Raw genomic sequence first — 121,368 nt, 5'->3', positions numbered from 1 at the left:
AGTTACGTTACAACTGCGCAGTGTTTTGTATTGTTTTTTTTGTTGTTTTAATAAAATCGTTTTAATTGACGAATAAGGAAGGAGGGCTGTCTATCTCAGGGCTTGAAAACAGTCATGCAGGATGGTTTCAGCAGGTGGCCAGCCTGGCGCATGAAGGCCTCCTCCCACTTCGTGTCGATTTTGACTACGGTTTCCGCGGCGGCTGGAGGGGAAGCATCCTCCACGCTGCAAACTCGCATCAATGGGATTCCCCTCGTGGGAAATGCCCCCTCCTGGCGGACATGCTCCCGGAGGGCCGAGCGCGTCGCCGCGCCCTCCGCCTCCGGGACGGGCGGGCGGGCGGGCGGGCGCGCGCGCGCTCCGCAGGCTCTATCAAGATCCCGACTTGGCATCGCGCTCCCTCCGCGCCCCGGGCTAAGCCGGCACCACCCGCCGCCCGCCGCCAGCCGCCGCGGGGGGCGGGCGCGGCGCGAGGGGAGGGGAAGGGGTTCTCGCGCGATTGGGCGAGGTTTCCGGTGTTGTGACTGAAACCCGTCAATATGGCGGCGGTCGGCCGCGGCCGCTCGCTGAAGAACCTCCGAATACGAGGTAAGTCTGCTGCGGCCCTCACCTCTCGCCGCCGGGCAATCGCCACCCCTGGCACTTGCCTCCCCCTGGTCATGGGCGGGGGGAACGAGCCGGGGCGCTGGCCGGAGCCAGGGCTGCCTCCGCTGGCCTGGGAGCGAATCCTAACTGGGGCTATGTGTCTGTTTCGCGCAGGGCGGAATGACAGCGGCGAGGAGAACGTCCCGCTGGATCTGACCCGAGGTAACGCGGGGCGCCGCGGGCGCCGGCGAGGGCATCCTAGTGGGGAGGAGCCGGGGGCTCGGGGCCGTGAGCAGGGGCCGGCCCCGCACGGGACCCGCGGGGGTGCGGGAGGCAGAGCCCGAGCCCCGCCTGCCGGCCCGCGGGAGCCGAACCGGGGGCAGTCTCCCCGGACCCATCCCCCTTCCCGGTGCCCGCTTTCCTCGCTCCGAGCCCTTCTCCGGGCCTCTGGGTGCTGCGGGGAGCAGCGAGCGGGACTCGGCGGAGTCGCCGACCCTCTGGGTTCTCTAGACCCGCGGGGGAGCGTTGTCCTCCTGTCCCGGAGCTCGAGCAGCTGAATCCCAGGGGCGGCCGGAGGGAGGTAGAAGCTGTTACTTAGGTTGCCGGAGGACGTCTGAGGGAAGAGCGACCACATCCTGCCCTCCCCGTCCCCCAGCGCCGAAGCCGGACCTGCTCGGTCCTTGCTGACTGCGTGACTGTTTTTCTCTTTGCCCACTGCCCTGGGGGACCCGCAGCATTGATAACTCGGTAGTGAAACCTGGAGCCCGTGATTTCTGCGAAGTGTCTGGTTTACGCTGTATTTCCCTCTTGTTTCCCTTTCCCGGGCCTCTGAGACTGTAGTTGGCAAAAACCGGCCCCTCACCCTCGTTGCAGGTTCATTGTTTACCTTCTGCAGTGGCGATGGGTTTGTTTACACCTTCGGAACTGGGTAAACCCCTGTTATATTTTTAAGGACCCCAGCCGGCTACTGGCCAGTATATCTTCTATCAGTCACCCTACTGGAGTTTATTCGACAATATCTCGTTGAGGGTTTAGTAGTTATATACAAGGTTTCTCTTTTCTCTTCCACGGTAAACAAGATTTGGTCTATTGATTCCGAAGACGTGTTTCGCACGGGCTGTAACTTAGAGTGTAACTTGGTTCAGCTGTATAGAATCAGTTTCCTTTTTGAGATCTGAAAAGCACTTTAGGAAGTTTAAAAAAACGTCGTTTTAAACATTCTATATAAAATTAAAAAAAATTTTTTTTAACCTACGTTCTACTTGACATAATGACTATTATCTACAGTATTTGTTAGATGCGGGCTCATTGTTGAGGATCATCTCTGTATTTAAAGCATAGCGCATTCTCTAATTTGTTTTATTTTGTGTATCATAATGTAAGATCACTGTTTTGTAAACTAAAAGGCTAGTTTTTATTTAGCTACAGGAGTACATTTTTGTAACAATATTTTATTCTGAAAGTTCTAGGACTTTGTTTCGGATGAACTAGGTCCTTTTACAGGCAAAAGAGTTTCTAAAATAAAATAGGGCTTAAGTAATAGAAATGACAACTAATTAGATCACTAATGCACTAAATTAGAACATTTTTTCAGCAGATAGGGTTTGAATATTAACGTAGGGAGATGTAAAACTTGACTTTTGTGTAACTGTTTGGAAACTTCACTGTGTATAACACACATATGAAAAGTCTATATGAAATATATGTGGAAAAAGATTTTCTGGTAAATTTGCTAACAAAATAAGCAAAATTCCCACAGGGCTCAATTTAGCATTTGAGTTTTGTAACAGATGTAGTTTTAGTGATTTAATTTATACATGCGCATATATTTTAGATGGAGGTAAAAAGACCATTTATTAGATAGATCTTGGGTCTAATTTGTGTATTAAAGACCTGTTTGAATGTGGTGCTAGAAATAAGTTATAGTTGTGCTTTAAATTGACTTTGCTGAGCTCCTATATATAGTGGTTTCTCTGGTTGGTGTCAAAATTATGGGTAGTGAAAGAGCTTATGTACAAATTTGATACCTTTGGTTTACTCCAGTTTTACTCAAGTACACAGATAACTGTATATTTACTATTTAAAATGCTATATTTCCTGAGAATTTAGTAAACACTTAGGTGTTTCTAGGATGATACAGATAGTGCAGAAAATGCTATTTCTGCTTGCCCTGACAAGATGTATTTCAGGTTGGAATGAAATGTACACAGCCAATTGAATCTGATTGCAAAAGCAATATACAAGTAGGAGTGAGAGGGCATTTGAGAGCTGTGTTCCAGAGTCTTAAGGAAGTTTTGAAAAAGTAATCTGAGTTAGATTCATTGTATAGTGACTCTATTGTTTGAGAAATTGCTATTCTGACAAACATTCATTGTTAGAAGAAGGCTTGTGGATCTAACATGAAGAAAGTTCATGAGGAATTAAACTTTAGTAATCATTTGAGAACTGTGGGGCAGTCTGGGTTGCAGCTGAAGGGCAGCTGTTTCTGGATTGGATTACAGCATGTTTTAGATAAAGTTTGGGTAACCAAAAATTTTTTTTTAATGCTAAGGCAGTGTTTGCTCTCATTCTCATTATTTTTATGTAACTTTTGAGAAATTCACTGTGTAGCTGTATAACAAAGTTCATTAGAAAATTGAGGCCATGGTCATTGTAATTCCTGAAGGAGCCATCAATGTGTAGTATAAAGGCAAATAGTTCTGAGTTGTAATCTCAGCTGTGATACGTAATAGGTGATTTGGGGCAGGTTATTTGACCTTGATTAACTCTTGGTTTCTTCAGCTCAAAAAAAAAAAAAAAAGAGAGATTAATTTCAGGTTATTCTTGAAGGTTGTTAAGAATGTGATAAGTAAATGAGCTAGGCCATATAGTACTCAGCATGGGATCTAGTACTTTGTGAGTAATGTTAACTAAATGTTAGTTGCTTTCCTAAACTATGAAATCAGAATTATTATATCACATTTAAAATATTTCAGATGATTGTTTTGAATATTATAAACTTGTTAATAAGGAATTATGGTATTGAAGCTTTCTTTTTTTGAGACATACAGTTAATTGGGTATAGACTTTCTGAACTAGAGTTCTTTTTATTTTTTTTTTAATTTATTAAGAAAAGTTTCAAAATATATAAAGTATATGTGAATGTATGAATATAATAAATATAAGGAGCTCTTATATGTCCCCCATCATTTAGTTTCCTCGTGCCCCCACCCCAACTGTGATCATTTTTTTCTTCCAGTTTTACTGAGACGTAATTGACATACAGCCCTGTATAAGTTCTTGAATGTAACAACTGTAAAAAAAAAAAAAACAAAAAAACTGTAACATTACCAGAATTAGGCCTAAGCAAGGAACAATCTATTATATGTACTTAAGAAAAAATGTGATATTTTCTTTAATAGAACCTTAGAATTTTTCTCCCTGACTCCAGAAAATTTCTTAGTAATAAGACGTGGCCAGCCTTGCAAGCTTCTTGAAGCCCAGGAGAGGCTTAAGGTTCTTCGGTTTTCTTATTGATGTTAGTGCTATGGTTTATATGAAAGTGCTTTAATTAAAAATTGTTTTTGGATTAATTTTGATCTAGTTCAGGAACTTCATTGTAGGAGATCCTATAGTCGATATATTGGTGATTGTTGCTTTAAGTTTTGTTCAGACAACTACTGTACTTAATCATGAAAGTCCCTGATACTTGCTATTGGTATCATTAAATACTCTCTCTGTTTTGCATGCCAAAATTTATTTTGAAACCAAAATGCTTCCCTTAACCACTTCCACTGCAAGGATAGTCTGTTTTTTTGTCAGTCCACTAGTACATCTCTTCCTGGTACTGAATAACTTGAAGAGAGACAGAGTATTCTTCCTGTGTAAGCCCTTCCTAGTATAATTTAATTATTGTGTTCAAGGTGAATTCCCAGGACATGGAAACATGTATATTCAAATATAACTGTTAGAATATAATTTATTTTTAAGTATTGAGTTTTGTATTTTTTGACTATCCAACCCTTTTACTTTTCCATTAGTAGGAATAAAAAGATTGACTGTCTTAGCTGCTGTTTAATACTTAGGAAAGTAGGAAGGTTATCTGAATGATGCAGATTTGAACACTTAACTTTTTGTTTTGTGATTCTTTCTAGTTAGGAGATTACTCATGTTGTTTAATCCCTTACTTCAGTTAGACAAAACAAACATTGACTGCTTTTTATATAATAAATGCTGAATTAAGTGCTGGAGGAGTAAAGATGAGGAAGATGTTACTCCCTTTTTAGGAGTTTACTGGAACAGACATAAAGAAGTGATTGCGATATGGAACAGTAAACTGAGTTATCAAACTGTACAAGGAACAGAAGTAGCCTAGAGGAGAGAATGATTAACTCTGGTGGGTAGAGAATCAGGCAGCTTCACAGAGGGCTTGACGTCTCATAAGAATTGTGGACATAGTGGAAGGAAATGTGGGCTCTCAAGAGAATATACCACACCTTGGGAAAGGTAAAGTCCGTAGGAAGAGGAGCTGCTCTGGAGGCCCCTGATAGAATCTAAGAGATCGTGGGACACTAGACCAGGGTATTGGAGACAGAAATGAAGTTGAATATATATTGGAATGGAGGAACCAACTAATTTGTTTTCTCCACATTCTAAACTGACTTTGGAATCCTCGTACTCTGTGCAGAGAACTTTATTTCTTTATTAGGATGACAGAAGCTGTCTAATGTGAATCCCCTTGTCTTCTCCCCTTTATATTTCACCTATACTTACCTTCTGTTTTCCTGAGTCAGAGGATAAAGCATCTCTGTTCATTTCCAAGGCTAAACTGGAAAGGAATTTTATGCTCCTAATTCTGTTTCCCCTAAGATTCTTTGTAGAACTAAGATTTCTTGCTTCTTCATTTCTTCCTTCTTTTGGCTCAGTTTTCTCATATTCAGCATTTGTTGTTGTATTCATATGGAGCAGGTACTTTGCTAAGCATGGAATGATGGTGAGACACGTGGAATGATAAGGACAAAGATTTCAAAACAGTTATTTTTTCGTAGGCTCTACACACAGAGTAGTTTATCTTCACTCCACAGTTTTCTTCCTTAACTCCTTTAGTCTTGTAAACACAGCTCTCCCCCGTACTTAAAATAGTTTCTTAAGGGATGCTAGTAACCTCATGCAAAATTCATTGGCATTTTTAAGTTCCCTATTCTATTATTAGTACTACTACTGTATTAGTAGTTTTGTTCCAGGCACTAAAACATATTATTTTTCTTAATCTTTGACAACTCTTTGAGGTACTCTTATTGTCTGTATTTTACAGTTGAAGGTATAGGCTTTCAAATTCTAACAGACTGAAACTCAGAAAGGTAAGTTATTCAGCCAGGGTCACAGGGCTAGTGAGTGACTAACTGCAGATCATGCACTTGTAGCTACTACACTATTGCTATTCTTACAACTCCTTGTTCTTTTCCTACCTCTCCTTCTCTGTTTACTGGCTGGACTTCCAGCTCCTTAAGCAAGTGTGCCCTAAGGTTCTGTCCTTGATTTTCTTGTCTGCTCTCTTATTGATGCTAGCTCCCTGAGCACCCTTTTCACTCATGGATTCAAGAATCCATGAATTGAGATGGTTACAGTAATTACATTTTTATTCATACTTTCTCTTCTAAGCTTGCAAAACATATTAGCATGTATGTCTGGTAATCATCTCAGAGCTGTGGTTTATAAAATTTTGCACTCCAACGCATACCCACTTTTCACTTTCTAGGTACCACCACCGTCCTCTCTTATTCAAGCTAGAGACCTATTGCTCATCTTCTTGGTTCATTTGCCATGTTCCCCCAATTTGCCTCTGACATCTCTCTCTCCTTCTATTCTCATTGTCATTGGTCTAGTTCACATCCTCATTATCTCATTTGGATGACAGTAAAATATTTTTTTCTCTTTTTTTCACTCCCTCTGCTATATGATTGCCAGGATTATTTCCCTGAAATCTGGAACTGATCTCATTCCCTTACATAAAACAAAACAAAACCAACAACAACAAAAACAAACAAACAAAAAACTGTATACACACACTTCACACGTTTCATTTTTGCTCACAAAATAAAGTCCAAATTTCCTAGCTTGGCATTGAAGGGCTTTTATGATTTATTCTAGAATTATTTTCTTCTGTACTATCTTAACCACACTATTCTAAATCAGTCTGCCTCTCCACATAGTTCACTGTGTAACGCACTCCCTCCCTTCTTTTCACACAGTGATTTTCAAAGGGGGTTGGGGAGAATTTGCTAGCCTAAAGTATCTACCTCCCCATTCCTGTTCTTTCCCCTTGGAGATTGTGTTATGCCCGTGATTGAGAATCCCTGCTTTAGTCAAAGACGACTGTTTGTTCTTCCTTGCACATGGCATGCAGTGTCTATTTACTTTTCTTTGCATAGGTTGTTTTCTCTGCCAAGAATTCCATTTTCAGCACTCTTTAGAGAAATCCTAATTCTTTAAGGTCTAGGTCATATGCCACTTCTGGGAAAATCCTTCCTTATCATCCCAGTGGGAATTCATTGCTTCCTCCTCTACTTTTCCACATTTTTATTACTTTCTAAATGTCACTTACCATTGCCTATTTAAGTTCCTTGTTCACTACTTCTCTCACTAGAATTTAAGTTTCTTCCCCAGCATATATCATATAATAATAACTGAAACATTTATTGTAAGGAGGAATGGAGAGAGAGATGAGAAAAAGAGCACAGTATTAAGGAGAGTAGAAGTAAAAGGGTATTTTAAGTTTGCAAACTTGAGGGACAATGAAAGCAATGGTGCCAAGAAATGGAGAAATCATTTTGGAAGAGGTGATAATGAGTTCAGCTTTTCACTTTGAGTTTCAGATGATTGACTCTGTCAGAGATGTGTAAGAGGTAGCGAATGCTGAAGTGGATGTTTTTGTAGTTGTTCTTGTGATCTGATTGTTTTCTGCTTTAGGGCCTTGAGAGAGGGAAGAATGTAAATGGAGGAAGAGCTGAAGATCTGAATGTTAGAGGATAAGCCGATTAGAGTGTATGTCACAGCATAGGAATCAATAAGAAGAAAGGGGCAAAAAAAAAGAGAAGAAAGTTAAAAATTAGTAAGATTGTGATCTTTGAAGCCAAGTGGAGAATTTTGGGTTGAAGAGATTGAGAGACTGTAGCATTGAAGTTGGGTTCTGGAGAACTCAGTTCTTCTCTTCCTTTATCTGAGGATGATCTTGGCATGCTACTTTCTCTGGGCTTCAGTTTCCTGATCTCTGAAATGCGTACTACTTTCCATGCGTAGCACTTTCACCATCAGTCTTTGTGATTCTCAGATATCATGATGTTTCTGGGATATCGAAAGGTTAAAGAGAAAGCCTTGTTAAATCCCTTGTTAAATTACTGTGAGAAGGATTCCCATAAACAGCAATGAATACATGTAGCAGTATGGTGTTTCATAGCACTTTAAATGTAAATTATAGTCAACTCTGAATTTCCTTTTAAGTGATCGTCTGCAGTGACTTGCTGCCTTCTCCCCCTCTGAGGTCTCAGGCTACTGAAATAGGGCTGTGAAAAGCACAGTGGGGTGAGTGACTGGTTTGCGTGCCTGTGTATCTGTACTTCTATTACAGTTAAATACAGTCCACTCTCAGTTACCTACACTTAAGAAAAAGGTGAATAATGGTGGAAGATTGCTAAATATAATCTCAATAGCATTATTTTATATGGTTTGGGAAGATTTTATATTCTTTCCTCCCCTACAGTAGATTGATGTATCTTTCATTTGAATTATTAGCGTCAATTTTTATTTCCTAAGCAAATACTCTTAGAATAGTGGATGTAAACAGGCTAAAATATTTATTAGGTAATCCAAATATGAATAGTTGAGAGTTGACTGTTAATGCTTTTTGGATCATCCATTGTTTTGTATTATCTGTGCTTTTTTGTTAGTGTGGCCACGTTAAAGCTGAATAGCTACTTTAAAATTATATCACTATGATGAATGTACTTACAAGATTATATAGATGCCAAACTAAATTGAAAATAATTGTGAAAAACTAGCTAAATATAACATTCATGTGTTCAGAGTCATGGGGTTGAAAGAGAACCTAAACCTAAGTACCTTCTTAAAATTCCTGTTACAAAGTCCTCTAGCCAGACAGATTGCATAAACTGAGCAATGTGCCTAGTAATGATGAAATTTATGTATAATATAATAAAATTGAGGATGTGCCAGGGCTTCAAACATGCCTGTTCAAGGAGTCAGTTGAGTTTAGTAAGCAATATAGAAGAGCTTTTTAACCTTAATTACCTGGATTTTAAAGAATCTGGCCCCTTCAATTACTCTGCCATTTTTTTAATCCCAAAATGTTGAAGAATTTGTATTTTTAGTGGTTTGTTAATGTCAAGACAGCATATATTTAGTATATTATCAGGTTAGTAAGTGTTAATGTGAATCAGGAAGGCATAATTCTTGGCTTTAAGGAGTTTTATATTATATTTGGGATATACCTGTATCAGGGCATAGTTATTTGAAGCACCTGCCAATTATCTTTATAAAGGAATCAAAAGCCAGAGTAATTCAGAAAAAAATGGGAGATAGGTAAGGAATGACCTAGAGGAGAGTCCTCATAGAAGTGTTGACACCTGTACAACCTTTGCATAAAAGTGTAGTATTTGAATAGTTAGAGCCCTGGATCAGTGTTTTAAAAATCATGCTTAGTTTTGTGAACTAACATATTCCTGGCATATTATTCAGTATTTGAAGATAATGTTGAGAAAAAGTTGATGATGAGTTCTGTATATAAATCTCTTAACTATTGAAGGCTGATTGTATTTCGGACTAGGCTTTTCAAACCTTTGAAGGTAGTGCTGGACTGGACTGAGAGATTTTAGGCATATTGTGAAGTAATTGTGTGCTTCTGATTATGAGTATATAGATGCTTGGCTGCATTCCAAACCCAAGCGTAAATGATTTTTTTCTTCCATTGTTTTGTAGTATGTGTGTCTCCTCTCCCCTTCATTAATACTGCATGTTCAAAGGGCTCTATAAATTTGTATCAAATTTATTTCTAGATGTGTGCAATTTGGAAATAGAGACTATAAGTGGGATGAGTAGTGTTTTTGTTATTTTCCATGCTAAAATGACCGTGTTTTCTGATTTCAAAATTTAAACATGTGGCCTGACAGTTTATATTTGAGAGAGAATATTTGAAATTAAGCTTATCCTGAAAAACATGGACTGTTTCATTGCCGAATCCAGACACCCCTACCCTCTAGTTATTTGGGTAAAGGATAAACAGTGTTCGGGGAAATTAACACTCTATTAAAGGAGCAAAACAAGAGTTGAATTGCCACTTGCAGGGATTTTAGTAATCTTGTTCGGAACCCAGTGTAATTTCACATGTTTCTTATAATGAATAAATAGTGAAGAGACACAAGCTGTAAACAAAGAGGATTGCCAAGTAATTTACTTTTAGTTGCTAAGAAGAAACAACTTGCCAAATGAAAGTGTATTTTAACTGTTTTTAGATGTGTGTACAATAGTTTCATACTTTGAGAAATCACATCTTAAAATAGTATTGCTAGTTATTTCCATGCTTAATGTTCATCCCTGTAAAACTTTTAATTGCCCTGGTTTTTTTTCCACTCATAATTCTGTATAATACACTCCCTAACCTTCACCACACCACCATCACCACAACCCCTTCCCCCAAGAAAAAAGAGAAAAAGAAAAACTGACGGGAATAGAGTTGCAGAAAGAGTGAGAAGACTCCAGGTTGGAAGTAGGTGAGCTGTGAACTCGAACCTTTAGCTATACAGCAGTATCTGGGGTGGCAAATGGAATATTGTGGAATGTTTTATTTAACACATGTGTTGTAGGTAAGATTTTAATCATATCTGTCACATAACATTAGTATAAAGTCATGGTAATGGGATATTTGAATATAGATAGCTATTTCCTACCTTGTTTATTTAGAGTGACTTGTGGTTTTACTTTATAGGTTGTAATTTCTAATGGTATTTTCTAATGTCATAACTTGGTATAAAGCAGGTCGGATTAATTCTTATGTTGTATAAGATTTCGTATGTCATGTAAGAATAATTCTTAATGTAAGATTTTATAACTTTTTGATGAGTTAAATTTTAGATTAGCGTAGTCTTAAAAAAGTTTAAATCACTTTTTATTTTTAATAAACCTTAAAATAGCCCTTTTCTCCTTTGTCACGGGAGAATTCAGTGTTGTGTGTTCATGTTTCAACATTGTTTTGAATATATAAGTGTATACTGTTTTACCTAGCATAACGGAAGAAATTTTTCAAAATGCTGGTTAGTTTTCAGAAGGAAATAAAAAGATTAAGAGATTTGGATAAACTATGGCAGTTGCCTTTTGCTATGTTATTGTTTCTTGTAATAGTTATTTTGTTTTGTTAAGAAAGTTTAGATTTAATTTTTGAGTCCTAGGAAAGATTTTTTACTTACATCAGTAATTGTGTCTCTATTATAAAAGTACCACAGGAAAAAGTGTAACTATTTTTAAAGTAAGTAACTATATTACCACTAAATATTCACCGGGGGTACTTGAATATGAGTAGATTTGGGACAGGATGTGTGTGTATAAATATTATTTCTATTTTTAAGCATATATGGAAGCTACTTTAAAAATTATTTTTTACTTTTACTGTGCTGTAAAATACAAACTATATAACTGGACTTATTAACATTATATGGAAAATAGGGATAAATAGGTTGTGATTATGAGGAATTAAGGGGCTCTACTGTCAGTAACATATACTAACTGTAGTGAATAAACTTGGTGATGATACATACTTTGAATTTTTATTGGTATCTTTTGGAGTGCTTGCTTTTGCATCCTGGTTGTTTTCCAGATAGGTAATTGCTTCATAGCATAGTTCAAGGTAGGTGAGGTATGACTTGATAAAGTTGTTATATATGTCTACAATATGGATAGTAGGATTATATGTATAAAGATAGATAGTAGGGTACTAATATGGACAAAATAACATTTAATAACATGCTAACTGCATGATACACAGTCTAACACTGTAACTAAGGGCCTGAACTTTGGAACCAGATAGATCTGGATTTGAATCTTGACCTTGCCTCTTAGAATTTTTTGACTCTGGACAAGCTGCCTTTTCTAATTTATTTATTTATTTTATTTTTGGCTGTGTTGGGTCTTTGTTGCTGCACGTGGGCTTTCTTTAGTTGCGGTGAGTGGGGGCTACTCTTCGTTGCGGTGCGTGGGCTTCTTATTGCAGTGGCTTCTCTTGTTGTGGAGCACGGGCTCTAGGCACGCAGGCTTCAGTAGTTGTGGCACGCGGGCTCAGTAGCTGTGCCTCGCGGGCTCTAGAGCGCAGGCTCAGTAGTTGTGGCACACGGGCTTAGTTACTCCGTGGCATGTGGGGTCTTCCGGGACCAGGGCTCGAACCCGTGTCCCCTGCATTGGCAGGTGGGTTCTTAACCACTGCACCACCAGGGAAGCCCCAAGCTGCCTTTTCTGATCATGTTTTCTCATCTCTGTTGGAGACAGTTGTTTGAGGAGTGAAATGTTTGTAAAATATTTATTACAGTTTTGGCATGTTAGATATAAATAGATATTAGGTGTTCTTTATGTGGTCAATTAAAGCGAAGGAGATGAGAGGAGGGGGAGATTAAGTGTGAGCTGGGAAAAATTGTTTCAACGTTGAGTGAGTGAATGTGGTTAAAGCAAGAGGAATAGGGCATGAGTAAAGACATGAAATATTTTACTGAGAGCAGAATAAGAAAGATACAGAATTTTAGTATTCATATTGGACTTGTAGGATAAGGGTATTGTAGGATAGAGGGCCTCGTGGAGATGTTAGAACCTCCTTTTTTTGTTGTTAAAATATTTAATATAGTGAGAAAGCAGTAAATGTTATTTATATTTTTTAATTGAAAGAAAGCATAGATCCGAAAATTATCATAAATGTACAGTTCTATGAAACTTGACAAATTGAACACATGGATAATCACAACCCAGATCAAGAATCAGAATATTGCAGTACCCTAGAAGTTCCCATTCTGTCTCCATCCAGGCACTACTTCCGCCACCAAGGACACCACTATTCTGACTTCTAATACCATAGCTTAGTTTTGCCTGTTTTTGAACTTTATATAATCTTCTCCTACACTAAATATACCCTTTTGTATTTGACTTCAATGTCCAATATTATGTTGTATCACTGTGTTGTATGTAAAGTTAAAGTTATTTTAATCCAAGTCTGCTTATGTGTGTTAGGTATGTCATGATGTGTGTGGATTTTTTTCATTTGGATGGGCAGTGGATTTATATGAGTGGTTAGAGTTTGGAATAATTACACTAATTCCAACTTTAAAAAAACATTTAAAATCATTTTCTGAATATCTCTGTTTCTTCCTCTTTGGCCTGACCTTTTAATGTTTTAGCCATGAACACATCTAGATAGGTGAATTTTTTTTCTTTATTTTTTTTCATAATGACTGTTTAAAGAAAAATTATAGATAATCAAATTACCATAAAGAGTTCAAAGCTACCAGTTAGATAGTTGGAAAAACTAGAATTCCAATCCAATAAAAGTTTTGTGTTGACCTAATTAAATTGGTGGAATGGTTACGGAAATTGGCTTAGTATTTCTATGGAGAAAAAGGGAGGATGGTAAACAGTTCTTGGTCTTCACTGCAATAATCTCATGTGGAAGACATCATTAATAGTTTTAAAGTATCTTCGTGTGATTGTTTCTCCGTCTTTCCCTTGTTTTTTTCAATTTCTCTCATCGATTTGTATTTCTCTTATTCTATTTCTAGTCTTCTGGTGACTCCTCACATTTTTCTTTTCCTGTACTTGATAGTGTTTTATATTCCTTGATTTAAAATAAATTTTAATTGTTTTTTGTTTTTTGTTTTTTTTTTAATTAATTCTTCATGAATTTTAGGTTTTTGTCTCCGAGTTGGTGATACTTTGTTAGAAAAAGATTCCACTGCCCATCTCTTGGTATGCATATCCCCAAGAAATTAGAACTGAGTATTGCATAGGAAATTGATTAAATACTTGACAGCAACTGGGCAACATGTGCTTAGCATAGATGAGTAAAATAAAGAGCATTTTACATATTTCAATATGCAAAAGCAAGAGTAAATGTGAAAGTGAAACAAAAATATTCAACTATACTGAAGGTGAAGAAGTTTTGATGAAGTGCATTTTCTAAATGTTGGTAATTTTAAAGATATTAGCATTCACTCCATTTAAAATATTTTTATGCATCTGCTCTTTGGAATTATGGAAAACAATGACTGGAATTCCCTGAAGGTGGGAACATTTAATAACCTTGGAATATCTTTGCTGATTCTGAGTCTAGACTGTTCAGTTCACTGAACAGATTTAAACTGAGTGTGGATTATTAGCTCTCAAAAGAATACTTGTTTTGGGACTTCCCTGGTGGTGCAGTGCTGAAGAATCCGCCTGCCAATACAGGGGACACAGGTTCGAGCCCTGGTGCGGGAAGATCCCACATGCCGCGGAGCAACTAAGCCTGTGCACCACAACTACTGAGCCTGTGCTCTAGAGCCCGTGAGCCACAACTACTGAGCTCGTGTGCTGCAAATACTGAAGCCTGCGCGTCTGGAGCCCCTGCTCTGCAATAAGAGAAGCCACCGTAATGAGAAGCCCGCACACTGCAACGAAGAGTAACCCCCATTCTCCACAACTAGAGAAAGCCCGTGCGTAGCAGTGAAGACCCAACGCAGCCAAAAAAAAAAAAAAAAAGAAAGAATACTTGTTTTTAGTGGTGAATTTTGAGTGATTGCTTGTTTGATTCTATTAGGAGTGGTAAAATGCAGTAAATCTATATTTTTAACCATCTTTGTCAGGATTATATTAGTTATTGCTCTTGTACCTACTGGTACATGACTTATTTTCCAAATTATTTTAAATGATTTTTCCTAGCCTAGAGCTGAACTAGTGTGGTAAATTTTTTGCTGTCTGATATGATCAGAACTTGGTCTAAAATGATATTTTGATTATCAGAACATTTCAAATTGTGTGAAGGATTTATCAGATGTTGTATTGTTTTAGCAGGCAATCTAGAAATTATATACTTCGAAGTAGATGTTGTTTTCCTTCTAAGCAGTCCTCTTGGAAGGGCATGTACTTGTTCTAGTGGTGATGTCACTGTTCAAAACATTTTAAAAATTCTGCTTCCGAAGATTATTAAAGCTTAAAATGTTGACTTTTAAATTGGTATTTGGTTTGTCCTTTGGGATGAATTGGAGTTCAGGAAACGGTTAAATATAAATTGGACTCAAATGTAGTGGGAATTCATTAACTCAGTGATTTATTCACTCATTAATTTGAAAAGAATTCATCGAGCATCTGCTGTATTTTAGCACTGTACTGGAATATGTGTGAGAAGATAATTTTTCTAAAAAATATACAACCACTATATGTGATGACTGCCATTATAATCTAGTCCCTGGCTTCCTCACAACCGTTGTCATTTCCTAACTCTTTTCCTTTTGTTCACTATATTTGGCAAAACAGCCTCCTTTTTATTCATTCCTACTCTTATTTTCTTTTCAGGGCCTTCGTACTTCTGTTACATTCTGTCTAGATTATTCTTCCCCTAATCTTGGGAGGCTTGCTCCCTCACTTTATTTAACTCTGTTCAAATATCACTTTGTTAGTGAGACCTTCTCTGATCATCTTATCTAAAGTAGCCCTCATCTCCATCACTTTCTATTCTTTTATACTGTTTTCTTCTGTAGCCCTTGTCACTGCTGCCAATTACAGTATTATTTGTCTGTCTCCCTGGAATGTAAGTTTTGTGAGGACAAGCACTTTGTGTTGTTCACCATTGTATCCCCAGAGCCTAGAACAGCTCCAGCACATTATATGTGCTTGATAAGTCTTTATTGGCTGAATAAATGACCATCAAATTTGTGTTTAGCTTGAGGACTCCAGGCCCATTTTTTCATGGCTTACTCAGCATCTTAACAATGTAGTCATGTATATCAAGCTTTCTGTGTTTCATACTTAACTAATTATCTTACTATTCTAAAAATCTTTCTATATTTTCCATTTGGGTTTTAAGAGAATTACTTTAACGGGGCCATGTCACCCAGGAGGACACCCAGGAGACATTCTAGCCTCATTCTTTGTCCTTATTCTACACATCAAATCTGTGACCAGATAATAATGATTTTATCTCTGAAATACCGGTAAAATCTTTTTTCCATTTCTGTTGCCATGCCATTCTTGAGGCCTCATTTTCTTTCTTGGGTGATTGCATTGGCTTCATAACTACTATCCCTGTTCTAGTTCTATCCTTTCCCAATCTACTCTCTTCACTCTAGCTAGAAACACATTTTCTACAAAGTTAATCTTAATTTCCTCAGCTGGGTGGAATATCTTCCTTCTTTGGGCTTCTATAGTATATTGTATGTTACCTTTCTTGTAATATTGTTATAATTTGTTCACTCCTGCCTCCCTCAGTCGTAGTTGACAGATATTTATTTACCTTAACTGTGTGCTGGGTACTGTTCTTTTGCTGGTGATTCAGTGGTGAAAAACATTGAATCTTTCCCCTGAGGAGTTTATGTTCTAGTAAGGAGAACACAGATGGTAAACAGGTGAACACAGAATTTTAAGTATGAATAAATGCTCTGAATAATGTAAAATTGGAGTATGTGAAAGAGAGTTGATAGGTGGTTAGGGGGTTGGTCAGAGAAAACTTCTCTGAGGCAGTGATATTTAGTTGATCCAGGACTAATGGGGAGGCACCAAGTGAAGATGTAGGGGGAAAGTCTTCAACAAGTAGAAGGAACGTAAAATATTGATCCAAAGGCCCAGAGATAGGAAAGAACCAGAGAAAGAAAGTGCTTGAGGAGAGGAAGAGTGGAGGATGTGAGACTAGAAGAGGTAGGCAAGAAATAGTATAGTTGAAGTATAAGTATTACATGAGAAAATTTGTTCAAAGACCCCAGCATAGTGTCTGGCAAGTGCTAGGGTGAAAACCCAGAAGGCAAATGTTATTAAATAAATAATAGTGATTTATCCATTCTTTTAATCATGGACATTTGGTTGTTTGTAGTTTTTTGCTCTTATAAACAATGATTTTATATATGGTCTTGTACATGAATCCTGGTACTCATATGTAAGTTACTCTAGGTTATATAACTTGGTGTAGAATAACTGCTTATATGAAAAAATACATGTATATCATAGTAGCAGTATGTAAGAGTTGCTCTTGATCCATACTTTTGTCAACACTTGGGATTATCAGACTTTCATTAAAAATATTTTATTATGAAAAATTTCAAACATACACATACGCAGAGAAAAAAATATAAGGAACCCTCATGTATGCCTTATCCCACTTCAGCTATTGTAAACATATGGGACAGTCTTACTTCATGTGTATATCTTCCTCCTCCCTTTGTGGATAATTTTAAAGCAAATCCTAGGCAAGTATTATTTAATTTGTAAATACATCAGTGTGTATTTCTAAGGGATAAGGACTTTTAAATATATAACTGTAATACTATTAGCACAACTAAGTAAATTAACAATAATTTCTTTATATCATCTAGTATTTAGTGTTCAAATTTTCCTGATTGTCTTACAGATATCATTTTGAGTCAGGATTCATATACAAGGTTCACACACTTTTGATTTAATTTTTTTAATATGTCTATCACATTGCTTCTCTTTCTGCATAATCTGTCTTTTCAGTCTGTAGTATTTCTTTTGCTTTGGTCTGAAACATCTTGAATAAAATGTGTTTAGATGGTTATTTGTCCTACTTTGAAATTCATTGGGCATCCTGATTCTAAGTATTTTTCATGTTTTTGAACAATTTTGAAAAATTCTCAATCTGACTTTTTGAGTAGTGCATCTCCTGCATTTTTTCTTGTTTAGGAATTCTTATTAAATGCATGTTAGACTTTCTCATTATCTTTCTTGTTTTTTAAATTCTTTCATGTATTTTGTCTCCTTTTTTCTTGGGGATCATGTTATAATATCTTCAGATGTATCTTTCAGTTCATTAGTTCTCTCCACAGCTGTGTTTATTCTGTTTATCCCCCCATTGAGTTTTTAAAATTTCAATCATGCTATTTTTATTTCAAGAAGTTCTGCTTGGATGTTTGTAAATTTTGAATCATATTTTCAGTCCTTTCTTTCCTTTAAACCAGAAGCTTGCAAGTTATGGCCTGCAAATTTTGCAAGTAAGGCTTACAGATGCTGCATTTGTAAATAGTTTTATTGAGACATAGCCGTGCCCTTTTAAGTATTGCCTACAGCTGCTTTGGTGCTACGACTACTGAGTTTAGTTGCGAAAGAGACCTTATAGCTTTCAAAGCCTGAAATATTTAGTCTGACCCTTAATGGAACAAGTTTGCCAAACTCCCTGCTTTAGATATATAAAACATAATTATTTCATTGTTTGTATTATGTATATGGTAATTCTAATATTTATAGTCTTTTTAGATTTTTTTGTTTATTGTTTCTGTTGATAGTGGCTTGTTTTCACGTTTCCTTCTGTGTTTATGATTTTTGCTTGTGCACTTAAATTTTTTAGGTTACTCAGACTAAGGGTGGCTACCTAATTGGGTGGGTGGGTGGGTTGAGGTGGTGGTTGATGGTTGAATTTGCTTCTGCTAGCTGCCCAGGAATATGGTATACCAAGGGCTACTTTAAATTAAAATTCTCACTTTGAGATTTTTTTTTGGATCATGCAAAAGAATATATCTAGGTTCCAAAGACACCTGCGGTTGGCTTAGAATCTCAGGGAAGTCTCTTTTTATTTGTTTTGTTTTTGTTTTCAGCTTTACCCAGAGATACTTTTCTTTGTTCTCTGCCCCTTTTGCATGAGTGTTCTTTATGTTCTTTATGGCTGATGAATTCCTTGTCTTGCACTAGTGTGGGTAAGCCCACACTCCTCAAGTCATGCACTTAAGCTCTAGAGCAGTGTTTCTCAAGCTCTAGTCTTGTTTTGGAGGTCCCCACGACCTCAGTAATTTGCTAGGAACACTCATTATGGCAAAAGGATGCAAAGCAAAATTAGCAAAGAGGAAAGGTACATTGGGTGAAATCTGGGGGAATCCAGGCACAAGAGTCTAGTGTCTTCTCCCAGTGGGGTCACATAGGACATGCTTCATTCTCCCAGCAATGAATTGTGATAACACATGAAATATTGTCCACCAGGGAGGTTTGTTAGAGACTCAGCCCCCAGGGTTTTTATTGAGGACTTGAGAAGTAGGCAGCCTCTGCCTGGCAGGTAAGAAAATTCCAGACTCACAGAATGAAAGCAGATGTTTGGCATAAACCATATTGTTTGCATAAATGGTTTAAGCCCAGTGAGCCACTCTTACCAGTTAGGGTGGTAGGAACCCTCTGCAAGTATTTTTCCGGATGTAAGCCAGTGACTGACTTGGTAAGCAGACCTTTTTAAGGAAAAGCAGTTAGGCCTGTTAGGTTAACGTTTTCTGCGTAAATGTACAAATGAAGCACCTGGGGATGTTGATTTAATGAAGAGTCAGATTGGGTAGGTATGGGAGGGCCCAAGATTCTGCATTTCTAACATGCTGCCAGGTAGTACCCATGTCGGTAGTTCACAGATGTACTTTAGTAACCAGGTAGTTGCCCTGAAGGCCAGAAGTCCTTCTTTCCAATAGTATTTTTATCATAAACAATAAGTCTTTATTCTGAATTGGTAGAAAAGTTTTTTGTTGGGGGTTAAATTCTCTGTGCTGACGAACAAGTTTTTTTTCCTGGAGTGATGTGGTTTATTTCGTATTAAACTTTACCCAACTTGAATAAGGAGATCTAAATTTATACTTCAATATTGGCGTATTTTGTGTCATTGGGAGAATGGAAAAAGTGACAATTTCAATGACTTTGTTGTAGAAAAGAATGAAGGATCTGGACTGTTGGTAATATTAATTGTACAGACCCACAATCTCTTATCCACAATTTTGAAAAACCAAAAACTCTGAAAATGAAAGCTGTTTTTCGGAAATAATGTGACCTGACAAAACCTAACCTGACCTAAACTCATTTGGCAGCAAAACCTGACCAGAATTTATATTATCTAAGTGTGTCTCCTCACATGTTTCATCTAAAAAATATTACTGTATGTGAATATGTAATACTGCCCCTAACCTTGTTGGGATTGTTAAATCTGTGGTATATTACCTTTAAAATTAAAAAATTTTGAATTCCTAAACCTATCTAACCCCAGCATGTCCGATGAAGGATCATCTGAAGGTCGTATAGTAGAAGTATGGAAAGAATTATGTTTAAAAGCACTACCAGAATGCATAAATAAATATAAAAATATTAGCAGTTAGGGTGGATCATATTCAGACCTCCTGTTCATGCAAGATATAACCAAAGAAATGCATTATATTGTTATATTTATAATAGTTCAGAGCTTTTAAAGGTTAAAATTCAAACAGCATTTGTAAATTTACTTTTAGATTTTGATTATTGGTGTTAATGCAATTATTTATGCATGCCCAAGTGGAATGTACAGAAGAATAACAAGTAGTAAATTTGTAATTAGAGGACTTGTTTGCACTTGAATTACACAGATCAATTGTGTATTATGGCATTTTTGCACAATTAAGATCACCATTGCCCAAGGTTCATGAAAAAGCTTAATTTATCATGTGTTTCCCATATGCATGGGACTCCAGATTAGTCAGTATGTTTTTGTCTTGATAATTTTAGGTGAGGTGTGTCTTCTTTGATGTATATAACCATAAAAACATAAACAATGCTAAATATGGCAATATCAGCAAGGCACTGATTCAGAACTTAGTAGTATTATAAAAATAAGATACTATTGTGATTATAGAAGAGGTGCTGAAGATACATATGCTAAGATGTCTCAATGATATTTGTTGACTACCTGAATGTAATTTTCTAGTTCAGACAATATTACTATTGCCTAAAGAAGGAAGTTTTGGAAAGCTTTTTTTTTTTTTTTTTCCTTAAAGGATGAATTAATTTGATTACAGGACATACTGAATCGAAGTAGACAGACCACCAAACATAAAAACAGAGATTTGTTTCTTTAATTGAAGATAAAATGTAGAATTGAAATTTTGAGGCATTGTATTGAATTTGTTAGAGTTATGGAGACAGTGAAAAGAGAAACCTGAGGGCAAATGATACAACTTTAGGTAATATTAAAGAGTATAAAATAGGAGGAGGGAATGCAGACCTTTAAGAGAAGTACACAAGGAACAGTGAAAAATAGGTATGAAGAGGGCCAAGACAGTGTAATTATAGCAACCAAGGGAGAGAAGGTGGATTTGGTTAGCATTGGCCAGTAGTTCTATAATGGAAAAGTCAGGGAGTTTGAAAAGCTGAGAAAAAGCCTTTGTATTGGGCAAATAGTAAACTCGTAGAGAACAACTTTAGTGGAATGGTGGCCTAGATACCTGATGGGTAGAATTTAGAAGATGAGGTAAGAATTAATTAACTTGAGCCTCAGAGAGATTTGGTAGAAGAAAGGTATAATGTCACTTCAAAAAATGGGAAACAGTGGGCAGAAGCATTTTTTTTTTAAAGATGGGTAAAAGCTAGTGAGAGACTTAGGTCAATGAGAAATAGTGAATAATTAAATGTTGGAAGTACTGGAATTAGGCAGTAAGATGTAGAACCAAGAATACAAATGGAAAGGTTAGAAAATAACATTGTAATAGCATTTTTCAGATTTCTAACCCACACTCAAATTGTGTCTTGCAGCCCAAGTGTATTTGTACCCTTTGCTCCTTTATTAGTTTCTAAGAGGGAAGTCCTTAATTACATTCATAGAAGCCACCTGTCAGACAAGTGATCTGAACTATAGTCATGTTTCATAAAAAACATGAAAGTAGCTGTACAAGCAAAATGTACAACTAACTTTGTAAATAAATCTCATAGGCTGGGTGTATATAACAATTAATTGCCTCAGCTTTTAGGCACAGCTGTTCAGTTCTTTTACAGGGTTCATTTACATAGTGAATTGTTTCAGAGAGAAACAGAATTTTTCTCTTACAATAAAAGATTTCTAATTAGGGGACTGTGGAAACCTAATGATTTAATAGATTAAGACATAGAAGTTTTAGCAGAACATCCAGTGATTGTAATCTTTATATAGTAATTGCTTTTAGTTATTTTTACTAACATTAGAAAATGTTCTAATTGCAGACAGTACTTTTCAGACTGTTTTTCTGCAGAAAAATAGCATTAAAATAAATACCATGACAAAGATTCTTTGAATCTTTTCTGTAGCCTGGTGAATGGCCTTCGTGTATTCTTTGTATATACTTGTGTATACTTTGTACGTGTGTACAAAGTAAAAGTGCTTTGTGAATTTGGTTATGGTTCTGTACTACAGTTGTCTCATAACAAGTGTTACAAGCCCAAGCATTCTACTGATCTCTAATTTTATTGTGAAAAAGGGAAAGAGATGAACTCTAAGAAAGCACTTCATATTTTTTTTCGTAACAAGCAGCTCTTCATTTTCCACCACAAACATCTAAGCCATCTTTACTAGAAAAATCTTTAAAAATTCACAAATTACTTACCATGTAAAAATAGATAATGATGGAATGATTAGAAGATTATTAGGTAAATAGTTAGGCTTCAGTTCTTTATCTAACTAGTACAGCCTGGGGACATGATTTCTAGTGCTGGTATGAATGTAAATATCGATATAATGCTTGGAGGGAGGGGGTGTGTAGACAAGGATCAGGAAGGTGATTTTCTGAAGGTAGATGGCAGGCTCAAATTTCTACCTTTTCTAGACATTGTCATTTAAAATTTTTATATTTGACAAATTTGAATGGGTCTTGGTAGTTACATTGCTAATTATATTAAATAGGTATGTTCTTACCTTAGAAGGTGAGATTCGTATTCAAGGCAATAGAAAGACGTTACTTATGGTTAGGTTTTGGGGGAGTAAATTTGTTTTGGTCCTCAGAATTTGAAAAACAGATACATTAAAGCAGTGTGATCTTTCTTATTTGCTCCTCTTTCATATACATCTCTACTACAGTTATTATTGTAATCATAAGACAGTATTTCCATTGTAAATTCTTGTGTTTTAATATTCACAGTGTGACCTGGGGCATTCAATAAATATTTTTTGGGGTGGTTACTGTGTGTCAAACATCATTCTAGGTATTAGGATGACACCATAATGGTGAACCAAAGCTGACTTATGGGGAGATAAACGTCAACCAATCACACAAGTAAATGTATAATTGCAAACTGCTATGTACACTGAAGGTACATTCTCCTTTGAAAGGCAGAACAGTATAATGAGGTAGACTGTAGGGCGATTGCATTTTAGGGAGTGAGATAGACTCTAGAGTCAGATTGTTTAGGTTCAAATCTTATTACCATGTCTGGTATTTGTGTGACTTCAGGCAAGTGAATTAATGTCTCTGAGACTCATTTTGTAGCATGAGGATGATAATAATAGCACCTACCTTCTATGGTTCGTATGGAGATTAAAACAGATTTTTCATGTAAAAATATTAGCACAGTATATTGTAGCATATAATGTACTAATAGTTATTATTTTTGTGTCAGTGGATATTATTTCACATTGTAATATATTCTTATTTGAAAATGATACAGAAGCATATTTCATAGAGTAGATCTTATCTGTTCTTCAAAAGTTCAGATCAGATAAATCCAAAGGGATATCAGAATCTAGTTATATGACATTATGGTAGTCTTTATAGCATGTTTCAAATTTCAGTGTGCATAAGAATAACTGGGGTGCCTCCTACAAATGGTACAAATGTGGGTCACTTTCCAGGCATATTGATTCTGGAATCAGTATTTCTTATAATTCATGTATTTCTTAGAAACACAGGTTTGAAAACCACTGGTCTGTAAGTCTGTTTCCAGTGCAGGCCAAATAGTCAATTATTTTGTCTCGTCATTTTAAGGTATAACATATAAGGTGTTTTTTGTTATTTTTGGTGCATATGCTTACTACAAATGGTAAAAAAAATTCCCCTAAATCTATACTTGCTCTAGGATTACTTATTAGTAAATAGTGTCATACATCAGTGTATCCAATCTAGAAACCTGGATTCCTCCTTGATTCCTCCTTCTACCTTTCCTTCCAGCTCTAATCCATTATTGATGAAGTTTCTTACATGGAAGGTTTTTGTAACCTCTATTTAAACTTGCCTTTCTTCTCCCCTACAGTCTTTCTAAAACACAGAGCTGATCATGCCATCCACTTGCATAAATGTCTTCCTTAATAATTATCCATTGCCCAAAGATGTCTAAATTTCTTAGTATATCTTATAAGGCCATTGGAATGCAGCTCCACTTTCCTATATTTCCTATCATCTTGTTTTCTGGGAATATTGAATTTCTTGCCATTCCTTGAGAAAATACCATATTTTTTTCATGTTTACTTGTTGTGTACATTCTGCTTTTTCCTATCTTATATGCCTAGAAGACTTATTGCTTATGGTCAAGAATCAGTTCCCATGTCAATCCATCCCCAAATAACTGTCTCACTCTCCTGCTCAGTCTTTCTTTCACCCAGTGTTTATTGAGCACCCACCATGTGCCTGGCATTGTTTCCAGGCTAGGGATGCATGTGTGAACAAGACAGTTTTCCTGTCTTCACTTGTCATACAGTCTAAGTGAAGTCTCTAGCAAACACCCTCCTTTTATCTTATTCCCACAGTATTACTATGAAGTGTTATATGTACCTCTATTCCCATTTAATTTTGATCTCCAGGGCTGAGACCGTATCTTGTATTTATTAATATTCCTCACCTAAGCAGTTGGCACAGTATACGGCTTCTGGTGAGCCCTGAAATGTACAGTTGAATAAAACTTAGGAATCTAAATATAAAGCTACTCCCAGGATAGATCAAAACTATACTTTATAGGAGACATTTGTACTTTTAGTTATATAAGTAATAAAATGACTAAATACAATCTAGAGGGGAAACCTATGTTCCCACTATACTGTCCCCACTATATAATGTCATTGTTATTTTATTCTTTACAGAAAATATTTAAGGAAAATTGGGAGGAATATTCTGTCATTTGAAACTTAAAAGTATTTTAAGCCATTTATATCAATTTATTTTGTGATTTATTCAAAATAATGATTTGAAATAAAGATTATAGACAGTATTCTAATTATTGATATTATATATCCATACAACTTTTAATAGAAGTTCTGTTCAAGTGAATTATTTACTATTTCCAGCTGACTTTATTTTTAATGTTTTATGCCTAGGTCAGTCCTGGTCTGTATCTTACAGTTATGTAATGACATGCTTGTAATAAAGCACTTAAAGACATGGTTTTTGTTCATAGAATTTTTAAACTATCACATCAGTGAACTGGTAGATGTCACTTGTTTAATTTATCCAGTCAAAGGTACAAATGAGAAGCCTCAAGAAGGACATTTCTGCCACCCCCCATTAGTGTTTTTATCCTTTTCCCTTGAAATCATTCAAAATGAGCAATTCTTTGGGATTATAGAAAAAAAGACACATTTTTGTAAAAATAGAGGAATGTATAAAATGAGGTAATTTTAAATCCAAAATTGAAGTGGAGGAAAAGAGATCTGAACCCCTGGGTTACTGGGAAGACAATCTTAAAATGTTGCAGATCAACGGAAGCTGCCTTAATCTCTTCTTACAAAATTGTATTGATAAGAGTAGGACACTGGAACAGGAACCCAAACAAAACTATTCTCTTCCAGCCTCTGGGAAAAGGAGATAGAGAAAAGATCTAGTTGTAAGAAAATTTTACAAACAGTCGTTGAATTTTAACTGTCTACACTTATGGTGGTCATGTCATTTATAATACAACCTGGGATACTTTGGGAAGTGAAAGGAGGTGGTATTAATAATTACACTGGCACAATAGGTATAAGTTAGAACCTAGGCAGTTGAGATATGTGTTCTGTCATAACTGCTGCAATAGTGGTATGAAGAATGTATCATGAGAACATAAAGAAGGGAGCTTGTAGGTTAAGGAAAACCTTTACACATCTGAGTAAGACTCCTGAAGAATGAGGATTTCCTCCAAATTGGGTAGGGAAACAAAGGGCATGCCAGGCTGAAGAAACCGAGTGCCATCTTGCTGTCCGTATAGTCTTGCCTCTGTACGCATCATTCACTCTCAAGAGGTGCTTCATGTCCATCATTCATCTAAAGTAGCCCTACGAAAGTGTTCAGTTTTTAGTATAATAAGCCTAACATTTAAGGAAGTTATAACTAAACTGATTTACTTGCAGTAGTAATTGATAGGTTTTCCTTGCCTATCTCTACTACAGTATTTATATTTAAAATATACCAGTGATTAAAAAGGTTATCTGCTACAGTTGCTTGAGAGGAAAAATTATTATTTTCAGTATGTGAGGGTAGATAATACTTGTTCTGCATTCCAGATTGTTACACCAGAACAAATCGATGAAAATTACAAAGGGACAGAGTTTGGCATGAGTATAAGAGACAATATTCGACTACTCTATCAAAGATGGAATAGGCTCTCTTAGGAAGTTTTGAGTTCCTCTGCATTAGAGGTAAAACGAAGGCCCTTTTCCCAGGATGCTATCATTGGGATAGATCCTTTCCCTACTAAATTATGTAACTCTTTGATATTAATAATTGTTAGAATTTCAGGAAATGTTAGAGAGATAGTTTGAAGCGGTGCTTCCTCAACTTTTGGACCTGTGGGTAATGGTGAGAAGGTGTACTCCCAGTGTCCTTGCTGGTAGAGGAGACAGATTTGCTGCTGGCTTTTACAGAGGTAATACCAACTATAGTTATGCCATATACTTTTAATCCTTTGTGTCTGCTCACAGTAATCATAGATAATATTAAATATATAATTAAATACATATCCAATTTATGTAGTCGTGTTTAATTTTGTTAAATTCTTATGCACCCAGCTTTTCTAGCTTGTTGCTTATTAGCATTTGTTCATGTATATTCACAAATAAATCACAGAAAATATTGCTCAACTCTGCTCCCACTCCTGATTCCTCTGACATTTTCAAGAAGGCAAATAAGACAGTAAAAGTTTTACTTCAAAAATGAGCAAATCTTGGATCATAAAAGTAATGCACGGGACTTCCCTGGTGGTGCAGTGGTCAAGAATCCGCCTGCCAATGCAGGGGACACGGGTTCGAGCCCTGGTCTGGGAAGATCCCACATGCCACGGAGCAACTGGGCCCGTGAGCCACAATTACTGAGCCTGCGCGTCCGGAGCCTGTGCTCCGCAACAAGAGAGGCCGCGATAATGAGAGGCCCGCGCACCGCGATGAAGAGTGGCCCCCACTTGCCGCAACTAGAGAAAGCCCTCGCACAGATACGAAGACCCAACACAGCCATACATACATACATACATACATATATACATACAAAGTTTAAAAAAAAAAAAAAAAAAAAAAGCAATGCACGGGACTTCCCTGGTGGCGCAGTGGTTAAGAATCCGCCTGCCAATGCAGGGGACACGGGTTCCATCCCTGGTCTGGGAAGATACCACATGCCGCGGAGCACCTAAGCCCGTGCGCCACAACTACTGAGCCTGCGCTCTAGAGCCCACAAGCCACAACTACTGAAGCCTGCACGCCTAGAGCCCGTGCTCCGCAACGAGAGAAGCCACTGCAATGAGAAGCCTGTGCACCACAACGAAGAGTAGCCCCCGTGCGCTGCAACTAGAGAAAGCCCACGCACAGCAACAAAGACCCAACGCAACCAAAAATAAATAAATACAATAAATTTATAAAAAAAAATTAAATAAAAGTAATGCACTAAAACATGTAACCAAAATTCATTAATTTAGACACACTAATATGTGAATTAACCATTTGCCTGGGCTAGCCACATAACTTTCACATGATTGATCCATAAAAATTGTTTTTGCTAAGTAAATAATAACTAATTTTAATTATAGTTGCTACTATTTATTGAATATCTGTTCTGGGCTAGGCACTGTGCTAAGTAAGTTGCACCTCACACCTTGCAACAATGCCTTCAAGGTTAGGTAATTAGTATATTCACTATAGGTATGAGAAAATGGATGCCTGTCAGGTTTAGTGACTTAGTCTAAGGCTACATGGTTTGTAGGTGATTAAGCTAGATTTGAATCCAGTTCTTTTTTATTTCAGAGTTGTTCTTTCTATTATTCCCAAATAGATGTATGCCAGTAGTTTTTGGTCATTAATTTACTATGTGTACTTGAAACTAACTTTATTTAAAAATCAATTTTATGTTGTATATTTTTTGACAGGTAAAGCTATTAATATGATTTATTGCAGCATGTTACAAAGCAGTATATATTGAAAACATTTTAAAATGCATGTTTACTTACATATATATACATATATGTGTGTGCGTGTGCATATGTGCACATACATGGAGAATTAAGCTAAAGGGGGAAAGAATATATGTATGTGTGTATGTGTCTGTAGATGTATAGAGATATAAAAGGTTTCTTTACCGTAGTTTTCTCTTGGTGGTTTTCTGTATGTATATATGTATACATGTATATGCTTATATAATATTAAATTGCTGAATATTGACTATAGTTATTCCATTATCTGCAGAAAGAGTCATTGGGAACACTCACAGGACTTACAAGTTACACAATAAGAGGAAAAGAGCAACTGTAATTTTAGCAGTTCTTTTGTGTTTTGCTTCCTTGCATTTGAATGGTTGGCCATCATCGCCAGCTAGCCACGATTTTTTTTTTCTCTTTTTCCTAGCCACATTCCGCCCCCCCCCCGCCCCCCTCTTTTTCCCTTAATGCAGCTCTGGGCTAAACTACTGGGCTTCAGAGAAATACTAGTGGATTATCTCATTTGTTTTTTATATCAATACTTCTCACATAGCACAGTTTTGGAGAGGCTGAACTGGAAACATTAAGTGAGAATAGGAAGAAATAGAGGTAAACCTCTCCTTAAAGTCTCTCCCCCGTTGCCCCCCCCCCAACCCCCCCCCCCCCCCCCCCCCGCCGCCAATAAAAAGCACACTGATCTCAGCTTGCTCATATAGTTTAAGTTCTGACTGTCTAGCATAGGAGTTGGCAATCTACAGCTCATGAGGCCAGGTCTGTTTTACTGAAACATAGCCACATTCATTTGCTTATGTATTTTCTACTATTGCTTTCTTGGTTACAACAGAGTTGAGGTTACAACAGAAGAAGAGAGTTTATGGCCTAAAATACTTATTGTCTGGGCCTTTTTTAATTAAAAAGTTTGTATACTCCTAATCTAGCATGTAAAGAAGAAACCAGGGACTTCTTATTTCATTACCAGGGGAACTTTACCCTAATATTTCAAGTTAGAGTTCCTCATAGGAACATTGTAGCACATGAGCATTACATAGTATTTCATGTCTAAAATGGCCCTGAATACTATTTTTGAATTAGTCTGGGAAGTAACATAGTTTCTGGGAGGAAACATGTTCTGTCTTTCAGGAAATATATTATGAAGAAACTTTGAAATTCTTCCATATTATAATTCTAGTTGGGGGTTCCTGGTAATTATATAAAAGAGAAAGGGGTAAGGAGGGCAAAGAAGAAAGGCTGATTCATTTTGATTTGGATTGACAACAACACCTGCATTGTATGTTAGGTTCATTTTATGTCATTATTCATCAGGCAAACATTTGACCCAATATTGGCTTCTCACCACCTGTCAATTTTCATATTGTGTGCATAGGGGTTTTTGTTGTTGTTGTTTATCAGTTTTCTTCCATTTGTATGTAAGGTCCAGTAAGGAACGATCTGTCTTGCTCATTGATGTATTTTCCCAGTACCTAAAACAGTACCTGACCATATAGGCGTTCAATTAATGTTTCTTGAACGAATGAACTCAGACTCGAAATTTTATTTTTGTCACAAAATTGTGGCTTTTCAAAAATGTCTGCAATCAGTTTGTACTTAGAAAATAGGCAATAATTAGAAATATGCAAGCCCTTGTGACGAATATATCTTCAGACTAATCATCTTAACTATTAGTCCTATCACATTGCATAGTAGTAACTATGTCCTCACGTTAGCGAAACTGTTTGATGCCTGGCAATTATAAATTGATGTAAAATGGTTAGGTTATATATTTCCATTAGGTGGATTTCACACTGGCTTTAAAGATCCTTAACTCTGGTTTTGCAAACTACTGTAGGTTCTGAATTACTGTAAGGGTTGTTATAAAAATTGTATTAAGTTCTCAAGTATAGTTAAATCATTTAAAAATCATTGGCTTACTCATAATTTTTCTTCCTCAATGTCTCCAAACAGATACCATTTATAACAAAAAGATATTACTGAGTACTAGCAGTGATCTATTCATGGTCCCTTGCAGTTTTTTTAATGAGCTCTGATCCCACCCAATGGTGAGCTGTTTTCATTCCATATTTAAGACAACCTAAAAGAGTCACTAATTTTAAAGACATACCCTAAACCATTTAAAAGTAGATCGAATTTCATTGGAGTTTAAAAAAAAAAAAATCCAAAATTTGTAGGAAATGCTCTGAAATCAAATGAATGATCTGAGTATGTAGTAATTTCAAAGTGATTGGAAATAACTGGGTTATGTAATATGCTTAGTGGTTTGACACTAACCAATTTGTGGTTGTCATGGCTTACACTGAGTATAACAGAATGGGGGAAGGTAGGCAGATGCAAGCTAAATTTATAGAACAATGTGACCAGTTTCATTTGCTGAGGAAAAGACTGATTCAAAACAAATAGCCCCTTAGTTCTGTGTTAACATCTAAATATCTCAAAGGAAGGCATAATGGCTCTTAAACTAAAATATCAGTAATGTGATAGTTTTTTTTTCTTCTTTGGATTGTGCTTTTGTTTAAAGCAAATAGGATGCTGAATATATTAATAGAAAAATAGCTTGAGGAATATTGACACTGTATTCCAGGGGTTGGCAGACTACCAACCGCAGGGCAATTTCTGGCTTTGGCCTGTTTTTGTAAAACAAGTGAGCTAAGAATGGTTTTTACATTTTAAAAGCTTTTGTTTTTTCTTTCAGTATTTTTTTTTTTTGAAATAATCTCACACAAGGTCATTAATCACTGCATAGTGCCCTGTTATATAGTTGAACCTTTTTTAAAAAAATTTATTTATTTATACCTGCTGCATTGAGTCTTAGTTGCGGCACGTGGGATCTTCATCGCATGCAGGCTTCCCTGTAGTTGTGGCGTGCGGGCTCTAGAGTCCGTGGGCTCTCTAGTTGTGGTGTGCAGGCTCTTCATTGCGGCGCATGGTCTTCTATCTAGTTGCGGCACACAGGGCTCTCTAGCTGTGGTGCGTGGGCTCTAGAGCATGCAGGCTTAGTTGCCCTGCGGCATCTTAGTTCCCCGACCAGGGATCGAACCCATGTCCCCTGCATTGGAAGGCGGATTCTTAACCACTAGACCACCAGGGAAGTCCCTCTTTCAGTATTTTAAAGATGTTGCTTCACTGTCTTCTCATTTGCCTGTTTTCCACGAGAAATTTGTCATTCTTCTTATTCCTCTGTATGTAACTTGTCTTCTTTTACCTGGTCGCTTTTAAGACTTTTCTCTACCAGTGGTTTTGAGCAATTTGATTATGATGTGCCTTGGTCTAATTTTGGTCCTGTTTCTTGTGCTTGGGGTTGATTGAGCTTCTTGGATTTATTGGCTTATTTTGATCAAATTTGGGAAGTTTTCATCTATTATTTCTTCAGTTAATTCTTCTATCACCTAATTTTTTCCTCTGAGGACTCCAGTTACACTTATTGTAATTGTGTTAGGCTGCTTGAAGCTCCATAGTTCACTGATAGTCTTTTCATTTATTTTTTGTTCCCTTTGTGTTACATTTTGGATAGTTTTTATTGCTTTGTCTTCAAATTCACAATTCTTACTTTCTATAAAAGCCGTTATGCTTTTATTCCCATCCAGTATATTTACATCTGAAACATTGTAGTTTTCATCTCCAGAAATTCAATTTGAGTGCTTTTTACACTTTTCATGCCTCTCCCTAAGTTTTTGAGCATATAGACTACAGTTATAAAAACTGTTTTAATGTCCTTTTCTGCTGATTCTAACAGTTCAGCTTTGGGTCATTTTCAGTTGATTAATTTTTCTGCTTACTATGAGTCATAGTATGACTTTGCTTCTTTGTATGTCTGATGATATTTGGATGCTAATCATTGTAAATTTTGCTTCATTAGGTGTTCCCTATTTTTTCTGTTCTTATGATTCTTCTTGAGCTTTGGTCTGAGACACATTTTAGTCACTTGGAAACAGTGTAATTCTTTCAAGTCTTGCTTTGGAGATTTGTTAGGTGGGATCAAAGAAATGTTTAGGCTATATCTGATTGTTCCCCACCACTAAGCCAAGACTTTTCTGAATACTCTAACCAATGCCCCATGCACTGTTAAGGTTTTCAATATGGCCATTAGGAACAAGCACTGCTCCCTGTGCTGTGTGAACCCAAGGTACTCATCCCTTTAATTCTTTCGAGTGGTAATTTCCTCACAAACATGCACCAATCATTGGTATATTGACTACGTAAGGGATCCCTTTGCAGATATCCAGTGTTCTCTCTCTGTGCAGTGCTCTCTTCTCTAACACTTTTTGGTCTCCTTGGACTCTGAGCTCTGTCTCTTAAACTCAGACAGTTTGTCTGGGTTTCTCCTCTCAGCACCAAGGCCTGGAAACTCTCTAAAGACAGTAAGCTGGGGCAGTTGTAGAGCATGCTTGTTTATTTCTCATTTCTCAGGGATTATTTTTCTTTACTTCTTGATGTCCAGTGTCTTGAACTATCATTTTATATGTTTTGTTCCATTTTTTGGTTGATTCAAATAGGACAGTATTTTTGGTGCCTGTTACTATTGTGTCAGTACATTGTGGCCAGAAGTGAAAGTTGTGCTTGGGGTTGGGGTTGAAATTTAAGAATGAGTGGTTGAATAATTCCAGGTGATGATACACAAAGTTGCACCATAGGTATAAGTGGAGTAGAGATGTGAAGGTCATTCAGTGAGTCATCCACATGGACTTTGAAGTCTCCTAAGTAGATAGATTTGAGAGAGAGTGTAAGACTTTAAAGAAACCAAGAGCCGAAGTTGTGAAGTTTTAATACTACACGGTTTGTGTGTTTGGTTAAGAAAATACTCTTTTAAAATTATGTTAAATTTCTTTTGTCTGTTCTAGAACCGTCTGATAACTTAAGGGAGATTCTCCAAAATGTGGCCAAATTGCAAGGAGTATCAAATATGAGAAAGCTAGGCCATTTGAATAACTTTACTAAGGTAAGTAAGTTCATTCTTTATATTACCATCTTAAATTCTTTTTTCCTTATTGTACTTATTAGATGCTTCTTAACCAACATTAACAAGAAATTCTTGAGTATTCCTTCAGTATTAGTGCTTTCCTCTGCTGCTTCTCATGGATTTTTGTCATATGTTTTAAAATTTAAAAGTATATTTGAAAAATGGGAAGCATTATATGCTTGTAAAAAATTTGGTAGGTTCAGAAGCGAATAAAGAAAAAAAAACACTGAGAAGTCCGTAATTCGATCTCCACTATTATTCACACAATGATGTATTTCTTTTGCCTTTTTATATTCATTTTTATGTGATACTATAGGATAAATATGTTTGTACATAAGTACGTGTGTGTTGCTTTTCATAGGTGTAATCATTTCCAGAGAAGTATTACAACTTCCTCTCTTTCCCTAATACTCTTTTCCCATTATCTGGATCTCAGTTAGAGCTCAAGATAAATGTAGGGGCCCTTGTCCCAAATAAATATTGACTTGATCTCTGTTAGCAGCCAAGAATTCCCAAGTTTGATAGATGGATTGGTGTGCTTTTGAGCCTGGTAATGCTGGACAGCCAACTCTTGGAAACACTAAAATGCCTGTTATTTGAGGTGATGCCATAAATAGAGAGCAAAATGCCTTCTTTGGGAAATTTTTTTTCCCTTTTTAGTTTACTAAATATAAATTGTTATACATTTTATTTTATTTTTAAATTTTTGTTGAAGTAGAGTTGATTTATAATGTCATGTTAGTTTCAGGTGTGCAGCACAGTGGTTCAGATTACATATATATGCATACACATATATATGTATTCTTTTTCAGATTCTTTTCCCTTATAGGCTATTACAAAATACTGAGTATAGTTCCCTGTTATACATTTTAAATGTAGGAATAATTGTTTGTTCTAACCCCTTACTACTCAAAGTGTGATCCATAGACCAGCAGCATTGGTGTCACCTTGGAGCTTGTTTGATATGTACAGTTTTTGACCCCACCCCAGACCTACCGAACGAGAATCTGCATTTTAATGAATATCTCAGGTGAATTTGGGTGTACATTAAAGTTTGAGCGGCACTGTTTTAATCCTTCCAAAATGTTTAATTCTTTGCTACCTGGTCGTTAGACTGTGGCTTGGATTTAATTTTATTTCATAGAAATAGAAGGGGACGAGAATATAGTCACTATGTAACCAAGTTGTTTTTTTCAATATGGTGTTGTGTGATAAATATTTACAAAATAGATTAGTTTTTTTTCTTTTCATAGTTAGGGAAACATACATATGCATTTATTTTTTCTTAGTGAAACTTTGAAATATTCTGGCATTTTATTTTTATATAACAGATGAGAAAATTATTTTGTACGAGGGATGACAAAGTGATTTTTTTAAAAACAACTTTCAAAAACACTGAATGAGTGCTTGTGAAGGGGTTTTCAGAAATATCCCTGTGTATATTTTCATTTTTATCAATGTAATGAAAGTCTTCAAATACATTTCTTCAGTGTGCTAGTCAGATAATACCAAGTTTTTAAGACCTAGAGTTGTTCCACGGTTGCAGATGGCATCTCCTGGTTTCACTCCCTCTATTAAATTTCTCAGTTTTATGTCATCATTCTTCACCCAACCCTAATAATAATACGTCTTACCACTTGCCTAGATTTAACTGTTAAAAACAATTAGTAGAGGTTTTTGTCCTGTTTGAACTCATGGTTCCTGTCACAATCAGGTTGACATCTAGATATGTAGTTCCGCATCTCTTGACAACTGGGATTCTGAAAGTTGGGAATGAATGTAAGAATGGCAATGATTTCTGTTATTCCACTTTGGCACCAGAATGGGTACTAAAGCAATCTTAAAAATCTACAGCAGCACTATGCAGTAGAAATATATGTGAGCCACATGTGTAATTTTAAATTTCTAGTAGCCACACTAAAAAAAGTAAAAGGAAATGTGAAATTATTTTTAATATATATTTTCTTTAGTCCAGTATATCCACATTATTATCATTTTATGTAATTAGTATAAAATATTAATGAGATATATAATATTTTTTCATGCTAAATCTTTGAAATCAAGTGTGTATGTTATGCTTATAGCACATCTCAATTCAGGCTAGCCATATTTCCACGCTCACAGCCACCTGTGTGTGGCTAGTAACTACTAACCATAATGGACAGTGCACATACAGAACTTTTTGGAATAGGAGTGGTTTAAACATCTGTTTCTAGGAATCTGTTGGACACCTCTCTTTTTCCCTTGTCTATTCTCCATTTATTTCTGTCTAGATCCCAGTTTCTCTAGGGTTAAGGTCAGTTGCCCTCTCTCCCTTTTTCCCTCCTCCATTTCTTTGTTTTTTTGAATTTTTCCCATAGTATTTCACTAAGTTGTTCCCTCCACTTGGTCTCTCCTTGATTTGTGTTCTCCCAGTCTCTTCTCCCGTTTCTGCTTCCCTCTACTCTCCTCCTCCCCTTTTACCTCCTTCCCTGCTTCATCTCCTCCCTCTTCACCCTTCCCTATCCACTTCCCCCATTCCTCCTTCCTTCCCTGTTTCTTCTCTCCTTCCCTTCCGCCATCATACCACTGTAGAGTATAGAATGATGCATCTCTGTAATGAAGGCCCTAGGCTTTTGAGCTTTTCATATTCTTGTTTGTTTTTTGTTTTGCCATATCCTTTGTTTACAGTTTTCATATTTCTCTCTGAAAAGGGCTTGTAGCAGCCCTCTTATATGCTGTTTTAAATTATTTATGGATTTAAAAATCAGATAAACATACTTACTGGAATTTTTCTACAATATGAGGGACTAAACCTTGGGTCAGGGTGTGAGGGGCTGTTCAGTTAGTAAAATCTATGAACATGAGACTTGATAAAAACTCACTTGGCTGCCTGGTGATACAGTGAGGAAAGCATGAACTTCAGATCAAGTAAACGGGGTCTTACAGCCCAGCTCTGACCCTAACAAGGCAGTCTTGGGCAGATTTCTTTACTCAGAGATAATTTTGCTGCAGTTAGAAGCAAGGTGTCAGTACAGTGCCTGGTACATAATAAATACTCCATAACAGGTAATGCCTTACAACCTAGGGTTTGTTTTTTGTTTTCTTTTGCATTTTTTGCCACTTTTCAGGAATTTTTGTTGACTCTAAAAAGGTGAGTCTGCTTAATAGCTTGAGTTGCAGGTTGGTAAGCTGTTACTGTAACAGGGTTTTTCAGCATGAGCAACATTGACATATTGGGCCAGATAATTATTTGTTTTGGGAAGCTGTCTTGTTCATTGTAGTGTGTTTAGCTGCATCCCTGGCCTCTACCCACTGGATACCAGTAGCACACCTCCACCAGTTGTCATAAGCAAAAATGTCTCAAAGCATTGCCGAATGTTTCCTAGGGGACAGAGTCATCCCCTAGGTGATAAATAAAGGTCTGTAGGTTTTATTATAAAATTTCTCCAAATACCTAGCACAAAATAAATGCTTATTGAATTTAATCATAATATAATGTGTCTTTGAATTCCATTTTGTTAGCGAGCTACGTTAATATTTACAGAGCTGGTATTCTTTTAAAATCTGTAAGTTCATTAACTTACAGAGTAAAATTTATAAATTCTTAGAAATCTCTAAGAATAGCTCTATAGAATAAGAAAATAAGAAACAGGATTATGATTCCAGGAGACCAGTTAGACAGGAGTTAGTTGGTCACCCTTCACTGTGTTCCTATAATAGGTTATATATGTGTCTACTAAATTTTATCTGCTCTTTTGTTATCATTATTATTTATTGTGTGTGACTATCTTATTAAACTGAGTTTATTAAATATAAGAAATATGTAGTATTTATTTTTTTACTCTTACATCCCTCTCTTCCCCAAATCCTGGCACATATCAAGTGTTTAATTAAAGATATTGTATTACATTGGGATGATTTTGCAGTTTAAATAAGAGTTTTTGTTGTACTAGCATTTGTTTTGTTATTAAGTAACAAAACAAACTAGGATTAAGTTAATTTAGTAGATCAATGGGGCTAAAATGTTGTAGAGGGTGGCCTTTATCTACAGAATTAAACCTCCTTTTAAGGTATGAAGAGAGGGTGCTAGTGTTGTGATCCTAGAACCATGTGAATGTCACACACCCATGCTTGCCTTCTGACATCATTTCACTAGATAAAGTAATGTGTATAACAGGCTGCTGATGAATATAATCTTAGTATTCTATTTTTAAAACTGACAACATGCTCATAATCTAAAGACCTGTTTTTGAAGATGAAAATATTTTAGCTCTTTTACATTTTAAAGTTCTCTTTTCCTATATTTAATCTCATATACTAAAAGCTCCAGAGGAATCTTTATTTTGTTCTGTTTTTAAAAACTTCAAAATAATATAAGTTAAATATAAAAATTTAAATGGTACTAAACAATATATGGTAAAAAGTGAAATTCCTCTCTCACATCTCCTTCCCATCCACCTCCTTACCCTGACAAAAATACCGTTCCTCACAGGTAACCACTAGAAAGTATTTATTCTTCTCTGATATAATTATAAATATGTGTGTGTGTGTGTGTGTGTATTTCAGTGAGTTGTGAGAATTAAATAAGCTAAACAAAACGAAGTGTCTAATATAATGCTCAGTTTATTTACCATTTATTATATGTATACATAAAGGTTTTTTTCAATGAAATCTTGAGATTTATTGATTTGTAGTTTGTGTGTTTTACACTTTCTAATATATCATAGAGTCCTTTCCTTTTCTGTAAATGTAGATCTACTTTTTAGTAGCTGCATATGTGTGTTGATAGAGGTATGTGTGTGTGCATATCCATCCATATGTATGTATATGTATGTGCATCCAAGTATACATACATATGTGTAATACATATACCATAATTTATTTAATCATTCCATCATTAGAAAATAGACGTTTTTCCTCCTTTCTGCATTTTAAATTAATGCATTAGTAACACTCTTGTGTACTGTCTTGTGTAGAATAGAATTTTAAAACTGTAATTATTTAGCCAAGAGCATTTGTACTTTGTATTTTAAAACCTACTTATAAATTGCCTTCTGAAAAGACTATGCTGTGGAATTCTAATTTGTGATAAGATTTTTTGAAGTTTGGATTATTCTTTCTGTTGCTCATTGAGGAGAACTGTTTAGTTAACCTTCAGAGCCATATAAGTAAAATGGGAATAGCATTTAACTGCCCAGTTTTAACTGATCATTATATATTTTTTAAAGTTAATAATTTTAATAAGCAGCTCAGACATTTTTATTACCTAGAGACGGTTTAGACTTCTATTTTAACTTTGTCAGAATATAATATTGTTGATAGCCCCCTTTGATTATTTTAGTATTTGTAAGAAAGTTCTATGGATTAATGATAACAAATAGATTGATGTTGCACATGGATTTTAATAGGCAAAATATACCAGTGACATGTTATCAAAACCTTTTCCTCATTCATTCATTCATTCATATTATTTTTTGGCCATGCTATGCAGCATGCAGGATCTTAGTTCCCCAACCAGGTATCGAACCAGTGCCCCCTGCAGTGGAAGCGCAGAGTCTTAACCACTGGACTTCCAGGGAAGCCCCATACCCCATTTAAAGATAAGATATTATGTAACAGTATTTGTTTTGTTTATATTAAAAAAATTAAATTTAATAGTTATGCTCATAAAATAATTGCAGACTTCTGATGATATTGAATGCTTAAGTTGGTTTATAAGTAACAAATTTAACAAACTTAATTCAACTGAGCTGAAGTATCAATAAAAGGAAGTTATTTACTCTCCTGATGAGGAAGACCACATGTCAGGTCTTAATTTCAGGCAGAATGACCTAGGGGTTGAAAAAATGTTAATTGCATTCTGTCTCTCCATTTCTCAGCTCTTTTCTTTTAGGTTAGCTTCATTCTCAAACACTTTCCATATGACTAAGATACATCATCTTTATAGCTTTCAGTCATAAAAGGAGAGGGTAGCCCTCTCTTACAACTTCTGCATGAACTACGGTCCTATTTAGTGACATTAAGCTAGGTATTGTGACTGATAGTCATAAAAACACATGGGGTGGGGAGTGACTGAACTCCAGTGAAATATGTGATGTCTAATAATTTAGCATTTTAAGTGACTGTTAGGATGCTAATTCTTACATTTTGAAAGGTCTTTAATGATTTCTAAGCATCAACAGTAATTTATTCTTAATATTAACAAACCTATGTGGTAAGGCAGGCATTGTTATAAGATAGAATTGAAGAAATTGCTACCTAATGATTGAAGGTTAATTAGTAATTCAGTCAGTAGTTCAGGTAGGATGAGATTCCCATTGTTTAAATTTACCAATTCAGCGTTCTTCTTGCTATTTCTGCCTATCTCTTTCCCAGAGTTAAGAGTTAAAGGGTTTCAGCTCAATATCAAAAAAACAAACAACCCAATCCAAAAATGGGCAGAAGACCTAAATAGACATTTCTCCAAAGAAGATATACAGATTGCCAACAAACACATGAAAGGATGCTCAACATCATTAATCATTAGAGAAATGCAAATCAAAACTACAATGAGATATCATCTCACACCGGTCAGAATGGCCATCATCAAAAAATCTACAAACAATAAATGCTGGAGAGGGTGTGGAGAAAAGGGAATCTTCTTGCACTGTTGGTGGGAATGTAAATTGATAACAGCCACTATGGAGAACAGTATGGAGGTTCCTTAAAAAACTAAAAATAGAACTACCATGCGACCCAGCAATCCCACTACTGGGCATATACCCTGAGAAAACCATAATTCAAAAAGAATCATGTACCACAATGTTCATTGCAGCTCTATTTACAATAGTCAGGACATGGAAGCAAACTAAGTGTCCATCAACAGATGAATGGATAAAGAAGATGTGGCACATATATACAATGGAATATTACTCAGCCATAAAGAGAAACGAAATTGAGTTATTTGTAGTGAGGTGGATGGACCTAGAGTCTGTCATAGAGTGAAGTAAGTCAGAAAGAGAAAAACAAATACTGTATGTTAACACATATATATGGAATCTAAAAAACAAACGAACAAAAATGGTCATGAAGAACCTAGGGGCAAGATGGGAATAAAGACGGAGACCTACTAGAGAATGGACTTGAGGACACGGGGAGGGGGAAGGGTAAGCTGGGACAAAGTGAGAGAGTGGCGTGGACATATATACACTACCAAATGTAAAATAGATAGCTAGTGGGAAGCAGCCACATAGCACAGGGAGATCAGCTTGGTGCTCTGTGACCACCTAGAGAGGTGGGAAAGGGAGGGTGGGAGGGAGATGCAAGAGGCAGTAGATATGGGGACGTATGTATATGTATAGCTGATTCACTTTGTTATACAGCAGAAACTAACACACCATTGTAAAGCAATTATACTCCAATAAAGATGTTAAAAAAAAAAAAAGTTAAAGGGTTTGATTTGTAGGGTTTGTTTATTTAAATCAGGTGATTAGTAAGGTAGTGAGTCAGTTACTACAAAAATTTTTTATTAAAATAATTTATTCCTAATATTTTGAAACTTAACAATAGATGAACTCCTGGTGATTAAAAGTGAAAGCGTAATGCGTCTTTGATAATCGAAAATTTAGAATCTTATCAATGTCTTCTCTGATTTCTTATTCCTGATATATGTGAATTATTTACATATAGAAAATTTAGTCTCTGCTTGGGATAATTCTAATTCAAAAGGGATATTTTCATTTAAGACTGATTAATAAGACCCTCTTCTATAATTCTGTAAACAATATGACAGCACAATTTAGCCACCATTGAAAGCATAGCCCTAATATCTCTTACTGTCCCTGGAAAATAGGCAGATGATTATGACTAATATGCTGTGTTCCATTGCAAAGTGTTTTTTAGTTGTTACTGGTGATTTTCCAGTTTCCAACTGAGTGGACATTTTTCTCAGAAACATTTCTTGCAGTTCAAATACATTTATATTAGGTAGCAGAAAATGAAACTCCTTTCTAAATAATTTCCTAATTGTGTGTGCTTTTTGGAAATCATAATAATAACTTTGAAAAAATTTTTACCTTTCAACAAAACTGCTAATTCTAGCAAATGTTAAATAGTGAACAGTCATACATTTTGTGGTTTGAGAAGGGGAGTAATTTTGAAATTATGTTTCTCTGAATCTATAGTTTTCTGCAAGGATATCTAGTAAGTGTGAAAAAGAAAATGCAGGAAAAATACTTAGGGGAGAAACTAACCCTTGACAGGGTAAGATTTTTTATACTTCTACATTTCAAAGCATTTCATTTTATTAACAAACTGTAGCAGAAGAATGGAAACACTGCCTTTCTAGAAATGGAGTTGTTTTAAGAAAGCAACATTTCTCCCATTTTAAAAGCACAGTATCTTATATGTTAATAATAGAAAAATGAAGCTTAGAATTTTTTTTTTAAGTTTATGAATTAGAATACATCCAAGGTCTAAGTGATAACACCATGATAAGGAGTCCTTTTATTTTTCTTTTTCATTAATATATGGTACCATATAGTGACAGTGCTAGTAATCTGAAATATCTGGGGAATCTCAAATGAATACTAAATTGTTTTTAGTAGTGTAGTGATAAGGTTCTTTTTGTGTGTGTTTTAATCCTTTGAAATGGGCAATATTTGTATGTGTGTTTTTAGTTAGCTGTTCTGGGAAAAAAATAATAAATTCACTTACTCATTTTATGTGTTTATAGCCAGAGTGTGATTCTCTAGACTCTTGATTCATACCATTTTTGAGGCTGGAGAAATGAAATAAGATGGTAATGTTCAGTTATTCTATTTTTAAATCCACCCCTTTCCCCCATGTAAATTTTTTTTGTTTTTTGTTTTTGTTTTTTCTTTTCCCATGTAGATAATTTTAATACTAAAGTATAGTCACATTTCACTGGGCTCTGGACTTAGACTGGTTTGGTTTGATTTCTGGCTTTACCACTTAATAACTTTGTGGTGTTTGGAAGTCATATTACCATCTCTAGCCTCAGTAGTCTTTATTTACCAAAATATTACTTACTTTCTAGGGTTGACAAGATTAATAGTCAATAAATGCTAATTCTGTTACTATTTATGAATACTGTACTGTATGTATAACCCTTCCCAGATTAGGTAAGTAATAGATATTCATTGTAAACATTTATAAAATACAGAAAAGCACAGAAATGAAAATAAATCACCTATGATTGTACTTCTTTTTTTTTCATTATTTATTTATTTAGAATTTTATTTTATTTATTTTTTTTATGCAGCAGGTCCTTATTAGTGTATTTTCATTTTTTGATGTTAAAATGTTGATGTATAGACTTCTTTAATAATGTACTTTAAAAATGTATATATTTTTAAAAAATGTATATCTTTTAGAATATTTTCCCTAACCAATACATTATGCAGGTTATTCCTTGTGTTTCAGTATTATATAATATTAACATCTGCATAAGGTTCCTCCTTTATGAGCATTTTGTTTCTAGTTCCTTATTATTGTAAATTATTTCATAAGGATCTTGTGCTTGAACCTACTTTACATTTTAAATTATTAATATAAATCACCAAAAGCAGGTCCTGATTTTGGTGCATTTTTCCAATTTATTTTACAATATGTGTTTAGTTTATAATTCCATCAACAGTGTATTTTCTTATCTGGTATAATCATGTTAAAAAATAGTTTCTTGCCAGTTTGTTAAGCTTTATTTAAATGGCATTTTCCAATGTATTTGATTCAGATTTTAGGAAATATGTCATGTTTATTTATCAGTTTTATTTCTTCAGTAAATTCTTTGTGCATTTTCTTTGCCTCTTCTGATAAATCTTTCTGCAATTTGTTTAGACCTTCACATTATAAGGTCCTGCCTTATATTACTTTGCATATATTACATATTACTTTGCTGTGAGGGTGGAGTGTTATGAGCTGAATTGTGCTTCATCCTCCGCCCCAACCCCCAAATTTGTTTGTTGAAGCTCTATCCCAGTACCTCAGAATGTGTCTCTATTTGGAGATAGGCCCATTAAAGAGGTAATTAAGGTAAAATGGAATTATATGGGTGGTCCCTAATCCAATATGACTGATGTACTGATAAGAAAAGATAAAGACACAGACACACAAAGAGGAAAGATGATGTGAAGACACACAGAGAGATGATAGCCATCTACAGGCCAAGGAGCGAGGCCCTCAGAATAAAGAAACTGTCAAGACACTTTGATATTGGACTTCTAGTATCCAAAATCATGAGAAAATAAATTTCTGTGTTACAAGCCACAAAATTTGCTGTATTTGTTACAGCAGCCCTAGCAAACTAATATAGGGCCTAAACCTTTTGCCTATCATGTTTTTCCAAATATTTTTGACTAATATGTTATTTAACTTTTAAAATTTTAGGTATGCCATTGGTTTTCTAGAGGTATAGAAATTTTCCTGTCTTGTCCCAAAGCTTAGGAAATCTTACATTATTATTATTTTTTTTTAAACATCTTTATTGGAGTATAATTGCTTTACAATGGTGTGTTAGTTCTATTGGTATACGTATGTATAAAAAGTCTCATCCTTCTCAGTATTTAAGTACTTACAACATTGTATAACAAAACACAATAAAAACAATAAATAAAAGTTTTTTCATACTCTTTGACACTCTAAACCTTCTTTGTTTATCATATTTCAGAATTTTAAGGAATTTATAGGAATACCAGTATAATCATTTTGGATAAAGGCCTGTGAAGGAAAGGTTTTTAGCTTGTTTTGCCTATTTACCTATTTACACAGCAGTTTCCTGCCACATAAAGTGATTATTTTCGTAGTCTTTTCCCCTGCTATGAAAATGTTACAGTATCTGAGGGTTCCTGTATTCCTATCTGCTACCCTGTTCTATTTGCAACATCTTTTTTTTTTTTTTGCCTCTGAAGAAGAAATTGGATAGGAAGTTTTACAAGGATCCTACCAATAGAACAGTGAGTTTATATCATTAGTTTTTTTGCTACAATATTGTGCTTTTCACAGAGGCAGATGTGCTGGTCACTTTGGTTGGTTTATAACTTCATAACTTCTTACTGAGGGAGAGTAATAATAGCACTTGAAGACCCTTCTGATCCTTCATGTTAATGAAATGATCAACTTTCTCTTTAATCCTTTTCAGTTAGGCCCAATAAATAACTTGAGAAGCTTTATGTAACTTAGATAAAAGTCAGTTTTCAAAACTCAGACTAGATCAACATAATATGTTGTCATCCAGGTGGGGTGCAAATAGCTAGTATTAGATCAGTATTCTTAATTTAAAAAAAAAAAAAAAAAAGGAAAGCCTGTTTGAAGGCATCAGGCAACTACTCTGGCTGTAAGTGGGGTAGGAACCAAGACTTCAGAGAAGAGAGAATCTTGTGGAGATGATCTAACTTCTCCAGCAACATTTACCTGGGGGATACTGGCTAATGTGGAATGTGGACAGGAAGCTAAAAATTTAGACTGTAGTCCCAGGAGTACTGTTGCTGAAACATGGGAAAAACAGCACAGAGCTTTTGATGGAGACCATCAAATGGGAGAAATCAAGTAAAGGGAGATTCTCCCCTCAGTACATTTATTTGTTGAATCTTGGGATGGGAAATATAAAATCCTAAGCAGAAAATCTTTGAGAATCAGGGTGGACTTTCTAGTGTTTTTATAAAACAAAAGTGAGACATGTCATCCTCTTGAGATTGGTCCCCTGAACAACGAGCTTTCAGTTGAAACCTGGGGGAAAAACCAGAGGTAGACTGAGTATTACCAGGGCAGCAGCCTAATATGGACTCACCATTGTCCATTGGCCTGACAAAGAGGATGAACCCTTTGTGGAGAAAGATAACGTAGTCAGGAATCTCCGCAAGTTTTTATGTACAAAGATTATAGGATCCACCAAAAGACAGGACTACATGACCAGAACAAAAGGAAAAACAGATAATAAAAACAGACTCAGAGATTATCTACATCATTCATATCCATTTAGATGATAAGCACTTTAAATATTTAAAATGTAGTTAATATATCAAGAAAATAGAGGAAACTATGGAGAAAATAGGTGAAAAATGAAGATTTTTTCATTATGATATTGGATGTGTTACAAAGTTAAATGGAAACACGATATGTAAAATTAAAAACTCACTAGATAGGTATAATAGAAAATTAGACTTATCAGAAGATAAATAAATAGGAAATACCCAGCTGAAGGACAGAAAAAAAAAAGAGAAAGGAGAAAACAGAAAAGAGGACTTAGAGATTTGTGGTGTACACAAAAAGATCGAACATTTGAATTACCAGAAAAAGAGGAGAGAGAATTGGGCAAAACTACTTTTGAAGAGATACAGAATTTTCTAAAACTGATAAAATATATCAACCTAGAGATTCGGAAATTTCTGTTTTCCCTAAGCAGGGATGCAAATAAAACCACCCTAGAACAGCAAGAGTGCTGAAATCAAAGATAAAAAAATCTTGAAAGGAATCTGAAAAAAAGGATAAGACCTTCATAGGAGCCAACAGTAAGACTCATATCGGACTTCTCAACAAACAATGGAAGCCATCTTGAAATTGTTTTAAGAAAAGAGCAAACCTAAAAATTTATATAAATCCAGCAAAATGTCCTCCAAAAACAAGTGGAAAAAAATCATTTCTGGACAAACAAAAACCAAAAAAATCCATTGCCAGCAACCTTGGCTATAAAACAAATGAAGATACCAATAAAACAGATCAACAACAATGAACTGAGGATTCTTTAGGCAGAAGAGAGAACATCCCATAAAGGTACCACTGGAGTGAAGAATAATGGAAGTGGTGAATTTGAGAGTAAATATAAATTGATACTGACTAAATATGAACTAAAAACAAAAATAATGTCTTTTGGGGCTTAAAAGATAGAAAAAACAAAAAGTGAAAGGTGAGAGGAGTAAATGGAGTTGAAGTATTGGAGTCTCATATTATTGAGAACATGGTAAAGTAGTAATTTCTGTTAGACTGTAATAAGTCAAAAATGCATGTTGTAATCTCTATGGTAACCACTAAAAGAATAGTTTTTTTTAATAGATTAATTTATTATTTATTTATTTTATTTATTTTTGGCTGCATCGGGTCTTAGTTGCAGCATGTGGGATCTTCATTGAGGCCTGCGGGATCTTTTGTTGCAGCGCGCAGGCTTCTCTCTAGCTGTGGCGTGTGGGTTTTCTCTTCTGTGGTTGTGGCGCGTAGGCTCTGTAGTTTGCAGCATGTGGGCTCTAGTTGAGGTGCGTGAGCTCGGTAGTTGTGGCACGCAAGCTTAGTTGCCCCGCGGCGTGTGGGATCTTAGTCCCCTGACCAGGGATCGAACCCATGTCCCCTGCATTGCAAGGTGGATTCTTTACCACTGGACCACCAGGGAAGTCCCAAGAATAGTTTTTAAAACAGTAAGAGTATGGAGGGGGAAAAAAGAATAATAAAAAGCAGCTGGTTAATTCAGACAAAGGCAAGAAACCTAGAACTGTCAGGTCAAATAAATGATAAGATAATAGAAATAAATCATATTTAGACAGTAGAATCATATATTTTTCAAAATTTTATTAGAGAAAAATACCTTTTTTTCCAGTCTCAAAAAGTAATGTATGTAAATAAGCAAAAATACATGCTTATGTTTATGCATACTTGTTTTGTTTTTCTGACAGCTGCTTTGTGATATTGGCCACAATGAAGAAAAACTGGGTTTTAACTATGAGGATATCATAATTTGGTAAGTATAGTTCATTTGCCTTCCTCATCCCTTCTGGATTTTAGTAATTTCAGTTTTAGTAATTTTAAACTAAAAATAGAGTATAACACCTTGTTTTGATTTTATAGAAACAGTTGTTTGAATGTTAGAAAAATTCAGGATCTCCAGCAGTTTTAACTGTTATCCTGTTGTTCTTACTGATATTTTGTAATTATCAAATATAAAGAACCAAAGCTAATATTGAAAAGTACCTGGACTTCTACAGTCTAAACTTCTAAGTTAAATCACAGAATAAAAGTTCTCATATTATTCCCAAGAGCAAGAAGAACCTGTACAGTTATCTCTAGATCTCACCTAAGACACAGTATGCTTATGGCAAACTTGATTTGCTCAAGCCCACGAGAGGCGTAATGTTACAGTTTCACAGCCGTCGTTTTGGCATGCTGAGGAATTAAAATTGGTATAAGTAGTTTCTTCCTACTGTCATTATAAAGTATTTTTATTTATTGGTTTAAACCAATGATTCTTTGGGAGAAGTGAAACAAGTAAGTAGATAGATGGGGATAGACTGTAGAGGCATATGTGATACAGCTTGAAAAAGGCATATTTAATTTCCCACTGTTTATATAAAATAAACTACAGAAGGTAGAACAAAACTCTTAACATTTTCTTGATTGGTAGGAATATACCAAGGAGGCAAAAATTAAAAAATAACATTAGTGAAGTTCCATGGCTTACAGTGAATGATTTTTATATATGTAAAATGACTAGTAGCTTTGCTTATTTCAACTGAAGAAGGATTTGGTACCATAATTTTATGTGTATTTGAAACTCATGCAGCAAGACTTTTTGTTTGTTTGTTTTCATATAGCTTGCGGTTAGCTTTATTGAATGAAGCAAAAGAAGTGCGGGCAGCAGGGCTACGAGCTCTTCGGTATCTCATCCAAGACTCCAGTATTCTGCAGAAGGTGCTAAAATTGAAAGTGGACTATTTAATAGCTAGGTAATTTTCTTAGCGCTCCCTGTGTTTTTATATGTTTTTTAAAATTGTGTATTAAGTTTTAGCATACGTACCATAAAGTATACAGATTTTTAGTGTAAAGCCTGATAATTTTTACACGTAGATACAACCAAGTACCCTATTATCCTGAATAAGATATGGAACATTTTCAGCATCCCAATCAAGTTCCCTTGTGTACCCAGTCAGTAGTAAACATTACTCTGACTTTTTTCATCCTAGACTAGTTTTTCCTATTCTTGAGTATCATATATTGGAAGTATACATTACTCTTTTCTTTCCTCAGTGTTATCTGTGAGATTTATCCATGTTGATTTAAAAAAAAAATTTCTGTGTAGTATTTTATGTTATGAATAGAGCACAATTTATTTAATCCATTCTGTTGATTTTTTTCTTGGTTGTTTTCAGTGTTTGGCTATTTTGAATAAAGCTGCCCTGAACATTCTTGCACAAGTCTGTTGGTGGACGTATGCACTCATTTCTCTTAGGTATATATGTAGGAGTGGAATTGCTGGGTGATAAGTTTTATGTATATTTAACTTTAGTAGTTACTGCCAAACAGTTTTCCAAAGTGATTGTACTGATTTACACTCCTACCAGAAATGATTGACAGTTCCAATCCCTCCACATCCTCATCAGCATTTGCTCTTTTCAGTTTTTAATTATACCCTTTTCTGCTATGGTTTTCGTTGTGAGTTTCATTGTGGTTTTAATTTCTGTTTCCCTTTCATTTGCTTGCTGACTATTTGGATATCCTCTTTGTCTTTTGCTCGTTTGTAAATTGGATTGTCTATCTTTTTGCTTAGGAGTTTTTGATGTCTTCTGGATATGATTCCTTTTGAGTATATGTATTGAGAATATCTTCTCAGTCTACCTTGTCTTCTTACTCTTCTTAATTAATAAAATCCAATATAGCAGTCTTTTATTTTATAGTTAATGTTTTTGGTCTCTTTGGATGATAATATCCTATTTTTTCTTCTAAAGGTTTTATTCCGTATATGTTGAAATAGGTGTCAGGTCACAATTCATTTTTATCAATATCCAATAAATATTAGAGGCATTTAGAGAAAAGATTCTCCTTTCATGTCTAAATTAGTTTCATTTTTGTTGTAAGTCAGGTAACTGATAAGTATGGATCTGTTTTTGCTTTCCCTATTCTCTTTGTTTGGTCTATTTGTCTATTCTTGCTCCATTTTCTCCCTGTTTTAAATGACTGCAGCTTGACAATAAGTGTTGATATGTTTTAGTATAAGTCCTCCAGCTTTTCTTCTATTTTGGGTTCTGTATTTCCATGTGAATTTTAGAAAATCAACTTGTCCATTTCCATAAAACTTTCTGGGATATCAATAGTAATTGCATTGAAGCTCTGTGTTAATTTGGGGTGAATTGATATCGTAGTAATATCGAATCTTCCAAACCTTTATTTATTTGGAACTTTAATTTCTCTCAACATTTTGTAGTTTTCTATGCAGAGACGTCTTGCACATATTTGTAGGTTTATCCTAAGGCATTTATTACATGATATAGTATTAATGTAATTAAAATTTTTCTTTTTCATAGTTTTTGCTGCTAATATATAGAAAAATAATTGTAGGGTTTTATGTTTTGTTTTTGTATATTCTTATCTCGGTGATCTGACTAAATTCACTTTTTAATTCTAATTGTTTTTAAGGTTATTTTAGAGTTTCTATGTACATTAGCATTAATTGCAAATGATGACCCTTTTATTTCTTCCTTCCCAATCCTTATACTTTTCTTTTCCTCACCATATCGCACTGGTTAGAATATTGCACTGACTAGAAATGGTAATTGGATAACTATGTTTTGCTCCTGAACTCAAGTTGAAAGTGTTCAGTATTTTGCCATTATTTATGATACTTGCTGTAGACTCTTAGTGGATTTCTTTATATTCCTTGTTTGCATTCCTGAAGTAAACACCACTTTTTAATGCTGTCTTTTTATTTTACGTATAACTGTATTGGGTTTGCTAATATTCTGTGGAAAAATTTTTGCAGTTATGTTTATGAGAGGTATTGGCCTATATTTTTCCATTGTTCTAATTTTTTTTTGGTTTTGGTATCAAGAGTATGTTTATAAAACAACTAAGGAAATGTTGCCCTCTTTTTATATTCTCTGGAAGAATTTATGTAAGAACTTATGTAAGATATTGCTTTTTACCTTACATGATTAGTAGAGTTCACCAGCGAATCTGTCTCGCCCTGGGGTTTTCTTTCTTAGGAAGTTTTAATATTATGGACTCAATTTTTTTTTTTTTTTTGGCTGCGTTGGGTCTTTGTTGCTCCGCGTGGGCTTTCTCTAGTTGCGGCGAGTGGGGGCTACTCTTCACTGCGGCGCGTGGGCTTCTCATTGCGGTAGCTTCTCTTGTTGCGGAGCATGAGCTCTAGGCATGTGAGCTTCAGTAGTTGCAGCACATAGGCTCAGTAGTTGCAGTGCGCGGGCTCTAGGGCACGAGGGCTTCAGTAGTTGTGGCACATGGGTTTAGTTGCTCCGCGGCATGTGGGATCTTCCTGGACTAGAGCTCGAACCCGTGTCCCCTGCATTGGCAGGCGGATTCTTAACTACTGCGCCACCAGGGAAGTCCCCTTGTCAGTTCTTGCTTTATATATTTTGAAGCTTTGTTATTGCATTCATATTTAGAATTGTTAAACCTTCTCATTGGGCTAATCCTTTCATAGTTATGAAATGTCTCTCTTTATTCCTAGTAATACTTGTTTTGAGTGTTCATGTTATCTAATGTTAATATAGCTATACTAACTTTCTTTTATTTAGGGTTTGCACAATATATCCTCTTCTGTCCTTTCACTTTCTTTTTTTTTGTTGTTACATTTAAGTTTCTCTCCCGTTAACATCAAATAGATTTTTTTAAAATCTAGTTTGACCATCTTTGTCTTCTAATTGGATTAGACTATGTCTAGTGGTTTTTTATATGCAGGGTCTATGTGCTTTATCTAATGTAATTATATTTATAAATTTGTCATCTTGCCATTAGTTTTCTCATATATTTGACTTTGCTGTCTTGCTGTTGGTATTCTATTTGTCACGTCTATTCTTTGGTCTTGCATTGCTCCTTTTTTGTTTCTTTGGGAATAATCAAGAATTTTTTTCCTCTTCTATTAATGTCTTGGTTTTAAAGCCTTTTCTTCTATTAGCAGTTGCCGTAGAGATTACATTTATCCTTGATATGTTAAGGTTTACCACTTTTATTACACCCAGAACAATGCAGGAAACCTCTTCCAGCTTGACCATCACCTCCCCTCTGCCTTATTTCTACATGTATTTGTAACCCCACAGGATAGTCCTGTTATTGTATTAAATTGGAACTATTGATATTTACCTATGTTATTTACCCATTCCAATATTCTTCCTTCTTGCATTTCCACCCTTTTATCTTGGGTCACTTTCTTGAATTTCCTTTACTATTTTCTCATAATGTAGGTATACTGGAGTTGAATGCTTTAAATAAGTTATTGTCTTCTGGATTTTGGTTTTTTTTGTTGAACAGTAAGTAGTCTCTCTTCTTGTTGCTTCTTTTTCTCCTTTGGCTACTTTAAAGGTTTTTTTTCCTGTTACTTTCTCTCCTATCTCCTGGTACTCCAGCTATACAGTGTTGAATCTGTTCACTGTGCCACATGTCTCTAATGCCCTTACTGTATTTTCAATCTTTGTTGTTGTTAATCTTTGTGCTTCAATGTTGTTACTTTCTACTTACCTGTTTTTTTAATAGTCCTCCATCCTGCTAGTAAATCAGTCTCTTGAATTTTTAATTTCAGTTATTGTATTTCTATAATTTATATTTTACTCTTACTTAAACATGCTAGGTCTCTGTTTTATTTTCTTGAGCATAATAATCATAGTTATTTATAGCCCTCTTATGACAACTCCAGTGTGTGAATCACCTGTGTTCTGTTTCTATTATCATTTTCTTTTCTTGGTTTTTGATTACTTGACCCTTTGTTTGTTTTAAAGCATACCTCATATTATATGTGATTGGATGTGAACATTGTATGTTAAAAGTTTTTGGCTCTGGATCATGTTATTTTTCTCTTAAAAGAGTTAAGCTTTATTCTGGAATGTTGGCTTATCACACTGATTGTGTTAAAATTTGTTTTTTCCCTTTGCCTTTGCTCTAGGAAGTGGCTATATGGAATCTCAAGTGAAAATGTAGATATTTAGCAGAATCTCTTCATCCTGAGCAACCTTGAGCCTTAACATCTTTCTTAGAATATTATGTACCTGCTAAAATTTCTGCTCAGTTCCTTGGCTTCTCAGCAGTAGCTTTTTGCTTGGTTTCTTGGACTTTAACTCTGCATTTGTACAACATAGAAATTGGCAAGTGCGTTGGAAAGGGGATTGCACGCAGATTCTTGCTTATGCTCCTATTTTCTTTTCTTTGAGATTTTTTTCCCTCAAGTCCCAGCCACTTTGGTTGCCCTAAAGTTCAGTCTGTCTCTCCAGTACAGGAAGATTTTTGCTTTCTTTTAGGACTCTATTCGCCTAAAACTGGGGATTGGCAAGTGTCCCCAGGGACGAAGCCTGAGTGGATATGGACTTAATGCTTCACTTTCCAGGGATTATTATCCATTGCCCTTTTAACAGTTGCTTTACAAAGTACTATATTTAGCCTTTATAGTTATTTTTGGCAGGAGGATTGGTCTGATCTGTTGTGTCCAGAAATGGAATTATATGTCTGTTTGCTTCTTATTAAAGTTGTTTTAGATTAATTATATTCAGATAGCAGAAATGCTTTTGAATAGCAAATTATCTATGTATTGATATGTAAAGTATTGATTAGAATTGTGAACTGTCTAAACATAAGTAAAAATGAATTATTCTTCCACATAAACCAAAGACTCTTTAGAAATTGAATAATTTAATAAATTTTACAGAGAAATGTCAGTTAAGTGATATATGAGCATTAATTTTTGAAGTACAGTCACATTTCAAATTATATTTTGGTAAAATAGAATTATTGTGGCTAATATAAGACTTTTAACTTAGTTATAACATGTAACATTTAGGCTCTGGTTAAAATCACAATTAAACGAAAACATAGGCTTTGAAATATTTTTCCTTCACAATTTTTATAAAATATTTGTGAACTTTATCAAAGATAGGTGAATATTTTTTCAGTAGATTTCTGATATTTTGCTTTATAAATATGTTTATTATTTCTGTATAGATGTATATAATTCTATAAATTACTTACTATATTCTTCTTTCCTGGAGTTTTAAATGAAATAGTTTTGAAAGGTTTTATTATAATAAGTATTTATCACTAGAGATATTAAATTAAATAAATATTTGCTGGTACTGAAAAATAACTTGTATTAACATTTACAAATACTATATTGACATGAACATGGGTCTGATCATGGTATTATACAAAAAAATTGTTTAATAAGATTTTTATCAATAATTAAATATTTTATGTATTATTTAGGTGCATTGACATACAGCAGAGCAACGAGGTAGAGAGGACACAAGCACTTCGATTAGTCAGAAAGGTAGGCTCTATGTCTGAGAGTAAAGGCAGATTTATGATTTTCATGTTAAGCATTTTACATGTTTAGATTTAGACTGTGAAATCTTTCTATTAAAATTGAAAGACTGAATTCTCATTAAACATTTTTATTTTGTTAAAATTATATATGAGTTACATCGGTCTATTAAAACTTCAAGATAAGCATATATATGTTGTGTAATTATTCTATGTGATTGGGTATAGCTAGGTCAGTATTTTTTATAAAATGTTTATTGTAAAGAATATTTCTTCCTGCAGTAGGCATATAAATGAAATTACTGCTTTGATATGTTATTGGAGAAAGAGGATTACTTGCCCCCAACCCTTATTTGTTCTTAATTATATGCTTGGAGTTAATTCTATTAAATGAATGTCAAAAATAATTACAAGCTGATTGTTTTGAAGATGAATTTGGATACATCAGTAGGCATTTGCAATAAACAATTCAGGCCATTGTACAGAATAAAAGGTCAAAATCTAAACTCTCCAAGAGAGGGTGTTGAGGATAATCCATAATGCTTCTAATGAGAGGCCTTCCAGGAGTTTTTTTTTTATTGTTATTTAATGTGATGTGATGCCCTAATGGCAGAGGAATAGAGTAAACTGAGAGTTAATTTGGTTAGGGTACAGTTTGTGTAAGAATTTTATCATGTTTCATCATAAAGTATCATGTTTCATCTTAAAAATTCATAAGACTCATGCAGTATATGTTTGTTTTAATGTAGAAACATCTAAGATTATTTAACAGATAACTTTTTTAGCTCTTCTCCTTTTTCCCCACCTTTGAATACAGTGCATGCTCCAGAATTGCAGACTGTTGAGTTTGTGCATTAACTAGATCTCCTCTTTTTCCTTTTTCTTCCAGTTGTTCAGCTTATGGTTAGTAATAGTACCCACAGGTGAGCATAGTAAGGAAGAAGTAAATGGATGAGTTGTCTTAAAAGAAGTTTGCAGTTCTAGTTAAGAGTGGTATTGGAGATAGATTTAAATAAATGTTTGTTATAGGGTAAATTGTTATGTTGGCACCGTGATTTGACTCTTCATATTTACATATAAAAATTAGGTTTATGTTTTTTACTTATACATACAATCTCTTCTACTGTGTGATTTTGAGAATTCAAGATAAAACAAAATTTGTTTCTGAAGGACCTAGAATAACTCTTTGGTTATTTGAGTTATATATATGTCAGTATTTATCATACTAGGAATTAAAAGTGAGAAATTTAAAAATATATTAACATATTAAAAAATAAACTCATTACAAGTAAATATAAATAACATATTTTTATAAAAATAACTATATTTTCCAAAAAGAAAGTTAATGAGTAGAGTGGCATTATTTTAGATTTATACAAATTTCTGTAGTGTTTGTCCTGATAGAAGATACCTGGATTGTCATATTTGCTTTTGTATTCAGTCTCTTGTGATTTCACATGCAGTGGAGCCTCTGGAAAACTTCCATATGTACTTGTGAGAGTAAAAAAGACAAATAATGTCTTAGAATTACTATGAAAATAGTTTTCACTTTGCAGAATCTCTGAAAATATCCTCGGGACCCTCAGTTTTCTGGACCACACTTCGAGAGTTGCTGCCTTAGAAACTACGTTCAGATGAAAAAAAACCCCAAATGGATTAAATTAAATTCAGCTTCTTTGAATTATTCACTAAATATTTTATTTCTGTTTTGTACAGTGTTTTGTACAAGTTACAATTTAATTTATAAAATAGCCCAGTAAAAATAAACAGACCGTTGAAACAATTTAGAAATGCCATAACAAAAATGTAATTTTATTTTGTTATCTTTTGAAGAAGGTATCATTTGTGGATTCAAGGGCAGGAAAACTGCTTGTACCTGGTGGTAAAATACAGGCTCAAAGGAAGAGTTTATGTCACAGGATTCCTCCTTGGTTTAGCTAAAAGCAGTTAGAGTAAAAGGGAAAGCAAGGTTGCTGAATGAACAGGGACCTCTATTGGCCAGAGGAACTATAATTTCACTAATACTTTTAACAATTGAAGCACATAGTTCTTTTTTTCCAGCAACATCTTGGCAACTGAGCTAGTAGAAATTAATGTTAATAATATAATTGCTAGGTCACTGTGGGTTCTTTGTATGCATTCAGAACAGTTTTAAAATTTTCTGTGAAAGTATTAATCTTTTTTAAAGGAAAAGCAAAAACATTTGTTGCTTTAGGATAACTTGCTTTATGAATAATTAAGGAATACTCATGTTACTTTTTCTTCTCTTTCACCTGTTTCATTCATTTAGGAGATTTTGTTTGTTTGCTTGGTTTTTTTTCAATGTCTCTGATATTTTTTTCATGTCTCTTTCTTGCTCTAATCCAGGCAATCCTTCCTGATTCTTGTCTCTCTCATTATCTGTATTATTTTCACACTAGTCAGATCTTGCTACTCTTTATCCAACTTAAATTTTTCTTACTGCCTGCCTAATTAAGCCATTATTTTCTTCATATATCATTTCTTTATTCATGCAATATGAGATTAATATATCACAGATTTTTTTTTTTAATAGTTGAAAGGGATTCATTTAAAGGAATCACTTGCCCTTGATACACAGCAAGATATTGTCAAAGCCAGCGTGAAAAACCCAGTTCTCCAAATTTCCAAACCTACACTGGCCCAGGAATCCTTTTGGTATTAAGCACAACCTGCTTATCTTGGCATTCAGAGCCCACTTTTGGGGCAATCAATTATGACCTGTCTCATTATGCCATTATATGTGTAGACAAGCTGCCCTCCACCACTGCTGTGATCACTGCTTCTATCCTATTCTTTTCATTTCCACCCCTTTGTATATTATATTCATCTTGCAGTCTCAGCTGAAATTTTAAATATTTCCCTTAGAGAACTCAGTGTTTCTCTAATTCTTTTATAGCAGTTCTACAAACTTATTACCTACTTATGATCTTTGATTTGTTTTATATATGTCTGTTCTATCATGCAAAAAAGATGATTAAACTTTTATTTCAACAGAGAGTAAATTCTATGACTTTTCCCTCATTGATTACTCACTGATTTAAGAGAAAAGTATTCTCTGATTTACACAGAACTTAAGAGTTTCTTTGTGTATATTTTTCCTGAAAAATAAGAAGAGTGATTTCATTTATAAAAACTTTAAATTACCAATATCCATTTCATAGCTCTACACTTGAGATTCATAGAATAGAATTTTATACTTGAAATTGTAGAAATCATCGGATCCTATACATCCTCATTACAAATGAGGAAACTAAGGCACAGAGGGGATTGGTTTGCCAAGGTAACAGTTTATTAATGGCAGATTTGGCCCTGGAAGCCAGTTGGTCTGGCTTCTAGCCAGCTCTTTTTAAAATACATTACATACGTCTTATTGTCTTGGGAATTTTTCTTACAAGCCCCTTGTAAGTATAATAATAGATCAATAAGTATTAAAATAGAAATTAATATCATAAGAAGTTAGAATTTTCTCACTGAGGAAGATCAGTTTCTTATACCTCTTTTCCCTTTCCTCCTTTCTTCTCCAACATGTTTGATTAATGAAAAATACTGTTTAGAAACAAATGTGAAAGTTTTTGTAGATTCTAAGGTTATTAGACATCTATTTTATGGTTGTGGAACAGTATTCTATAATTTCATTTGAAACTTGTCATATCACATAATGCTGCTTAAATGACATAAACCATTTACAAGTACTCTAGCCAATATAGATCTCTCCTTTGAACCTCCATAGGATTTAACTGGATATTAATTTAGTTATATTGTGTCCTCTAATTGTGTCATAGTATAAGTCTTATTTTTCAAAAGGATTATAAATATAGTAACACCCAGGACAGATTAATTATCCCCAGTATTTATCACTACCCAAACAGAATAAAACATTTTCTTCTACTCCCACTCCAAGGACCTGTTATTTTGAAATACTTCATCTACCAAATAGTCTTTTATTTATTAAAGAGTAATTACATAATTTTTCTTTCTGTTTTCCAAACTGAAGATACATGTTATCTGTTTTCAGTATTCCAAATATGTTATTGCCAATTAAACTTTTCATTTAAAATGAGATTCAACAAAAGTTTTTATCACCAGAGACATACTGTTTCCGTCACAGTTTTTGAAATATTAAAAATAGATTATGGAGAGACTGCTGCCTGCCTTGAAGTAGCAAATAACCATGAGTGAGCTGCCCATGACAGGGACCTGAGGGCAACCTCTAAGAGCTGAGGGTAGTCCCCATAACAACCGAAAAGAAAATGGGGACTTCAAAAAAAATAGATTTTGGATTATTAAGTTTGCCTTTCAGTATAGCAACAAGTGAGAGTTATAGATAGGGAGATGATGAGGCATCGGTTGCAGCAATCAAAGTAAGAATGAGGGCCCAAATCAGAGTTTGATGGTGGAAAGAGTTGAGTTAATGAGGTAAATTGATAGGATGTAGTGGTGATAATATATGGGGAAGGAGTCAGGAATGTAGTAGTACAGTGTATGTTTGCAGCTGTTGTCACCACTGATTTACTTTGTCTATTTACTGAAAAGTTGTTTAAAATAGAGTTCCTATCCTAGAGGAGCTTAGAATGTCAGAAACATTGTATCTTGGTAGTCAACTAATTTATAGTCTGGACTATTAGGGAAAAAAAGCCAACTCTTTTTTCCATGGTAATGATTATTAACATTTATTGCATCAATTATTGGTTATATTAGTCCTTTGACATGTTCACTTGAAGCAGAAGATTAAAATTAGTGCCTGGATCTTATAAATATTCTACAGTCTTAAACACCTCAGTCTGAATAAAATAGGTTTTAAAAATGCATTATGAAGTAACTTCTTTTTCTGATTTCTCCCTGTTACAGATGATTACTGTGAATGCTTCCTTGTTTCCTAGCTCTGTGGCCAACTCATTAATAGCAGTTGGAAATGATGGACTCCAAGAAAGAGATAGAATGGTTCGAGCATGCATTGCCATTATCTGTGAACTAGGTCAGAATTTTCTTTGAGTAATGAAAATGTAGTATTTTAGAAAGAATATATAACACTTTTTAATGCCTTTAATACATTAATTCTTCAGGTATTGTAAAAAGATATGAAAAAGTAGGACATTCCTGATAGGGAAGTAGTGGACTTGTTTAAATAAATAATTTCAAAGTGACATTAAAATTCTATAAATTTTAAAGTTTTACTCATCATGAAATTTAATATATAGGAATTGTCCAGATTCTAGTAATTAGAATAAAATCTCTTAAAGTCTGGCTCTCAGACATTAATTAACCACACTGTATCTTGATGTGAGTGCAAAACAACAATTCACTCGACATTAAAAAAAATTCTAAATGAAAAAGGATTTAAGAGTTAAATGGGGAATATATGGGGGGGGGAATGGATGACTATCTGATCACGTAAGGAAAAGGAGTTTTGAATTATCAAAAGAAATCAAACAGATTTCAGCAGCTGTAGATTTTATTGTAAGGAGATAAGAAAACATGCAGTACCAGAACAAAGAAAAAAATAAATGTAATAAATAAGTTCTTTACCATGACAGGTAAAGAACTTACTTATATACAGATCAGTAGGAAAAATAAATAATTCTCAAAGAAATGCATGGCTAGTCAAAGTATTTTAAAAGTTCAACCTCACTTATAACCAAACAAATATAATTTTTAATGACAAGAGAAGATAATATTTTTCCCCACCAAAAGCAGAAATGGTATAGGTTACATTCACTCTTGATATAATAAATAAATTAATAACAAAAGTTTAAAGAAACAAAAGAGCCAAGCCTTATTATTGAGAGTCTAAAAATACTGTCCACAATACCTGTTGATTTAGAGAAAAAGTCAGAAATTTGATTAAGGAAATTCTGAAAAATAATAAAAATTTGACTACATGTCAATGTATGGGATGCCTGGAAAGTTGTATACTCGAGTTAACTTCTCACTGTAAGATGCTTTTATAATTAAGCAAAAAGTAATGAAAATAAGTGAGTGAACCCAAGAAATAGAAAAAGAAGAAAAAAATAAATTTTAACATAAACAGGAGGAAAGCAATAATGATTCTGAGTCTTAGAGAACAAGATAGATTATTTAATCTAATCTCTGTTAATGGAAGAAGAAAAAAATGACACAGGCGAACATACACTATTGTTTGAAAAATGCAAAAGAGAAACAAAAGATTAATAGAATGAGAAAGAGAATTAATAGGAGTTTTAAAAATTATGAGATAATTATTTTATATATTTGAAAATCTTATTGAAATGAATGGGTTTTCAGAGAAAATTTTAATTTCCAGTTGACTCAAAAGAGTAGAACACATGATGGATCAAAAACCATAGAAGTACTTGATGAATTAATTGTCTCCAAAAAGACTCATTCAGTTAGTTTTGTCTTAAAAAAATTGTTTCAAGGAACAAATAATTCTCATATAGTATAATCTAATTGAGAGCATTAAAAATGTGGAAATTTACCAATTTTAATTTAAATGAAACTAGCATTTTATATACATAAACACAGATATGCACATACACACAAATACACGCATACATAAAATGAAATAATTAGAATGCTACTATGTTAACATTGTAGAATATTTATCTCAAATCACCACTCATACTCTTTTTTAAATAAATTTGTTTATTTATTTATTTATTTATTTATGGCTGCGTTGGGTCTTCATTGCTGTGCGCGGGTTTTCTCTAGGTGCGATGAGTGTGGGCTACTCTTCCTTGCGGTGCGCGGGCTTTTCATTGCAGTGGCTTCTCTTGTTGTGGAGCATGGGCTCTAGGTGCATGGGCTTTGGTAGTTGTGGCATGCAAGCCCAGTAGTTGTGGCTCACGGGCTCTAGAGCACAGGCTCAGTAGTTGTGGCGCACGGGCTTAGTTGCTTGGTGGCATGTGGGACCGTCCCAGACCAGGGCTCGAACCCATGTCCCCTGCATTGGCAGGTGGATTCTTAACCACTGTGCCACTAGGGAAGTCCACCAATCATATTCTTAATAGTGGATCTCTACAAATACTACATCCTTTTAAAAACTCTTAATTAATGTTTTAACCAGGTTAGCAAGACAAAATAATAAATGAGTTTTACATATTGGAAAGAAGACATTATACATTGTAGATGATATATCTAGAAAACTCTGAATCAACTGAAGAACAACTTCAGTAATTCAGTACAGTGGAAACCTGAAAATATAGATGTAATAGATTTATTTTGTTTCAGCAATAATCAGTAAATATAATGGAAAAAAAATGATACTATTTCCAAAGTAGACAAGAAAACTATATAAAACAAACTTAATAAGAAATGTGGAAGACGTGTGTGTGTGTTTAGGGGGTACTTTTCAATTTGTTTAATTGATTTTCAAGAAGGCAGAGCTAATCTATAGGTAGAAATGAGAATATTTGTTGCCTTTGTTGTGGAGGGGAACTGATTGAAAAGTGGTGTGAAGGAACTTTCTACGATGATGAAAGTGCTATACCTTGATTGAGGTATTGGTTACAGGGGTATAGATATTGTTCAGAACTTATTGAACTGTACCATTAAAATCTGTGTATTTTACTGTAAGTAATTATACCTCAATTTAGAAAAAATGGAGAAGAAACCTAAATCTGAAGTTCAACTAGAATAAACAGGAAAAATTCAACTATGAAAACATTTTTGAAAAAGATTAAATGGAGGAGAAGGGAAAGATGTTTTTCTCATATTTTAAAAAACTTAAGCTGGGTTATTAAGAGAGAAAAAAATGAAAAAGAATCAAGGGTTGCAGACCCTGATATATAGAAGACTTCAGTATATCAAAAGTATAAAAATCAGTTTGGAAAGCATGCTGGGATAGTTGAATAAACATTTGGGAAAAAATGAGTTTATCAATATTAAGCCAAAGTCTATTTCCTGAGAGATTGAAAACTGAAATGTTAATCATGAACTCATTTAAAACACACACGTGAGTGTGCGTGGATTCAAAGAAAATGCCTGATCTTTGAAGTAAGGGAGGAGTTTCTGAGCTTAAAATCTAAAGTTAAATTACAAATCAGATAAAAGATTTGAAACAGATAAAAGGCTAATACTCCCACTATATAAAGAACTCCTTGCAATTGATAGGAAAGAAGAACCATTCAGTAAAACATGAACAAAAGATATGAAAAAATTCAGAGACATTAAGGAAAAAAATCAGTTTTGGGAAGTATATTCAGTGACTCTTATTAGGTAATTTATCCACGTGTCCTTTTAAATGTCATTGAGTAGAAAGTTTTTCAAGTCAGAAAGGAAATTAAGTATTAAAATCCCAGATTTCTGATTACATTTTATTAATTATCCCCTATATAATATATTAAGTTTTTCTTTTTTATTTTAGCACTTCAGAATCCAGAGGTGGTGGCCCTTCGAGGTGGACTAAACACCATCTTGAAAAATGTGATCGATTGCCAATTAAGTCGAATAAATGAGGCTCTCATTACTACAATTTTACACCTCCTTAATCATCCAAAGACCCGACAGTATGTACGAGCTGATGTAGAATTAGAGGTAGGAACTTTAATATTCTTTTCTAGTTTTAAAATATGACTTTAAATACATACTCTTACTTTGAAATTTTAAAGTTAATATGCAGCACAGCATTAATTATTAAACCTAAATTAACTAATAAGATTGGCTTATCCCAGCAGTATTTTATAGCTCATTCAATTTGGACTGAATTGAAAAAATTCTCAAGAATATTTCATCAACATGTAAAGTGAAGTTTATTTTTTTTTTATTATCTATGAAAACTTGAGTGAGCAAATTAGAGCACAAGTAAGGTTTCATAGACATTTATGTATTTATTTAAGAAGACCATTTCTTTTTAAGGACTATAGTATGTTAATTGTGTGTGAATAGCTCCTGCTAATTATATACTATTTATTTATTAAACCATGCTAAAACTCTCTGAACTTGGAGACACTTGTTGGCAACTAATGACCATATATAATTGAAAGAAATAGAATACATACCTTTTTTAAAATCCTCTACAATTTCTTTTTTTTTTTTTTTTTTTTTTTACTAATTCAGTTTTTGTTTTTTTTTTTTACAGTTGGTCTAAAATAATAAGGCTACCATATACCTTTTTGTATAATAAAGTATGTAGTAGAGGTTGGAACAGAATTATCACAAACTGTATTCTTTTTTTTTTCTCCCCTCATTTTTGGGCATGCCCCGTGGCTTGTGGGATCTTAGTTCCCCTGACCAGGGATTAAACCTGGGCCCTCGGCAGTAAGAGCACGGAGTCCTAACCTCTGGACCACCAGGGAGTTACCACAAAATGTGTTCTTATAGTTTATTTGTGTGAATGTATTACATTGTTGTCCATTGCAGATATCATTCAGAGTAAGTGTAAACCAAGGCTTTATATGGGTATGAAATTATGCAAATTATAAAAGGTTTATTGTTCCCTACTTTGCCTGTTTAAATCGTTTTATGAAACTTGTCTTAAATGTTATAGTTGGTTTTATTAGGGCTACTAGAAATATTTTGAGATTATAAAATTGACATTAGCCTGTATCATTAACTAACAAATTTAAGTATAATATTCTCCTTAATAAGTGATTTTAAATACATTATTCATGGGAGTCCAGTGGGAATAAGCTGGCATTTTTGATATTTTACAGTGTATTTCGATTTAAGTTTTTTCTTTATCAAGTGGAGAAAATGATATTTTAAGATTGGAGAGATGATTGCAATAAAGGAAGATATTGTGTATAGGCCTGTTTTTTATTCCTATATAATTGGACAGCAGATTAGTAAAGCCTTTGTGTAAATGAAAAAACCTCAAAGGATATGGTAGGTATTTAAGTACACGACTATATTTGCATAAGTTCTTTAAAGCCACAAATATTCTTTTTTTCCTTAACAAGATCGCCCTACAGTAGCATAGTGATTGAGAGCATAGACTTTGGGCTATACAGATCTGGTTTTGGTTTTTTGTTCTGTAACCTACTAGCTTTATGATTTGGGGCAAGTTATTAGCCTATCTTGGACCCATTTTTTCCTAGGTAAAATAAAAGTCATGATTTTTACCTTAATTATTGTGAAGAATAAATACTATAATAATAATAGTAGTAGTGGTAATAGCAGCAACTAACACTCTTGTAAAGCTTATAATGAGTTAGGCAGTATTTCCAGGTGCTTTACATATATTCATTCTAATCTACATAAATGTTTTATTTAGTACCTGGCACATAATAAGTATTCAATAAATACTGATTGCCTTGGATATTAATCATTATCATCATCTTCTACTTTATCATTATCTTCATCCTAGAGTCTGCTGTTACAAGAATATTATCCTCATTTTTATTAATTATATTTTATAAATTTTCACTCTAACTTGATAACTTTGGTTTTTCTTTTCCACATACAAAGGAACTATTTTCATTGCTACTGTTTCATTAGGCCCAAATCTTTCTTCTGTTAAAAAAAAAAAAAAAATCCCTTTTAAAGTTTACCCTGGCTTCTATTTCTATAATCTGTAATATATTTTGACCTCACACAGGAAAAAAAAAGGTACATTTAATATGATAATGTTATTAGAATAGGCAGTCAGTAAGGATTGTAAAATTGTAATTTTAATTTTTTATAATAAATTTTAAAAACAACATATTTTTTAAACTTATACTTCAGAGTAGGATAGTGTAGTTCATAGCATCTGCTATGGAAAACTAGAAAAGTTGAATAATTATGGAAATCATATATTTAAAGCAGTATAGAGCTGTGAAAGCAATAAGGACCAGAGGGAGTGAAAAATCTAGAGATGCCCTTGGGGGCACTGTAGATTTAGGCCACAGGCTAGAGGTTAAGAATATGACCTAGGCCTAGGTAGAAGACCAGACTATTTGGCAGGCATATGTGTATGTGGAGTTGACAAGCCTAGAGATATGAAAAGTCCCCAGATCAAGTCTGATTTACCCTTCTAGAAGTTTGCTGAAATAAGAATCTGTGGAAAGCAGAAGTTAAAATGTTTCCACTGAGGAAAACACAGTGGAATAGGCTATGGTCTCCAGTGCATAGGACACAGAGGCCTCCCAGGAAGGGGGGTCATGGGCAGAAGTTGAAAGGCCTCTAAGAAGTAGTGAATTTACACTGATTATATGCAGTTGCTATTTTTCCTGGGGTCACTTACTGATCAGGACATAATTAGAAGCTGAAAATCCAGGTACGCTTTTCCTGGGACCTGAAAAATCAGAACACCTTTTGGCAGTTATGTAGTATTCAAGTGACAAACTGGGTATTTCATAGCTGATTTCCTGTTCTTGACATGTCCCAAATTCTGAAGTAATTCTGGATGAGTACCTAAAGATCTAAGTTCAAAACTTATGAAGTATGTAGAAAAAACCCCCAATTTCTCACTGCTAAGGAAAAAAAAAAAAACTTGCTAAAGTCTCTTGAAAGTTTTGGAGGTCCATACTTTAGAAACACAAGAAAACCAAAGGTACACTCAAATCTTAACAAAATTGCAGCATAGTCTCAATTTAACTCAGTTGGTGACTAGGATAAGCTCATAAGCTCATCAGTCCCTTTAATCTACCTGACTAACAGAGGAAAGGATAAACCGTCTCTGATGGAGATAACATCACTTGGAACCTTCAATAAAATTTACAGTGTCTGACATTCAGTCAGAAATTTGATTGAGTGTCATACAAAAAGACATGAATATGTAACTGAAAACTCAAAAGAAATTCCATAGAAGCATGTCCACAGGTGATCCAGATATTACAGCTAGAGGGAAAAGACTTTAAAACAACCATGATTAACTTGTTAAGGAAAATTGAGAAAAAGAAGAAGAAAATAGATGAAATAATGGAGAATTTCACCATATAATTGGAATGTGCAAAATGAATCAAATGGAACTAGTACAGAAAAATATAAAACCTGAAATTCTGAACTCAATGAAATTAAAAATCCATTTTGGATGAGAAGCTATCATTAGTAAATTGAAAGAAAAGTCAAAATACCAAGTAAAACATTGGGGGGCGGGGAAGAGAAAGGAAATGAACAGAACAAAAGGGATAAAACATAATTGTTGTCTTTGGAGAAGAGAGAGAAAATGAGCAGAAGCAAATATCCAAAGAAGGAGTGGTCAAAACTTTTGTTTCTAAAACTGGTGAAACTTCATAAAGCTGAAAAAACTCAATACAAAGAAAACAACATGTACGCACATCATGGTAAGGTTGTCGAAAACCAAGATAAATAAAAATCTTAAAATCAGCTTGAGAAAAAAGACTCTACTTTCAAAGCAACAAGTCTGACAGCTGATTTCCCAACAGAAATAATGGAACCAGAAGACAGTAGAATGGCATCTTTAGAGTGCAGAAAGAAAATAATGTCAACCTACCCCAGAGAAAATGTCTTTCAAAAACAAAGGTAAAAAAGATTTTTTAGACTGAAGAAAAAAGACCCAAGGAAATTTAAAGAAACACTATTCTTTCTTGGAGTCCTTGCCTTTATGTCATGAAGACAGTAAAGCAGCCTATGGTGAGGCACACGTGGGAAAGAACTGAGACCTTTTGCCAACAATTAGCACATTGTGAGTAAACCATCTTGAAGCAGATTCTACAGCTTCAGTCAAGCCTTGAGATGACTGCAGCCCTGACCAATATTTTGACTACAATTTTATGAAGCACCCTGAGCCATAACTGCACAACTGAACTCTTCTAGATTCCTGACTCACAGAAACGTTGTGAGATAATAAATATTTATTGTTTTCTAAAAAATGAGACAGACTCAAAGGAAGGTTAAAGTGAATCCTTAAAAGGAAAATGATTCGAGACAAACAAGGAAATACAGGAAGGAATGAAGGGTGGCAAAAAAGGTACACATGACAAAATATAAAAGACTACTCATTGTCAAAAACAATATTTGTAATGTTTTAGGTATTTTAAATTATTTTAAAATTAAAATTCAGGCCACAGTAATGCAATCAGCACAAGGCGGGGGTGGGGGGTTGGTAAATGAGATACAGTGGTTTAAGTTCTAAAATGAGTGAGCCTAACAGGGTTGCTAAATACAAGGACAATACACAAAAATAACTTGGATTTCTTTATACTAGTAACAAAAAGGAGAATGTAATTTATAAAGTAAAAACATTTAAATAATGTTCAAAAATAGGCAAAACAAGTCATAGTGTTAGAAATCAGGATAGTAGTCCTGGGGTGAGAACAAAGGGGAGAATAAGGAGGCTTTGAGGATTATAGGGAATGTGCTTAGTTTGAGAAAATCCATCAAACCTCACATTCATGATTTGTGCACTGCTTAATATGTATGTTAAATGTCAGTTTAGAAGTTCAAAAATTCAGTTTGTACATTTAAAAAAATCACTCAAATATATTCCTTGATGATGAGTTTGAAGAAATAAGTCTCTCAAGCAGTGTACCCAGTTAGAGATACAGAGAAGTGGAATTAATTTTAGCTTGTTAACAGGAAGAATACATTTTATAATAAGGACTCTTTTTCTTCTTCTTTTTTTGCCTTTTCTTTTTATTAGCGAATTTTAGCACCCTATACTGATTTTCACTACAGACATAGTCCAGATACAGCTGAAGGACAGCTTAAGTAAGTACCATGCGTGTTACTGTTAAAACTTTTAGATTTGCCTGATTGTACGTAGAGGCAGAGAAAAATGAGTTTAAATTTCCTATTTCATGGAGTTACAGTTCTCTCATAATTAGCTGTGGTTTAAAAAATTAAAAGTAAGCTTCGGGAAATTTAAAGACTTGGAATTAGTTTCTTATTATAAAAAATGTAAGATAGGTGGGAGTAGAAACCTAGATCTTTAATCATTTTTCTATTGTACATGTTTTTAGTGCAATTACATTGAGAGACTAAAAGAATTATTTAATAGTGAGTAGAATGAAGAGCGGCCTAAATTGAGTAAGCAGAAAGATATACTGTGTAGAATTTTGAGAGTAAGGTTCATAGGGAAGTTAAAGGAGATAGAGTAAAGATTATTTTCTAGAAATGAGGCAGGGTAATTTTCAGTCTTTTTGGAGAGAAATGCACATGTTCACTAGGTATTCTGGGGTAACTATATTTAAATTGATTTATGGATCAAATAATGTACTGTCTGTGAAGATTTTGCCAATGACACAGTTCCAGTAAATATGCTATCAGGTGTAGCATAGGATTGTTGGATTGTAGAAACACTTATTTTGAGAGATAGTATGTTTTTAAAATTCCTCACTAAGTTTGGGAACATTGTGAAATGGGCATATTTTTGTTGGTTTTCATTTTTCTCCTGAATTAAGAATAGTGGTTTCATATCTTTAATCACCTCCATCACTGTGGACTCATTGCATGCTAACATATCATGACCTGAGCTAAGAAATTAGAGTAGTCATTCTCTGTTTAAGACTTCTCAGACCTTATTCTTGCTAACTAAGTTATGAATTGGGATTCTTAAGCCCCTTTCTTGGCTTCTCCTATGACACTTGGGCATGCTCTTTATTGATGAAGAACGTATGCATTTTCTATTGCTGCATGACAAACCACTACAAATATAGCAGCTTAAAATAACATCAGTTTATTAGTTCACAGTTCAGTAGGTCAGAGGTCTGGCATGGTTCTTATCTGGAGGTTCTGGTGAAGAAGCCATTTATTTCTAGGCTCACTCAGATTTTTGGCAGAATTCACTTCCTTGCTCTTGTACAACTGAAGTTCCTGTTTTCTTGCTGACTGTCAACTGGGGCCTACTCTCAGCTTCTAATGGCCACCCTCTTTTCCTGGCACATGGTACTCTCCATCTTCAAACACAGCAGGACTTCCTTGAATCTTTGTGCTTTGAATCTCTCTGACTTTTTCTTCTGCCTCCAGCTAGAGAAAGCTCTCCAGTTCGATCAAGCCTACCAGATGATCTCCTTATCTTAAGGTCTGCTGGGCTATGTAACATAAACATAATCACAATCATGGCAATGATATCATATTCACAGGGATCCAGGGATTAAGACCTAGAATCTTGAGAGGATAGGGGCATTTTTAGAATTCTGCCTACCAGGATAAGCAAGAGATGAACCTGGATATTTTTTAGAGTTGGGGAGGGGGGAGTACATTCCACCAAAATCCTTTCTTTTCTGTTTGGTTCAATACTTTGCTTTCCTTAAGTTTCTGGAGTATGGGCAGTTTCTGGAGCATGGGAACATTATAGCTAGGGAATAAGGAAATGGGTGGGGTTTTTTTTACAATACTACTAATTTATCAAATAGGTTAGAGATTGGATTCCCAGGCAATCAGTATAAGTATGTCACAAACATTTTTAAGAGAAGGAGCACCAAAAGCTTAATCACACAGTTGTCTGATTCTCATTTCTTCCACCAACCCCCCTCCCCATTTTACTTTCTGTTGTAGTGTCATGTTGATTAGTACAACAGAGCTTAGTGTGGTTGGTTTGTATGTGTGGGGGATGTTTTTAACTGTTGCATTTCTCTTTTGTAAACTATCTGCTTGCTTACCATTCTTTAATTTGATTTTCTGTCATTGTTCTTTATCCCTTCTGTTTTTTTCTTTCCCAGTTCTCTGGATTTCTGTATTCTCACAACTGTTAAGAACTTTAACATTAGGGAAGTAAAAAAGATGGCACAGAAAAAAAATGGACTGTTGACAGGGTAGAGATGGTTGAGGTGGCATAAATAAAGAGTACAAGGTTGCTATTAAGTATTAAAACTGGCCATAGACCATATATGGAAAATGTTTAACAATGTAAGTAATATTATTGGTTAATTAATTGTCATAAACTATTACGTAGAAAGGAACAAGTGAGATGATTGGATACCAGTTATAAAAGAAGAAAGTAGCTGGTAGTAGGCCCCAGCTGACAGAAAGAAAACAGAAACTTCAGTTGTATAACACCAAGGAAGTGAATTCTGCCAGCAACCTCAATGAGCTTAGAAATGGATCAATAATAATATCTAGTTATTTAATAATATCTCGGTGAATATCTGAGTTGTTGAGCTTGCTTGGTAGAAATGCTCAAATAAATTTGGGACAAGATTTTTGAAGTAAAGAGAATACATGTGGTAAAAGTAAGAGGTTTATGTGGTAATTTTCTTTGCTAAGGGGCAGTCTTTTGACAGAGATGCTTATTAAGCAGGCTGGTGTTGTCTCTAATGCTCAATTAAAGGTGTTAATGAGCTACCTAAGAATAGTTTTCAGAAAGAGCAGGAAAAGTAGAACTCAGTGGGAAAGCAGAATTTATAATTTGTTTTAAAAGATGTTGTGAATTTTAAATGGGGGGAGGCGTGATCAGTACATAATTGGGTAATTTGCTTTGAGGTAGATCTGATCTTTATTTTCTTCTAATATATTGTTGAATTTCCTATGTAAATATTTAAATGTTAAGTAATGATAGCTCTTATTCTGATATAGTGGTAGGAAAAACTCACTTTTTATTTTAACATTTAATTTCTTTGACCCCCCCCCCCCCGCCGCCACCTCACCGAACAGAGAAGACAGAGAAGCAAGGTTTCTAGCAAGTAAAATGGGAATCATAGCAACATTCCGGTCATGGGCAGGTAAGTTCCTCTGTGCTGCTTTATAACATCCAATAAGAAAAGCTTGGCTATTTTTTCAAATGTTAAATTATTATTGTAGCATCTGCTTTAGATGTTAACCTAATCTTTCTTTATATGTTATCGTTAGAACCAAGAGGGGTTTGTACACAAGTCTTAAAATTGACCATTTGTAAATCAATGTGCTAATGATAACCTGGGCATTAAAATAAACTTAAACAAGATCTATACCAAAAAAAAATTTTAAGAGTGTTAGTTGAATATGTAACTAAAGTTTGTTCCTAAAAATATAATGTAGAATGTCATAAATACCAAATAAGCAAGATAGGCCATTAGTAGTCCCAAATTACATTCTTTTTCATTATGGTTTATTACAAGATGTTGAATATAGTTCCCTGTACTATACAGTAGGACCTTGTTGTTTATTTTATATATAGTAGTGTGTATCTGTAAATCCCAAACTCCTAATTTATCGCTCCCCCACTCCCTTTCCCCTTTGATAACCATAAGTTTGTTTTCCCTGTCTGTGAGTCTGTTTCACAAATAAGTCTATTTGTATCATATTTTAGATTCCACATATAAGTGATATCGTATGGTATTTGTCTTTCTCTGTCTGACTTAACTTCACTTAGTATGATGATAATCTCTAGGTCCATCCATGTTGCTGCATATGGCATTATTTCATTCTTTTTTATGGCCAAGTAATATTTCATTGTGTGTGTGTGTGTGTGTGTGTGTGTGTATCTCACATCTTTATCCATTCATCTGTCGATGGACATTTAGATTGCTTCCATGTCTTGGCTATTGTAAATAGTGCTGCAGTGAACATTGGGGTGCATGTATCTTTTATTTATTTATTTATTTAAATTTATTTATTTTCATGTTTGCTTTTTTTTTGAATTTTATTTTATTTTTTTATATAGTAGGTTCTTATTAGTTATCTATTTTATACATATTAGTGTATATATGTCAGTCCCTCTCCCAATTCATCCCCCCCTGCCCCGCTTTCCTCCCCTTGGTGTCCATATGTTTGTTCTCTACATCTGTGTCTCTATTTCTGCGTTGCAAACCAGTTCATCTGTACCATTTTTCTAGATTCCACATATATGCGTTAATATACAATATTTGTTTTTCTCTTTCTGACTTACTTCACTCTGTAGGACAGTCTGCATGTATCTTTTCAAATTACAGTTTTCTCTGGTTATATGCCCAGGAATGGGATTGCAGGATCATGTGGTAACTCTATTTTTACTTTTTAAAGAAACCTCCATACTGTTTTCCATAACGGCTACACCAATTTACATTCCCACCAACACTGTAGGAGGGTTCCTATTTCTCCACAACCTCTCCAGCATTTATTATTTGTAGACTTTTTAATGATGGCCATTCTGACTGGTGTGGGGTGATACCTATTTGTAGTTTTGGTTTGCATCTCTCTAATAATTAGTGATGTTGAGCATCTTTTCATGTGCCTATTGGCCATCTGTATGTCTTCCTGGGAGAAATGTCTATTTAGGTCTTCTGTCCATTTTTTGATTGGGTTGCTTGTTTTTTTTGTTATTGAGTTGTGTGAACTGTTTGTATATTTTGGAAATTAATCCCTTGTCAGTTGCCTCATTTGCAAATATTTTCTTCCACTCCATAGGTTGTCTTTTCATTTTGTTTATGGTTTCCTTTGCTGTGCAAAATCTTATAAGTTTCATTAGGTCCCATTTGTTTATTTTTGCTTTTCTTTTATTTCTTTTTTTAAAATTTTTAGTGGAGTATAGTTGATTTACAGTATTGCGTTAGTTTCAGGTGTACAGAGAAGTGAATCAGTTATACATATATCCACTTTTTTTTTTTTTAGATTCTTTTCCCATGTAGGCCATTACAGAGTATTGAGTAGAATTCTCTGTGCTATACAGCAGGTTATTATTAGTTACCTATTTTATATATAGTTGTATGTATACGTCAGTCCCAATCTCCCAGTTTATCCCTCCCCCACTCTTATCCCCTTGTAACCATAAGTTTGTTTTCTACATCCATGACTCTACTTCTGTTTTGTAAGTAAGTTCATTTGTACCCCCCTTTTTTTTCTAGATGCCACATATAAGCGATATCATATATTTGTCTTTCTGTGTCTGACTTACTTCACTCAGTATGATAATCTCTGGATTCATCCCTGTTGCTGCAAATGGCATTACTTTGTTCTTTTTTTATTGCTGGTAATGTTCCACTGTATATATGTACCATGTTTTCTTTATCCATTCCTCTGTTGTTGGACGTTTAGGTTGCTTCCATGTTCTGGCTATTGGAAATAGTGCTGCAATGAACATTGGGGTGCATTCCTTTACACTAACAATGGAAGATCAGAAAGAGAAATTAAGGAAACAATCCCATTTACCATCGCAACATAAAGAATAAAATACCTAAGAATAAACCTACCTAAAGAGGCAAAAGACCTGTACTCAGAAAACTGTAAGATATTGATGAAAGAAATCAAAGACGACACAAACAGATGGGAAGATATACCATGTTCTTGGATTGGAAGAATCAATATTCTTGTGAAATATTCTTGTGAAAATGACTATACTCCCCAAAGCAATCTACAGATTCAGTGCAATCCCTATCAAATTACAAATGGCATTTTTCACGTAACTAGAACACAAAATCTGTATGAAAACATAAAAGACCCAAATAGCCAAAGCAATCTTGAGAAAGAAAAACGGAGCTGGAGGAATCAGGCTCCCTGACTTCAGACTATACTACAAAGCTACAGTCATCAAAACAGTATGGGACTGGCATAAAAACAGAAATATAGATCAGTGGAACAGACAGAAAGCCCAGAAATAAACCCACTCACCTATGGTCAATTAATCTATAACAAAGGAGGCAAGAATATACAATGGAGAAAAGACAGTCTCTTCAATAAGTGGTGCTGGTTTCCCATGCTGGACAGCTACATGTAAAAGAATGAAATTAGAACACTCTCTAACACCATACACAAAAATAAGCTCCAAATGGATTAAAGACTTAAATGTAATGCTGGACACTATAAAACTCCTAGAGGAAAACATAGGCAGAACACTCTTTGACATAAATCACAGCAAGATCTTTTTTGATCCACCTAGAGTAATGAAAATAAAAACAAAAATAAATGCGATCTAATTAAAAGTGTTTGCACAGCAAAGGAAACCATAAACAAAATGAAAAGACAGCCCTCAGAATGGGGGAAGATATTTGCAAATGAAGCAACCGACAAGGAATTAATCTCCAAAATATATAAACAGCTCATGCAGTTCAGTATCAGAAGACCAGATAACCCAATGAAAAAATGGGTGGAAGATCTAAATAGACATTTCCCCAAAGAAGACATACAGATGGCCAAAAAGCACATGAAAAGATGCTCAACATCACTAATTATTGGAGAAATGCAAATCAAAACTACAATGAGGTATCACCTCACACCGATCAGAATAGCCCTCATTAAAAAGTCTACAAATAATAAATGCTGGAGAGGGTGTGGAGAAAAGGGAACCCTCTTGCACTGTTGATGAGAATGTAAATTGGTACAGCCACTGTGGAGAATGGTATGGAGGTTCCTTAAAAAACTAAAAATAGAACTACCATATGACCCAGCAATGCCACTCCTGGGCATATACCCGGAGAAAACCGTACTTTTGCTTTTATTTCTATTGCCTAGTAGTCCAATATTTCTTGAGAAGAGGGATTATATGTGTTTTACCTTTCCATGGAATAAAAAGCAAACATTTTTCTTAAAATAATACCACCACTAAATGTGTTATTTTGTATTAATCATTACCTCTTCCTTCTTTTTTTTTTTTTAAATTTATTTATTTATTTAATTTTTGGCTGCGTTTTCTTCGTTGCTGCATGCAAGTTTTCTCTAGTTGTGGTGAGCAGGGGCTACTCCTTGTTGCAGTGCACGGGCTTCTCATTGCGGTGGCTTCTCTTGTTGCAGAGCACGGGCTCTAGGCACACAGGCCTCAGTAGTTGTGGCACATGGGCTCAGTAGTTGTGGCTTGTGGGCTGTAGAGCGCAGGCTTAGTAGTTGTGGCACATGGGCTTAGTTGCTACGCGGCATGTGGGATCTTCCCAGACCAGGGCTCGAACCCGTGTCCCCTGCATTGGCAGGTGGATTCTTAACCACTTCACCACCAGGGGAGCCAACCTCTTCCTTCTTGACTTTGCAGAATAATTTAAGGGATAGCATACAAAGGAGTATAGCAATAAATAGAACAGGAAAATTTACTTGAACATTTCTGTATACTTAAGTAACCAGCTAACATCTTTTCCATAAAAATGACTATCCCAGCCATAGACTTGGCCCCTAGCCAATATATGTACAAGGACTTCCTCTGGCCTCTCACATTTTGGTAAAAATCCCAACCTTGCTATACCTCATGACTGCCTATTTCCCCTTATCCTCATGGACAACCTAGGATTCTATGAGGGCTCAACCATCACACATCGTTTTTAATACTTTACTAGCCTCCACACACTCTTTCAACATAGAAAACCAACACAGTCCTCCTGCCAAGGTTAACTGTCAGTGCCCTTGCCTCAGAAATCACTTAAAACTTTATTTTGTGTAGCTACAGCTACCGTCCTTCACCATTCTTCAGCTTCCTTGCCATTAGAGTGGTTTCTTTCTTCCCCCCAAGAATGAATTCTATCTAACTCTAACCACCAGTACAGCCTAGCTACTGTCTTCTCATTCTCTCTACCGTAGACTCTGCTCTCCAATCACTGTACCTCTAACCTCTGCCAGTCTCTTGTTTCTCTTAAACGTTTTTCTACTTTGCTTCAGTTTGTCCTAGAGTCCTTTAATGCACTGATCCATCATTAGAAACTTAAAAGTTTGGAGTGTTCTTCTATTGAAGTAAGAACTGGAATATTATTCAAGTTAGAATTCTGAAAACATTTTCTCACAGAAATAATTTCCTACATAGTATTAGATTCTGTGATACTGTGTATGGGTTAAATGAGCTTTTGTACGTTTGTAATGTTATTTCTATCATATATTTCAAAATCCAAAAAACTGACTGAAAAATGAACTTTTAGAACACAGTTTCTTCTTGAGTTGCAATAGCCTGTTTTCCCTATTAGTGCAGACTATGATTGCAGATCATTGTATCTTAATCTATAATCTCTCAAATTACTGTCAGACATCAAAGTTTGAGAAACATTATTTTGGTATTTTAAGTAAGTCTGTCTATTATGTTTTAATTTGAATTTTGAACCAAAGTGCAAAGAGAAGATACATATTATTCATAAATATAAATATATGTGCTTAGCTAGAAGTAACAGGGAACTTCAGAATCCTATATGACTTTTTAAAAATGTTTTCCTTTACTTTTTAAAAATGTTTTCCCTAACATTTTATCAAAAATTTCAACTATACAGAAAAATTATACAGTGAACACCATATACTCCTACCACTTAGATTTTGCTCTATTTGCTTTATTACATATCAACCCATCTGCCTAGTCCTCTGAGAATTCATCAGTCCTCATGTTATTCTAATGCATTTTAAAGAAGTTGCAAAATTAAGTGCTCCTGATTCCTAAACACTTCAGCATGCACATTATTGCCTAAAGTTCAGTATTTGTTTAGGGTTTTTATTTGGTTATTTTTGTTTGTTTCTGAGGTTTTTTTGGGGGGGGGGGTTGAGGTAAAATTTACCCCTTACAGTGAAATGCACAAATCTTGAGTCTGCCATTTGATGAGTTTTGACAAATGCTTATACCTGTGTATCCAAACTCTTTTTAGGATATAGAACATTACCATCATCGCAGAAAGTTCTCTCATGTCCCTTCCTAGTTAATCCCTGACCCCACTCCTGTAAGAAGCAACCACTGCTCTGTTTATTTTTTATCACAAATCATTTTTGCCTGTTCTGAAACTTCATTTAAGTGGAATCATAGTATATGTATACTTTTGTGTGTAGGCTTTTTTCACTCAACTCAATGATTCTGATTTCACTCAGCAAATGCTACTGATTCATGTTGTATATATCAGTAATATGTTCCTTTTTATTGCTGAGTAGTATTCCACGGGGTAAATATATCACTGTGTTTTTAGCCTTCCTCCTGTTAGTGAATACCTGACCTGTTTCCAGTTTTGACCATTCTAAATAGAGCTACTATGAGCAGCACTGTAAAATTTTTTTTTCAGATATAAGCTTTCTTTCCTTTTGGGTAAATACCAAATAGAACTGCTGAGTCACAGGGTGGATTATGGTTTTTTTTTTTTTGGCTGTGTTGGGTCTTCGTTGCTGCACGTGGGCTTTCTCTAGTTGTGGCGAGCAGGGGCTACTCTTTGCAGTGCGCGGGCTTCTCATTGCAGTGGCTTCTCTTGTTGCAGGGCACGGGCTCTAGGTGCAAGGTCTTCATTAGTTGCAGCACGCGGACTTAGTAGTTGCAGTGCTCAGGCTTCAGTAGTTGTGGTGCGTGGGCTAAGTAGTTGTGATGTAGGCTCTAGGGTGCGTGGGCTTCAGTAGTTGTGGCACGCGGGCTCAGTAGTTGTGGCTCGTGGGCTTTAGAACACAGGCTCAGTAGTTGTGGTACACGGGCTTAGTTGATCCACGGCATGTGGGATCTTCCCATACCAGAGCTCGAACCCCTGTCCCCTGCATTGGCAGGCGGATTCTTAACCACTGCACCACCAGGAAAGTCCCGATATATGTTTAGTTTTATGAGAAACTGCAAGACTTTTTCTCAAAATACTGAAGCACTATTTTATACTCCTATCGTGTAGGTATGTGAGTTCCAGTTGCTCTACATCCTTGCCAGCATCTGGTGTTATCAGTTTTTAATTTCAGCCACTCTGTTGGGTGCATGACAGTATCTTATTATGACTGTAATTTGTATTTCCCCAGTAACTAATGATATTGAACACTTTTGTATGTGTTTATTGGCTACTTACTGATACATATCTTCTTTTGTGACATGGTGTTAATATGTTTAAAATTGTTTGAGTAAATTCTCTCACTTAATATTTTGATCCATGCAGTTTATTTGAAGTCTATTGGTTATACTCTTCTGTGCATTCGTTAAGTGTTAGACTTAAACTTTTAAAAGGCAAATGCCAAGCAAAGTTCATCAATTTAGGTTGAGAAAGTGTTAAATAAGCAAGACATTGTCTTATTCTCTCCAATATCCCTGAGAATCACTCATCAGCAAATGGGAATAATAGGCAGTCAGATTCATGAAACCTTTTTGGGTATGAAACAAATAGAAGAAGTAATTTAAAGGATAAAATTATTGATAATCTCTAATTGGGAAATTCAGAGAATGTTTGAAATATACTATCAATTATGATAAAGTAATAGTGTAATTTAGCTTGGAAAAATGTCACATTTTGTATTATGGATACATTACTATAGAAAATTTTTTTGAAATTCAAATCAGTTATTTTTTTTTCTTTTTATCTTTTTTAGGTATTATTAATTTATGTAAGCCTGGAAACTCTGGGATTCAGTCTCTAATTGGAGTACTTTGCATTCCAAATATGGAAATAAGGGTAGGTAAAAGTTATTCTGATTGTTTCATTCGTGGAGTTTTAGTGGAGGAAATTAATTGGAAAAAATTTATTTCAGGTAATGCATTTTCCTCATGAATTGTTAATCTGTATCACAGAACATTTTAAAAATACATGAATAAATATTTACTACTTAGTTGAACCCTAAGAATATAATATGAATCATTTGAAACACTGCTGTTGTTAGGAACTATGGCTGTATTAAAATTAGATTAAAAATGTGAAATTTATTATGCTTTATTCAATAAAAAGTGCAAACAGTACACAGGGGCATTCTCACTGTAAAAGGTTCAAGCAATACAGAAAAATATACTTAAAAAGTAAATATAGTATTTATGCAACTTATGCCTTCTAACTTGTGTTTTTATATGTTATGAGTAGTGGTTCTGATTAAAATTGGGGTATTTATATACTTATTTATTAGACATAGTCCAAAGTTATTAGTGTATAGGAATTGTATTAAACAGCTAAAACAAATTGAAATTAGAGGAAAAAAATTAACTCTTCATGTGCTTCTTCCTTTTCCTCTTCAATGTTTTTGTTTTAATTTTGTTCAGAGGGACAAAATTTGCCCCCTTGTTTCTTATTTTTAGTAGTAAATATTAGCTAGAGGTGCCTTGCTTAAAATGTGAACTAAAAATAAAAGCATTTAGACCATGGAAGGATGTAATTATAGATGGAAAGGTTCCAATTCAGTTGACTTCTTACTCAGTAAATGGTGAAAGAACATGGTCCTTTGAGTCTGGCCGACTGAGGTTTGACTCCTGGTTTTATTATTTATAGCTCCATGACCTTGGGCAAATTATTTTTAACCTTTAAATGTATTTCTTCATGTGTACAGTGGGGATAATAAAAGATTTATTGACAAGATTACATCATGTATATGTAGTAAGCATTCAGTAGTTATCTTTTCTCTAATATAGGCCTGATAATGGTAGTTTTCTAAAATACAGTAGTTCTGTTTTTATCAATTTTTTAATCTGTGAATAGGACATTTAAAAAATTATAAACAAAGATTTATTCCATAAAACAAATGAACTGTATTTATTTGTACTTGCAGCGAGGTCTCCTTGAAGTGCTTTATGATATATTTCGTCTTCCTCTACCTGTTGTGACTGAAGAGTTCATAGAAGCACTGCTCAGTGTAGGTAAGTATTGAAGTGCATTCACTACTCATATATTGTAATTTTTTAAATGTATTATCTAATGGAGGCAGAGTTCCTCAAAGGAAAAATACTGAACTAAATATTGAATATCATTTTCTTTTCTTACTGCATATTTGTGGCCTGAAATTAATATAAAAATAAAATCTCAGATAAATTTCTAAAAAGAAATTTTAATTTCTTCTCCATCACCCTAGCTCCTGAAATGAGCAGTGAAATTAATAGAAGGATGGACTAAGAAAGGAAGAGAGGAGTTAATAAGAAACCTTATGTGATTCTCACGTTGGATTATTTGATTTTTGTTATTTTATTTTAGCCCAAATGACTCTGAGTCCCTCAGTGAAGGAAGTTAGATCTGTGTTCATTTACATAAATCGTTTTTTTCTGTATGCCTTCCTGAGTCTTTTTTTTTTTTTAACGAACATTTAAGAAAATTATTTGTAGCCTGCTTAGCTGATGGTTATTTGAAGTGTTTCATTGGTATATTATTTTCTTCTAACTATCTAAATTTAACTATTTTAGATCCAGGTAGATTTCAAGACAGTTGGAGGCTTTCGGATGGCTTTGTAGCAGCTGAGGCAAAAACTATTCTTCCTCATCGTGCCAGATCCAGGTAGACTTTAGATATAGAAATAGTTCAGATTTATTACAATTACTATTTTTATGTTAAATTTTGTAGTGTATGGAACAATATTTAAATTTTTCTGTGCTGTGCTTATTTCCAGGCCAGACCTCATGGATAATTATTTGGCACTGATACTCTCAGCATTTATTCGTAATGGGCTTTTAGAGGTAAGAGTTATAAACCTTACTTTATTCTATTTTATTTATTTTATTTTCTCTAACAGAATTCTTTCAGAGCAACAAACATATGATACATAATTGTATTCATATATACTGTTTTGCAACTATGATATTTTCTTCTTATTTTCAAAGGGTTTGGTTGAGGTGATAACAAACAGCGATGACCATATCTCAGTTAGAGCTACCATCCTTTTAGGAGAGCTTTTACATATGGTAAGTTTAACAACTTCTGATTACGTTTCATACTATTAATGTTTTAATTTATGAAACAGGCTATTTTAACAATGTTACTTTGCATTATCTCAAAAAAATAAGTTTGCATTTATTTGAATGTTTATCTTTGCATTACAAAGAACCCTTGATACCTTGTATCTTATATATATAGGCTAGTTTTTTAAATGGAACAAATATAAAAAATACAGAGAACTGAATATTGCTTTTTTATACTCACTTTTGATGCTGGCATTTTAAGTCCTAAAAGTCTTTCTCTTAGAATGACTTCCTACCTAAAAAGCATGAAATTACAAAACTATGGGTATTACTTCAGTCAGCTAAATAGAATTGATATATAATAGTCAGTGCCTGAATTTTAGAAAACTTTGTGGGAAAAAATCTAAATATAACTGCCTCATTTGAACACATACTTCTCTGTAAACTTGTAGGTTTAGGTTTGGAGGGTGGGAATCTTTTTTTTTTTTTTTTTTTTTGGCCATGATTTTATGACATCAGTAACTTCTGGAAACAAGGAGCTAGCAGAGTAATCTGATCATTCTCTATTCCCAGCAGATCAAGCAGTGAGGGTACTCTGATTATTTGCAAATTAGAAATTTATATTTCTGTCACCGATTAGTTAACAAACACTAAATAAAAAGAACCACTTTAAACTCATTAAGTAAACTTATGGCAAATCTTTTAAAATTATGTTATGGCTTATTATTGGCAGAATATTTTTTGTTTTTGTAGTTGTTTTTGGTCCCCTCCATCACCAGGGTTTTTTTTCTACATAGCAGTTGGGCTTTGTGAGTGAGCAAAAGAGAATTTTAAACAGTTTAATGATAACTGTCTTTATTAGTGAATTATTTTAGCCACTTGCTCTGTTTTCCTGCAGTCCATCTATGAGATAATTAAGTAATATTGCAGAATCTCAGGTGTGATTATTTTTATTTTAATTAAGATATCATTTCTGTAAGGATATCAATATCTAGAATTATTTGCCTTTATATGAAGGAATCTCTTTAATAAATTTCATCCATTCCCTTCCCCCGTGCACCAGAATTCTGTGATTCCCTTGAAATATAAAAGCTAGTCATTTTGAGTATAGCAGTGTTAGTTCATTGCTTGTTATTCTTACATCTTCTGGCTTCCACATTTAATTAATTTATCTTTATTGTTAGAAAGCAGATTGGGTGGTAGGACTTTGTTTGGAAAGCAGAAGACAAGTTTCTTATTTAGAGACTGTTGGAATATGAGACAAACCTGTTTTGAGAAGGTGGTTTTTAAACCTAAGAAGTCAACTCATAAGTTATGATATTGCATCCAGCATTTTAAATGCTAGTTTTAACATAACATTATAACACTGGATCCAAGTTTTGACATGTAGTCCTTTTAGATTATTTAAGAATTGAGTTTAATTGGGTACCACTTAAAATTATAATTTAATGTTATAATAAAGGATGTATGAAATTTAGAGTTTTATTAACATAATATGAGCCTGTATCTTTATATTTGTTACATCTCATCCTTGTTGAAAGTAGATGAGATAAAAATTAGCTGTAAGTATATATTAGAAAATGAATAATTCATGAGTAAAACCTTTTAGCATTATATCTGGATAATCTGTAACATAAAATACTCTATTTTTCAAAAATATTATGGTTCATTTTAGGCAAACACAATTCTTCCTCATTCACATAGCCATCATTTGCACTGCCTGCCAACCCTAATGAATATGGCTGCATCCTTTGATATCCCTAAGGAAAAGAGACTGTAAGTATCAGAGCTCTAGCAAAGCTTGTGCCTGTATATTTAATACCCACCTAGATGACCTTATCTTCTTTATAAGAAAGTAGTATATATAGGTTATGGCTGAGAATTATTTAGGGAAGCCTTTGGATAAGAGGAAAATTAACAGTTTTTAAAAATAATTTGTATTTTAGGCTACAGAGTATTTTAGTTTAGTAAAATCAACCTTTTCTAGCATGTTTCTGGACAAGGACATAAACTTTCTACCAGATCAGTAAAAATATTGGGATTGAGAGTTTTTTGGACTGTTTTATGTTTTGAGCAACAGTTCAGTCTCTTTTTCAATGTCTGAATTATTTCAAATTAAAGCACAAAGACTAACAGTGTATTCTTTTGTATGTGTGGTTAAAAATGTTGGAAAAAGAAAGTTGGAATTTATATATTTAGGCTTCATTATTTTTTTTTGTAATGTTTTGAAATGTAGTTCATTAGCTATTCAGAACTAGGAATTTTTGTTAAGTTATAATAACATTTCTCAAAAGTTTAGTTAGCTTTATTAATTCAAAAGTACACATAAGGGCCTCACTATAAATAAATAATACTTTGTTTATTAGTTTTAAATCTGTCAGTGAAAATACTATTATTTAACAGACTGAAGTTGTATTATAAACTGAGGGCATTAGGGACCATCAGCTCTGACTCTTAGGCTAACATTGGTAGTGGTGGCATTCAACTTTTATTTTAGTAGTTTCTTGATGGAAAAACGTACTTGCCCAAAGCCTGGTAGACCTGAACTCTCTGGGTCAGATTATGGCCATGGTATTTAGTGTTCATCAGGAATTCAAATTTACCTTCAAAATTCCAGTAATAATCTAAGAAAGATTTTTTTAGCTCGGTAAGCTCTTTACTGATAAATGCTTGCCAATCTGAGCACATCCTAAGGTTTTTAAATTTTAAATCTGATTTGTATTTACCAGAACTTCTGAAGTTGAGACTTGATCACTACCAAATTCTAGAAAACTGTATTTTATGCACCACAAAAAGGGAATTTAAAATAATTTCTAGGGACTTCCCTGGTGGCACAGTGGTTAAGAATCCACCTGCCAATGCAGGAGACACAGGTTCGATCCCTGGTCCGGGAAGATCTCACATGCCACGGAGCAACTAAGCCCGTGTGCTACGACTACTGAGCCTGCGCTCTAGAGCCCAGAAGCCACAACTACTCAGCCCGCGTGCTGCAACTACTGAAGCCCGTGCGATTAGAGCCCGTGCTCCGCAACAAGGGAAGCCACAGCAGTAAGAGGCCCGCGCACCGTAATGAGCAGTAGCCCCCACTAGCCGCAACTAGAGAACGCCCGTGCACAGCAACGAAGACCCAACACAGCCAAAATAAATAATTAATTAGTTTAAAAAATAAAATAATTTTTAAAAGGATTCCATTTACAATTGCAGATTAGTGGGGAAAATAGAGACTGTTCAGTTGATACTGGAATCATTGGTTATCCAACCTCATAAACAAAAATCAATTTCATATGGATTAAGGACTTAAATGTGAAAAGCAGTGTTTTAAAACTTTAATAAGAAAGTAAGGTCACTAGGTTCTGACCTTGAGGAAGGAGTTCTTAAAACTAACATACAAAAAGTACTCACCACCATAGAAGAAAAGATTAGTATGTTTCGTTGAATCTAAATAATTAGTGTTTCTTCATACAAATCAGCAGTGTTCTTGTTTTTTTTCTTTGTGGTTCTAAATTTGGTTAAGTAATTTACTTTTTAGTAACAGTCTCTAGCATGGTTTTATGTAAGTTTTAATAGAATAATTTACCAAAGTGATCTCCTTAAAATTACGCTAGCCTTGTATTAATTGTACTAATTTTTTTCTCATTAGGCGAGCCAGTGCAGCCTTGAACTGTTTAAAACGCTTCCATGAAATGAAGAAACGAGGACCTAAGCCTTATAGCCTTCATTTAGATCACATTATTCAGAAAGCAATTGCAACACACCAGAAACGGGATCAATATCTCCGAGTTCAGAAAGATATATTTGTTCTTAAGGTACTGACGTGAAGATGCAATTTTCAGTTTAATTTCCTAATTCTTAACCACTGTATTTTAGTAGGCATACATGCTTGAATTTGTAGTTTTATTCATGCATATGGATTTTCAGAAGGCTTCTAAGTTTTATAATGACTAGGCAGTGGAGCTGTGTTTTTATAACTTTTTAAAGTTAGAAAACCTTGATAATCTTCCTTAAATGAAAAACCTTCCATTTTGTTTTTAAAATTTGAAGTTAGTTTTTTGATGTGAGGCCAATTTGTCTTAATATTTCATATTACTTTCTGGTGATTTTAGGATACAGAGGAAGCTCTTTTAATGAACCTTAGAGATAGCCAAGTCCTTCAACATAAAGAGAATCTTGAATGGAATTGGAATCTTATAGGGACCATTCTTAAGGTATGATAGGATACTTCTTGGTAATGGCTTGATTGTTTTCATTTTCTTATTCATTGTACTTCATCATAATTATATGTTTAGAAATTGATAAATACATAATATAACGTATTATGTTTTTCTAGTGGCCAAATGTAAATCTAAGAAACTATAAAGATGAACAGTTGCACAGGTATGTAAGAACTGTTTTGCATTTAAAGAACTTAGATTTGAATTATATTATGCCTGATACCTACTAAAAGTAATAATTGATGTTTTAAAGATACATACGTACATTTTGATAGTTGGTATTCAGTAGATACATATATATGTATTTATATGTAGTTGGTATTTTACAACCAAAAAGCATCAGCTAATTCTTTTTCTGGTTATTTACATTCTGGTTTTAGTTTTGGAACAAATGAAATACTTGAGATTAAAGTTTCTCAAATCGAGGAATATCAGCCATGTACTTATCTTAGCCCTAATGTATGAGAATGACATAATAAGGACATAGTGTCTCCCTCTCAAAATGATGGCCATTTTAAATATTCCAATTCTACTTAATTTTGCATCTGACTTTGAAGGGTTATTCATTCTTCTTCCTTTTTACACTCCTCATAACCAACCACACCTTCCATAAAACATGCTAATGTTTATAGCATATACAGTACTTCCGGGTATTGTGCTGTTTTCTAGTACCCCATGCATTTTTACTCCTTCTAAGTTTAGACTAACCAACCACCAGTGTTGATCTCATTGGATAAGAGGGACTTTACTTCATGTTTTTGAGAAGTTCATATCATTGACATTATAAATGATTATATTCATCTACTCAGTGATATTTAACTTAATATCTGTATTAAGTTTTGAGAAATATACAGAACATAAGAATTACATTGGGGTAAAGAAGCATAGCACTAACTTTTCAGACTCCTTGAGAACAGAGGTGAAGTCTCATTCAACTTTGTTTCTCCAACTCCTGGATCTGGCACCTTTATTAGATTGGATTGTAGTGCTCGAAATTAAATTGAACTTAATTCCATGGAAGCTTAGAACATAATGTTGAAAATTATAACATTGAAATATCATCCATTGCTTTATAAATTCAGTTGCTTAAATATTACCTGGAGCTTTTATGGTTGACTTTTTTGCCTAATTGTGAAAAACTGATAAAATCATGGTGTGGTAACATTTGCTTACAATTATCTAGTATTATCTATAAGATTATTTTATAAATTATCTTTATAAATTATAAATAATTATAATTTATAAATTAATTTATAAATTATTTTATAAATTAAATTATCTATAAGATTATTTTATAGAGCCATGGGACAAAGTTCTTGATAAAGTACAGTACAGAAAAAAATTTATATATTCTGGATTAAAAGAGAGTTGAAAAGAAAAAAAGACCTGATAGTAAAATAAAATGTGTGCATTTAAAAAGAAAAAAAAAAAAAAGAATGAAAATTTATATCCAGGTGGCTTCCTCATATTTCTCCAACTGTATCTTCTAGCTATGTTATATCTGCAATTTTCCTGCTAGCATCTTTCTTCTCCACTATTTCTGTCAGGCATCTCACCATAAAATTCTTATTTCACAAAGATACTTTTTATAATGAAGGGGATTTTTTGTTGTTTTTTATGGTTGGTTTGTGTGTGGAATGTACCAAATGTGTTTATTAAATTTCTTGCCATTTAGCTCAATGGTTTAAACCCAAAACATATTCAAAACCTTATTATATCATAAGTTATGGTTAAGATTCTAAAAGAATTATTTGGTTTATTACTTTGTTGCTGATTTTTTATTTTGATCGTAGGTTTGTACGAAGACTACTTTATTTTTACAAGCCCAGCAGTAAATTATATGCCAATCTGGATCTGGATTTTGCTAAGTCCAAGCAGCTCACAGTTGTGGGTTGCCAGTTTACAGAATTTCTTCTTGAGTCTGAAGAGGTAATAAGCACTTTGTATATTTTCCAGAGTAAATGTTTTTCACTGAATTTGCCCCCTTCCTTTTATTTCTGAATAGGCATAAGCTATATTTAGAAACATTGAGAATGAGACCAAACCTAGATTTTTTTTTTTTTAATAAAGTTTTTTTTTTTTTTTTTTAATTTTATTTATTTATTTATGGCTGTGTTGGGTCTTCGTTTCTGTGCGAGGGCTTTCTCTAGTTGTGGCAAGTGGGGGCCACTCTTCATCGCGGTGCGCGGGCCTCTCACTATCGCGGCCTCTCTTGTTGCGGAGCACAGGCTCCGGACGCGCAGGCTCAGCAATTGTGGCTCACGGGCCTAGTAGCTCCGCGGCATGTGGGATCTTCCTGGACCAGGGCTCGAACCTGTGTCCCCTGCATTGGCAGGCAGATTCTCAACCACTGCGCCACCAGGGAAGCCCCAAACCTAGATTTTTATCCTGACTTAGTCACTAGCTATTTATGTGACTTTGGACAATTAATTTGCCTTCTAGAAGACCTGGTTTTCTCCTTGTAAGATGGAAAATAATACCATCTCATGCAGCACTGTGTTGAGTGGGATTAAAAAGAACAGATACTCAGTGATTGATATCTGTTTTAGTAACTTCATCATTATCATTAAATTTTTTGGACTTGATTAGAGGTGATTTTTCTAATTGTAGGCACTAAGTCCTTTTCTAGCAATATCATAATGTATTTGCTTTTAGGATGGGCAAGGATACTTAGAAGACCTAGTAAAGGATATTGTTCAGTGGCTCAATGCCTCGTCTGGCATGAAACCTGAAAGAAGTCTTCAAAATAATGGTTTATTGACTACTCTTAGTCAACACTACTTTTTATTTATTGGAACACTTTCTTGCCACCCTCATGGAGTCAAAATGCTGGAAAAATGCAGTGTATTTCAATGGTGAGCATTCCTAAATTCTGTTTCAGTATATACCTAAACTATTTTTAATGTGATCAGAAAGGGCATGCTTTTTAGTCTGTGTACCTGTGTTTGGTAAGTTTTTATTAAAATGCAAAAAAATATTTAATTAGAGTTGTCTTGATGCTCTGATGCTTTTTTTTTAAATGTGATATTTATTAAGTGCTTTCTTTTAGAAATGCTTGTTTATTAGGAATTTAAAAATATTTGTTGAATTAATGAATCAGTACAGTAATTTCTAGTAACCTTCATTATTTTCATCCTTATTTTAGTTTACTTAACCTTTGCTCCTTGAAAAACCAAGATCACTTGCTGAAACTGACTGTTTCGAGCTTGGACTATAGCAGAGATGGATTGGCTAGGGTCATACTTTCCAAAATCTTAACAGCAGCCACTGATGTGAGTATAACATAGGCAATAAAACTGTATATTTCATAACCAGTTAATTCAGTACTTTATAAATTTTGGCCTAATAGAACTAATTATAAATTCTAAGACTATGGGATGGAATTTTAGTTTACTTTAAAATTTTAGTTCCTCCAAAGAACTGGATACAGTACACATATTTTTATATAAAGGGAAAGAAGCAGCTAGATCGAAACAGAAGTATTTTACTTTACTTGGACTAAAAAAATATTCATATCAAGGGCTAGACCATCAATTCCAGTCTTTCTGCCCTTTTCAAGTAGCAGAACTGTCCCAAAACAAAGTCGAATAGACCGTCCATAGTGAAGTTTGGGTGGTGGTTTTTTTCTTTTTTTTTTTTTTAATGTTCTTATTTATCTTTATAGGCCTGCAGGCTGTATGCAACAAAACATTTAAGAGTATTATTGAGAGCTAATGTTGAATTCTTCAATAATTGGGGAATTGAATTACTAGTGACCCAGCTGCATGATAAAAACAAAACGATTTCTTCTGAAGCTCTTGATATTCTCGATGAAGCGTGTGAAGACAAGGTAAAGTTTCATTATTTTATAATAAAACCCTTAGACATGAATTTTTATTAAAATATTCAAATTTGATAGAAAATTATGTGAAATTATAATGTATATAGTATAGTGGTTTTAGAAATAGAGAATTTAACTATCTTCATGCAGTTATTAATTTGCCTAATAATTATTTCTTTTAGGCCAATCTTCATGCTCTTATTCAGATGAAGCCAGCTTTATCTCACCTTGGGGACAAGGGTTTGCTTCTCCTCCTGAGGTAAATTTTAAGAAAAATTTTCTTATAGTTATGTTTTCTGTTGTGTTCTCTCTGGCAGTGTGTATTAAAGCTGGATTCAAATCTGTAAAGGAAGCAGTCTAAAGAGTTTAGCTGTTAACTTCTGAAAGAGGCCTATTTTAGAATGTTGGACATCCTTTAATACTGAAACTCTGTCTTTTCATTGTTTTTCTTAATGTTTCTTTTACATTTCCATGTGTCCTCATTCTTTTCATGACATTTTCTTTACTGTGGTTGGATTCACGTGTTTCTGCACAGATTATGAAAATTTATTTGTATTTGAAATTACAATGAATAATAATTGACCTTTTAGTTTTAGGAAGGAGCTGTTCTTAAAGTCTTTTACCTCCTTAAACATATTTTGTTTGAGATATTTTAGCTCCTTAAACATTTTTTGTGAGACTCAATGTTAAACTATTGCCTGTTTTAATTTACAGATTTCTGTCCATTCCAAAAGGGTTTTCCTATTTGAATGAAAGGGGTTATGTAGCAAAACAATTGGAAAAGTGGCACAAGGTAACTTGCTATTGAATAAGTTTCAATTTGTATCTTTTTATCTTGGGAAATAGATTGTGAATTTAGAGGATTTAAAAAATATCGTCAGTATTTTGAAACTAAAAAAGTTAAATATTTAAACATTCATGTGAAGTCAAGTCTTAAAATTCTGTATAATTATTTGTATTCATATTTATCCATTTTTTAAACTATAGTTATTTTATAGCGAACTATTGATTTTGTGTAAATTCTGTTGAAATTTTGCTTTCAATTTAATTGATATAATCTATTGGTATTGTTTGTCAACCCTACTTACCATCATTTCTTTTATTCTTGGGTTCCTTTCACACCCCTTTTAAGCTGAAACTAAAACAATTTTCCTAAATGAAGATTATAAAAGAGTTCTACCAAGCAGATATAATAATCTAATTAAACTTTATTTTAAGGTGTACTTTTCATAAATCTGAGAGCAAACTTCTTGCTGTTGTACATAATAGGGAAATCTAAGAAGAAGGGAGTAGTTTGAAGGTATTAGTTAACTTCCTAAGGGACTTCAGTTTCGTTTGAAGCATTGTAAATTGTCAAAGCATCTTAGAAACTCATGGAATAATCAATCCTAATGTAAATGATTTTCAGATTTTCCATTATTTCAGATCGTTATTTATATTGTCTATATTGAACCATGTTTCATAAGATACTCTAATTTTTAAAAAATACTATAGCTATAGTTATAGTTACCAGAGGTGGGGTGTGGGGGGAGAGGGAATTGGGTGAAGGCAGTCAAATGATACAAACTTCCAGTTATAAATAAGTACTAGGGATAATGTACAACATGATAAATATAATTAGCACAGCTGTATGTTATATATGAAAGTTGTCGAGAGAGTAAATCCTAGGAGTTCTTATCACAAGGGAAAATTTTTTTTTTATTTCTTTAATTTTGTATCTGTATGAGATGATGGATGTTCACTAAACTTATTTTGATGAGCCTTTCATGATGTGTGTAAGTCACATCATTGTGCTGTACTCCTTAGACTTACACAGTGCTGTATGTCAGTTATATCTCCGTAAAACTGGAAGAAAAAAAGGGAAAAAAAATACTATAAAGTGTACAACTGCAGGCCTGAAGTCTTTCAGTAATTGGTGAATTAGAAAACTAAAATAAAGATGTGATAGTTTTGAACTTCCCTGGTGGTCCAGTGGTTAAGAATCTGCCTGCCCATGCAGGGGACATGGGTTCGATCCCTGGTCCGTGAAGAACCCACATGCTGTGGGGCAACTAAGCCCGTGCGCCACAACTACTGAGCCTGCACGCCACAACTCCTGAAGCCCGTGCGCTCTGGGGCCCGCATGCTGCAACTACTGAAGCCTGCATGCCTAGAGCCCATCCTTTGCAACAAGAGAAGCCACCGTAATGAGAAGCCCCGCACACTGCAACATAGAGTAGCCCCCACTGGCCGCAACTAGAGAAAGCCCACATGCAGCAATGAAGCCCAGTGCAGCCAAAAAAAAAAAAAAAGAGAGAGAGATATGATAGTTTTATTTTCTAAATAGAAGATGTTTAAACTAGTTACCGTAATAAGATTGGTCACCTTATTATACAAATTATATTAGGAAATTGCTTAGCAAATCTGGTACAGCACTTTCAGATAGTAGGTACAAAATATTAACTGATATAACAAAATCATGTGTCATGTATAAGGAAACAGAAGAAGGGTTAATGATTCTGCCTTAGGGATTAGCAAAAAAAATGTTAGGCTGAGGAGAGGATGTGATATTTGAAGCGGTCTTGAGGAGTAAATAGTCAAATAAATTGGAAGAAGGATGTTCAAGGATGAGGGGGCAGAATAATAAATCTGTATAGGTTATTGAAACTTCACAGACTTGTGAGGAAAGCCATATTCCAGTGCGGTTGGGGCTAGGATAAGTGGGGTGTGGCAAGATGAGGATGGAATGGTGAATTAGAACTAGATTGAATTAGAATTAGAACTAGGCTTTTATAAGCCACATTATGTCATACTAAGGGATTTCAATTTTGTAGGAAGTGGAGGAATCTTTACAAGTGTAAAGAATATTCATAATCAGAACTATACTTTAGAAAAAGATCACGGTGTAGTAGCAGAAGTTTGATCATCAAAGGTAAAGGAATCTAGGAATACTGAGACCAGTTTAGAAGCAAAATTGATAAGAGCATGGACTTCAGTGGTGGTTAGGTTCAATAGTCAGGGACACATTTTCTGGACATTTTTGAAATAAGATGGACAGGATTTGTGAACTGATTGGATGTAATGAATGAGGGGTCCCACTTGACACTTAAGGTTTCTGATTTGAATGACTGAATACATAATGGCTTACCATTAAAAGATTGTGATTACAAAAGGTGGTTTGCAGGACTGAGGATAATGAATTTCGAATAAGTTGAACTGGTATTGCCTGTTGTATGGCAAGTGATAGTATCCAGAAAATATTTGGAAATGTGGATCTGGAGCTCAGATGTGAGCTGAAGATAGAAGTTTGGGAGTTGTCAGTGAATAGTAGTAGTTGAAATTTGAATTGAGTGAGATCACCAAGGAAAATGTAAAGAACAAAGAAATAAAACTGGAAATTGCTCCCTAGAGAACACTCTGCTTTTTTTTTTTTATCTTTATGCTTTTTTTCATATATAACTATTTATTTTTAATTTTTGGCTGCATTGGGTCTTCGTTGTTGTGCGCAGCCTTTCTCTAGTTGCAGAGAGCGGGGGCTACTCTTTGTTGCGGTGCGCGGGCTTCTCAATGTGGCGGCTTCTCTTGTTGCAGAGCATGGGCTCTAGGCGTGCGGGCTTCAGTAGTTGTGGCACACGGGCTCAGTAGTTGTGGCTCGCGGGCTCTAGAGCACAGGCTCAGTAGTTGTGGCGCACGGGCTTAGTTGCTCTGCGGCATGTGGGATCGTCCCAGACCGGGACTCGAACTCGTGTCAGGCGGATTCTTAACCACTGTGCCAACAGGGAAGCCTGAACACTCTGCTTTAATGAGGGGAATGAAAGGACAGGGACACTGAGGAAAAAATTATCAGCATGGCTTCACTAAAGGATGCTTCAGGAAGGAGAGGCCAGTGGTATATATTCTTGAGAGAGGTTAGGTAAGGTGAACACTAGAAAAAAAGCCTGTTGAAGGTGACAGGTCATTGGTGAATTTTGCTAGAGCAATTTCAGTAACAAGTTATAAACAGATGCTGAATTGCAGTTAGTTAGGCAGTAAATGTGAGATGTAAAAATAAAGACAGTATAGTCTACTCTCTCAAATTAATCAGAGAAAGGGAGAAAGGGAAGGGAACTAACTTAGTGATTGCCTACCATTAAACTTAGTGCCTTTCAAGTATTACCTCACTTAATCCTCACAGCAACCCTGTGAAATGTTTTTGTATTATTTCTATGTTGTGAATGAAAATGTGGAAGCTAAGATGAGTAAACTAATTTATCCTAGGTCACAGAGCTTGAAAATAACAGAGCAGGGGCATTTTTTGATTCCAAAGCCCATGCTCTTTCCACTATATTTGATTTCCTCCCAGTAGCTTGCAGCATGCCAAGATGAAGTTGAGACTGTCTCTTTTTCTAGGTAATAAAGCATCCAGGCCTGAATAATATTGAAAATTCACTCATTCAATTTAAAACTTTCATCCCTAGCACAGGCTTGGTATAGACTTAGAAACCTGCAATGGAGGGAGGATATGGTTCATTTCATCACTCTTTATTATTTATCTCCTCCCCATTTACCAGCTGCAAATTTGGAGCCTCTCCAGCTTTAGAGCAGGAGGAGGAGGAGGAGGAGGAGGAAGCGGTACAGGGTCATGGACAGTCTTACTCAACTGATGCAGCTGTTATCTGGGGTTGTTAGCTTTGAGTGGGGCAGATTTCAGATGTTGATTCTTTTACTCTAGGGTTATGTTCGTGAATTCCTCAAAGACCTCACTCTGGGGATCTCTCATTTGCAGTTCCCTTGACTGGATCAATGGCTCCTCTGGCTGCCTACTTACAATACCTCCTAGTAGCTAGAGGTTCACCCTCATTTGGGGTCTTCTTGCTCCTCCAGTAGGTCCTTTTGGGCAGAATCCTCAAGGTGATCCACATCAGAAACTCAGTGCATTTCATAGCTATAAACCATACCCCTCAACTTTGCTAGTGTTTTCCACATGGATGCCACTGGTCAAAAGACTAACCAGGCAATACCATGTGAATGTAACTATTCCTGCATAAAGCTCAAAATACCTTCTTAATTAGAATTTTTGTACTGAGATGTTCATGTATAGAGGAGATTATGGTAGTATAGTATATAGAGTAATATAGTGGTTGTAGTAGCAGTAGTAGAAATTTGGTATGCTGATAATATAATTAAAATCTTATATTACTTTTGCAAAGTAAAGAACCTAAAAGAAAAGCAGGAAAAGTAAGTTTTTAGAGTCTCTAAGTAGGGAGTTAAGGTAACCCACCAAATTCAAGTAGTCTAAAATGGTTTAAAATGAAAAATGTCTCCCTACCCCCTTTTTCTATCTTTTCTGAAGATAATGTCTGTTAATATTTTGTATGCATTCAAAGATGTTTTATACATCTATAAGTATATATTCTTCATATAAAAATACAAATGAATCCATTCACAGCTATAAATAAAATTGTATTTAATTTTTTTGTTTAGCAGTATATCTAAGAGATCTTTTCAGAGCTGTGCATTTAGAGCTATCTAATTCTCTTTAATGGCCGCATAGTAAATTATAGCAATGTACCCTAATTTTTATAATCACTCCTGTATTATGGGCATTTAGACTGTTTCCAACTTTTTAGTTTTGTAAACAGTGTTTGCTGGATATTCTTGCATGTATATCTTTGCATACTTGTGCAAGTATATCTTTTGAACAAATTTCTAAAGTATAATTGTTGAGTCAAAAAGTATGTGAATGTAAAGTTTTGATAAATACTGCCAAATTGCTTTTCAGAGTTTCTACCAATTCCTTCTAAACAATTTAAAGTGGAGCTCTTTTGCAATAAAGATGGTGTGATTGACTGTCTCAGTTTAAAGAATTTAACTAGAAATTTTCCAAGTTTTAGTTGGAAATATTTTTTACATTTGACCTGATTTAAAGGGAGAGAGATTGTTTCTTACCAAAAGGTGCTAAAATGGTAGAACTCAGTTAATTTCCTTTTAAAATTTCTAGTGAATATCTTCAGGTTTAATATTAAGAAGCTAGTTTTGGGACTTCCCTGGTGGCACAGTGGTTAAGAATCTGCCTGCCAATGCAGGGGACACGGGTTCGAGCCCTGGTCCGGGAATATCCCACATGCCGTGGAGCAACTAAGCCCGTGCGCCACAACTGCTGAGCCTGTGCTTTAGAGCCGGTGAGGCACAACTGCTGAGGCTGCATGCCACAACTACCGAGGCCGCATGCCACAACTACGGAAGCCCTTGCACCTAGAGCCCCTGCTCTGCAACAAGAGAAGCCACCGCAATGAGAAGCCCGCGCACCGCAGCGAAGAGTAGCCCCCACTTGCCACAACTAGAGAAAGCCTGTGTGCAGCAACGAAGACCCAACACAGCCAAAAATAAATAAATAAATAAACAAACAAATAAATAAAAAGCTGTTTGTTTTTTTTTTAAATGGGGACAGGAATTCAAATATGACAAAAAAAATTTTTTTAGCTTACTTATATGGACCCTAAAATATTAATTGAAAATGAGGAAAAGAGTATAAGCAGAAAGCTTACAGGTATGGATGTGATAGAACATTTGCATTCATAATACCTTGTTCTATCTACTCTTTTCAAAGATTTCTTAAATTTCCGGAACAGATGTTCATTTTTCTCATATTTATGCTTCCAAAGATTTGTTAGGTACCTAACATATTAGAAATTTAGTGAATGTCGTTATGATATATATAATTAAAACAATATTATCTTCTAGGAATATAATTCAAAATATGTTGACTTGATTGAAGAACAACTTAATGAAGCACTTACTACTTACCGAAAGCCAATTGATGGTGACAACTATGTTCGTCGGAGTAACCAAAGGTATAGTCCAGTTAATGGAATAATTTATTGCTAGTCCTCAAACATAAAATTTAAAACCAAATTATTATAAATCATTACTTTTTTTTTTTTTTAAATCATTACTTTTTAAAGTTTTCTGAGTAGTTGGTTATTTTGTTTCTTACGCTGACATAGGAAAAATCTTTTTAAAGCACAGCATTGAATGTTCAAAAATTCAGTGACATTCATAACTTGAATATCCTGACTAATATAGCGTTCAGATCCCTCCATGTCCTTACCCTAGTGTGTCTTTCTTGTCTTAGTTCTCTTAGCATTACTCAGAGATCAGCTAAACTATTATTTTTTCTAGAGGAATTCTCATGCCTTTCCACCTCCGTATTTTTATTTATGCTAAGTGATTATGTCTAATTCTGTTTATCTAGTACTTAATTGTAAGTCATTTTTTTAAATTAGCTTATTTAAAATGAACCAATAGATATATCAATCATTTTTATTATACTAGATTACAGCGTCCTCATGTCTACCTACCTGTACACCTTTACGGACAACTGGTACACCACAAAACAGGCTGTCATTTGTTGGAAGTACAGGTAAAAACATAATTTGCTTATTTTAAATAGCTACAGTAGTAGAAAAAACTTAATATTGCTAAAGTATTATCTTTTCAGAAACATCTCAAAAGCCTTCAGAAAGTCAGTGGCATATTTGCTTTTAAAGCCATCCATCTTGTAATTGACTTAGCATTCTTTGTTTGCAGTCCTTAGAGATATTACTGGCTTGCATGCATTTCCCTGACTTGCATACGACCATTTGCATAGCTAATTTGTTATGTAGAGTAAGTAATCTAGTGAAGGTCTGAGTTCTTTCCTTTCTAGTTCATTGGGGAAGTTCATCTCCTTAGTAAAAACATACTGAAAAATTGAGTTTCTTCATTCCTCTTGTTGGGAAGTTAAACTGAACCTGAAACATATTCAGTTACCTTTGGTGAGCAACAAACTGAAAGTATCAGTTGCTGTTTGTTAGTGCCTCACTATTTTCATATATTTCATGTAATGTAAGGCTTAGACAAGCAGTTGTTCTTTGAGTATAGTATGCACGCCAGATTTTGGCTGGGAATATGTCTTGCTACTAGGTGTTTTCAATAAATGTATCCCTTTTCTTATTTTAGGAATGGTTATAGAAGTATTTGTGTGTGTTTCTGAACAATAGTAACCTAGCAATTTAGTTCTTTTCATATCAGTGTTCATTTCAGGAGCAAAAGTTTTGCATAAATATACTCCACAGTTTCATGTATTTTTATACTGTCTGTGAAGACTATTGAGGTGTGTATCTTTATATTAATTTTTAAAAAATTCACTGAAAGTTTAAATGATTTTCTCAGTGTCATTACCTACATAGTATGATAAAGTCTAGGTGTTAATTTGTTATTTTCTATCTAATAGAAATAATGATCGTTAATGGCTAACATTTTTCTAATACTAAGTCCCAAGTACTTTGTTACACTTATGGAATAATTCATTAAATCATTAAACTTTATGAAACAGAGTTTAGGAAATCAAGACATGGGGAGATTAAGTAACTTGCTCAAGGCCACTTAGCTAATAAGTTCTAACTCTAGTATATGAATTCAGAGCCCATGTCTTAATGCTGCTTCTTAAGAAATTCAACGTAAAATTATTTTAGGATTTTAAATATGCAGAAATTACTAAATACAAACCTTAAATCGGTTTTAAGATACAATAAGAAAATATGTTAAAGACATACTGATAATCATAGGTATTTTTTTCCTCTCTCCAGAATATTATTACAGAACTCTGTCACAGTGTCCGTACACCAGATTTGGATAAATGGGAAGAAATTAAAAAACTGAAAGCATCTCTATGGGCCTTGGTTTGTAATAAACACTTCTGTAAGATCTTCTTAATTTTTAGATTTTACTCATTTTCCTGTTAATATTAAATAAATAAAAATAATATTATTTGGAACGTGTTCTTAGATTAGTATTCTAAAACAAAGATTGTTCCTGCCCATTTAAATATTATTTTATGTTGGAAAATAAATGATTAAACTATTAATTTTCTTGCTGAGACAAATGGAACTTTAATTCCTAAAGTTCCTTATGTGAGGTTTTTTTCACAGTTCTTTCTCTCTTATAGACGTGGTTAAATTTTTTGTTTTTTTTGGGTAGCTTTCCAAATCTCTTGAAGGAGTTAGTCTTGTAAATATATTTGATATGTGATTTCTTTTCTTTTAGGGAAATATTGGCTCATCAAATTGGGGTCTCAATTTGCTACAGGAAGAAAATGTGATTCCAGATATACTAAAACTTGCAAAACAGTGTGAAGTTCTTTCCATCAGAGGGTGTGTCATTTAACTCAGAAATCTTTCTAAAGTATATATTTTTGTTCACAGATGGGTGTGAGATAAGAGTATTTTATGATTGCAGTTTTTCAGTGCATCAAGTTAAACATCTTAAGGAACTCCTTGTTTAATATTATTGATATTTTATTCTTATCATTGTAATATTGACATTTACCTTGCAGATAAACAGTGAGAGTATAGTGTGTCCAAATAATCCAGTAGTCCATTAGCGCAAATATTCCAAATTTATTTCAGAAAAGCTAATGTATATATATTTTTTCCCTAATCACAATATGTTCTTTTAGATTTTTTCCTTGTAATTAATATTTTTATTATGAAGGTTTTCATGTTATTTTTAATGGCTATTAAAGAAAACACAAATGTACATATAGCAAACTAATATTTTATGGTTGCTTTAAGAAATCTCAGTTTAGAATTATAAACTGTCATTACTACATCCTTTACTTACAGGACCTGTGTATATGTGCTTGGGCTCATAGCCAAAACCAAACAAGGCTGTGATATTCTAAAATGTCACAACTGGGATGCTGTAAGGCACAGTCGGAAACATCTGTGGCCAGTGGTTCCAGATGATGTAGAACAACTCTGTAATGAACTCTCATCTGTTCCAAGCACCCTGAGTTTGAACTCAGAGTCAACCAGCTCGAGACATAATAGTGAAAGTGAATCTGCGCCATCAAGTGAGTATTGTGACAGGGTCATATAAAGTTAGCCGAAACTAACACTTGTGATATCGAAATTTAAATGAATTTTACATTCTTAATTTACTTTTCTCTGAGATAATTTGGCAGTAATAGCATCTTGGAGAATGCTACCAACCTTGGAACATTGTTCTCTCCCTTTGCTTTCTAAATAGGCCTTGGAAAATCCTACTTACAGAGTTAAATAATAAGCCATGTCCCAGAAGAACCATTCCCCTTTTTTGCAATTTCTAATAAGTAAATGTTTATTCATCTACTTTCTTCATTTACCTAATTCTTTTGTTCATTTTTCAGATATAGGGTTGTTGAACTAGAATATATTTAAGAGATATTATATTCATATACTCATCTTTGAAAGAAGAGCTAAATTTTAAAATTAGCGAAACTGTTAAAAGATGGAGTATCAAAAATCAATTAAATGAAAAATGGTTTGCGGTTTTAAGCCCTGTGCTAAATGCTACTAGGTGCAGAAAATTTAAGACACTTTTTTTTTTAAAGAAGATAGTGCAATATTTATCAAACCATATTTCACCAGATCTAAGATACCATAAATTATAATATGCACCACTGTTTAAGAAAAAAAAAAATGTTGCCTATTGCAAGATGCATGCTGATTTTAGAGATTTTAAGTGTGAAAAATGTGCACCTTAGAATTGGCAAAATATGGAAATACAGTGCAGTGTGCAAGTTTAAGATTTTATTTTGCCTTCCTTCAGAATATATTTGAAGTAATTTATAACTATTCAACAGAAAATTAAAAATAAAAATAGAATAAAATCCCAAAGATGTCATTAGGCACCTGGATTGAGTCTTTTATTAGAGGTAGGCCCTGAATTTAGATGAGTTTCTTAGTACCTAAGGCAAAGTGAGAAATAAATATAATTGGTTTAAACATGAATTTAAAATGTTGTGACTCGGTTCTTTGTAAGTATAGTTTGCTTAAGATTGGACATTCATTTCTTATAAGATTGATTTTTCTTGCCTATTGTGATTTGAGGAATAAACCACCAGGAATCTGTACCAACTGAGTAAACATCCAGGGTCAAGTCTCCTTTTTGCCTTTAATTTTATCTTGAATATTTGGAGGTTTTGGAAACTCACTGGGATAATCAAAAGAAACTTTATGCAAGGTGTGACATAATGAGTTCTATAGTTTTTCTTTGGAAATAACAGAAGATCATCATAATGACAAATTTTATATTTTATTCAAGGACAAATTCTGGGTCTCAAGGAAGCTCTTTTTATGTGGCTCAGCAGTCTAACTCTTTTTATTTTTGAAAAATTTTTCCCCAAGTGACTATTAAACAAAAATTTCCTGAATTATGTCACTAATAGTTACTATGATTATTTGTCCTTTTTTATCTGCTTTTATTAATCCTTTGATCATAGGTATGTTCATAATGGAGGATGACCGGTTTGGCAGCAGCTCTACTAGTACATTTTTCCTTGATATCAATGAAGATGCAGAGCCAGCATTTTATGATCGATCTGGACCTATGAAGGATAAAAATTCATTCCCTTTCTTTGCTTCTAGTAAACTTGTGAAGAATCGTATCTTAAATTCGCTTACTTTGCCTAATAAAAAACATCGTAGTAGCAGTGATCCAAAAGGAGGGAAACTGTCATCTGAAAATAAGACAAGCAACAGGCGGATCAGAACGCTTACAGAGCCCAGTGTTGACTTCAATCATAGTGATGATTTCACACCCATATCCACAGTACAGAAAACATTACAATTAGAAACTTCATTTGTTGGGAATAAGCACATTGAAGACACTGGTAGTACTCCAAGTATTGGAGAGAATGACTTAAAATTCACCAAGAGTCTTGGTACAGAGAATCACAGAGAAAACACAAGCCGAGAGAGATTAGTTGTAGAAAGTTCAGCGAGCTCACATATGAAGATACGTAGCCAAAGTTTTAATACAGACACTACAACAAGTGGCATAAGTTCAATGAGCTCAAGTCCTTCACGAGAGACAGTAGGTGTAGATGCTACGACTGTGGACACAGACTGTGGAAGTATGAGTACTGTGGTAAGTACTAAAACTGTTAAGACAAGCCACTATTTGACGCCACAGTCTAACCATCTCTCTCTCTCTAAATCAAACTCAGTGTCCCTGGTGCCTCCAGGTTCTTCTCATACACTTCCTAGAAGAGCACAGTCCCTTAAAGCACCCTCTATTGCTACAATTAAAAGTCTAGCAGACTGTAACTTTAGTTACACAAGTTCTAGAGATGCCTTTGGCTACGCTACACTGAAAAGATTACAGCAACAAAGAATGCATCCATCCTTATCTCATTCTGAAGCTTTGGCGTCTCCAGCAAAAGATGTGCTGTTTACTGATACCATCACCATGAAAGCCAACAGCTTTGAGTCCAGGTTAACACCAAGCAGGTGAGCAAATATACATTTTAAAATCAACAATAATGTTTGCATTTTAACAGACTTAAATGTAAAGCATTAGCCAGGTTTTACATCTACGTAAACCTCAGAACTGACCTATTATAATTGTTTACTATAGTAGGCTATAAGCTCCTAGTTACCCGATATGATTTGAAATGGATTCTTGCAGCTGCGAGGGGGGAAAAGAAACTCCTTTAGGCCCTGAAAATAAACATATATGCTTTACAATGACACATAAGTCACAAGCTTTTTTTTATTTATTTCTCGCTTCTGCAAGGATCGATTTTAAAAAGAAGCATGTCGGGGGAATCAGGAGCTTAAGACCTACAATAACAAACAACCTTTTCAGGTAGGTCAATTTAAGGCTCCAAAAGTTGACTTTTTTTTTTTTTAAGATAACTGAAAATTTCAGTATAATTCTTTTCAGTTTAAGTAGCTGTGATTATTAAGTAGGAACCAAATGAACATTAAATGAATTACTTGGCCCTCAGAATTCAGCAGTAGCAGTTTGCCTGTGCTCACAGGAGCATTTGGGAGATTTCTGTGCCATATCTAAAGATTATATCAAGCTGGTCAAAGTAATAGATTTTACCTATAAAAGATATGCAGTGTTAAATTTTATTGTTGCAAAAATTTCTATACCTTCTTTTTTTGTTGGACCAAATACTTCTAAAAACTTTCTTTAGTTTTAGATTGTTCATTTTCATTTATTAAATGGATTAGTATTTGTCAAGTACTGAGACTAGTGCCTAGCACATATTAAGCACTCAATAAAAGTTAGCTGTTATCATCATCATTATCACCACTATTATTATTGATAGTTATTTCTTTCATGTAATCCATTTGGCTCTTATATAACCAAATTCTTAAGTTATTAAGCAATTTTGTTTCAGGAATGTTAACACATTTAGTAGAAGAGATCCCTTGTAGCAAATAATAAATTATATTCCGTTTGGTAGAATTTCATAAATTATGCAGTAATGTCTTATCTACCTGACAGCCTCATCCCTCCCAACAGCTCACTAGTATAAACCTATGCAGTGAAGTTCACAAATTTTATTCAAAGGAAGTACCTCTGACCCACATTCATAGTTTGTTGATGTTTAGTCTAACAAGTTTGTTTATCAGATTTTCAGGCCTATAGATGCAACAGTTATAAGCTTCTACTGGTAGGGACACTGTGACAGGAAAGGAGAGCTGATAAAATTGGTGGCAAAGGAGGAAACTTTTATACTACAACAAAGTATTTGGAAACTCAGAGACTACAGCATCTAGTAGCATTCAGCCAGGGGCAGTAACGTAGCACACCAAAATAAGCAGTAAGGGTTCCACCATCTTAGAGCTCAGTACAATAACCAAAGTGCTGTTAGCTCTGAACCACCCAATTAGGGTTGTTCTGTCTCACTGAAGCAGGCATGTCTATCTAAACTGATTAAAGCACAGATAAAAAGTTTCATTGCTTAAATATTTATTAGAATAAACCAGAAACAACAACTATTCCAAATCACAATTTCCTAATCAGTCTGGGTTCTTAGGATCTTATTTCCTATATTCTCTGTTAGATCAAGAGAAGGATATTTGGAAATTTTACTCCTGGAATAAGATGCCAAGTTATCAGCACTATAAAGGATTAATAGATGTTTTTAATTTCTTGGGAGGGGAAAAAATAAAAAGAAAAAGCAGTCAAGAGAAACAGAAACAGTTGTACAAAGGCATGAAGGCTTAACAGAAATCTCATGTTCGTCAAATCTGTCACTTATTCTTCAAACTGTGTTTAGTACTTAACTGTGTACTGGGTTCCATGGAGGAAAAAATTGTGTAGACATTAGTCTTCCTGTTCCCACTTGTTTCCTTTGGTTAGTTCAGAGAAAATGAAAATGATGGACGATAACTACACATTTACTGTAAAATAATAGTTTGGAATCTTAGGCTGAGAAGATTTTTTTTTTTTCTTATAAAATCAGAAGAGTAGTCATACTGATACCTATGGTATAATGGTTAGCATGAATCCAGCAGTCTTAAAAACCATATCTTACTGAGATATTTCCTTGGGGCATAGCAGAAAAAACACTGAAGTAGGAATCCTTAATCTTGAGTTCTAATCCTGACACTGAATGAATGAACTTGGAAAAAGTTCCATAAATTATGCTGTAATGTCTCATCTGCTTGGAATTCAAAAGTTTTGCAAGCCTCATCAATCCAGAACAAACCCAGGCAAACCTCTCAATTGTTTACCGTGGTAAATCTGTATCGTAAAGTTCATGAATTTTGAAATATGTAGGCCTCAATTGCCTAATCTAGTGGAGATTGGACTAGATCAGTGGTTTTAAGCTTTTTTAAAATGTCGCTTTTTAAGTAGAGAAACCTTTCTTCACAAAAACATTGCTATGGAAACCCAATACGTAGAATATGTAAAAACAGAGCTATTCTGGTTGAAATAGGTATTGTGGAGGTGAGTATTCCAATAATTTCTTCCCTTTCACTCCAGTAGTCTTTGAAGAGTTCTGTGGAATCACAGAGGTATAACAGAGTACAATTTAAAAACTACTGACCTATTTTATAAAATTTGTAAATTTCAATTATGAGTGGTTTTTAGGTGGAAATTAGTAGAAATTAGTGGTTTTTGCTATGATAATTTTAATAGCTACTATTTATAAAACATTATTTTGTGTTCTTTTCAAAATCTTCGTTTTAATATCAGGGTATGTTATTACATTTTAAATGACTTGAGTTTTCAAATAGCAGTATACATACAGTGTGGAACCTTGTGTACTGCCTTGTATATACCAAGCAGGCGTATGATAAATATTTTAGCATGTCTGTTGCATGAATAAAAATCTGTATAAGAAAGGTGTATTTTACGGAAATGTCATTATTCCATGTTATGGAATCACTGGTAAGGAATGCATTGAGGAAATATCAGTGCTTCGTATAAAGCTGTCTCTTGTAATATTTATATATGATACCATTTTTACTGTTTTTTTTAAGATGTGTACTTGCTTTATTTTATTTTTTGGCTGTGTTGGGTCTTTGTTGCTGCGCACGGGCTTTTCTCTAGTTGTGGCGAGCGGGGGCTACCCTTTGTTGCAGTGCACAGGCTTCTCATTGCGGTGGCTTCTTTTGTTGCAGAGCACAGGCTCTAGGGTGCACGGGCTTCAGTAGTTGTGGCACGCAGGCTGTAGAGCTCAGGCTCAGTAGTTGTGGCGCACGGGCTTAGTTGCTCTGTGGCATTCCCCGACCAGGGATCAAACCCGTGTCCCCTGCATTGGCAGGTGGATGCTTAACCACTGCATCACCAGGGGAGTCCCATTTTTACTGTTTTGTGTCTGTCTTCTGTGTTACAAAATCTTATGTTGATAAAGTAATTACCACACAAAGAATAAGTGATTATCCTTATTTTAATAAAAATAATATTAAATAGAATTAGTAGACGTGCCCTTACTTGTATGATAGCAAATCTAGCAGTCTCAAATGATTGTGAAGTTAGTCCTTGGATAATACCTCTGTTTTCTGAGGTCAGTTTTTTATCTTTACTTATTTTTTACTGCTAGATGTTGAAAGTTATCTTAATTGCTCACCTTTTCACTTTTACCTGGGAGACCGTAACAGTTGTTTTTGGTCAACAGTCAACATTACTGATGACCTTTTATATATCAATTTATAAAAGAGAAATATTCTCAAGTATTCATATGTTCTCAATAAATAAGATGGCACTGTTTAGTACTTGACTAGCTTCCTTTTATGAAGGTATGAAAATAAACTATAATTCTTTATATGATTGCTATAACAAATCAAGAAACTAATATAGTTTTTTTAATGGTATTATAGGTTCATGAAAGCTTTAAGTTATGCTTCGCTAGATAAAGAAGATTTATTAAGTCCTATTAACCAAAATACCCTGCAGCGATCCTCCTCAGTGAGGTCCATGGTGTCCAGTGCAACATACGGTAGCTCAGATGACTATATTGGTCTTGCTCTTCCAGTAGACATCAATGATATATTCCAGGTATCATAAATTCTATTGTTTTCTTATGAGTTGGTTTACGATTTTTTTCGTATTCTATAACTGCTTACTAGAAATTATAATTTAGAGCAAATACTAATTTGGGGGAAGGTGGTATTTTTAGGCAGTGTTATTTAAAGAAATTTTACCATGAGAATTATTTCACCTTTCTCAACTATTCTATACTCTTTTATTTAGCATCTCTAAGTCCCCAGCACATTATCCTTCTCCTCACATTAAATCATCATCTTGTTTGATTTCTTTATCAGTATATTCTCTATAGAAATTTTAATGCCTAATCTTGCTCTTTAGTCACACTTGACTTATTCCTTATTGTTTTTTTAATTGAGATATAACTGACATATAACATTGTGTAAGTTTGAAATGTACAACGTATCCCTTGTTTTATTTAATCCTTGATCCTATTTATCCCAAACATGGCAGCCACATGTTGTGCTAATCCCACGAAATACTCACAAATTTCTAGGAGGTAGATAGTACTAAAGAATACATATTTGTTTAGAAGTCTAAAAACATTTTAGATAAATTCTAAAATAATTATTTTAATATCCATTTAAGTCACCAAGAATAGATAAGGACCTTAAGGGTTTTATGCTATTTTGTCAAATTTTGGTGATTTAACCTTCTTCAGTATCTTTTCATTATAGGTTCATGTGCTATAGTAATTCTGTTTAAATTACATTTCATTTAATTTTGCTAAGATACATAAAGTGAATTTTTATAACAGGACTTACCATGACTTATATCTATTTTAGGTAAAGGATATTCCCTATTTTCAGGCAAAAAACATACCTCCACATGATGATCGAGGTGCAAGAGTGTTTGCCCATGATGCAGGAGGTAATGCATGGTTTTTGTTCTCCTCTGTATATTAAAAAGAAAATTCTTTTCAGTAGGATGACACTAAAAATTCAGGTATACTTACTTTTGGGTCAACTTAAAAAATTATAGCAAAATAATTGTTTGAGTCAATTTAAAATTAAACTAAGTATTTTTTTGCGAGAGACTTAAAGTGTTTTTTCCAACTAAGTACCAAGCCTCTCAAGAAGACAAAAACCAGATCAGTTGCTTCTGTTTTAAACAAACAATACGTGAAAAAATTTTAACACTTACACTCATAGGTCTAAGCAACAGCTGTTTGGGGAAAGGAGAGAGAGAAAAATGTACTTATACATTATATGATCTCTCTTTGCTATGAGCTGTGGTATTTTAATTAATATATGCGTATCAGCCACAAATTTAAAGCTTTAAAATCTTGATGATTTTTTCTTAACAAGGACCTCTTTAGACTCGGAATTATTACTTTTCTTTATGCAAATATTAAGAATTGATTACACAAATATTAAGAATTGAAATGATACCTAATTGTGTAATCTTAATTTTTTATTTTGTATTTAAAACCCCATATTAAAGTAATATAAGTATATCTGCTGATGTTAATTATTTTCGTAATTTAAAGCAGATTATCCTATTTTTCTCCCCAGTTAAGGTTAGATTTTGAATCATAAAAGGAGTTCTGGTTTTCTTCCCTAATTTCCCTTCTTTAAAATTTCACATAGTTTAAGGCACCTTGAAAGAGGTGTCATTGATACCATCTTCATCAGATTATGTTTTATATTTACTTACGCACAGGTCTTCCATCTGGAACTGGAGGTCTTGTAAAAAACTCTTTTCACTTGCTACGACAGCAGATGAGTCTTACAGAAATAATGAATTCAATCCATTCAGATGCTTCTCTGTTTTTAGAAAGCACAGAAGACACTGGACTACAGGAACATACAGATGATAACTGTCTTTATTGTGTCTGTATTGAAATTCTGGGTTTCCAGCCCAGTAACCAACTGAGTGCAATATGTAGTCATTCAGGTGAGTGATTATGTCCTTCAAGATGAATCCACCTGCCTTTGAATCTGCTCCAGTCACAGGTCATCTCCCAGCCCTATTGATCATCCCTCTTACTCCATTCTCATTACCTCAGCCTTAGTACAGTCACTCAGCATCTTCCTGTGGGAATGTTAGTAAATTTGTCTCCAGTTTTTTCCCCTTCCAATTCATCTTTCATACTACTGCCTTGGATTAGGCTGTTGACAGTTTTTTACTGCCTATTCAGGTCCAGCACACAAGACTCTTTGTGTGATCTGTCTAGTGGTTTTTTTACCATTCTATCTTATAATTGATACACCGCTACTGACTGACTAGATATTTTTTGAGCAGACTGTGCTCTTTTTCATGGCTCTAGGCATGAAGAGTGTGTTTTCCCTACTGTCCCCTCTTGCGCCTTCTCCTCCTCACACACATGCAAGCTCACACGCAGTCCATTTGGCAAGCCCACCTCATCCTCAGAGTCGGGACTGTTTTATCTTCAAAGCTTTCTCTGACCCTCTTAGTCGGATGTTGACACTTCTTCCTCTTTACTTTCATTGCTCTTTGTACATAGATCTCTTATGATAATTATTGCTTGGTTATTTTTTTCCCTTCTACTCAGTAAGTTCCTTCAGGGTATGGTCTGTCATGCCTTTTCATTTTTATTTTCTAATACCCAGCTGCATACTGCTTTATATACTAGGCACTCAATATGTTTTTGGTGAGGGAGTGAATGAATCAGATCCAGATTCAGCTTTTTTATAAATGTGTGTTTAAACTATTACTATAGATAGCTTTTCTTGGTGAATATCACTTAGCCACCCTCAAAAAAACCTAGTGATAACCAAAGTTCTCTGGGTCATTCATCCACATTTCTCCATGGCATTCTGATCCAGAACTTCCCAACTGATGGGTTGCAGCACACTGTTGTACCACATCCACAAATAGGATATGGATGTGCTGAGAGATTAATCCCCTCCGTGGTTCCATGCCCCAATCGGGCCTGGGTTTGACAAACCCTTGGACTAGGCACTTACCACTGTGAACAGTCCTGTCCAGGGACCCAGAGTGCTACAATTATTTTCATTTTCTGTGAGCGAAAGGTTTGGGCATTATTGTCCTGATGTACACAGTAAAGAAGATGCTATTTTAAATCATTTGTCTATACATTGTTTATAATATTTTAGTTCTTCTAAGTTCTGTTTCTTCATTTACTCATTCAACAAATACTTATGAAGCACTTACTGTGGAGTTTTGCTATGTAAGTGTTTTCTCTTTATTTATCAAACAAGAAATAGGGAAGCCAGCCCCCTAATTACCCAGTCACAAGACAGTCCCAGCTAGTTCTAATCCATTTGTGATTACTGAGCTAGTAATCAAGTGGAGTCACATCAAGTGTGGGACTTGTGGAAGACTTGCTGCAGTCAGCAAGGCACAGGCACCTTGGCACAGGATCAGAACCCCTCCACCTGTTGTTCTAGTGATACGAAGTGGGGAGGAGAATAACTCTTAATTGGGAAGTGATTACAGTTTACTATTGATACCCCTCTCGGAGGTATGAAGGGAGGCAGGCTAATTGTTAAAAAGTCACTGAACCTCTACGGATTTATGCATTCAACTTAATATTTATTACGCCACTACTGTGGATCAGGCATTAAACTAGATGCTAGGAAAACAATTGAGAGAGAGAAAAATAGAAAGATATTATTCTTACACTCTTTGAGCTCTAGTCCAATGGAGAAGGAAATGGATTGACTGACCACTCGATCAATCAGTACACAAATATTAATATAATACTACATTTGTAACAAGCGCCATCAAGGATAGGTACATGGTATTAACAAAGGAATATAACCAAGCAGGCAGATCAAAGAAGAGACTTCCGAAGAATTGCTGTTCAGCTGTGGTTGAAAGAATGAATAGAACCTAACTAAGTGAAGACTGGAGTATAGAGAATTTTGAGAGAGAGGAAGCAGCATGAGCAAAGGTCTTCTCTGATGGGAGCAAGCATGGGAAGTAGAAAGGACTAAAAAGACACCTGTGGGAATGGAGCTCAGAAAGCAAAGGGAGAGGAAATACAGGATCAGCCTAGAAAAACGGTTGGGACCAGGTCCTGCAGAGCTCTTCCTACCCAAAGTGTGGTCAGCGGACCAGCAGCATCAGCATCACCTGAGCACTTATGAGAAATGCAGACTCTGCCCCCCACACACACAATCAGAGTCAGCATTTTAACAAGATGCCCAGGTTATTCAGGTGCACATTAATGTTTGAGAAGCACTGGTATCAGCCATATTAAGTATTTTGTGTATCAGAAAGGAGACGTCTTTATTATCCATGGCAGATAATTAAAAGATAGTTCCTCTACTATTTTTTTAAATTGAAGTATAGATAATTTACAATATTTGTGTTACTTTCAAGTGCACAGCAAAGTGATTCAGTTGTGTGTGTGTGTGTGTGTGTGTGTGTATATTCTCTTCCAGATTCTTTTCCATCGTAGGTTATTACAAGATACTGAATATAGTTCCCTGTGCTATACAGCAGGCCCTTGTTGTTTACCTATTTTATATATAATAGTGTGTATATATTAATCCCAAACTCCTAATTTATCCCCCCCCCATCCCCTTTGGTAACCATTGTTTGTTTTCTGTGTTTGTGAGTCTATTTCTGTTTTGTAAATAAGTTCATTTGTATCATTTTTAGATTCCGCATATAAGTGATAGCATATATTTGTCTTTCTCTTTCTGACTTAATATGATAATCTCTCGGTCCATCCATGTTGCTGCAAATGGCATTATTTCATTCTTTTTCATGGCTGAGTAATATTCCATCTTCTTTATCCATTCATCTGTTGATGGACATTTAGGTTGCTTCCATGTCTTGGCTATTGTAAATAGTGCTGCCATGAACATTGGGGTGCATGTATCTTTTCCAATTAGAGTTTTCTCCAGATATATGCCCAGGAGTAGGATTGAAGGATCACATGGTGACTCTGTTTTTAGTTTTTTAAGGAACCTCCATACCGTTCTCCGTAGTGGCTGCACCAATTTACATTCTCACCAACAATGTAGGAGCATTCCTATTTCTTCACACCGTCTCCAGCATTTACTGTTTGTAGACTTTTTAATGATGGCCATTCTGACTGGTGTGAGGTGATACCTTGTAGTTTTGATTTGCATTTCTCTAATAATTAGTGATATTGAGCATCTTTTCATGTGCCTGTTGGCCTTTTCATGGCCATCTATATGTCTTCTTTGGAGAAATGTTTATTTAGGTCTTCTGCCCATTTTTTGATTGGGTTGTTTGGGTTTTTTTTTTTGATACTGAGCTGTATGAGCTGTTTGTGTATTTTGGAAATTAATCCCCTGTCAGTAGCATTGTTTGCAAATATTTTCTCCCAGTCCATAAGTTGTCATTTTGTTTATGGGGTGTTTTTTTTGTTTTGTTTTTTGGGTTTTTGTTTGTTTTGTTTTTTGCTGTGCAGAAGCTTTTAAGTTTAATTAGGTTTATTTTTGTTTTTATTTCGGTTACTCTAGGAGACAGATCCAAAAAAATACAACTGCAATTTATGTCAAAGAGTGTTCTGCCTCTGTTTTCTTCTAGGAGTTTAGGTCTTTAATCCATTTTGTGTTTATTTTTGTATATGGTGCCAGGGAATGTTCTAATTTCATTCTTTTACATGTAGCTGTCCAGTTTTTCCAGCACCACTTATTGAAGAGACTTTCTTTTCCCCTGTGTATATTCTTGCCTCCTTTCTCGTAGATTAATTGACCATAAGTGCATGGGTTTATTTCTGGGCTCTCTATTCTGTTCCCTTTATCTATATGTTATATATCTGTTTTTGTGCCAGTACCATATTGTTTTGATTACTGTAGCTTTGTAGTTATAGTCTGAAGTTGTCCCTCTACTATGTAATGATCATTTTAAAGGGATGTCAGGACTTGAACACAAGACTTTTCATTCTTTGAAACTTTCAGTCTGGTGGTAGTATTGGTAGCGGTAGTTGTTCAAAAAATGTTAAAGCTCAGTGGAAAGGCTATTAGGATATTTCCTAACATTCTGTGTCTACCACCTTCACAGATGCTTGTGCATTGTATTGTTTAGTGTGCAAGGCAACATGTTGGCCTTTCAACATTTAGTATTATATGTTTCTTTTGGGTCCACTTTTATGTATACCACCACATTTGCCCTAGTGTAGCTAACCAACTGAGTGGGAAACCTTCTAAGTGTTTTACACCAGTCCATCTGTGAAAGAGAGAGCACTGGAAAAAAAATCAGCCAACTATAAAAGATAATGGCAAGAGATCAGTTTGAATGTCTAGGTTATTAAACTGACAAATTTGTGAGGAGTGGGTAGAAACTACATGGGGTAGGGGAGGGCCCTAAAGAGACAGTGGTGGTTTTCAGAATTATTTTAGCTGCAAAACCCATGTTTCAATCAAAATCTATACAAAAGCTCAGTGGTATGCAGATGAGGGTGTAAGGGGAACAGTGGGGTGGCACCCCATCTACTGGCCTTGCCCAAGTATAAAATTGGGGGTAGAGGAGGCTAGGAAATGCCAGGGCTTCAAGAAACACTGAACACCCCTGGTGTAAACATAGCAGAGTGTGAGTTTTGGTATCGAGGAGACTTAGGCTCAAAGCCAAACTTTTCCATCTTATTAGTTATCTGATCTTGGGCAATCTACTTAGTTTCACTCAGCTTTACTTTTAATTTTTTCTTAAATCTCTAAATAGGAATAATGATACCTGCCTTATGGTGTCGTTTTGGTACTTACTAACATGTAAGATTAACATTCAGTAGGCTCTCCATTAATGGTAACTCACACTAAGTTGTTTATGTTAGAAATAATATTCTCTCATAAATTCTGATAGTTCAGTTAGAATGATCTTACTGTGCTCCTAGGGAAAAATCTCCTTGTTCATTTCATTTTACATCCCTGCTGCCAAGGGGAATTGGTGATCAGGTGGGTATATCTGCCAGAGACAGAGCTCCTCACAGAAATTCTTAATGTTTTTCATAAAGAATTGTTTCAGCATTTCAGATAAGCTATTTGGCGACCTGACTACTTTCTGATAGGAAAAATTCAGCTTATGATTTTTCTGAATTAACCCATATGGACTTATGTAATTTTTTGCTTAGAGCTTTTTGTTCTTTCCCACATACAGTGGCTGGAGTCAGCCTTATGCCCAGATACAGGGAATAAAGAAGGTGTCCAGTTTCTTAGAGTCTGGTCTGTCCTATGCTTCATGTCTCCATTTTTAATTAAAAGATAAAGCTGAGCTAGAATATTGTTAATTAAAAAGAGAGGAAGCAGTAAAAGCAAACAACTACAGTGAAGAAGCTAAACATCAATCACATAGATAAAATGGTTCAGTTTATGGACATAGTGCTTCATCCAAATTAAAAATAATCTTGAAATAAAATGTGTTGAGTAAAAGTGTAAGTATCATTGCATTGAATACTTTTTCAGAGAAGATAGAAAATAAAGGTCCCTAAAAGTCAGTATCATCAATATAGTATGCACGGTTTTGCCTTCAGCAGAGTCCTAGACATTACCTTCCATGCATAAGAAGAAGGAGGCCAGCTAGCTGTTCCTTTCCCAGTTTCAAGAATTTTTGGTTCTCCTTATCCTGCCAATTTATAAATAGTGCCTATATTCTACCCACTTGTTCTCTGGAGTTTCCATTTAGCACATATAATTATTTCATTAAAAAATTTTATTCATATGGTTTATAGCGGGTTTCACACAAAAAAATACCCCATGTAGTAAAAGCCTTCTGTTATCACTATACTTAGGATGCTTTTTCACATCTTCCAATGGGAGAAACTAATTCTTTTGGCCTGGCTTAGTTAGAGGCATGATTTTTTTTTTTTTTTTTAAATGAGAATGAATGATATCTTTAGAAATAAGATGTGGTTGTAACAGGTTAGAAATGTTAGGAGTCATCACTGGTTGAAGGTGAGCCTGAAATGAATTAGTTTATAACTTTTCAGAAACATGTTGATTAAAAGAAGTATAATTTTCTTATTGTTCCTTGCACTGGGATATTTTGTCATTTTACTCCCTGGGAAGCTCCTCAACTGAGTCTAAAATAACATAGTCATCTCTTACCTGGTTATTCAGCATTGCTGGTTTTTAAGTACATCTTTAGTTCTCAGACCTTTTGGCAGTAGTTTTATATTTTAAATCAATGTATAATTTAAGTACCGTACATTACTTTTAAGTGCCTGACAGATGCATGATTTCCTTAATATTATTAAAGCTATGCTAAATTGATTTTCTGAGGAACCAGAGCATATTCCGCTTAGTACTATGTAAATATTAATCTTAGGAAGTGCTTAAAGATGAGATGAGGTGGTGATACCTATTCTGTTGAAAACAGCATAGGGAGAGGTAGTGTGTGTTTACATTGGTCTAGTTTCCTGGACTTTTTAAAAAGTTTTTTTAAAAGCTCTTTTTAATACTCTGACAATGTGTTGTAGTGGAAAGAGGACTGAACTAGCTATCAAGAGGTCTCACCTTCTGGCTGAGTGTGTCTCTTCTCTCTAAATCTCTTTTGTAGCTACTGAGGTTGCATGATTTTCTCGGTTGCCCAATGTTACTTCCTAAAAGGATAACCAAAGACTTTCTGATTTCCCTTTGCTCTAATCACTTAAAGTGCTCAGGAAATTTTTAAATAAAAAATATCGATGTCATTTTAACAGCACTAAGATGTTTGGTTGACCTTAAAATCCCATCTAGGAGTATACCTTAGCAATGCATGGGTAGTATAGTAAATTTAACTCTAAGGAAGGAACTGATAAGCCCAGGGAACTGTGATTCTAATATTGGTAATTATTAAATGGTGGGAACAGCAAGTGATAGAATAATAGATATAGTATAATCCCACTTACACACCAAAAGAGCAAGAAAGAGAAATTTAAAATAGCAAATATCTGAATTTTTATATATTTAAGAGAGGGGTATTTAGTTTGGGGGTGGGAGGTATGGGGCGGGTAGATAAGGTACCTTCATTTTTTATTCTGTATACATCTTTATTTGAATTCTTTAAATAAACACATATTTATGTATTTTTTTATAATTTAGGAGTATAAAATTTTATGTATAAATGTCTTTAGAATTTAACAAATTTTACTATCTGAGTGGTCTGAATTTACTTTGAAAATCTTCATCAGGGAAAATAATTATTGAAGACTGGAAAGAAATTACAAGGAATCATCTCTTCTATAGTATACAGTGCAAGCATAGGAACTAAGCCATTATGATCTGTCAATTGATTTAATTTTTTCTTCAGACCTTCAAGACATTCCATATTCTGATTGGTGTGAGCAGACTATCCATAATCCCTTAGAAGTAGTTCCGTCTAAATTTTCGGGCATTTCTGGATGCAGTGATGGAGTGTCTCAAGAAGGATCAGCCAGCAGCACCAAAAGCACAGAATTGCTACTAGGTAAGTTTTCAGATTTAAATCCAAGCCCTGTTAATATAACTATACTTAGTCTGTTGTTATTGTAGATAACATACTGTTAGTTAAAGTTGTCTCATAACTATGACAAGTCAGTTTTACTGAGGTATGTTTAGATAACTGTTGCACCTATATCAGCTGCTGATGCATACCCTCTTAGCTCTCTGCTTTCATTAGAAAGAATTTTGCTCCCAAAATGATTGGCAGGTCATGTGCAATTTATCTCAGTTTTATATCTTTGGTAGAGTTGAAAAAACAAATTCCATGAGTTATAATAATTTTCTATTGTGATATAGATAAAATATTTTAATCTTCCCTTCAGGTGTTAAAACAATTCCAGATGATACACCAATGTGCCGTATACTCCTTCGCAAAGAAGTTCTGAGATTAGTCATTAATTTGAGTAGTTCAGTTTCAACTAAATGTCATGAAACTGGGCTTTTAACGTAAGTAAGCTATGAGCATGAGTATTCTTTGTTCTACTTTTTATGGTGAAAAAGATATTTGAAATACTTCAAAAGTTAGACTAATTAGCTTACATCAGTGGTTCTCAACTGCATGGCATATCTGAGTGAGACTAGATTTTCTTTACGTACGTCAACCAAACTAACATACGGTTACAAATTGAATGCAGAAGCAGGTATGTGAATCCAGCTATCTTCTATTCAGCCAGACTTTAAAGAGATCTGTAAAAATGTAAAACAATACCAATCTTCTCACTTTTTTAGTTTTGGAAAGTATAGTTTTTTTTCATTAAAGTATATGTATTTATGTTAACATGTAATAATTTTATTTTTTAAATGAATTAATAAATATTTTGAAATTTTCTCAATTTTACTTTCTTATATGGTAATTATTGATGGCTATCACCCAGAAAAAATAAGGTTTGGGGGGTTCTCAGTAATTTTTAAGAAAGTAGGGGTATCCTGAGACCATAAAGCTTAAGAAAAGCTGGCATACATAAAAATAAGTGATATTTTCTTGGTTTAATTTTTCCCTATTTTTACTCCTTTCTTTTAATAAAAGTTGCAGAATTTTTATTGCTTTTCTAAATCACAGCAACATGATAAAAGAAAATTCAGGCAATCTTCAACATCTTTGATTTGCACTATTTAAAGCAGTGGCCCTCAAAAAAAAAAAAAAAATGCACCTCAGGGTCTCCTGTGGGGCTTTACAAAATATAGTAACACAGATGCCAGGGTCCCACTGCAGACCTCCTGGCCTTCTGGCTCTAAGTATAGTGTGTCCTTAATCTGTGTATTACCCCACACCACCACTGACTCTGAGATGCTGTGCCAGCTAAAAGCCACTGTTAAAGGTTGAAAGATATAGAGAGAGAGCCCAGTCAAGGATATTAATAATTTCAGTCTAACTTTAAAAACTTACTTCTATTTTAAAACTTAGTTTTGAAAATACTTGAGTTATCCTAGGCCGATAAATAAATTTTGTAATTTCTCATGCCAGTGAAAAGGAATATTTCTAACTTTCCAAGAAGTATTTGTGTTTTTATCATTTTAAGAGATAATCCCAAACTTAAAATAGCTAATGTAAGTGTGAGGTAGGAATATTTACTATTTTATATTCTTATGCCATCACCCAGATATGCCACTTAATCAATATCTGGAGGAAAAAGATATTTAAAAAGTGATATTTTGAAAGAATATAGCAAAGTCATTATTATAATTTTTATCACATCCTAGTCTTTTCTTTCATTTTAGAATTAAGGAGAAGTATCCTCAAACATTTGATGACATATGCCTTTACTCTGAGGTTTCCCATTTGCTGTCACACTGCACATTTAGACTTCCATGTCGGAGGTTCATACAAGAATTATTTCAGGATGTACAGTTTTTACAAGTAAGTAGGATTTGTACTTTTGAACTTTATCTTTCAAAAATAATTCTCTTTGAATTAAGTTAAAAGAGATTATATCTGTTGATACACTAGAAAGTCATTAATAATTTACCACTTCTTTTCTAGATGCATGAAGAAGCAGAGGCTGTCTTGGCAACACCACCAAAGCAACCGATAGTTGATACATCTGTTGAATCCTGACCTCATATTTATGATGTATATAGATGTATACTATATATATTCATATTTGTGGACTTCTAAAAGCCTCAGAAAATGCCGATTGGGCAGCAAAGATAGGAGTATCTTCTATACGCTGTTCCAGCAATTATTGGTACATGAGCAGTTGGAACTGCGGACTTCCCTAACCGAAACAACTTCCTCTCTCCCCCGTTGAGCCCTTTTGGGGGTTCACTGTTCATTACCACAGTTTTAAGAGTTTTAGTTACCATAGTATGCAAGAGCCAAGCACTGAATACCTACGTAGGTTTTCTATTTTTTCATTTTAAGAGCATAATAACAGTGGAACAATAATAAGATATGCAGAAGCACCCTTCACACCCCTATTTCTGAATTCTTTTTTTAGGGTAAATATAAAGATGCCTTGTTTGTTAACTAATTTGTGGAAACTAGGAATCAGTGTCTCTGAGGCTGCATCCTATTAGCACAATGGGGTGTGCTGTAACTGCTGGTATTAGAGGGGGATCTTTGGCCCTTCCACTTTTTTCTTCATGTTTATAACACTACTTCAGAGGTTTGTAACCTCACAGCGAAAGAAGAGCCTCAACAACCAGGACTTATAAATTATTTTTATGTTACTAGACTTACATAAAGTTTCTTATTTGTTTTCCATCTCTTCAGTTTTGTTGCAATGTGTTATCATAGGCTATTTGAACTAATTAAGGTTTTTCACTACAGTTCCTGATTAAAATCAGAAAATTATTTTATAATTCAAAGTATTTTCCATTCATAGAATGCATATATTTTCAGTGGACTTCCATTTTCATCAGCTTCCCATATCACCATTTTAAACCGTAACTTGAACAAGCACTATTAATTTAGACCTAAAGCAAAAGAAAGCATTAAATAAAATCTTGCATCTCTTGAGGAAAAGATAAGTTTGCCTACAATTTATACATTCCATGGGAAAAGAAAAGCCATAGTTCCTTTTAAAAAATCATTAATGAAACTTACTATTACGATTAAAAATTGTAGTGAAAAGCCTTAAGTACCAAATTTTAAAGCAGCAGTAATTTAATTTTTATATCAGTGTTCTTGTTTTGCACAAACTAAATGCAGTGATAGGTGAGTTTATGAGTACAGTAATTGCCTTTATCACATTTGCAAAGTTAAGTTGATGAGGGCAAGGTTTTGTTTATTTGTGTGTTTAATTTGTGTATGTCTAAAAATATTTGGAAATCTTTACAGGAATTAAACATATATGCAAATTTGTATATAAAAAAGCATGGCCATCCTCATTAGAATGCTTGTAAATGAAAGGATTATCTTTTTTGAGGTCTATATATAAATAGAAAAAAAAATCCAGCTGGACTGATTAGGACCCTTTTTAAATTCATTTGTTTAGACCATTTTTACAGTTATGCATCAGCTCTGACACAGTCATAGTACATGGATTAATATCTTCCCATATTACAGGTCCTTTTTATAATGGGGTTGTTCTTTGAGATCTCTGTAAAGAACCCTGTGAACTAGAAAACGTAACTCACAGAGATTTTTTTTTTTTTTTTAATTTACTGGCACTGAAAGTTCCAATTGGGATGAAGCATTTCATCTCACTTCATAACACCTCTTTGACTGCACTTCAGTGAATTGTTCTTATGTGCACTGTGTAGCAACTTACATTATAACAAAGCAGATAAGGGCTGTAAGCTTCTGCTTATGTTAAAAAGTGGTTCTTCAGATTTTCTTTCATAAAATCCAATTGAAGATAAAAGAAATGCTTTTTTTTTTTTTAACTTTAATTTATCACTGAACCCAAGTGTTTATTTAAATGTCAACAGTACTTCTAAGAACATTGCCTGTCACCTTGGTCTTTGGTCTTGGATGATTAAACTACCTTCCAGAGAACCAAATGTCAGAGATACTAGACCAAATAGTGATTAAAAACTCCAAAGGAGGTGATGTAGTAATCTTATTAATAATGGGATTAACATATTTTAGACATTCGTTTTAAACACTACCTCAGTTAATATAAAATCTGTGGTTTAATCCCTCAAAAGTTAACAGTAAATTCTTTTTTGTTACACACACACACACACACACACACACACACACACACACACACACCCATCCCTGGACCCCAACTCACTCATCCATCCTGAAATGAAGTCTTCGTTACTATTAGCCCGAACAGTTTTTTGGATTATTGCTTTGAAAGACGTGTGTATATATCATAATATTTGCCTATAGCACTTAGTTTGGGGAGACAGAGCTTTGTGGGTCTCAGTAATCTAAGAAAAAAAGATGTCTATACTTAAATGTATAGTGCTATTTGGTTTATCCATGTTTCACTGACAGGTCTAATATGTTTCCTTTAAGTACTTATTTGTATAAAAGTAGACTTCTATGATGAAAAATGCTCACATGCGGTGCCAAGTGATTTACCTAAGTGTTTAAGATATTAAGTTATAGCAGAAAAGGTTAGGAATGTTGTCAGTGGTAATAGAAATAATTGAGAAAAGCACCTATATGTAATAGATATTACCAGACTATAAAATACCAAAATAATGTCAATACTGTAGTTTTTCAAGATTTTAGAATTAATCTTAGTCCATATAAATTTGTACTACTGGTAATTAATTATTGAATAATTTGGAGGAATTTGGGCAGTTGTGCTGGTTGTAAACTGTGAATTTCTAATTGTAAAGTGAATTGTCATTTCTAATTGAAATTTTTTTCAAGAACAGATTTCAGCTTCACATACTAATAAGTAAATACTGATAAATAAGGAAATTAGAAATTAGTAGTTGTAATTAAATATGGTCTAAAATTTCTTATACTTTTACTTCCTATTTATGCTTAGATAGATTTGAGGGGGGAAAAAGTCTTTTCTCCCTAATAAAAAATTTTCTAATGAAGATTGGTAGCATAAGGGCATTCTGTAAGACGTTGACTTTGAAAGAGGCTCTTTGAAGGTATATACTTTTATTATGGTAGTTACTCTAACATCAGGTGTATAAGTCCTTTTGAAATGGGGTGGCTTTAATAGTTTTGAACTCTTTTATCCAGAGCTTGAGGTCATTAAAGCTGAGTTTTTCTGGGCATATTACAATGGCAGAGTGTTCAGCAGTGAGGTGGGAATGCTTATTTAGATTTGTCTCCTGCTATTGATACAAATTTTTTTTTCATTCCATTCAGAGGATGCCTTTTATTCCCACATTAAAGCACAAATCATTAAGCAATAAAAAGCAATCAAATTGTCATCCAAATTATAACTGCAGTTACTTTTGCATGGTAAGAGTGAGGTGCTAATTTTGTGTGAGAGGAGCTTTGTAAACTACCTTGGGAAAGGTCCTTTGGAAGTAAGGTTTTTCCCCTTTTGTCCTATGCTTCCAGTTTGGTCTCAAATTCACAATCCACTGAACATGGGAAAAAAGAAACAGAATTAATTGAGAGAGTTTTATGAGAAGAGCTGTTGGAATAAAACAACATTTCACATTTTCCAAAATGTAAGTTGGGAAAGGTCTCCCTTGTCTCCCCATTCAGGGAATACATTATTACCAGCTTCATTTCAAGAGTATCACTACAGTGAGAGTTTGATTATAAAAGCATACTGGTAAAATTAATAGCAATGCTTATCAGACAATATTGAAATCTGTGAGAGACTTTCTAGGAGCATTTGTTTTTTCTTTTAGTTTTAGGTTCCCAGGGCAGTTTTCATTCATAGTAGTGTTTTATGACTCACACAGAATGTGGATTTTCTCCCCTTTAGAGTATTTTTGTAATATAGGTGGATAGCTGTGCCACAGCATGCATAAATTGCACATTTTGTTTGACCTTCTTTATAAAATATTTAATTTGAAAAATATAATTTATGCCAAAAAAGTATATCTTGTAATTTTGCCACTCAATAGGTTGATTTAGCACAAAATGCAAAGTCTTGGGGCAAAGGAGGGGGGAGGTTAAAACTTTCATAGATAATAGTTGAAAAATGTTCCATTATTGGCCTGTCAGAAACCCTAAAGCTGCATTGTAAAACAAATGGTGTAAATTAGTTTTGAAAAGTGGTAAGGGATTGTGAAAAAAATCTCAGACTTAATGCTCCCTAACCACAAAATTTTCTTTTTTATTTAGTAATACGCTGCTACATATTTGGAGGTTCTGGTGTTTGTAGGTCACTGAACAGACATTGAAATCTGATTTATATTGTATAACTGTAACATAGAAAGAAAAAGTATTTATATATTTTCTGTAAGAATATTTCATTGAGTTGTGTATAATTTAAATAAGGTTTGTCCTCTAATGGTTTTGCTCACCTTGATTTTTTTTTGTGGTTTTCTTGTTTTTGTATAATGTGTACAGTTTTATGTCAAGGGCATTAAAAGCCTCCTGAAGCATAATCTTATCAAAGGGATACATTCTTAATAAAATGTACTTAAAAATTCTTAAACTTGTGTCATTCTATTTGAAATTTTAAAACCATCAGTGTTGATTTATGTACCACTGAGGCTGGTAAAAGTGACTTTTAGGTACCATAGATAAGAATCTGGTTCAGTAACACATAGCGGCCTGTTCCAAATGTTTTAAAATAGCTATTTATACTTTCTAAACACTTCATAATCTAATCAAATATCTTTACAGTTTTTATTTTTTAACCGCAGTTTATTGTAAAGGGTTTGAAAAAGTGGATTGATCTATAGAACAATTCTGATTTTTTTAGTGATTAATATACAAAATGAGCAATGATGGTATGATGGTAACTTTTCTGTATAAGCTATTTGATTTCTCACACAGAAACTGGCCTGGATCAGGTAAGCTAACCTACAGCCACCTAGTGGCAAAAGAAAATACCACAAGGGGAATTATCAAGCCTGGAGAATAAAATTCAGTGTCAAAGCTAGGGTCTGTTACAGTTGATTAAATGTGGTAAAATGTATTCAGAAATAGATTTGTTTTGGATAGTTTGGTTTTTAAGCACATGTGTATCATTTTCATATTGCCTTCTACTATTGTTTTTCAACAAAAACGTAGATGGCCCCCAAATAAACTAAAAAGCACACTTAATCATCATACAGCTCACCTTTGAAAACTGTGACGATATAGCTGAACTTCAGTTTGTTTCATTTTTTAAAACTCTTTGGTATATAAAGTACTCTCCTAGAGAAAGAAGAATATCCTATGATATCTGTTATGTGTGGAATCTAAAAAGAAATGATACAAATGAACTTATTTACAAAACAGAAACAGACTCACAGACTTAGAGAACTAACTTATGGTTACCAGGGGGGAAGGGTGTGGAAGGAGGGATAGTTAGGAAGTTTGGGATCGACATGTACACACTGCTATATTTAAAATAACCAACAGGGACATACTGTATAGCACAGGGAACTCTGTTCAGGGTCACCTGGCAGCCTGGATGGGAGGGAAGTTTGGGGGAGAATGGATACATGTATAGGTATGGCTGAGTCGCTTTGCTGTGCACCTGAAACTATCACAACGTTGTTAATTGGCTATCCTCCAATACAAAACAAAAAGTTTAAAAAAATTAAAAAAAAAATAAAGTACTGTCCTAGTCCATTCGGGCTGCTGTAACAAAATACCACAGACTGGGCAGTTTATAAACAACAAATTTATTTCTCACACTTTTGTTGGCTGAAAGTCTGAAATCAGTGTGAACATGTTTGGGTGAGGGCCCTGTTTCAGGTCCCAGACTTCTTGGGTCTTGTGTCCTCACATGGCAGAAGGGACTAGGAAACTGTAGTGTCTCTTATTAAGAGCATTAATCCCATTCATGAGAGCTCTAGCCTCCTGAACTAATCACCTCCCAAAGGCCCCATCTACTAATACCATCATCTTTGGGTGTTAGGATTTCAACATAGGAATTTGGGAGGGGGGGCATCATTCAAACCGTAACAACTAATTTTGTATTGATTTCAAAAAAACCAAAATGTACTAAAACTTATTTTCTTTAATGCGTAGAGGACAAAGACAACTACATTTGCTTAGTCCTTTAAATTGAATATATTTAGTCATTGTAAGTATTATTTTAACTGCTAATTTTGAAGGCTTTTAATCTTCTGTTGTATCTCTTCGAAGGTTTTAATTTTTTTTTTTTTGGCCACACCTTGTGGCATTCTGGATCCTAGTTCCCCGACCAGAGATTGAACCCGCGCCCCCTGCAGTAGAATTGCAGAGTCTTAACCACTGGACCACCAGGGAAGTACCTCTTCAAAGATTTTCAAAGTCCTACTTTATGCAAAATGTTTAGTATGTTTTGTAATTTTTTTGAGATGAAAGTCAGCTAATCTTT

At 34.5% G+C, this 121,368-nt stretch overlaps 1 protein-coding gene across 2 annotated transcripts; it reads left to right on the top strand.

The window, feature by feature from the left end:
* The first annotated feature begins 503 nt into the window (after nucleotides 1–503).
* On the top strand, nucleotides 504–116,020 carry RICTOR (RPTOR independent companion of MTOR complex 2). Of its 2 annotated transcripts, XM_061187730.1 has the most exons (39): nucleotides 504–588; nucleotides 760–807; nucleotides 32,763–32,860; nucleotides 46,522–46,586; nucleotides 47,437–47,568; nucleotides 53,045–53,108; nucleotides 57,971–58,097; nucleotides 61,464–61,633; nucleotides 66,624–66,691; nucleotides 69,575–69,642; nucleotides 77,084–77,166; nucleotides 78,245–78,332; nucleotides 78,870–78,960; nucleotides 79,073–79,139; nucleotides 79,284–79,364; nucleotides 81,037–81,137; nucleotides 83,002–83,167; nucleotides 83,465–83,566; nucleotides 83,689–83,735; nucleotides 85,366–85,501; nucleotides 86,228–86,427; nucleotides 86,718–86,844; nucleotides 87,237–87,401; nucleotides 87,575–87,651; nucleotides 88,107–88,185; nucleotides 94,095–94,204; nucleotides 94,686–94,773; nucleotides 95,981–96,073; nucleotides 96,438–96,544; nucleotides 97,016–97,245; nucleotides 98,656–99,664; nucleotides 99,951–100,022; nucleotides 103,502–103,679; nucleotides 104,453–104,537; nucleotides 105,330–105,563; nucleotides 112,857–113,012; nucleotides 113,350–113,473; nucleotides 114,746–114,884; nucleotides 115,008–116,020. In XM_061187730.1, the coding sequence occupies exons 1-39, from the start codon at nucleotides 540–542 to the stop codon at nucleotides 115,080–115,082; spliced, it is 5,199 nt and encodes a 1,732-aa protein (XP_061043713.1). In that variant the 5' UTR covers nucleotides 504–539; the 3' UTR covers nucleotides 115,083–116,020. The 2 variants fall into 2 exon arrangements, with proteins under 2 accessions (XP_061043713.1, XP_061043714.1); XM_061187731.1 differs by lacking the exon at nucleotides 99,951–100,022.
* The last annotated feature ends 5,348 nt before the right edge of the window (nucleotides 116,021–121,368 follow it).

Source organism: Eubalaena glacialis, chromosome 4, assembly GCF_028564815.1.
Source record: "Eubalaena glacialis isolate mEubGla1 chromosome 4, mEubGla1.1.hap2.+ XY, whole genome shotgun sequence".
NCBI classification, from domain to species: Eukaryota; Metazoa; Chordata; class Mammalia; order Artiodactyla; family Balaenidae; genus Eubalaena; species Eubalaena glacialis.
This window is presented reverse-complemented; position numbering and strand designations above follow the sequence as displayed.

What these genes read in the sequence shown, in the direction of transcription:
- RICTOR (XM_061187730.1), top strand. Translation starts at nt 540, where the DNA reads ATGGCGGCGGTCGGCCGCGGCCGCTCGCTGAAGAACCTCCGAATACGA. An exon ending in ATTTGAATAACTTTACTAAG is followed by an intron (nt 32,861 to 46,521) that starts GTAAGTAAGTTC and finishes TTTTTCTGACAG; the next exon opens with CTGCTTTGTGATATTGGCCA. An exon ending in AATTGGAAAAGTGGCACAAG is followed by an intron (nt 88,186 to 94,094) that starts GTAACTTGCTAT and finishes ATTATCTTCTAG; the next exon opens with GAATATAATTCAAAATATGT.